The sequence below is a fragment of the Xenopus tropicalis genome, chromosome 7, assembly GCF_000004195.4.
Source record: "Xenopus tropicalis strain Nigerian chromosome 7, UCB_Xtro_10.0, whole genome shotgun sequence".
NCBI classification, from domain to species: Eukaryota; Metazoa; Chordata; class Amphibia; order Anura; family Pipidae; genus Xenopus; species Xenopus tropicalis.
Window position 1 is genome coordinate 17,644,114 of NC_030683.2, and position 144,179 is coordinate 17,788,292.

At 41.9% G+C, this 144,179-nt stretch overlaps 2 protein-coding genes across 2 annotated transcripts; one reads left to right on the forward strand and one right to left on the reverse strand.

Annotated features, from left to right (window-relative positions):
* Nucleotides 1-309: 309 nt before the first annotated feature.
* rtkn2 (rhotekin 2) lies at nucleotides 310-56,869 on the reverse strand. The gene is given in 12 exon segments (NM_001127024.1): nucleotides 310-1,212; nucleotides 1,794-1,901; nucleotides 9,475-9,640; nucleotides 13,674-13,805; nucleotides 23,706-23,812; nucleotides 24,235-24,329; nucleotides 24,924-25,121; nucleotides 30,804-30,921; nucleotides 40,948-41,001; nucleotides 51,384-51,442; nucleotides 53,636-53,826; nucleotides 56,781-56,869. Coding segments are annotated over 12 exon segments (1,830 nt in total). The 5' UTR covers nucleotides 56,835-56,869; the 3' UTR covers nucleotides 310-664.
* Nucleotides 56,870-61,849: 4,980 nt separating this feature from the next.
* On the forward strand, nucleotides 61,850-77,839 carry znf365 (zinc finger protein 365). The gene is made up of 5 exons (XM_002939543.5): nucleotides 61,850-62,147; nucleotides 64,602-65,350; nucleotides 74,524-74,704; nucleotides 76,151-76,188; nucleotides 77,273-77,839. Exons 2-5 carry the CDS (start codon nucleotides 64,629-64,631, stop codon nucleotides 77,523-77,525), a joined length of 1,194 nt encoding a protein of 397 aa, XP_002939589.1. The 5' UTR covers nucleotides 61,850-62,147; nucleotides 64,602-64,628; the 3' UTR covers nucleotides 77,526-77,839.
* The last annotated feature ends 66,340 nt before the right edge of the window (nucleotides 77,840-144,179 follow it).

The window sequence follows — 144,179 nt, forward strand, 5'->3', positions numbered from 1 at the left end:
AGCAAAATCTACCTCCAGGGCTGAATCGGCAGAAGGAGGTAGAATTTCCATTGTTTCTACCTCCATATCTGACGATTCAGCCCTGAATGTCAGTGGAGGGTTGGAACGATCTTTCGAAAAATCGAAAATCGCCACGTGTGTGGCCAGCTTTAAAGTCCCCTGCTTTCCAGAGAATCTGTGCACCACGCTTTATGGAAAGCCTTATACTTTACGTCCCAGAATCCAACAGACAGTGAACCTAAAGGATGCTGGGAACGGTTCATCAGAGTATCATGGTTTCCCCGTATACTTATATTTGGAAGTTCAGACAGTGTTTTTGCACCTTTATTACAAACCCAACTGAATGAGCTCAAGTCAAAAAGGTGGGGATATATTTTCTATTTGTCCATATTTTCCAGTATTTGTACCTAATTACAAATTACCTAATTACAAATATCCATATTTACAGTTTCACCAACTAAATAAGAATGGAAACATTTATAAATGGGCTATAGTATCTAAAAGAAAGTTATTGATGGAGGAATGGGGCTTGCGGTTAAACAAGCCCACAAACCACACCAGAATTTACTCAGAATAAAAAAGTTCTTTGCCCCAAGTCCGTTGTATTATTCCAGTTTCACCAACCAAATTAAAATCACAAATTAAAAAATGATATCTGAAAAAGTTATACTTGTGATTGAAGCCATACTCTAGGGTCCAGTTTGTCCCTTAAGGATTTTTGCCTTGGAGTTGGCACTGGTTTTATTGGTTCTTGAGTCCCAGTGTCCTCCTCAGCCTTGTTTTCCATCACCTCAATCTTCTCAGGAAGGGCTGGCTTGTGTGGGGCTACCATAGGCCTTTGGAGCTGGTGCATTATAGCGGAGAGCTTTGTATCAAACGACTTGCGGGCGAAACTTGCACGGGACCAGATGTTCTCTTTGTCTGGCGGATCACTGCCTTCCACTAATTTAGAGAATGGAGTTTTGTTTGGGGGAGGGGGCGGAGCTCTTCTTTTCTTGGCTTTACCATTGCCACAGGTCGAGGGATCATTACTTGAAAGCAGAGGAGGTTTGTTCCTTTCGACATGAAGTTGGTGGTTTCCATCAAACAATGCGGCCCATGGAGCAGGGACGGACTCTTCTTGGGGTCCGATAAGAAATTGGCCGTTGGTTTCCTCAATTTTATTGTGAATGATATCGGTGATGCTTTCAACTTTTAGGGGGGACCCAATGCCTGAAAATGAAAATAAATACTAAATAGGGCTGTACAATTAGGTTAAAAATGAAATCACAGACAATACCTAATTTTAGTTCCAAAGGAGAACCGAAGTCTGAAAATGAATGTACCAGACTAAAGGGTCAGCAGCCCTATAATAGCAATGATCCAGGCCTTCAAAGTTGTCCCAAGCAGCCCACCATCTTGGATCTTGTTAGGCCATCTTTTGAGTGCCAGTGGCACCGCACATGCTCATTAAGCAGAAAATATGTTTTTTTCTGTCATACATGACTCACTAATACAGCAGTATTATAAGAAATAATTCAGTATTATAATAAATATTGTACCCCTTTTTCTTGAAATATGAGACGTCACCTTGGAGTTCCCTGACTTTTGTGCTTTCATATGGTCATGGAACTCCTTGGTGACATATAATATCCCTATATTTTACAATAAGGGGGACATTGTTCACTGTATAATGTATAATTTGTTCCTAAGCCCAGGGAACTGACAGGAGCCCAAGTACCCTACAGTGGCCCAGTCACAGCCCTGATCCCAACCCAATAGCATGGGAATGTATCACAGGGAATACTACTTACTCATATCATGGTAGACTAAATCGGGGTCCTTTGTTAAGAACAATGGTGGCTTCTGCGGAGAAATATCTTGGATTTTCATAAGTTCTTCTGAGCAGTTCTTCCACTGGCCTGGAGGGGGAAGATGAGAAAAAAATGGAAATTTATATGGTCTCCTGTATTGTACATTAAGGGGCCACATCATCTACACAAAACAATCTGATACATTGGTCGATAGTTTTCCTGACATGCAGCGCCCAAGTGTCATTTTTTTTAAACACTTAGAACATTGCCATCTTCTCCTCCTAAATATACTGGGGTTACAAGCAGAAACGAATTTCATAAGTACAGTATAATAATGGGGGCGTAAGAGTATGTTTTTACCTAATAAAAGAAAATAAAGTTCTTAGCAACTGCCCGGGGGGGTGCAAAATGCTAGGCACCAGGTCAATTGAACAGGGAGCTTTTGCTACAGAGCCACCAAGGAATATTTTATTTTAGGGTTTACATTCCCTTTAATATATAAAATAGGAAGAATAGCATAAAAGTAGAACTATCGAGAACATTAGACTTCAATAATCCAGAAACATCATCCTTTGCAACATCCTCGAGATGTTCCTTGGATGAGATAATCAGCAGGGGGCAGTCTTGTTCATTATATCGTTTAATAACTGCCAATATCTTGAAAACCAGACAAAAATGTAAATACAATACAAATGTATTGATACAATACTAATGTAAATTGTGTTTAAAAGAATGCGGAGAGCAATTTTCCACTCAATTGGTGGGTTTACATTCCCTTTAGTAGTAGAACTTCACTTTTCTGTACCCGGATTTTAGTTTCCTGAAAACTATGCTGACTATTCGCCGTTTGTCACATAAATTCAGAGTTCATTTCATCATGCATTTTATTATTTTCCTGGAATTTACTTGATTTTTAGCAGTCCCTAGAAAAATGTAAAAGCAGGGTTCTACCTTATTTTGTTTTTGGAAGTTTTGTGGAAGCACAAAAATAGGAATTATGTAAAGCTGCCCATATATAACTAGATGTTACTGAGCCCCACAAAAAATTCCATTTAGGGCCCTAAAACATTGTTAAGGTGACCTATTCTACTAAGATATATTAAAATTGCTTATTATTTAGGGCCTTATTGGGCCCCCTGCTTCCTCTGTAGTTACGCCCCTGTCTAGAGCCAAGTGAGCGAATCATAACATACAAGCTGATGAGGTGCTTGATCCAAAGGGAAAATTAAACCTGCTGATTAACATCTGGCTGATTTTTGGACAGACATTGGTTAAGTTGGCACCTCTGAGAGCCACATACATAGGCCGATAAGCTGCTGAATCTGTGTGAAGGGGCCACTTAATTCTGCCCCTGTATGCCCACCTTAAGGCTCCATTTAACCAAATAATCTGGGCGGGATCAAAAGACGGTTGCTAATGGAAAACAGCAAATAAAAAATGTTGGGTGTTAGTGTCCCATTAACGTAAAACACATGGAAGATATATCAAATTGCATATTGTTCCATTAATATGCATTGAGAGGTAAATCTAACAATATTTAGAACATTCCCAGTCTGTAATGGTGTCGATATAAGCAGAAAATTGGATCGCTGCAATGCAGAAGATAACTGCTCCAAATGGAGAGTGTCAATAAAATGACAATTATCTAAACCTATAATGTAATATCTCACATCTTTATTTCACAGGAACGCCAACACAACATCAGTACATTATATTTGTCAGTAATACAATCTCTATAGCACTGCATGGAGTTTATCAGGAGTAAATGCGATGCTGAAAGTGGTGTAACATGTGCCAGGGATACGCTTGAAGGACAGATTGCACAGAGAACTCCATTACATCAGTGAGTCAAGTGCGACAATCAATCACAAGCTTTTTATTCCATTTTTGAAAAGTTAAGTGGCTCGCGGGACGTCAGACAGGGCCACTGATTGCCCCGGCACTGAGGGCTTGTGATGTTCTCAGCTAATAAATGTCATAAATGGCGAGGGCTGTGATTGCTGAACATAGGGACCTTTGTGTGTGTGTGTGGGGACTGGTAAATACTATTCTATCAATGAGGTGTGTGACGAAATGCGCTGTGTTTCTGAATACATACTTGTGCCATGAGTGATCCGAAAGCAGCTGCCACGGAATATCAGGATGGAACTTGTTGAACAGCTGTTCCAAACAAATTCACAAGGTGCTGTCATCTGCTGATAATAGGCCCACACTTGGCAGCCTTATTTTCTTGGGCCATGGAAACAGCACTGCTTTATTATGGGATAACTGTAAGAAGAAAGGCCTCTCTCATCCTCACATGTAATGTATTCTATTGTGCGTTTAAACACAATCATTTTGTGCTTGCATATAATGACCATTGTGTGGCCCGGCTATCAAATATAGCACATAGATACAATCAGAGGTGTGTAGGAACAACGTTTCTTCCAGTCCAGTTAACCAAAGCAAATTGTGATTTATATATTTTCCGGCATATAAGACGACTTGGCGTATAAGACGATCCCCGACTATACGCCAGAAAATACAGCTTGGAACCCAGGCAGAGGCAGGAAAGAAAGAGCGGGGGTTCTCAGAGGGTACCCTCAAATCAGAAAGCCTGAAGGACTGGCGGCACGGAGATACCCGGAGCTGCAGAAGAAAGTGTATCCCTGCCCCGTTTCCAGTAGCGGCGTCTCCCGTTGCTGTGGCAACGAAAATGCGATCGTGCAGGCCGCACCAGGAAGACCAGGAAGCAAGGTGCAGGTAAGTACCCGGTGTATAAGACGACCCCTGACTTAAGCACGGATTTTTCGGGGTTAAAAAGTAGTCTTATATGCCGGAAAATACGGTATATTAATATATATAAACCGGGTTGACTAGGTTCAGTCTAGAGAGTTATTTAGACCAAAAACTCGGTAGATTAAAGAGATACTGACACCAGAAAGTTTTTACATCTATCACAACATTGTCTTTGTGTGCTCTTTATAATTTTGCCTTAAAAGTATTTGCCCGATGCTTTTACATTCCCTATCTGATCCCCCATGTCCCTCTATGAAGGGGCGGCCATATTTGTGCAGCAGTAGGCCGATAGCATTAGAAGCTGTAACTGACAGGCTGAGAAGGGACAGTCAGGTTGGCAAAACAGTCAGGTTTAGGGACTTCAAGTAACAATCATTGACAAAAGCAAACCTGTCAGTGAAAAACGATCAACATGACCTATAGGCAACTTTTAATGTACATTAATATCTTGAAAAGTTGTTTTTTTTTTGTGCCAGTATCACTTTAACTCCTATATCACTTTAACTCCTATATTTTAGGAGTGTGAGAGGAAACCCACACAAGAATACAAATTCATTGAAAATTGTATCCTGGCTGGAATCAAACCTATAACCCTAGCACTGTGGTCCCAGGTTCGATGCCAGCCAGGACACTATATTAAATTCCACTATATTTAATTTGCTTAAGTTACCTCTAGGTGCTCTAGTTACTCCCACACTCCAAAAAACATACAGGCAAGATAACTGGCTGCTAACCATAGCACCACTACGCTGCCAGATCAGCCTTTTAAAATCCACGTGCTACAAGGCTGAGCAATTTTTATTAAGGCGCTTGCTGCAGACCCTCCAAAGCAGATTACTCATTCCTAATTTATGGTAACAGGCGATTCTGGATATGTAAACCCCTGTCTTATGCTGCCTGTGCCAAGTTGTGGTCAAAAACACCCTGTGTTCCATGGGCCTCAATTGTAATGCTGAGTGCGCCATTATTTTATCATACACACAGTAAGTATAACAGGCATTTTTAATGAGGTTACCTTTTCAAGTCATTCTTGTTATTAAAAATTTGTAAATAAATGTCAATTTAATAATAAAAAACCCCAGAAACGCACCAATTAAAATTTATGGAAAACTGACAATAATCCATCGCCAGTTTCTGAAGAAAGTGCTTAATTAGATACATGCTTTGAGAAAATACAATTTAAATGTGCTTCGCACTAATTGCACTCACAGGAGACAGAGAGACAAAAGAACAAGTGGCAGAAGTCAGATCAGGTGAGAGAGCGGTTACAGTTCAGTAATACAGTATGAAACAGTGGCGTAAATAAGGCCCCCCACAGACCCTGCAGCATAGGGGGGGGGGCCAAGGTCCAGACGCCGGGGTCTGAATGGAGCTCACTGTGGAACCCAACTTTGATATGTTTTTTCTGAGCTATCAAGCAAGGCAGAGGAAGGCAAGCAGCACTGGGAAAGGAGGAATGTTTGTAGTACCTGAGTTAGGCAGGGTTATGCCGTCAATCCATCCAATTCTGCAGTTATCTTACTGGCATGTCTAGGGTTAATCAAGTGCTCGTTGGCAACTTCTGCAGTGACATTACTGGCATGTCTGGGGTTAATGGAGTGCTCATTGGCAGTTTCTGCAGTGATCTTTCTGATTCATCTGGGGCTAATGGAGTGCTCATTGACAGTTTCTGTAGTCATATTACTGGCAAGTCTCGAGTTAATGGAGTCCTTATTGTCCATTTCTGCAGTGATCTTTCTGGTTTGTCTGGGGTTATCGGAGTGCTTACTTGTAATTTCTGCTCTGATTTGATTGGCAAGTCAAATAGTGCTCATCTGCTGTTTAGCAGTGAAATTACTGGCATATCTGGGGTGAATAGGGTGCTCACTGGTGGTTTTTGCAGTGATCTTACGGACAAGTCTGGGGTTAATCAAGTACTTATCAGCCATTTCTGCAGTGATCTTACTGGAATGAAATGCATGTACCCCAGTCTGTTGTGGAATAACTAGTTCCAGAATATGTAATGAAATGGTGCTGCCGTTTTTAACATGTAAAAGGGGGTAGATTCTGACAAATTTGGTTTTTAGTTCTTACAAGCTCGGCCAGTCATAATAGGGACATTAATAATAAATTATAGCTCTACAACGCATTTTGCCAATAGATCCGCTCATTCCTGGGATTATTGATGGATAACTGCAAGCATTCTACCATTTTTCAAGGTAATTTGCCTACTGAGGCCACAGTCATGGGAAGATGTTCCCCTTTTGGTCGCTTTCACATATTTACCAGGAGCACCTAATGGCTACCTGCCCCAGGCTTATGACTTAGCCTGTGGCCAATAGGACCTACATATGTTTATGGGGCTTATGACTTAGCCTGTGGCCAATAGGACCTACATATGTTTATGGGGCTTATGACTTAGCCTGAGGCCAATAGGACCTACATATGGTTTTGGGGCTCCATAATCTGCTGCAAGCAGAATGTGAGACAAAGGGAAGGCCTGTACAATCAGTGGTTGCGGGACCCGCTGGTGGGACTGAAAGGAAGCTCTTTAGCAAGCAGATTGCCGAGGGAAAGGTCATCCATGTAAGGCTTCAGAGAATGATTTATACAGCAGAGTCTAAGCAACTGTTAAATTAAGTCATTGCTGATCTTTTCTTATTTAAGTAAACTCCGCTGGAAAACAACCTATAAATAAAAGCTGCTTTAATACACTCTGACAAGCAACATAATAGGATATATCTGGGACAGCAGAACACTTGGCAGGATCTACATTCTAACTATTAGTGCTAAAAATAACATGTTCCCATTAGAAGGATCGTTTCAGCTCCATTTTACTTCATAAAAAACATTTTCTGTTTGCTACGACCTGTTTGCTACCAGCTGTATTACAGCTGGCAGTTAGAATGGCATTGCCTGCACCCAACTAACACAATCTGAAATCAGCCTTTTGATGATATTCAAATTATTTTTATTATTTAATTCTGAAGTTTCCAGTAAAAAAAGTAATTGTTGTCTAACTGCCCTGAATCACTAACCTAGAAACCAGGCATTTGTCTGAAGGTCAATAAAGGATGAATATCTCTGAAAAAGAGAGTAAGCTTTATGGTTTTACAACAGTGATCCCCAACCAGTGGCTCGTGAGTAACATTCTGCTCACCAACCCCTTTGATGTTGCTCCCTGTGGCCTCAAAGTAGGTGCCATTTGTAAATTTCTGGCTTGGAGGCAAGTTTTAGAGGCACAGAGACACAGTTTTACTCCAAGCAGAGCCTCCTGCAGGCTATCAGGCCACATGGGGTTACCAAATAGCCAATCACAGAGCTTATTTGGCATACTGAACTTTTTTCATGCTTGTGTTGCTCCCCAACACTTTGTACATTTCAGTGATGCTCAAGAGTAAAAAAAAAAAGGTTGGGGATCCCTGGTTTACTTCTGACTTATCATTTACAGTAGGGGGTACATTATCCCTTATAATACATGAGTGATACTTAGAGTTCCCTGTATAACTCAGCCTGCAGCCTTGTGCCTTTATATGGGCACAGAACCCCTCAGTGACTGCTAATATCCTTATCATTTACAGTAGGGGGTACATTATCCCATATAATACATGAGTGATACTCAGAGTTCCCTGTATAACTCAGCCTGCAGCCTTGTGCCTTTATATGGGCACAGAACCCCTCAGTGACTTCTAATATCCTTATCATTTACAGTAGGGGGTACATTATCCCTTATAATACATGAGTGATACTCAGAGTTCCCTGTATAACTCAGCCTGCAGCCTTGTGCCTTTATATGGGCACAGAACCCCTCAGTGACTTCTAATATCCTTATCATTTACAGTAGGGGGTACATTATCCCTTATAATACATGAGTGATACTCAGAGTTCCCTGTATAACTCAGCCTGCAGCCTTGTGCCTTTATATGGGCACAGAACCCCTCAGTGACTTCTAATATCCTTATCATTTACAGTAGGGGGTACATTATCCCTTATAATACATGAGTGATACTCAGAGTTCCCTGTATAACTCAGCCTGCAGCCTTGTGCCTTTATATGGGCACAGAACCCCTCAGTGACTTCTAATATCCTTATCATTTACAGTAGGGGGTACATTATCCCTTATAATACATGAGTGATACTCAGAGTTCCCTGTATAACTCAGCCTGCAGCCTTGTGCCTTTATATGGGCACAGAACCCCTCAGTGACTTCTAATATCCTTATCATTTACAGTAGGGGGTACATTATCCCTTATAATACATGAGTGATACTCAGAGTTCCCTGTATAACTCAGCCTGCAGCCTTGTGCCTTTATATGGGCACAGAACCCCTCAGTGACTTCTAATATCCTTATCATTTACAGTAGGGGGTACATTATCCCTTATAATACATGAGTGATACTCAGAGTTCCCTGTATAACTCAGCCTGCAGCCTTGTGCCTTTATATGGGCACAGAACCCCTCAGTGACTGCTAATATCCTTATCATTTACAGTAGGGGGTACATTATCCCTTATAATACATGAGTGATACTCAGAGTTCCCTGTATAACTCAGCCTGCAGCCTTGTGCCTTTATATGGGCACAGAACCCCTCAGTGACTGCTAATATCCTTATCATTTACAGTAGGGGGTACATTATCCCTTATAATACATGAGTGATACTCAGAGTTCCCTGTATAACTCAGCCTGCAGCCTTGTGCCTTTATATGGGCACAGAACCCCTCAGTGACTGCTAATATCCTTATCATTTACAGTAGGGGGTACATTATCCCTTATAATACAGCCTGTCCACAGCCTGAGAATAAGACCTGTGTGGCTTAGGCTTAAATATGCAACTGTCAGCACTCCCAGATAGTGCCAGCAAATTTTGCTTTGTTTTTTGTAACAAACTATCTGTGTTCATGGCGGCTGCATATTGGGAACTTACTGAGGTCGTAAAAATGTTGCCAGAAAGCCTCCATCCACTTCTGAAGCTCTTCCTTACAGTCAGCTGAGAACACTTTAGTGACTGCTTCGCCGGACACAACGTTGATAACAGAAAAACTGTTGGTTCGCGTTTTGGAATCCTTTCCCACAGCTCGAATTCTTGTTTCCTGCAGAACAAACATGGTGTATTAGTAGGAGAACACAGGATAATACTAAGAGGGCAAGGGGCTTTTATGCGCTGGCAGAGAAAACATCACTAGCGTTAAGGTCCCTTAGACTGACTCGGCAGCTTATCGGGCCGTGTATGGGCACTACCGATGGGCCTGCCCGACCGATACCTGGTCTGAAATCGGCCAGATCTTGATCGAGCAGGTTAAAAAATCTAGTCGGATCGGGGACCTCATCGGCTCATTGATGCTGTCCCCGGACTGACCAGGGCCAAACGATCGAATTAGCCTGGATTCGCCCACCTGTAGGTGGGGAATATCGGGAGAAGATCCGCTCTCTTGGCAACATCACCAAGCGAGCAGATCGGCCCGTGTATGGGGACATTTAGGCTAAAGGCTGAGGATCCGCCCCTAACTGCTTTCCGATGTGCGCACACCTGGAAACACTGTTGGCCCGGGTGTAGGATCACAAAACAGACTTTGCCGAGGAAATGTTCGAGTGTGCAATTTGGCACCTAAATCTGCTCAGTGAGCCGCACGCAGCAGTTTTAGTTGCAAGCACATGGAAAAGTAGTTGGGGCGGATCCTTGGCCCGCATTTATCCGAAAGCCAGAGAATCTGCCTGGCATGGCACTAGCCTAACAGAGCTCTTTTATGCCCTGCCTCAGAGTGGTTTAATGACCTTTCTGATAAAGCTTACTTATTTTTTTACCTTTCTTTCTCCTTTAAAGTAAGTACTGTGAGAACCCATTTTATGTAAACAAAAGGACAATTTTCCATCAGGAATCCAACACAGCAATTACCACTGTAGCAGTCTTAATACAATATTTGTCACAACCTGGAGTAGAATGTAATGTTTACCCAATTGCTCGTATCCAAATCCCCCACAGAACCCCTGGTTTGATAGTTCAATGTATTCTATACATTAAGCTGATAAAGATATTTTTGTATTCAACTTGATACAAATTGCTGGGTTGAAGAACAGATGAAGGGGTAGTTCACCTTTAAATTAACTTTCCTATGACGTAGACCAGTGATCCCCAACCAGTGGCTCAGGGCAACATGTTGCTCCCCAACCCCTTGGGTGTTGCTCTCAGTGCCCCCAAACCAGTTATTTTTGAATTCCTGACTTGGGGGCAAGTTTAGGTTGAATAAAAACAAGATTTCCTACCAAATAAAGCCCCTGTAAGTTGATAGTGTGCATAGAGGCCCCTAATAGCCAATCACAGCCCTTATTTGGCTCCTCCATGAACTTTTACGGTGCTTGTGTTGCTCTCCAAGTATTTTCATATTTGACTGTGAGTGTAGACAATGATATTCTGAGACAATTTACAATTGTCTTCATTTTCTTTCTATGGTTTTTCAGTGTTTTTTTCATTTAGCTTTTTGTTCAAGGAACTCTCCAGTTTGTTATTTTAGCTTCTATCTGGCTAGGATCTCATTTACCTTAGCAACCAGGCAGTGGTGTGAATATGAATAAGAGATGGGATTATGAATAGGAGAGTGACTGCATAGAAAGATAAATAATAAAAAGTAACAATAACCATAAAATTGTAGCCTTACAAAGCAATAGGTTTTTGCTGCCGTAAGTCAAATAATTAAAAAACAAATAATAAAAACCAATTGCAAAGTTGCAAGGAATAGGCCGTTCTACAACATGTAGAAGAGTTAATGAATAGGTGAACCACCCCTTTAATACAGTGAACAGAATAAGGGAAGGATACAGTATGTCTTAATATCCCAATGTATAGCAGAGTCACACTTTCCATCCATAGTTGTTTATTACTCTTGTCCAGGAGTCTGAAGGTCCGGTTTATACTTGAAGCCTAATTAAAACAAAAAAAATCCTAAAGCAGCTTCTCGTAGTGGTCACAGGAGAGGAGGAAGATTCTTTTGAACATTATGAAAGGCCATCCTAGCGAGCACGTTCTCTGTTCTCCTCACACCCCGAGCAGTGGCGGCGGGAAGGTAACTCTGAGAGGGTGTGGGATTTGGGCACAACACTGCGCTTTCATGTCGGCGTTGCTGGCTGGGCAATGAGCTGTGACTATCCGAGGTTGCAGCATCACTGCTAAATAATTCAGCAACCTTTGTTTTAAACTGAGAACAACTCAGCGCTAATTACAGACATTCCATCCAGGTGACAAGTCCATTTAAAGCATTAAAGGCAACAAAAGGAAAGAGCGGTAAAGAAAAGCAACGTCAATGTAGTCAGTACTTTCCTCCTATGAGCCCGGTGATGCCGCTGCCTTTATTCCTGCAACGACAAGGTCTATTTTGTGGGCAGTTCCTATGCAGCCAGTTGTAACGAATGTTTTCGGAGAACTTCAAAGCCTAAGTTTGCTCTTCTTGCCTAACTCTTTGAAGCTCTATGGGGAGGATTCATGTAGTGCGAGTGGCACGAGAGCTTTTAGCTGGAGGGAATAACGGCTTCAAATATTAAACGATATAGATCGAACAAAGTTTGCGCTTTAAAAGACAAGAGTGAGGAGGGGCAGCACAGCAAGTACATTATTAGAAGACTGACAATTAAAGCTTTATCTAGAGATCTGCCGCTTCTTGGTACATCACTGATCACAGTTAAATCAAAAAGTTGACCGCTTCTAATCTAAACAAGGGAACGCTGTGTCCCTTACTAAAGGACGTTGGGGCTCGTTTATAAACATTGGGCAAATTTGCAACTTTCAACTTTAACTGATAGCAACCAATCAGTGATTAACGTTTTTCAGTTATCTGCAACTAGAACAGTGTAGTAATCACAGATTGGTTGCTGTGGGTTATTTCCCAGGTGCAAATTTGTCCAGTGTTTATATATGAGCCCCACTGCCTTTGGTTTGGGCACTACTTCTGAAGAATCAGCTATTTATATTAGTCAATATAAAAGCAGATGTAGGCACACAAGACCAATTTAAAAGCCAGTTTAGGGGCTTTTACTGCATTGCCCACCATGTATTGTCTGTACATAAGAGTTAGTCCAGTCCTACCCACTACTGCAGGGATCCCCAACCTTTTTTATTCGTAAGCCACACTCAGATGTAAAAAGTTTTGGTGAGCCACACAAGCATGAAAAAAGTTCTTTGGGGATGCGGTCTCCAACACATGCTGGCTTCCAAAACTTGCTTCCAAGCCAGAGATTTAAAAATGGCACCTACTTTTAAGGCCACTGGGAGCAACATCAAGCATGGTCACTGGTTGTGGATCAATGCACTAGAGAACCCATTGATCTACTTGCAAATATGCCTGGTCTGTAATAAGATGACAAACTACAATTTGTAGGTTAACAAAAATACTAAGAGCATTGTTGGACTTTTAAATTCTGGCAAACTGAACCCACCACCCCAAAATCATGAGTAGTGTAAGATGCCTCCACCATTTAACTGACATCTGTTGTGTAGCCTGCTAGAGCCCTTCCTGCCAATGGTTAACCTGCTCTGTGCCTGATTCTTGACTTATATGGAATATGGAATACAGCTATAACCCTTATACCACCTACGTAACCTGTTCTCTGAGTTCCTGTCTGGTTGGCTTCACTTTGGTTTTCCTATTCCATTGCTGCCTGTCCTACTTGAATGAAGTGAGTCAGAAGTCTTAGCTTTTACCACAGAAAGTTTGGGGTCCAAATAAAGCACTAATGAACACTAACACTTGCAAAGTACTCCATCTTTCAGACGGCTGAATCATTACAAGGAGTTTGTACCCTAATTTTCACTGAATTATAGTGGCCTTTATTAGATTGTATAAGAGATGGCAAAGATGACACAATCAGTTTTGCATCTAACCCAGTCTAAAATTCAACAAATGCAGAATATTTGCGATCTGTTACATACATTTGCCAATAGGGAATTATGCTCCTGCCCAGCTCTCATATAGAGGCCTCACCTACAGAGTAGATGGTACTACTCCGTAAACATGACCTATACATGATGGTTACATACGGTTTCTCATGTAGAACATTGTATTTGTGCATACTTCCCTTGAATGGATATAATACACGTTTATTTTATAGTCGGCAGTTTATCAATGAAAACATTACCTTGTTTATGGGAACTGTCAACGCTGGTTCCACTTTAGCATCAATTTCTTCTGGAGTATAATAGCACAGAAGGTTTCCTCCTTTTAGCACACAATAGAACTTGGTGTAGCTGCGAAGCCCGCCAACCAACTCCTATAAGATTAGTAAAGAGAAAAGCAGAAAATAAAAGTAATTTGCAGTCTATTTATATCTGAAAAGAAGACATTATACAGCCAAGAGAATGATCTGCGCTGGTGTAAGGTACCGAATAAATCATCTCTAAGTTGATGCAATTTAACCATTATTTCTGTTCCCATAACCAGGAATTCACTACATATTAATACATGTAAAATGCAGCTGATTTCCATAGAGCTGTCTAAGGATAAAAAATCAATGAGAAACTTAAAAAAGCAAAGAGAAATGGGATGACTGAATGGGTGAAATGCCCTGTATCAGCCAAAAAAAATGACAAAGGCTGTCTTTGAATAGATATCTTTTATTTAATATATTCACAGGGCAGCCCTGGTTTTAGCCAAATCATCAATTTAGAAATTCCTATACTATAGGCACAACTGACACAGGGTCTGTTATACCAAGGTCAAAGGAACAGGAACACCAAAAAATGAAAATTGTTTAATGTAATTAAAATATAATATACTGTTGCCCTAGGCTGGTAGAAGTTTCATGTTGGCTTCAGAAAGACAGGGGCAGCCATTCAAGCTGGAAAAAAGGAGAAAAGGCACAGGTTACATAGCAGATAACAGACACACTCGGTAGAATACAATGGCAATCTACACATCTCATCTGTTTTCTGCTATGTAACCTGTGGCTTTGCTCCTTTTTCAGTTTGGATAGTTGCCCCCGGGGCTACACAGCAGCTTTGTTTATATAAACTATAGTAGGGATTTGAAGCAAACACACAACTTTTACCAGTGCGGGGCAACAGAACTTTTATACTGTTACTTTTTTTGGTGTTACTGTTCCTTTAATAAAAGTAATGGCAAATCCCTGAGGAAGATGACAGAATACCTGCTAGGCTTTACTAAGAAGTAACTTTTAAGGGGAGAATTTGTAGCTAGTTAGAAGTGCAGGGCATAGGCGGAGGGTGATGTGGGAGGCTAAATGTGGCCCATACACAGACTGACCTAAAGCTAATGTGACACTTAGTGGATTTGCTGCTGGTGTAAAAAATGAACCTCCCAACTGCCTCTTACGGTTCCCACTGACTCCCAGGGATACTGTGCAAAAGTGCGGGTGGGAGGGTTTTTTTTAACCCTAAAATGCTTAGGATGTAAAAGTATTCATACAGGCACTTCTGTGAGGGGATCTCCATACATTTGTGTTTGTGATCAGTTAGCTTAAAGCGCTAGTTCACCTTTAATTCACTTTTAATATGATGTAGACATTGATATTCTGAGACAATTTGCAATTGGTCTTCATTTTGTATTTTTTGCAGTGGCCCCCAGCAGCACATGTGAGTGGCACAGCTCTAGCAGGTTGTACTTTGCATGATTGGGTGAGAAGAATTGTGACAAAGAAAGAATTTTATTGATTGGGGAATAAAAACTCGTGCACAACTCCTGTTAGTGCCCTGCTGTGACTGCTACGCCAGCGGTGCGTGCCACGGTCAAACACGCAGGCTGACCTCAGTAGCTTGGTTCCCAGGCCGTCCCTGCCTCATCCAGCGCGTGGGATGACACTATCCATCACCCAGACTGGTTGTATTTGTTTGGCCATCGAGCTTGGCAGCACGACGACCCCTAACATGGGACACTGGGATTGTGTCCCATCTACCACATGACATTTCCCTGTGACAGCATGGCACCAACTGCCTCCCAGGCCTGTCGGCACAAACCAACTGACCGATCCGAGCGGTATTTATACCCCTGAATTGCTGACTGTTTCACCTTGTAGAGACATTTCTATAAAGTTGCCAATTTCAGTGCACAGTGTTGTGCTTGTCATCAATATTATCCCTGCGCGTTCCTCGGGTTTCTTAATCAAAGCACAAATGAGCCTATTTCTCTCTTTGTAACAGGAACTGGCACCCTAACTGATATGCAAATGAGCTGCCAGGGCCTCCAACCGCTGCTGGGTATCTCCTTGCCCAGTAGGAACAGCTCTACTGCTGCTGTGGGAGAGGGAACTGTTATGTGGGGGGGGGGGCAGCATCGCTACTGGCTGCAGGTTTAACTTTAATATTGATTGTTTTACACAGGATTTAGAATCTATTCAGCTGATGAGCCCCAGCGTAGGTGCACTGCTCTATCTTTCACCATCAGCGACTGAGTGTCCCAGTCATTTAGCCAATTGTCATCCTATTTATTGATGTGTTTTTAGCAAGCCTCTTTATTTCATTTTTGGCATAGAACGTCTTTGGCTTTATGGCAGCTCCTGCAATGTGTTTTTTAGCAAAAGTCAGTGGTGTAACTATAGGGGGAACAGACCCTGGGGATGAGGGGGTGTCTCTAGGATATATGTTTCTTTTTCTATACTACTTTTTCCCAACTGCCTCTTGCGGTTCCCACTGACTTCCAGGGATACTGCTCAAAAGTGCAGGTGGGAGTGTTTTTTTTTAACCCTAAAATGCTTAGGATGTAAAAGTATTCATACAGGCACTTCTGTTAGTGGTTCTCCATCCATTTGTGTTTGTGATCAGTTAGCTTAAAGGGGTAGTTCACCTTTAATATGATGTAGACATTGATATTCTGAGACAATTTTCAATTGGTCCTCTTTTATTTTTAATGATTTTTCAGTTATTTCAGCTCTCTGTTCAGCTCTCCATTTGGTATTTCAGCAGCTATCTGGTTGCTAGGGTCTTATTTACCCTAGCAACCAGGTAGTGGTTTAAACAAGAGATGGGAATATGAATAGTTAAGGGGCCTGCATGGAAAAATAAAACTGTAGCCTCGCAGAGCAATACTTTTTGGCTGCCGGGGTCAGTGACCCCCATTTGAAAGCTGGAAAGAGTCAGAAGGGAAATTATTCAAAACTATAAAAAAAATTAATTAAGAAGACCAATTGCAAAGTTGCTAGGAATAGGCCATTCTATAAAATAATAAAATTTAACTTAGAAGTGAACCTCCCCTTTAGCTGTGTTTAAGTTTTATAGAGAGACAGTGGGGTACTGACATCCCAGGCACATTATATACAGTAAGACACAGTCTTTATTTACGAAACCAGCACATTATATACAGTGAGACGCAGTCTGTATTTACGAAACCAGCACATTATATACAGTGAGACGCAGTCTGTATTTATGAAACCAGCACATTATATGCAGTGAGACGAAGTCTGTATTTACAAAACCAGCACATTATATACAGTGAGACGCAGTCTGTATTTACAAAACCAGCACATTATATACAGTGAGACGCAGTCTGTATTTACAAAACCAGCACATTATATACAGTGAGACGCAGTCTGTAGTTATGAAAGCAGAACATTATATACAGTGAGACGAAGTCTGTATATACAAAACCAGCACGTTATATACAGTGAGAAGCAGTGGGTACGGATGGCAGATATTCAGGCCCTGGCACTATAACACTGGCCCCACTGTAACTAGAAATGAACAAAACAATGACAAAAGTAAAAAAAAATAGTAAGAGCAAAAAACAACAACAACAACAACAAATATATAAAAGCACAATGAGCTTTTTCAGGGGAAAAGAGTTAACTTACCCTCCATCTGTTAGGGTAGGGGATAGGGATATTATAGATGTCAGGTGACAAAAAAGGAGTCAGCCTTTAGAACATATACAGTATAGTACATGTGTATAGTACCTGTGGGATGAAATCTGCAGCAAAAGTTCTTAGGTAAAGTTACAGCCTGCAGATCCTTCTTTTCAGGCTTCATTTCTGCACTACTTCCAGTTTGTAACATCTCCTGAGCCCTGTCTGTATCTGTGCCTTGATTGGTCAATTTTACTGTCTGTCAAGAAAGCTGTCAGAGCACAGCTGATTACAGCAGAACCGGAGCTTGCAGGAAAAGGAGAAGATTTCCTGGACAGTGCAGAAACAGAGTGAGGTGTTTTGTTTTTGTTTTGTTTTTTAAGGTGCCAAAGCAGGTTAGGGGTGGCTTAGCCTTCCCTAGCCTTATTGAAAATCCGCCTATGGTGTAGGGGATACCAAATGGCGCTGAGATGTTTGGCATTAAGTACGCCGGCCCATTGTGTATTTTCATAAAGAGGAACACAAGCAGGGGTAAGAACTAGACTCACTGGGGGGGGCGCCCAATGATTTTTGTTTTTATTCCCCCTTACCCTGACAGAGCACTATCCATACAGAGATTGGGGATGCTGCTCCTGATTGGTTCATGATCCATGAGACTAAAAAAAATGGGGTCCCCTCCCTCTTGGGAAGAGCACTTAACTGAAAAGCAGCAGAGAGTATGTGATAGAATGTCCTATTCCTAGCCATGTTCCAGTTGGCTTTCAGTATTCATAGCTTTTGAGTTATTTGTCTATTTTGTCTCTTCCTAGACGCAGGAAGCCACAATCTATTGTTCTGTGAGGCTACAATTGTATTATTTTGTTTTATTTTGCTATTTATTACAGGTATAAAACCTGTTACCCAGAATGCTCAGGGCCCAGGGCTTTCTGGATAAGGGATTTTTCCGTAATTTGGTTTTCCATACCTTAGACCCGTCACCCAGACATAAAAAGCTGAATAATAAAAGTCCTTCTCAAATTAAACATGAAACCCAAAATCATTTTTTATTACCACATCCATACCCATTATAAAATCATTTAAACATCCCAGCTGTCAGTCATATATTGCTTGCCCCGCCTCTATGCCTCAGGCATAGAGGTGAGGCAGACAGTTACTTTCACTTTAAATTCAGAACTTTTTATATGTTGTTGCACTCCTTACATTCCCCCTCCCTCCTCACCATGTAATTATGTAACCAGTGCAAGGATATGGGTATCAGCCCCCCCTATACTGGCACAGAAACAAGATATTGGCAGGATGCAATGCCTGCTTTGATAACAGTGTCCACAAAATGGCCCCTGCCTGCTTGCTCCAATTGTGAATTCCAAGGCTAAAGAAACTAAGATTAAAATAACTTATATAGTGTAAGTAAAGTTTATTTAGCTTGACAACCACAATAGAAAACAATTTGTAATTATTTCTTAAGGTGACAGGTCCCCTTTAAGTCTACTAAAAAATAATTTAAACATCATTTAAACCCAATAGGGCTGTTCTGCCCCCAGTAAGGGGTAATTATATCTTAGTTGGGATCAAGTACAGGTACTGTTTTATTATTACAGAGAAAAGGGAATCATTTAACCATTAAATAAACCCAATAGGGCTGTTCTGCCCCCAACAAGGGGTAATTATATCTTAGTTGGGATCAAGTACAGGTACTGTTTTATTATTACAGAGAAAAGGGAATCATTTAACCATTAAATAAACCCAATAGGGCTGTTCTGCCCCAATAAGGGGTAATTATATCTTAGTTGGGATCAAGTACAGGTACTGTTTTATTATTACAGAGAAAAGGGAATCATTTAACCATTAAATAAACCCAATAGGGCTGTTCTGCCCCCAATAAGGGGTAATTATATCTTAGTTGGAATCAAGTACAGGTACTGTTTTATTATTACAGAGAAAAGGAAATTATTTTTAAAAATCTGAATTATTTGCTTATAATAGAGTCTATAGGAGATGGCCTCTTCGTAATTCAGAACTTTCTGGATAATGGGTTTCCGGATCCCATACCTGTAGTTATTGTTCTATTCAGTCCCTTTCCTATATATATATATATATATATATATATATATTCCTATCTCTTGTACAAAGCACTGCCTGGTTGCTAGGGTAAATATGACTCTAGCTACCAGATAATTGTGTCAGAATATCATACTAAAAGTTAATTTTAAAGTTGACCTACCCCTTTAAAAATGACAAATACATTTTTACTACCAATTTCTTCTATTATTTTGAGACACGGTTGCCAAGGAGTCTTTACGTCTCATTTCAATCATATTACAAAACAGTTTTTTTTTCAGCATCTGCATTTTGTTACAATCTGTTCAAATTGTTGAATTTAACGGACTGACAGAAGAATGTTAACTGCCGGGAATGTGGAGTTCTGCTCCATAAACAAACCTAAAAGCAGCACGGAATTATTATAAATAATGATTTGTGACTTGGGGGGACGGGGGGGTGCTGACAAAAATGGGGTGAATTTAATTTTTAGGGTAATGTTATGTCGTATTAACACACAGCGACCAATCAGCTATATCTGCTAGAAGACTAATGGAAACAAAATCTGATTGGTTGCTATGGGTTACTATTCCACAGTCACATTTATACCTGTTTGTGAGCTCTGGGGAGAGGATATTTAAAAATGAAGTTGTTTGCTCAGTGCAAGTGGAGAAATAAGAGCCGTATTGGTACTTGCATGAAATCCATCAGAAAGGATGAGCTGCCCTCAGGTGGAGACGCACGAGACACGACGACGCTCACTGCTAGAACGTATTCTCTTAAATATAAAATACTGCTTTCCATAGCAATGATTTTTACAATTAACTTTAAAATCTGAGAGTTTGTAATGTGTAATGAATGGAAACCTGGAAACCTGCTTACAATAACATTTTTTTTTATTAGCCAAAGTTTGGGTGTATATCCCCTTTAAGCAACACTAGTGCACACATACATTTTTCAGTAAGCCTCACAGTTTTTTTCCTGTGTCTTTACATGTGAGCCTTTAGATTGTAAGCTCTTATAGCAACCACCTGCACCCACAGGGGTACTCACAGGAGCCTTTAATCAAAAAACACCTGACCTGCAGGCAATTGACATAGGAATTAATAGAGGCCACTTCTAGGAGTTTTTTTGCCCCCTTGCCTAGTGACAAATGACACTCCCCCCTTGCGTTACGCCCCAACACTCCCCCCTTGCGTTACGCCCTCAACACTCCCCCCTTGCGTTACGCCCCCAACACTCCCCCCCCTTGCGTTACGCCCCCAACACTCCCCCACCCCTTGCGTTACACACTCAACAGATGACAGAAATAAAGTTGACAGAAATGCAGATGCCAGAAATAGAGTTGGCACACCACTTGGGGCTCATTTATAAACACTGGGTAAATTTATACCTGGGCAGTAACCAATGGCAACCAATCAATAATTAGCTTTTTTTTTAGCTAGCTGCTGGAAGAACACCAGAAGCAAACTTCCGCTTGGTTGCCGTGGGTTACTGCACAGAAGCAAATCTGCCCCGTGTTTATATTTGATCCCTACTGTGTTCTTCCCTCTCTGACACATACGCCTCAGTGCCATTGCAGCAGTGAATTTGTAAACAGGACACGGCCAAGGCTGCCAGCACACACAAGCTTATGGGGCAACAATATTGCATATATTTTTGTTTTCATGTTCCTTCCCCCCACCCCTCCCTTGGTATTTTCTCACTGAAGGTCATCATAACATTAGTGCTGTCTCTTTAAATACTGCCTTAGAGAAGAGTCCCACGGCTAATTTTCTATCTGTTTTGTGTTTAACATCATTGGCTTGTAATGTCGGCATGTTGGCTCCTTGTTAGAGCAGTGCCCACCCGTTATTGAGCCATCACTGACACAGCCGCGTGATTTCCCTGTTTTTGCCTATTCCCGTCACTTCTCCCTAGCTGCGGCTGGGTTGCGTTGCCAAGCCTGTCACTGTGCCGCTGTCACTCACTTCTATATGTCACAAATGCTTATTTAATCTTTCTCCTATTGGCATACACGATAACAAGAGAAAGAATTTGAGAAATATGTTCAAACTGCGTCTTTTATTCTCGTCTTGCCTTTCAGATAAAAAGCCGGAGCTCCCAATGCTCACATGTAATGTCAAGGCACTCAGCATGTAATATTGTGACACATTTCAGCCTCTGAGTATTCTGTGACCTTAAAATACCTCCCCGTTTCCTACAAAGACTGGATTTGCAGCTACTGTCTCTTAAACATTCCGCAGTGTATAATTATGTTGTTTATTAAGTGCAAATATTTACCCTTGTGTTCTGGCAACCTTTCAATATACATTCATTGAAAATATTCAATATTTGTAAGTTGTTTGTAAATGTAATTACTATTAAAAAGTAATATCGGCCTATCCCTTGCTATTGCTGCCTTCACTGTTGGCCCTATGTCACAGTAATCCTCCCCCAAAATGCAATATCTTCTCTTGTGGGTTATAGGCAGCATTTAATCAATAATAAGGAGAACCAAAGTTTCAATCATTGGGGGGGGGGGGGGGGAACAAATGTTAGACCCCCCACCCCAGTGATTGTAATCACCTCCCTGATACCCCAGGCTGATGCTCCTATTAAAAGAAAATGCACCGGCCCAGGCTATTTCTTTCTTTTTGTGCCGGGCGTGGGCGGTTCTACTCTACTGCTGGCTCAGGGTATCAGGTAAGTCATTTTAATCAATTGGAGGTGCCTAACACTTTTGCACCCCCAGTGATTTAAACTTGAGCTCTTCTTTAAGAAACAGAAGGCATTTTGAAAAACGCTGCCTTATGCTCAGGTCTCTACACTGTTTTCTGAGGGCAAACAGCTGCCATTACTCCCATGGATACAACGTTGACTGTATTAGAACTTATTGTGAGGAGCAGGAAGCATATAGGCATCCCCTCTTCCCATTCCCAAACTTGTCAGTTATTCATTTGCACAAATTATGGTGTAGCCCTCTGTGGGCCTGCGTCCCTTCATTCTATCTCTCTATAGATCTGTAGGTCAGGCCTCACCTTGAGACATTACTTTTGCTAGATAGAGTTTGGAAAAGGGGCAAGGAAGACATAAATTATGACAATGGGTTTTTAGATTTAAGTTTTCCAAGCCTTGTTGAGATTGCCAAATGAACAGATCTTTGTCTTTATTGGGATATTCTGATCTAGGGATGATCATAAATCAGGCCTAAGCAAACCTGGCGGGAAAGGACTGCAGTCGATGGGATTCCTTGCATAACAGGATTTTCTTATCTGGGCATAATTTTTCTCCAGCTATCAGTCAAGTAGGAGCTGAGTTAGCAGCTTATAAAGGCCCCTGAAAGGCCACTTAAAGGAAAAGTAGCACTAAAATTTTTTAAGTGAAAAAGCTATTCTACCCTGCACCAATAACTGTCCTATCCTGCAAACCCCTTAGTATTTTGAATGCTTTAAAAGAAAATACCTGTTAAAACTTGGCTTCCTGTCAATTGAACTAAGGCGATACGGCAAAGGAAGGAGCAGCAATCACTATGCGACGATCGATTGATCGAGTCTAGCCTTCCTTCTGTAGGAAGGAGTCAGGCTAGACTTGATCAATCGATCGTCGCATAGTGATTGCTGCTCCTTCCTTTGCCGTATCTCCTTAGTTCAATTGACAGGAAGCCACAGGAAGCCAAGTTTTAACAGGTATTTTCCTTTAAAGCATTCAAAATACGAAGGGGTTTGCAGGATAGGGCAGTTATTGGTGCAGGGTAGAATAGCTTTTTCACTTAAAAAATTTTAGTGTTACTTTTTCTTTAAGGCAGTGATCCCCAACCAGTGGCTCGTGGGCAACCTGTGCTTGCCCACCATTTGGATGTTAATCCCAGTGGCTTCAAAGCAGGTGCTTATTTTTGAATTTCTTTGGTTGCACAAAAACCCAATGTAATTGCCAGACAGAGCCTTCTGTAGGTTTCCAGTCAACAGAGGGGCTATCAAATAGCCAATTATAGCTCTTATTGGCACCTCCAGGAACGTTTATGTAGCTTGTGTTGCTCTCCAAAACTTTTTCCATTTGAATGTGGTTTACAGGTATAAAAGGTTGGGGATCCCAGACTTAAGGCAAACAACAACATATTGGCAGCCTTTTAACCTTTTCTTGTTCTTGAAACAGTTGAATTTGATACAGACAGTGCTTATTAGCTGTCTGAGGTTCTTTTGGTCCAATTTACCGGCAACTGGCTATGTTTTCTCTTAGCTGTAAACTTGCTATGAGCAGGGGGGCTGAATTATATTGCACAGTATGAGACCAAATCATCAGAAAACCTTGGTGTGTTGAAATGCAAAGACAGTCCCTGAATGTATTTTAAGTAGAACTTACCTGTTGGTTAAGAAATCCCATCATTGCTTCATTAGTCAAACAAGCCGGCTGGGCAACCAATCGGCAGCACAAACTCCCATATAAAGGAAGCCAGAATGAAGAATCCTCTGCAAAGCACAATAAAAAATAAATGAAAACATTAGTTCCCAGAGCTCCTATTGATTAACACCATGACCAGGAGCTATACTATTACAGTCTAGATTATACCAAACAAAGAGAGGGGGTGGGGGTCTACGTGGCTGGGGTGGTGGGCCCTTTGGTTACCAAATACCCCAGTCCAACACTGCCTCCTATATCAAGCCACAATTGTCTCTTAGAGATTTTGTAGTTGAATTGTATTTTAATTTGTAGTCAATACAATATTGGGGGTGGTTGATGGCTGCATACCATAGATCCTACAATATACAGGGTCTTTTTTTCCCAGAACCCGTCTTGCTTGCTTGTTCTAGGTTTCAACCTCTGGTCTCAAATATCTAGAAGCTTCTTTACCAATAGTCAAACACTACCCTGATCCATGGCTAATGCTTACCATGCCCGGTGATAGTAAGAGAATGTGTCCTGAAGCTGTCCTCAATGCTGTCAAAAGTAAAAGTGATCTGTGCCAGCAAACCGTACCTTGCCCCTCTTTAAAAGAAAGAATCAGAGCTCTGTCAGTAGTAAGCAACATACAAACAGTATTGAAAAATTACATTCTTATGTGCTTCCCTGCAAGGTGGATACCACGTAAAGATTGCTTGCACCTTCACCTTCTAAGGAGTAGGACGTAAGGCGGAAACATGGTGGGAACAACAGTCAATATCATTATTTCTGTGTGCCGCTGCCGCAAATAAAATGCAATTATATTCTCAGTAGATCACACTGATGAGACAGATCAATTTTTTTTGCAACTGAATTGGCGCCACAAGCACCGGGGAAGAGGGCGAATCTATAACTGGATCATTATAGTAAGCACCAGTTCTGATGGCACTGGAGCCAGTTACAGTATCCCAAACATAAAAAAAATGAATCCAGAGATAAATATCTTTGTTTTGTGTATGCCTGGCCCTGCTGCTGGCACCGCTAAGAAGAGAAATTGCAGCCCATTTAGTCAGATGTGGTTCTTAATATGAAGAATTTTACATCTGCAGTTTTATCACCAGACTGTATAAAATGCAGGAATTTTTCATCCGCTTGTAAAAGATAGCCTTAGTAACATTAATTATTGAAACAATAACTCACGGCATGTGAGGAGTTGAGAACAGAAAAGCCTCTGGCTCCGTTGCTTCTAGTTCTGAATTGAATTTCTTCCCTGCAGATTTGCCAATTGAGTTTCTGAGCTTCCGTGCGAGTTTCTTGGGAGTGTTGGCAATAGAAGAGTCTTCCATGCAACAGCTGTACAGTTCCAACTTGAGCTGAAAGTCCGGCCTGGCTTCACCACTGCAAGAACAAGACACTGACTATAATGAAAACATACTTTAAGTGTTGTTCTACCATCATGGTTGTCTGCAATAAAGTAAAGTGAGGCATCAGTTTTGCGACCTCCCTGTAGAGAGAAACCCAACGGAGTTCTCCCTGCTATAGTAAGATGGACAACACTTGCAAGGCAACTGCCTTTGGCTTCTTGTTAAATGATTATAACATTATATTAAGAATGTGGGACATATTCAGGAAAAATGACCAGCCAGCCCCTCAAACAATGGCAGCTAAGGTTACAGGAAAACTATACCCCCAGAATGAATACTTAACTAACAGACAGTTTATATCATGTTAAGTGACCTATTAAAGAACCTCACCATACTTAAATATATATATCAGTAAATATTGCCCTTTTACATCCTTTCCCTTGAGCCGCCGTTTAGTGATGGGCTGTGTGCTCCCTCAGAGATCAGCTGACAAGAAGTGATGCAGCTTTAACTATAACAGGAAGTAGTGTGGGAGTAAAAGGTGGAACTCTGTTCATAAATTGGCTGATGGGGCCTAGCATGTATGTGTGCCTTGGCTTGTTTGTGTGCACTGTGAATCCTATGATCCCAGGGGGTGGCCCAAAGGCAGTTTTCTATTTAGGATTACCCAATGGCACATACTACTAAAAAAGTATATTTATATGAAAATGGTTTATTTAGATGAAGCAGGGCTTTACATATGAGCTGTTTAAGCAATATATTTTGGGGTATAGTCTAAAAACTGCTATTCCGTCACAGGAACTAGAGGTTTAAAAATGCAACTTACCCTTTTAAATTTTCCGTGAGACAAAATAAAATAAAGGTAAATAAAAAATTTAAGGAAGCTACACCCCAAAGCAAATATGGAGAGAAATAACAAATTTTATATACTGAACTTACTGCACCAGCCATAATCCAGACATTCAAAGCTGTACATTTTTTTATATTTAATTTTAAAATGTCACATGGGGCTAGCCTTATTCTTCATTTCCCAGGGTACCACAGCCGTGTGACCTGTGCTCTGATAAACTTCAGTCACACTTTACTGCTGTGCTGCAAGTTGGAGTGATATCCTCCCCTCCTCCCAGCAGCCGATCAGCAGAACAATGGGAAGGGAGCAAGATAGCAGCTCCCAGTAGGTATCAGAATAGCACTCAATAGTAAGAAATACAAGTCATGCTTGGGACTCCTCCAGTTACATGGGAGTAGGAGAAACAATAGGTTAGCTGAAAGCAGTTCTAATTTGTAGCTCTGGCTGAAAGCTCAGACTCAGACACAATGCCTACACACCAATATTACAGCTACAAATATATTTGTTGGTTCAAGAATAAAAGTTTAAATGGAAGAGGGAATTATTTGCTGTGTAAACAGTGTCATTTAGAAATAAAAAGTGCCCCATAAAATAATGACAGTATCCCTTTAACAAAGTTTTAAGGAATCCAGAATATCTGTGAAATCCTTGGCGTTGGAGACCATTCCCTAAAGGGAACTGTAAAGGCTCAAACCTGTGTCTGAAGTGATGTAACAAAGTTATATTTCAGCACTTGGGGTTATTAGCTTTGAAAACACACACTAAAGCCCAAAATAAATCTAGCAGAACGGAGAGTCAGCCCCTCAATCAGCTTTATTACATATGCCACCCCAGGACCCCTGGCCATGAGAATCAGCTGTGCGCACAGCGTACACAAACTGTGGGACATGCATGCAGCTCCGACACATTCCTGGCACGTCAGCCCTTTACAAGCATTGTACAAGCCTTGCCTTTTACTCTGGGCTATAAATCAACCGGCAAACCCCTGACCTCTTCACATATGTTTATAGAAAATAACTTTTTCTGTTGGAAATAGTAATAACAGACTGTAATATTGTTAACTGTTCTGTCTTTTGTACCCCTCTATTCTGTAAAGTGATGCGCAAACTGATGGCGCTATATAAATAATAATAATAATATCAGCAATGAGCAGGGCGAAGGCCATTTGCAATGACAAAATAGGCCTCAAACCTGCTGTCAGTTGGGAAACCTGTGGCTGAGCAATAGCAGAGATACAGAGTGGCCCGAGTGCCGGGACAGACCCCTAAATACTCTGCTCCCCCTAACAGATGCTTTTGCTGACAAAGTTTTTTTTTTTTAAAAAAAACAGCAAAAAACAGGACTGCAACCCGCTAAAGATGTTGGGGAATATTCCCATACTTGGCATTCTTTTTCAGTACAGGTATGGGATTCGTTATCTGGAAACCCGTTATCCAGAAAGTTCTGAATTACGGAAAGCCTGTCTCACATAGACTCCATTATAAGTAAATAATTCTAATTTTTGAAAATGATTTCCATTTTCTCTGTAATAATAAAACAGTACCTGTACTTGATCCCAACTAAGATATAATTACCCCTTATTGGGGCAGAACAGCCCTATTGGGTTTATTTCAAGGTTAAATGATTTGCTTTTCTCTGTAATAATAAAACAGTACCTGTACTTGATCCCAACTAAGATATAATTACCCCTTATTGGGGGCAGAACAGCCCTATTGGGTTTATTTAATGGTTAAATGATTCCCTTTTCTCTGTAATAATAAAACAGTACCTGTACTTGATCCCAACTAAGTTATAATTACCCCTTATTGGGGCAGAACAGTCCTATTGGGTTTATTTCATGGTTAAATGATTCCCTTTTCTCTGTAATAATAAAACAGTACCTGTACTTGATCCCAACTAAGATATAATTACCCCTTATTGGGGGCAGAACAGTCCTATTGGGTTTATTTAATGGTTAAATGATTCCCTTTTCTCTGTAATAATAAAACAGTACCTGTACTTGATCCCAACTAAGATATAATTACCCCTTATTGGGGGCAGAACAAGCCTATTGGGTTTATTCAATATTTAAATGATTTTTAGCAGACTTAAGTTATGGAGATCCAAATTTTGAAAAGAACCCCTTATCCAGAAAACCCCAGGTCCCGAGCATTCTGGATAACAGGTCCCATGCCTGTACTTGATTCTGCCTGCCCCCATCTTGTGACATCAGAAATGGGTGGGTTTGGCTCAGGTATATAAATATAGATGGCATACCAGGCTGGGTGCAGGTTAGGAGAGGGTAAGTTAGGGCTGGGTGTGGGTTAACAGAGGTCTACTACTTATAAAAAGACCCACGTGTATAGGAACACACAGGGGCTCATTTATAAACACAGGGCAAATTTGCACCAATCCAGTATTCCAGTGATCCCCAACCAGTGGCTTGGGGGTAACATGTTGCTCCCCAACCCCTTGGATGTTGCTCTCAGTGCCCCCAAACCAGGGAGTTATTTTTGAATTCCTGACTTGGGGGCAAGATTTGGTTAAATAAAAACAAGATTTCCTACCAAATAAAGCCCCTGTAAGCTGATAGGGTGCATAGAGGCTGCCTAATAGCCAATCACAGTCCTTATTTGGCTCCTCCATGTACTTTTATGGTGCTTGTGTTGCTCTCCAAGTCTTTTAACATTTGACTGTGGCTCACAAGTAAAAATTTGCCCAGGCTTTATGAATGACCTCCAGAGTTTGTGGTAACCCAGAATTCTGACCCCAGTGGGCTGCACCCAACCAACAATTTGTATATATGACCAATGCAGAATATTCAGTCAGTGTGGCCCATGTCTACTAAAGTGATATCCACAACACCCAGCCCTTGGGGAATAACATTATGCCAATCGGGCACGGACATTTAAATGATATTAACAGGCAAAATGATGTTAGCTTTAATTAACTTGAAATGTTTCCCTATTAATTAGCATAGTGGAGGCAGACAATTTTCATTTCAGAAAATGATTCATGAATACAAGTGAGTGCGGTGATCAAAGTGATATTTCAATGATTTAAAAAATGAGACTCCTACAGTTGCCTTTGTAATGCATTGGCTCTCAGCGCGGTGAGTAATCACATGCATCTCCCTATCCCTTTTGCTTTGAAATTGGTACTCAGCAAGTGCCAGCCTGTAGTCAACAAGCTCAATTATGTGAAATTAAAAGAAAATTATTTGCCTCTTTACTTTTTGAAATGTAATTTAGATTTAAAGGACCCATAGCAAAGAGAATGGAAATCATTAACCTGAACGGATATAGAAGAATCACTGAAACATTTCAGAAAGTAGCATATTGTCTTTCCTGCAGAATTAAACCACCGGCACATTGGAATATAAATTCTATGCAACATTCTGGCACTTTGTAATTCTGACAAATCTGGAAAACTGGGCAGCAACGTGGCAAATTGATTAAAAAGCAAGGTTATGGCAGAAACATAAATGCAGGGTAAGGGATACGGGGGTATACTTAAACAAGATGGATCTGGGGATATGTGTGGATAACATGCAGTGTAATTCCAGGCAGTGTCACTCGGTGGCTACTAAAGCAAATAAAGTGCTGTCTTGCATTGAAAAGCACAATAACACAACGGATAAAAACATGAATTTGCCTCTTTTATGTCCCTGGTAAGGCCTCACCTCAAGTATGCGGTGTAAAATGAAACTGGGTAAAACAGATAGACTGCGTGAAATAAAAAATATTTGTAACATAGTTGGTTAGGCAAAAATATAATGTACAAGGGCTGGATTAAGGGGATGTCTAACATAATAGCCACAACACTACTTCCTGCTTTCAGATCTCTAACCTTTTAGTTAGTCAGTGACGTTAGGGGGGTGGGCATAGGGGACATATCTGTCAGTTAGTTTGTGGGCACGCAGGTCAGATTCAAATGCAAGTCACTGATTGGTTACTGACTGCTAACAGCTTAGAGAACTGTAAAGGAGGAAGTAGAGTTCTGGCTATTATGACATCTGCCCACTCCAGCCTTAAAAGATTACATCTAACTAACTATATTGAAAATAATAACAAATATAGAACATTTTCTTAAACCTGAATTTTCTTTCCTCTAGTAACAGAATATGAAAAAAATATTTTTTACTACAAATATTTAGAACATTTGCCCCAAGCAAAGTTGGAGGGGGTCAAAACTAGAAATGCCTTGTGAGCTTCCCAGATCTGGAAACTCCTTATCCAGAAAGCAAAAGCCATCTTTCATAGACTCCATTTTATGCAAATGATACCATTTTTTGTGATATCCTTAATCTCTGTAATAATAAAACTGTACCAGTACTTGATCCCAACTAAGATATAATTACCCCTTATTGGGGCAGAACAGCCCTATTGGGTTTATTTAATGGTTAAATGATTCCCTTTTCTCTGTAATAATAAAACAGTACCTGTACTTGATCCCAACTAAGATATAATTACCCCTTATTGGGGCAGAACAGCCCTATTGGGTTTATTTAATGGTTAAATGATTCCCTTTTCTCTGTAATAATAAAACAGTACCTGTACTTGATCCCAACTAAGATATAATTACTAATTAGGGGAAGAACAGAAGGATCCTTTATCTGGAAAACCACAGGTCCCCAGCATAACAGATTTTATACTTGTGCATAATTGTAAGAATGCAACTGTAATGCTCTGGAACTACATCTGCACTTACATATGTCCAGAAGACAGATACTAGGGCTAAATTTAGCTTTTTATCATGTAATATGAATTCCAAACCCATCAATATAATACAAAATGCAGGACTAATGTGACACAGGTATGTAGTATCAGGACTTATTTACCCACTACCCAGAAGGAGGTTAATAAGGAAGCGCTGACAAGTACTTACAATATAGTTACATTTTCAAAGCAAACATCTGTCATGGTTTTGTCCACAATGACCATATCTGTGTCATGAATCTCCTGGCCGAGTCTCAGCATGCAGAATACGGCATGGCGCTGGGTTTCTGTAAGAGGCAAAGAAATACACTGTATTATAGAATATTATATACTAAACATATGAAAACAAACGGAATCCCAAAACAATGGCCCGGAGCAGCTCCGATCCTGGCCAGCCATTCTGCCCCTTCATACACATATCAATGCATATACCATGAGTAGCCCCAGGCCATCATCTTATTGCCATGATTCTCTAGCAACCTGCCCTACTGATCCGACTGCTGCTCCCAACTCAGGGATTCTAGGAACTTTAATGCAGTTGCAATTGATCTATTTTTATTGAACAGAAGGTTTGAAGAGAAAGGTCCTGATAAACAGAGTTTATATTCCATTTAGAGTAATAGGATATTGCCTTCCCAGCTGAAGCATTTTCCATCAACATCAATATCCCCAGCAGCTCCGGCCCATATTGTACATAAATCATAATAAGCGTATTTGTCTATGTTCTCAGCACATAAAAGCCATGCACTTCATGGAATCTATTTGGAGACATGGCTCATTATATTCATATCCAAACAGGTAAAGGGAATATATACGGTACCTGTTTACAAGAAGAGCTTATATTGAATTATTCAGTTATTTCCAATCACACACACAACATTCATCTCTATAGTTTTAGATACATACATGGGTGGAATTGGCCATTGTGCTTATGGTTTCCTTTATATACAGCATTAGAATCTAAAAAGCAGTCTGTTTCTTTGAAATCCAGACATGAAAACATAGCTATTCATAGCAGTAAATAGATGTGCGTGTATTCTCATAGCATACAGTAGATTTAAATGGGAACAAAAGAAGTGTTGCATTTTATATACACTGAACTTATTCTACCAGCCTAGAGGTTCAGCAGCCCTATAACAGTCCATGCCCTACTTTGATCTTCTTAGGCCATCTTTTGAATGTCAGTGGCACTGCACATGCTCAGTGTGCTCTGGGCTTGTTTTGGGAGGTTAGAGGAAAACTATACCCCCATACAATGTAGGTTTAATTACACCTTAGTTGGGATCAAGTACAGGTACTGTTTTATTATTACAGAGAAAAGGGAATCATTTAACCATGTAATAAACCCAATAGGGCTGTTCTGCCCCCAATAAGGGGTAATTATATCTTAGTTGGGATCAAGTACAGGTACTGTTTTATTATTACAGAGAAAAGGGAATAAATTAACCATGAAATAAACCCAATAGGGATGTTCTGCCCCAATAAGGGGTAATTATATCTTAGTTGGGATCAAGTACAGGTACTGTTTTATTATTACAGAGAAAAGGGAATCATTTAACCATTAAATAAACCCAATAGGGCTGTTCTGCCCCCAATAAGAATTAATTATATCTTAGTTGGGATCAAGTACAGGTACTGTTTTATTATTACAGAGAAAAGGGAATAAATTAACCATGAAATAAACCCAATAGGGATGTTCTGCCCCAATAAGGGGTAATTATATCTTAGTTGGGATCAAGTACAGGTACTGTTTTATTATTACAGAGAAAAGGGAATCATTTAACCATTAAATAAACCCAATAGGGCTGTTCTGCCCCAATAAGGGGTAATTATATCTTAGTTGGGATCAAGTACAGGTACTGTTTTATTATTACAGAGAAAAGGGAATCATTTAACCATTAAATAAACCCAATAGGGCTGTTCTGCCCCCAATAAGGGGTAATTATATCTTAGTTGGGATCAAGTACAGGTACTGTTTTATTATTACAGAGAAAAGGGAATCATTTTTAAAAATGTGAATTATTTGATTACAATGGAGTCTATGGGAGATAGGCTTTCTGTAATTCTGAACTTTCTGGATAATGGGTTTCTGGATCAGGGGTCCAATACCTGTATAATTAACTTTAGCGCTTTCATTTTAAAAAATATATTTTATAAATTTGGTAGTTTAAATCATTGTATGTTACATGACAAAATGAAGAATTTTAGATTTATTTCTGCTTGGAATAATATATTTTATCCATTTCCTTTCTTTTTCCTGCAAATATAGATTTAAATAAAAATGATCGAAGCGGACTCAGTGCCGGGGTTTATAAAGAGTTACTGGGACTGGAATGCATGTAAATATAGTGTATTACAAAGCACAGACCGTGCCATTAATACAGACCGAGGGGGGGGGGGGGAGCTGAATGTGTGCATGTTGCTGCAGATTCTTAAGAAGCGGATGGGTGGTCTCTGAGGTATAAATGAAAAATGTTTTTTTTTCCTATTAACTTCCATGCGGTTCCCCTTTCCAAAAACACATTTACATTTCAATGTAATGGATTTTCTCTTTAATGGAAGCCCGAGAAGCCATTTAATGTATTTAAAATTCTCGAAGACAAAATGATCAATAGCAGGCAAGGGTTTATATGACAGAGTGCTGTTTCTTTATTGCATTTTCAATATATGTTGCCAAGAGAGCACCGTAAGGATCACATAAACCTTAGAAGCCGGTTTACTGCGGGGGAAAGTGTTGCATGTGGAATGAAGGGAAAGCAATGGCACGCAACGCTATTAATGTTGCTTTAAATGTTATTCTGCTGGAATAGGCCTTTACAAAAGTCAGTGTCCACAAGGAATGATGCAGAAAGGGGAATATATTAGTGCCCACAGCAGCGCTGCAAAGCTACCAGTAATACCAACGGGCATAATGTGTCCTTTTATAAAGGGGTGGTTCACCTTTAAGTTAACTTTTAGAATGTTATAGAATGGCCAATGCTAAGCAACTTTTCAATTAGTCTTCATTTGTTTTCATAGTCTTTGAATTATTTGTCTCTTTCTTCTAACTCTTTGCAGCTTTCAAATGGGGGTCACTGACCCCAGCAGCCAAAAAACTATTGCTCTGTGAGGTTACAGTTTAATTGTTACTTTATATTACAGGTAAGGGACCTGTTATCCAGAAACCCATTATCCAGAAAGCTCCGAATTATGGAAAGGCCATCTCCCATAGACTCTATTGAAATTTTTTTTTAAATGATTTCCTTTTTCTCTGTAATAATAAAACAGTACTTGTAATTGATCCCAACTAAGATATAATTACCCCTTATTGGGGGCAGAACAGCCCTATTGGGTTTATTTCATGGTTAAATGATTCCCTTTTCTCTGTAATAATAAAACAGTACCTGTACTTGATCCCAACTAAGATATAATTAATCCTTATTGGGGCAGAACAGCCCTATTGGGTTTATTTAATGGTTAAATGATTCCCTTTTCTCTGTAATAATAAAACAGTACCTGTACTTGATCCCAACTAAGATATAATTACCCCTTATTGGGGGCAGAACAGCCCTATTGGGTTTATTTAATGGTTAAATGATTCCCTTTCTCTGTAATAATAAAACAGTACCTGTACTTGATCCCAACTAAGATATAATTACTCCTTATTGGGGGCAGAACAGCCCTATTGGGATTATTTAATGGTTAAATGATTCCCTTTTCTCTGTAATAATAAAACAGTACCTGTACTTGATCCCAACTAAGATATAATTACCCCTTATTGGGGGCAGAACAGCCCTATTGGGTTTATTTAATGGTTAAATGATTCCCTTTTCTCTGTAATAATAAAACAGTACCTGTACTTGATCCCAACTAAGATATAATTACTCCTTATTGGGGGCAGAACAGCCCTATTGGGTTTATTTAATGGTTAAATGATTCCCTTTTCTCTGTAATAATAAAACAGTACCTGTACTTGATCCCAACTAAGATATAATTACCCCTTATTGGGGCAGAACAGCCCTATTGGGTTTATTTAATGGTTAAATGATTCCCTTTTCTCTGTAATAATAAAACAGACCCTGGTTGCTAAGGTAATTTGGATCCTGCTGAACAAAAACTGAAATAATTAAAAAACTACAAATAATAAAAAGTGAAGACCAATTGCAAATTGTCTCAGGGTATTAATCTCTACATCATACAAAAGTTAACTCAAAGGTGGACAACCCCATTAAGTGATCCAGTTTGCACTTTGTAATTCCAACATAGAAATATCAGCACATCTAGCCTTTGACTGATCACACCACAATTGTGGCTTGTTCAGAACATGTTGTATGTACAACCTTACTTTAATAATAGCATAGAAACCACCCTTGCCCTGGGCACATACAAATATGTTTACACACATGGCCTATAAAAAAAAATATGTTTCTAAATTCTACAGCAGCACACATAACAACTGCACTGGTCTATTATGGTAAATTATTTGTATAGGGAGATAACGCTTGGACTGAACTGCGCCTAGGCAGTTGGAATTTTACAGAACTCAAATATAATAAAGGGGAAGGTAAACGCTGCACTGAGTCCTCTATCAAAAGAAACAGGATTTATCGTCTCCTTTTTTGTAAACACATTCTTAGGGTATCTGATTTCCTCTCTCAGTAAAATCCTTCATTTCAGGGGCTGGAGTCTGCACAGTTCTCTCCTCTCTCCCTTCTCCTGCTCCCCCCTCCGATAAGAATTCATAAAACTCACTCCCCCCGCCCTTAGGAATGTGTAATCTGAGCTATAGGCTAGAGCTGCAGCGGGAAGCTACTAAGACCAAGCTAAAATGGCAGCTGCTATCTCAAACAAACAGAGAAAGCTTCTAGGGCTGTTTACTCAGGTATGGTAAAGCTTTTTGCAGAATAAATATAGTGTTCTAGGTGGGACTAATGTGGCGAATCTATCGGCAGTAAAATGCCAAAATGCCTTTCCTTCTCCTTTAATGAATTCTTAGCTTCCTTAGCAGTAGTGGTAAAAGTCTTGCACTCACAAACTTCCTGGCCCTGTACGTGATTGTATACAAGTGCTGTTAAAAAAAGTAATGTTCTAAATATGGCAGAATGTACCTATGTAAGTATAGAATGGGAAGCGAACTAGAACTCATCCCCAGTCAAACAGTGCCAATGTCATATAACCCAAGGCACATGATCACATGATCTACTCAGCCAACTGGAGCGCCCTATGTAGGTAACTTTATAAATACAATTATTATGGGGAACAAAGATAGAAAACATTTAGACATTAATCTGCGAATCTTATACAAATTCTTTCACATGGGAGCAATAAGTCCTGTGCTATTTGATACTCTGTGTAGGAATATATTCTAGTGAGGGTTATTAAGCAGCTGGCCTTAAAAAAATATAAGAAAGGGCAGTCTCACACAGCGAATGATGGATTAGCAGATAGCATTCCAGTAGAGCCAATCAATATCACTATATTAGTGATCTACCCTCTAACCCATTCACTGTCAGTCAAACCAGCTGTGATATCTTACTCATTATATGTGTCAGAGATAAAACAGTAACAACCATTGTTGTATGGCACAATTTTAGGATCCTTAATTCCCTAGTTAAAGGGAGTCATGGCATATGTGACATATGAAACACATATTATATGGGGGATGTCCTCCACTTATTTATTTAGTAAGGCTTAAAGGAAAAGGAAAGGCATTTTGGCATTTTACTGCCAATAGATTTGCCACATTAGTGCCACCTAGAACAATATATTTATTCTACAGAAACCATTACCATACCGGAGTAAAGAGCTTTAGAAGCTTTCTCCCTTTGCTTAAAGGAACAGTAACACCAAAAAATGAAAGTGTATAAAAGTAACTAAAATATAATGTGCTGCTGCCCTGCACTGGTAAAAGTTGTGTGTTTACTTCAGAAAGTCTACTATAATTTATATAAATAAGCTGCTATGTAGCCATGGAGGCAGCCATTCAAAGGAGAAAAGGCACAGGCACATAGCAGATAACAGATAAAACACTATTGTATTCTACAGAACTTATCTGTTATCTGCTATGTAACCTGTGCCTTTTCTCCTTTTTACCAGCTTGAATGGCTGCCCCCATGGCTACACAGCAGCCTATTATATAAATTATAGTAGTGTTACTGTAGCAAACACACCAGTTTTACCAGTGCAGGGCAACAGTGCATTATATTTTTATTACTTTAAAGCAGTTTCATTTTTTAGTGTTACTGTTCCTTTAAGATAGCCGCTGCCGTTGTAAGTAGCTTCCTGCCTGCAGTCTAGCCCTTATAGCTGAGATCACACATTCCTAGGAGAGGGGGAGGGAAATCTTAGCATTCTGGTGGGAGGGGGAGCAGGAGAGGGGAGAGAGGAGAGAGATACGCAGACTCTGGTCACCGGAATTAAGGATGTTTCTGAGAGAGGAAGTCAGACACTGGAACGTCATGTTTACAAAAAAAAAAGACAATAAATCCAGTGTTTCTTTTGATAGAGGACTCAACAGCTTAAGTGTTTGCCCTCAGCCCAATAATACACTTAGATCTGCTTGCTGTACGTTCCTCTGCATGCCTGCCTTAAAGACTATGGCAGCTGCCTGAGTGAGGGCCCACAGAGCGGAGGCCAGCCTGGAAAACACAAAAGCGAACATTTTCCATACTGACCTCCAATCCACTCTGCTCTGTGCCCCCACACTTGGGCAGTTGCCATAGTCTTTAAGGTAGGCAGGCACGCAGAGAAATGTACAGAAGGGGATCCGCTTCTCTCAGCCTAGCAGAAAAGCGCAGGGCTGAGACATGAGGATACACGCTTCTCTGACCTGCCCTTATGGGTGCTGTGCCATGACTAGGAATCCAGGAATCGTTTCGGTATCCGGTAAAGACTTTTTTTTCAGCAGGATTTGGATCCGGGCTTCTATTTAATCCTTCAACTGCCACATGGAAATTAGGATTCAGTATTCGGGTGAATCTTGGGAATCACAAAGGTTTAGGGGTTTGGCTGAACCCAAAAATTTATGGATTCCGTGCATCCCTAGTCAGGACTTTCAAGACCCTCTCAAGATGGACCAGGGCGCCATTTCTCGTAACTATTTACACTTTTATTTGCTCATCACTGCGTATCCAATCCACAGTACACAACAATGAACAAATGAAAGTTGAAATTGAAATATTCAGAAGAAATGGTGTGCTGGTCCATCTCTAATGTTTATAAATATATACAGTATATATTCCCTGATGAAAGTTCCAGTTGGGAACTGAAACGTTGGACTCCATAAACCTCATTTTTATTAATTTTTTGATTATTTTAATTTTTGTGTAAATCCCTGTAAGTGCTGTCACTGCTCGTGAATATATACCGTATATACTCGAGTATAGAAAACTGGAAAAACTTATTAACTCGAATATAAGCCTAGGGTGGGAAATGCAGCAGCTACTGCTAAGTTTCAATAATCAAAATAAAAACCAGTAAATTACATAAATTGAGGCATCAGTGGGGTATATGTTTTTAAATATTTATTTAAAAGCAAAACCTTAAATTAGCTCTGTAAGTGGAGAAGAGGGTCAACAAAAATAAAATGAGTACTACCCCATGCTCATTGCGCATTGGCAAAGTGGCAGCAGACCCAGTCCTGGAGGACTCGTAAGGGGGAATAAGTATAGCGACTGGGAGCGGGCCAGGGCACTGAAGGGTCTGGTTGCGGGTGGCCTAATTTGCACACAAAGGACAGAGGGTGCTAGTCTGGAGGGACCCATGGCACCCGACTCGAGTATAAGCCGAGGGTGACTTTTTCAGCACATTTTGGGTGCTGAAAAACTAGGCTTATACTGTATATGTATATAAAGTGTGTGTATATATATATATATATATATATATATATATACTGTATATATGCACATACATATACATATACATGTCACAGAAGCTGGGAAGATTCTAAAGCAAAGGCATCTTTACCAGAAAGCTCTATAAAACAAAGCTAGAGAATAACAGGGGCTGTGTTCACTGAGGCTGAAAAGCCAGTACAGGCATTGTCACCACTTGTGGATAGGGGATGGGGATGTGAGTGAGCACTTTCTCCAGAAAGTCTCATACTTTGCAAAATGTATTGTTGCTGCTAATTTGAGTAAATTGCCACTTCTGCAATTTGTGTATATTGCCAATATACAGATTTAAATTAGAGTAGTGGCATTATTAGATTTGACTAGACCCCACAAAAACCTTTGGGCCCCCCAAAATTGTAACCCGTTTTTTTAATTTTTAACCCTAAAAGCAGCATTGGGAACATATATATTGTATCCTGATGACGGTCCCTTGGGGATCGAAATGTGTAGAAATGATGTCCTAATAAAGGACCTTTTTGCTACATTGATTTCTGTGCCGTGTGTGCTCATTTTGGAGTTGTATATATATATATATATTATATATTTGATTGCTCTGATAAGATATCAATGTATACTTGTTCAGCATCACTCATTCAGTTTTATTCTCTAGGAAAAGGCACATATTGCTTTCTATATCTGCTAAGCCTAATTGTTTTAGATGCAATATTGCATAATCTTACAGGTAATTTTAACCTTCCATTTGAAAAGAAGTCCCTTTTAGAGGCTTAAAGGCATTTGTGTGTGTGCAGAAGCTGAAATGTGTTTTAAATAAGATTGCTCAGCAAATACTCCAGGGGTTTGTCAGAGCACTTTTATATTCATTATATATATACATCCAAGGGAATATTTATGTGCAATGACATTTGAGAAATTCAGTATGCGCAGCAGCGGTGGAATCGGGAGCAGAAGAAGCCTTCAGCTTACGCTCGTACGTTATTTCTTTACCACTCCTGAATTGATTTGAAAGTTATGAATATCAGCCCAGAAATAGGTGTGAAATTACATTTTGAACACAGCAGCCTAATAAAGCTAATGCAGAAATGATATTGCTGTCACCGTCTTGTTTGTTATGAGATTTGCAGCACATATAAAAACAGTGATATATGAGACTAAAATAAATGAGAAACCCACGTCGTCGGCAGCGCTGCACTTGACCATAGACTGTTTGCGAGGAACACTGAAATAATATCTGCGAGTGGCACACAGTGAATACTGAGAGCTTGAGGGTAGAGTGCGCACAGGCAACTTTTCCCAAATAAGAAGAAATACATAGGGACGCGAGGAGTGAGACCCCTGCTGGTGAACTTGGCTTGGTGCAACCTCTCCCACAAATAGCCAATGTTTATCCTCTGCAATTACTGCACATACAATCAGAAACCTCATACAGGTATGGGACCTGTTACCCAGAATGCTCGGGACCTGAGGTTTTCTGGGTAAGGGGTCTTTCCGTAATTTGGATCTCCATAACTTAAGTCTGCTAAAAATTATTTAAATAGGATTATTTGGCCTCCAATAAGTAATTATATCTTAGTTGGGATCAAGTACAGGTACTGTTTTATTATTACAGAGAAAAGGGAATCATTTAACCATTAAATAAACCCAATAGGGCTGTTCTGCCCCAATAAGGGGTAATTATATCTTAGTTGGGATCAAGTACAGGTACTGTTTTATTATTACAGAGAAAAGGGAATCATTTAACCATTAAATAAACCCAATAGGGCTGTTCTGCCCCCAATAAGGGGTAATTATATCTTAGTTGGGATCAAGTACAGGTACTGTTTTATTATTACAGAGAAAAGGGAATCATTTAACCATGAAATAAACCCAATAGGGCTGTTCTGCCCCCAATAAGGGGTAATTATATCTTAGTTGGGATCAAGTACAGGTACTGTTTTATTATGACAGAGAAAAGGGAATCATTTAACTATTAAATAAACCCAATAGGGCTGTTCTGCCCCCAATAAGGGGTAATTATATCTTAGTTGGGATCAAGTACAGGTACTGTTTTATTATTACAGAGAAAAGGGAATCATTTAACCATTAAATAAACCCAATAGGGCTGTTCTGCCCCCAATAAGGGGTAATTATATAAAAAAATTAAATCTATATAAAAGTATTATATATTGTGCAGCACAAATGGCATTATTAAAGAAATACTGTCATGGGAAAACATGTTTTTTCTTTTTTATAAACTGAAGTTAATTAGAGCTTCTCCAGCAGAATCCTGCATTGAAATCTGTTTTTAAAAGCAGCTGGAATTCTGGGAAATAAATCCCATTTCGGTTCAAGATGTTACACCCCCCATTTTGGTCAGTAAATCCTGACTGTGAAAAAAAGAATAGCTGGAAAGTATGATCTGTGTGTAAGTGTGTGTTAATGGAATAAAGGGGTCAGGGCTTTTTATATCAAGTAACCAGATGGCAACACAGATGTTAAACATACTTTCTTTGTTGCTGAAGTGGTCGGAATCTTTCCACATCAGTGGTATTCGAATACCTAGAGAAAGGGGGAAAAAAGGGGAGAGAGTAAATGAATGTGTAGAATTGTTCTGTAAGAAAGAAAAAGAAATAAGGACACACATACACTATAACTTACAGATGCTGCAAAGGTGAGAGCAAGTACAGAAAGTCTTATTTTGCAAATATAATGGAATGACAATCAGTTAAATAATGACTTAATTGCATGGTATACTTGTCCTTGCTATCAGAATAAATGCAGATTTATGCTCAATGTCTCCTAGGTAACACTGTTAGAATTCTCAATGATCTCATTGGAAAGCAAAAATGAAACAAGTTACAGATCATCAGTCAGAAGCCCTTCCCATAAGGGCCCATGGGGAGATTAGTCACGTGAGTTAATCTTGGCTACTGTGGGCGACTAATCTCCCCGTGGGCCAGGGCCATTACCCTAAGGCTTACAATTTACCGTATATACTCGAGTATAAGCCGAGTTTTTCAGCACTACAAAATGTGCTGAAAAAGTAACCCTCGGCTTATACTCGAGTATACTGATCTGCTGACTCTAGCTCGTTGAACGCACCCCGCCACAAGCCCCCCTTGTTATTTACAAAAATTACATTTGCACTAAGTCCAGCATCAAGAATGATTTTGCCCTTGTAACTACTATTGTAGCACCGTGGTGGGACTTGTACACTGGGGTCCAAGTACTTGATAATTAGTATGGCAGCTTCCTTAGCCTTCCCAAACTTGCTTTTGTCTGCTGCTGTAGCATTTTTCTTTTCCTAAAGTTATCTATTATTTATTTATTTATCTGTTATTTATTTGATTATTGAAACTTAGCAGTAGTGGTTGCATTTCCCACCCTAGGCTTATACTCGAGTCAATAAGTTTTTCCAGTTTAGTTTTCTTAGGTAAAAATAGGTACCTCAGCTTATATTCAGATCAGCTTATACTCGAGTATATACGGTAAGTGTGAGCATAAAAGATTCCATTGTTCCCCAGTATGATTGGATTAGTCAGGTAACAGATCGGATCTAGGCCTTCACTAAGTATCTCCTCATTTGGTCTTATGGTACAGCAGTTGGATCTTCCTCTGTGTAGCCCAATGGTAAAGGCAGGAATTCTACACTGAAGCTGGTCATAGACTGGTAGATCCACTTGTTTGGTGAGGTCGCCAAAACAGCAGATTTTGGTTCAATTTGGTCACCCACAAACTGGGGCAATTTGGGCTGATCTGATAGTTGGATGGGGGCCTACAGGTCAACTGAACGAGGACTGCATCAACACACCAATGTGGCCCTCATTGGACAGGAAAATCAAACCTGTCTGATTGATGTGGCTGATTTTTAGCCAGATGTCAATTGGAAAGGCCCATTGGGCAGCCCCATGTATGGGCTGCCAACTCAATCTTTTAACAGCCTGTCCATGGCCACCTTAACGTTCTGCTGCCCAAGTATGTAGATATAAGAAGCAGGGAAGAGCATGGAAAAATGCAGCTCATGCTACACAGACAGCAATAAAAGGAATAAAGGGTTATAGGGGGCAGATTTATCAAAATGTGAGTTTAGAGTTTAAAGGAGAAGGAAAGGTAAAAAGGTCCTCTATCAAAAGAAACTTGGGATTTCTTGTATCTTTTTTGTAAACATGATGTTCCAGTGTCTGACTTCCTCTCTCAGAAACATACCTAATTCCTGTGGCCAGAGTCTGCACAGTTCTCTTCTCTTTCCCATCTCCTGCTCCCCCCCTCACTGGAGAATGCTAAGAACTCCCCTCCCCCTTAGGAATGTGTGATCTCAGCTATAATGGCTAGACTGCAGGAAGAAAGCTACTTAAAATGGCAGCTGCTATCTTAAGCAAATGGAGAAAGCTTCTAAAGCTGTATAGTAATGCTTTCTGCAGAATAAATACAGTGTTCTAGGTGGCACTAATGTCGCAAATCCATTGGCAGTAAAATGCCAAAATGCCTTTCCTTCTCCTTTAATACATAAAAACTCAGCCAAATTCTGTTCATTCCTATGGGCTTTTTAGAAGTGTATTTATCAATGGGTGAAAGTTAGAACTCGCCATTTGATACATACACTTCTAAAAATCCCATAGGAATGAATAGAAAGTGGGCACACCTCACATTTTGATAACTCTGCCCTTAAGACTAGATTGGCCACAGTGGAATTAAAGCCAATGGTCCAACATAACAAAAGGTCTCAGCATAAGACATATCTGTGCCTTCACTTAATTACTAGCCTGAACCAAATGCCATAATGTAGTTAAATGTTGGTTTTCCGCATCCTCCAAAATAACCGATAACACGAAAAGAGGATTTATAGAGCTGTTGGGAGAAAGCAAAAAGGGTTGGGGATTTTAAGCCCAGAGATGTGCAAATAAAGTGCTTCAGCCTTATTGTTGCCAGACTAGTATATTTCAGCTGTGTTTAACAATGGGCTCCATTACCATGAATTCCGTCTGCAGAGATTCAATCTGAGCCTGTAACACAATTCGGAAAACACAAGATTCATGTAGCAGCTTGTAAATAATTTATTAGAGTTTATACAATTCTAGCGGCTAGATAGAATCATTTGAAAGCAAATAGTAGCGGGTCATTCCCATTTCCCCGCACTTCCATCTCCAGCCGGCGCTGCTCTTTATTACGGCATTTCAACAAGTTCCAACTAGACACAACTGTGCTACATCGACGGCTAGTCACAAGCACAGACAGCACCTCTATGTAATCTGGCGTAGCTATGAATTAAATATGAATACGACATCTTGTAGAAACTCTTATCTTGCAAATACCTAATGGTTTCTTACAGACAACAATGCTTGGCCTAAAATAAATGAGGTTGGGAATGAAAATGAAGCTCTGAAAAAGAAACCTGCTAAAGGTAGAGGAATAGCTTTACAGTAGTGGTCCATATGCACATAGACGAATGGTACCTCCAGAGTTGGATAGCCACACCCAAGCTTTAGTAAGGACACTATATGGCCAAAAGTATCCAGACACGTCTATACCAAGTTGCTCCTCAACCTTTTCTCTACTCTACTGGTAAGGTTGCCTCTAGATTTTGTAACATTGTTGGTGGGAGCTGCTTCCATTCATTTGTAAAAGGTTGGGCGCCAGGTTTGACCTGCAGTCTACAATACAGTTCATGCCATAGGTGAGGCCAATCACATTCTCCAAACTCCCATCTGACCAAACAAACACTTTTTGCACAGGATTGGCTTTGTTCTGAACAGGAAAGGGCCTTCCCCACACAGATGATACAAAGACAGAAGGACTGTCATTATACACCAGGGGTCCCCAACTTTTCTTACTCATAAGCCAAAGTCAAATGTAAAAAGACTTGGACAGCAACACAAGCACCATAAAAGTTCATGGAGGAGCCAAATAAGGGCTGTGATTGGCTATTAGGGGCCTCTATGCACACTATCCGCTTACAGGGGCTTTATTTGGTAGGAAATCTTGTTTTTATTCAACCAAAACTTGCCCCCAAGTCAGGAATTCAAAAACTACCATCAGGTTTGGGGGCACTGAGAGCAAAATCCAATGGGTTGGGGAGCAACATGTTACCCCTGAGCCACTGGTTGGGGATCACTGTAATACACTATACTATGACAGTTGGTTTTCAATAAAACCAGGGGGCCTAAGCCCTTACCAAGAAAAACAGACCAGGCCATTATTCTTGCTCCCCCAGACTGTTTCTTCTGGAATCTGTCAAACCTAAACTTTACCAACTAATGATGTGTTTCCACTGCTCCGGTGTCCAATGGCAGTTACCTTTAGAGCACTGTTGGCATTGCACATGGTGATGTTGCCTATGATTACCAAAAAAGCTCATATTCCCTATAAACAATTCTTTTTAATTGACACTGCTTCCGGCCAGGCGACATGTCAGTACAATGTACATATGGAAGTGTGTGGGCAGCACTCAGGCTATACCACCTATTCATGTATTAGGCATGTAGAACATGTGAGATCACAGGTTCCATACCTGTATATATCTACCTAATCAACCTGCTTTATTATTGCTGGGGTCATGGACACTGATAGCATTTAATTTAAAGGAGAAGGAAAGTCATTTTGGCATTTTGCTGCCAATAGATTCGCCACATAAGTGCCACCTAGAACGCTATATTCTACAGAAAGATTTCCCATACCTGAGTAAACAGCTTTAGAAGCTTTCTCCCTTTGCTTAAGATAGCAGCTGCCATTGTAAGTAGCTTCCTGCCTGCAGTCTAGCCATTATAGCTCAGATAACACATTCCTACGGGAGGGGGGAGGGATTCTTAGCATTCTGGTGGGAGGGGGAAGCAGGAGAGGGAGAGAACTGCACAGACTCTGGCCCCGGGAATTAAGGATGTTTCTGAGAGAGGAAGACAGACACTGGAACCTCATGTTTACAAAAAAGCAACAAGAAAGCCTGTGTTTCTTTTGATAGAGGACTCAGTGCAGCATTACTTCAAGTGCTTATGGCTCTATTTACATAGACCTTTCTGATTATCCCCCCCTTTACAGAATAAAGATGCAAATCTGAGCAATTTTCCAGTATATATCCAATCAAAACGTGACTACTGAAACAATGTAGCAGAAGGCAGCTGTGAAAGGACTTAGAAATGTGTAGAAGCACTGAAATGCACTGTGAGAAATGAAGGCTAGGGTATGTTTTGTATTTGCTAGTTCTGTATTAGGGTACGAGAACCAGAATTTAAGAGGGACAGAGTGATATTGCTTTCAGTTGCAGGTATATTTTCATATAGGGAATTTACATTTACCCTAATTAGCCATCATTTTTAAATTTACATCCACTTTAAAGAATAAGTAAACTTTTTTTTTCTATCAGGAAAATTACTCTAAACAGCCTCCAGAATTACCTACCTTTGTCCCAGCATTCTCTCTGACCTGGTTAGAAGTCAATCCTTTCCTTTGCTTCCTTATGCAGAGTGAAGCCCCGCCCCCACTTCCTGTTTAGGTCTCTCATCAAAAAAAAAAAAACCCTGCGAATGCACAGACTGGCTCCTGCTGAAGGCTCTCCACTCCGACAACGTTGTCGAATTGAAGAGAGAACTGAACAGGAAGTGGGGGCGGGGCTTCACTCTGCAAAAGGAAGCAAAGAGAAACAAACACCTTCTGACTGAGGAACCAGGTCAGACAGAATGCTGGGACAAAGGTAGGTAATTCTGGAGGCTGTTTAGAGTAATTTTACTGATAGAAAAAAAAAAAGGTTTATTTATTCTTTAAAGGGGACCTGTCACCCTCAAAATTAATTCCAAATCATGTTAGTTGAGCACAATAAACTTTACTTACACTATATAAATGATTTATTATTTTTTCCATTCAGTAGTGGAATTTACAGTCACAGCCAGCAGGCAGGCGCCATTTTGTGTACCTTGTTATTAAGGCAAGCTTTGTATTACCCCAAAATCTTATGCATTTGCCATCTAGGTGATATCTAGGAAGTGCTAAATGGAAAGTTAAAAGTAATTGTAGTTAAAAATCAGAGCTAACAATCATATATCGCCTGCCCCGCCTCTATAGAGGCGGGGCAGGCGATATATGATTGACAGCTCTGATTTTTAAATACATTTCCAACATACAGAAGGTTATTTATTCAAATCTTTGTTACATTTTTTAAGCAATAACTCCTATATAAAAGGCAAGTGCTTTGGCTTTTTCTCTCTGAGCTCAATCACCATCCCGTAATAATCCTCTATCAATACATGAAACAGTGCGCCGGTGTTTTCCCAGGCTTTGCTATATTTGCCTACATCGGCAGGCTGGCAGCCATATTTAAAAGAAGTGTTTATTATCGGCGGTCCCCAGAGCCCCAGAAACAAGACAGCAGCGTCCGGATTGTTTGCCGTGGACTTTTCTCCTCTTTGCTCAAATCAACACCTTTCACGGAATCGAAGGGGGAAAAAAAAGAAAAAGGAGCCGTAAAGATATTATTTTCCAGACTGCGGAAAAGTCCATTACATCTCGCAGATTAAACCGTGATTGTGGCGCAGCTGCCGATCGGCATTTAGCGAGAGGCGCGAATTTGTTTTGATTTCGTATTTACAGCCATTTGGTTTGAGCCGGTATTTCTGTTACAGATAAATCACAGGTGTGAAAAAGCCGACGGCTCCCATTCACCGCTAGGAATTTGCTTGCTGAATTATAAATGATTAATCCGATGTTGCTAAAGCAACAGGAACTTTTTCCCCCCTGCGTTTCTCTCTTTAGCTTGCCTCTTGATCATTTCGACTAGAAAAACCACGCAGTTCTATAAAGCTTCTCGGATGATAAATGCTGATCTGCGGCAATTACAGCCTCCTTCTCTTGTTAATCACAATAAAACAGGGAAGACCTAAAGTGCAAGGCATGGAAACATCACAAGGCCGCAGTCATCAGGGCAAGAAAAAATGCCGTCAATAGAACAAGTATGGGACCCCTTATCCGGAAACCAGTTATCCAGAAAGTTACGAATTATGGAATAGAGTCCATTATAAGCGAATAATTCTAATTTTTAAAAAGGATTTCCCTTTTTCTCTGTAATAATAAAACAGTACCTGTACTTGATCCCAACTAAGATATAATTACCCCTTATTGGGGGCAGAACAGCCTTATTGGGTTTATTTAATGGTTAAATGATTCCCTTTTCTCTGTAATAATAAAACAGTACCTGTACTTGATCCCAACTAAGATATAATTACCCCTTATTGGGGGCAGAACAGCCCTATTGGGTTTATGTAATGGTTAAATGATTCCCTTTTCTCTGTAATAAAACAGTACCTTGTACTTGATCCCAACCAAGATATAATTACCCCTTATTGGGGGCAGAACAGCCCTATTGGGTTTATTTCATGGTTAAATGATTCCCTTTTCTCTGTAATAATAAAACAGTACCTGTACTTGATCCCAACTAAGATATAATTACCCCTTATTGGGGGCAGAACAGCCCTATTGGGTTTATTTCATGGTTAAATGATTCCCTTTTCTCTGTAATAATAAAACAGTACCTGTACTTGATCCCAACTAAGATATAATTAATCCTTATAGGACGCAAAACAATCCTATTGGGGTTATTAAATTTTGTTTAGCAGAAGTTATGGAGATCCAAATTATGGAAAACCCCAGGTCCCGGTCATTCTGGATAACAAGTCCCATACCTGAACAGGGTTAAAAAAATTCACCCTGTTCAAATTCACTCTGTTTATGCACTTGTAAAATTACCTTTACTGGGTTTTACAGGGTTGGGTATGTGGGTATTAGTGATGTGCAGGCTTGCCCGCTGGTTAACCCGTGGGTCAGGCGGGTTGGGTTCAGGCTGCGCTCTTCCGCTCTCCCTCACTGTCTGCAACCGTACACTACCGGCAGCTCTCTTCCGGCTTCTCTATTTATAGGTTTGCGCCTGGAAGCCCCACCCACTTTTGTGACATCATTGTGGGGCAGGCGTGGGTCTATAAATAAAGGAAGGAAGCCAGGTTGGGTAGGGTTCGGGTTGGGAGCAGGTGGGTTAGGGTGGGGTGTGGGTCGAGAAAATCTCGGCCTGCACATCCCTAGTGGGTATAGATGTGACTGGGTGGGTCACAGGTCTAATCATTATTTTTTACCTTATATGACCTATTTTTTATCTATATCGAATTTTTTTTTTCTACCCCGCCCACTCCTGATGATGTCACTTCTGGTTTGCAGCAACAGCGCTTCTTGTTTAATGGAAGCCAGTGGGTCGTGGATCAGGTTGCAGCTAAGGCAGTTGTGAGTTGGGTCAGGTAGTGGGTCAAAGTGAGTAAAAATGTGGGTTGTGAGTCAGGTCTCAAAAATTGGTTCTGTATACACCTAAAAAACACCCTTGTAAAAATCAGCACATTATATAGGATGTGTTGAAATTACATTCTGCCTGTTTTACTTTTAAAATAATCCACATTTCCTACTTTTTTTTGCCATTATATAGCACTAATTTGAACTAGGGATGCACCAAACCCAGAGCCGAACCACTGAGTCCATCCCAAGGGATTTGGCCCAATAACAAATTAGGCTGAACCCGATTCCTGCCAAAAAAGGCCAAATCCTGGCCGAATACCAAACCGAATCCTGGATTCAGTGCATCCCTAATTTGAACATTAGGCTATTGGGCTACTGAGCTCACCCCCCCCCCATTCTTTTATAAACAGGACAATTGGTTCAGAGCTCCCTATTTTCCTTTAAACAAGCAAACCCCTTCCTTTTCTAAGCAGCAGCCTTTCAGCAGCTCATTATCAGGGGCTTCTCAGTGGAATTGGTTTTATCAGCTCCTTTGGAGTTCTGCAGGATCAGGAAGTGATGGGAAGTGCTGAAGTGAAACTGTCTTCATATACTTTTTTTGTGCCAGAAATAACAGAAACCCTAAATGTATAGTCAACGCAAGCCCTATTTACAGAGCTAATGTTTAAAAGTGGTGTATATTTTCCCTTTAAAGGACATATAAACTTTACATGTTGCCAGGCAAAATAGAATTGGAATTGAGCCACCCAGCTATGATGCCCCTTGACACCTGCCCTAGCCTCACACAAACCTTTCACTATGCGCACAATTCTACCACCACCTGTGAAGAGTTTTCTATAACATGGGAGGAGGCTGATGTAGGTTTCAAGAAGCAGTACCACCAGACTCCGATCATGTGTAGGCATCTTCACAGTAAATAACTTGACATTCTAGGGTCTTTATTTACAAGCCTGTTATAAGATGAAGCTGCCACTTTTGGATTGGCTTCTCCTGCGTACAGTTAAAGTGTTGGTGTAAAGCAGTGGTCCCAAACCAGTGGCTCAGGGGCAACATGTTGCTCCCCAACCCCTTGGGTGTTGCTCTCAGTGCCCCCAAACCAGGGAGTTATTTTTCAATTCCTGACTTGGGAGCAAGTTTTGGAGGTATAAAGACCATGTGTAATGCCAAACAGAGCCTCCTGTAGGCTGACAGTCTACAGTGGGCTACCAAATAACCAATTACAGCCCTTACTGGTCACCCCCTAGGAAATATCTTTATGCTTGTGTTGCTCCTCAACTGTTTTTATATTTACATGTCTTGGCTCCTGGGAAGGTTACTGTGAACATGCTCAAATTAAAGGCAAACTAAGTTTATATTAAATTCCATTGCAATCCAAAACTTCCTTCGCCAAAAATGATTTTGGAAAAAAATATTGACGTTGGCCTTATTCTTGAAGTCATGACCAAAGGCCACAATCAAATTTTGTACTCAGTTGTTTGGGTGTGCAACTGATGATGGCGTCATTATTGAAGTCATCACCAAAAACCACAATCATATGTTGTACTTGGTCATCTTCAAATGCAATTGTGCAAATACATGCCCAAACAACCGAGTACAAGTGGTCTTTGGTGGTGACTTCAAGAACAAGGTCATCTTCAAATGAATTGTGCAAATGCATACTCCCAAAAGACCACTGTCACTATATACAAGACACAGAGAAACCCACAAGTGTTGCATTTGTCAACTGACTGGAAAGTCTTATTTACCGGATGGTGCCTAGCATGTTGGCTGAATTCAATTGCTAATCATTTTCCTCAGGCTCCGTGGAATGAAATATGGAGCAGAGATCCACCGGCAGTTATAAAAGTGAGGATGGAGCAGACATACTGGGTGAAATTTTAGACAGGAACATTATAGTTTGATCTTGGGAAATGCACTGCTGAGAGTGATAATACTTGAGAAAGCTCTTCTACAATATAATCAACAAGTTGTGACATCACAAGTACTTAATTATAACCACAGATATTCCATTCTCTGGAGCAGACATAGTTGTTCAGTTGAGGTGTTTTGAAAGCTTACATTAATGTACCTTTCCATTTACTGCATTAGTCATTGAATTTATTTGCGTATTGTATACTTTTCATACAACAAAAAAATGCCATATTTTATGTTTGAATGCAATACAATGTATATTTGTTTAGTGCATTCATAAGTAATATAAAAGACTGACATGAGATAATTCATTTTGGCTTATATAGATACTATATTATTATATAGATAACATACATACAGGATTCTTCACACTGAGAGGAAACCATTAACATCTAAGTCACACCGACCATTTTGCAACCCATTTCCCTAAGGAGTCATTCAACCCCTTTCTCGCCCTTTTCCATGTTGAAGTGATGGATTGTTGGACTTGAAGTCCCTTTTCCATGATGAGCAGTGCACATATTTTCTGGAAAGCAGAGGGACTTCATGTTCCAGAATCCATCACCTCAACCCCCTCTCTCATTAAGCTAAATGAACATGGATAGATTCAGAGGTGGGAATAAATGCATAGCCGTTACTGGCTAACGGAATACTCCCTTACTTGCAAGCTTTTGTGCTTAGTTTTGGCCCTTTTTTTCAAAAAGATCCTTCCTTTGCAATTAAACATGCATCCATTTGAGCAATAAAGGGTATTTTGTGGCTTACTATACCTGAAATCGCAACTTTTCCAGGGCAAGCTTGGCGTTCATTCAGTCCGACATCAGAAGACCTAAAAACAAAGCAAATTAAATGTCAAAATCAGGGTTGATTTTATTTGTATTATGTGCCAAGATAAAGTGTCTGATGTTGTCAAGATAGTAACTTATTTATAATGTCTCCACCCTTTTCCTGCCCCCTTTCTTAGGGCTCTGGCACACGGGGGAGATTAGTCGCCCGCGAACAGGGAGTTAATCACGGGCAACTAATCTCCCCCGTGTGCCAGAGCCCTTACAGCCTATATCAGGGATCTCCAAGCTTTTTTACTCATGAGCCACACCCAGATGTAAACAGTGTAGGAGAGCCACAGAAGACTGCTCCAAAACTTGTCTCCAAGCCAGAAATGTAAAAATGGCGCCTACTTTGAGGCCACTGGGAGCAACATCAAAGGGCGTGGTAAGCAACATGTTACTCCAGAGCCACTGGTTGGGGATCATTGGCCTATATACTAGTCTAGGGGAAAGCTCAGACTTGGAAAGGTAAAACTTCCCCAATGAAAATGACCGTTACAAAACAGCTCTATTTACTCAATTTCAAAGCCTTTATTTTCTATTGCAGTCTGTAACAAAAACCTAGAGCAGAATGTGGAGCGGTTGCTTTTATGAAGAAAGTTAACCCTTTATTTCAGCTATGAATAGACTAGACATCAGAACTAAGGATTTAGGCCTACAGTACATCAGCTGTTCTGACTGCTCTGCTGTATTCATCTTGAATGCAAACTTGGCCATTCTGACTTTTCTATCATGTACTCACCACACCAATGGCAGAACATCTGGCAGGCCACAGCTTAATAAAACAGAAGTGAGTAACCATGACATATTGCATAAGAAAATACAAAAGGTTGTGGAATACATTGTTGCTCTATAAATGAAAGGCAATTGAAAAGTATTTCTAATTCAAATTTGTTTTGAATAAAAGCTGCATTCCATTATAATTAATTAATTAGGCCATTTAACTCATTATCATGATATTTCTATCCTGATACCATTCTCATATCTGCATAAGTACAGGGTGAAGAACAATATAATATGTCATCCTCTTTTAAAATACTATGTAGTTAAGTAACACAGCCAGCAGATGGCAGCAGCAAACCAGCCTAAAATTTTATCAGCGTTTCCTTCTGTAGCTTACAAAGAAATGTTGTTTAGGATTATTTCTTCAAAAGAAACCCTCTCCAAAATTATGTCCATGAGCAGTAACAGCTTGAATTCCCTGTGACCAATCAAGTCCATGACTTGCCTCTCCCCTCCCATCAACACCCTGCCTTTCCATAACAGGCATGAATTTATTGTAGGTCTACGAGTGTTCATCAGACAGGGCACTTAAAGGAATAGTTCAGTGTAAAAATAAACATGGGTAAAATAGACAGACTGCACAAAATAAAAATGTTCTCAATATAGTTAGTTAGGCAAAAATGTAATCTATAAAGGCTGGAGTGGGCAGATCTCTAACGTAATAGCCAGAACACTACTTCCTCCTTTACAGCTCTCTAAGCTGTTAGTTAGTCAGTAACCAATCAGTGACTTGAGGGGGGGCCATATGGGACATAACTGTCAGTTAGTTTGCATTTGAATCTGACCTGCACGCTCACAAACTAACTGAACGGTTATGCCCCACGTGGCCCCCACTAAAGTCCCGGACTAACTAAGAGGTTAGGGCTGTGACACATGGGGAGATTAGTCGCCGGAAATGCTATTCCTCCGGCTAGAAGGTAAATCGCCGGTGGGATGGCATACGCGGCGCCGCGATTTACTGAAGTCGCCTTGAGAGGAAACTTCCGTGACTTCTGCAAATCGCAGCGCCGCGTAAGCCATCCCACCGGCGATTTACATTCTAGCCGGAGGGATAGCATTTCGGGGAGATTAGTTGCCCCTTGCCCCCCCCCCCCAAAACCCCCTTGTCGTGCAGCTACTTATCTCCCCGTGTGTCACAGCCCTTAGAGAGCTGAAAGCAGGAAGTAGTGTTCCGGCTATTATGCTAGACATCTGCCCACTCCAGCCTTTATAGAATACATTTTTGCCTAACTAACTATATTGCAAATATGTTTTATTTTGCACAGTCACACTGACACAGCGACAGTGGGGGCAGAGGGGCATTTATCCTCCCACTTCTTGGTATGGACCATACCCTGCTCTGTGTCACTACAGCCTGAAAGAAAGATACATCCGACCCATCAGGCAAAAGAAAGCATTTGGGCACAACCTACCTTCTCCCTGTATTGCTTTCACCCATTTGAGAGCGCAGTAGTGCCGTGTAGTCCTGGATGCGGGCATTGCACACCATCAGATTCTTCACTGCATTGAGGAGCTGCTCCTTCTGACTGCTCACCGACAGCAGCTTGCAGATCCCGTCCCGCATACGGATCTCAAAATCCAGTTTCTCTTGAATAAGGCAGTCCTGTGTATACAAATGAGATGCACGTGTGATGCACTGGGGGGGCTGAATAATAGAAATAGTAGTTTAAAGTTTTATGGGTTTTCAGTTATTCAGCTTTTTGTTCAGCAGCTCTCTGGTTTGGAATTTAAGCCGCTATCTGGTTGCTAGGGTCTTGTTTAACCTAGCAACCAAGCAGTGGGGTAGTATAAGACTAGAATATAAATAGTAGTGGGGCTGAATAGTAAGATAAGTAATAAAAAGTAACACTATTAATAGATTTGTAAGTGCAGAGCAATCGTTTTTGGCTGTCGGGGTCAGTGACCCCCATTTGAAAGCTGGAAAAATGTAAAAGTGGAAGGCAGACCGTTTGTAAACTATAAAAAATAAATAATGAAGACCAATTGCAAAGTTGCAGTTGTCATAGCAAGTTTTAAACCTTATAAGGTAGGTTTTAATTACAGGTAAAAATGGTTGTTGTAATTAAAAATTAAACCTTTATTGGGGTCCCATGGACCCTCCCTGGTCCATGACTGTGCTACAAATGAGTGGTGGGTGTGGCCTAAAGGTCCTTTCCCAAAAGCACAGTAGGATGTGAGAAGCCAATCACAGCAAAGATAAGATGCAGTTCCCTGGCAGGCTGCTAAGCTGCTGGATGCCCACTAGATGGCGCCTGCTAGATGATACAAAGTGATGAGTGCCACTGGCTCTGATGAACAGGCTGGGAAATAATGATGGGCAGGTCAACAAAAAGTTGGACCACGCCTGCCCCTAACCCACCCTCACCCAGCGAGCTGTGGTTGTTAATATACCCGCGCCTGGCTTGCCCACCAAGGAGCAAGAACAGAAAAATTCCACATTTTTACTGATTTCAAAATTCTACATAAATGCTATTAAAAGCTCTATTTGCCTCTCGCCATTCCCTCCTCTGCTTTCCCCCAGCACTACACCACTGCATTATTGTATCAGTAGCCAGCTCTCCTCTAAGGAACACTCGGATTCTCACAATGCATAAGCTAGGAATTGTCACTCGTAAGAAGGCAAGGCATTGTGGGAGCTGTTGGGCTGAAAGAAGAGCTGATCTCCAATACATTGTTACAGGAGTCTGGCAAGCAGAGAAGAGAACAGAAAAAGAACAGGCAGAAAAGGCTTTTCAATAGCAATTTCATGTACAAAAGATAGGGGGAACACACACAGCCATGTAACACACACGACAAAAAAACAGACAATCATGCAACACACAGACACACACACACTGAAGCAGGCCATACATGCACCGATATAATCGTATGAAACGTGACAACGTGTAGGCTCCAAATTATTGTCGCAATAATTTTCACACCATGGCAATCGGCCGTTTAGACAATCGGACAGTATGGGTAACGATACAATCTGTGCATGTATTGTTTATTTACTTTTGTACGATTGGTGTCTGGCAACTATTTCCTGTTCAGAACATCCTCCCATTTTTAAGGGTTTTATCCTACAATTTCAGTCTGAATGTTCGTTTCAGATCCTTGCATTTAACCGTACAACAGATATCCAAATGTTCGTCGGAAAAGACTAAAATCTGAACGTGTATGGGCAGCTTTACAGAGGCACATAGGTGCACAGACAGCCGAGCAACACACACACACAGCCAAGCAACACACACAGACAGCCAAGCAACACACACACAGGCAGCCGAGCAACACACACACACAGACAGCCGAGCAACACACACACACAGACAGCCGAGCAACACACACACACAGACAGCCGAGCAACACACACACACAGACAGCCGAGCAACACACACACACAGACAGCCGAGCAACACACACACACAGACAGCCGAGCAACACACACAGCCAAGCAACACACACACACACACAGCCAAGCAACACACACACACAGCCAAGCAACACACACACACAGCCAAGCAACACACACAAAGACAGCCAAGCAACACACACAAAGACAGCCAAGCAACACACACACAGCCAAGCAACACACACACACAGCCAACACACACACACACAGCCAAGCAACACACACACAGCCAAGCAACACACACACACACAGCCAAGCAACACACACACACAGCCGAGCAACACACACACAGACAGCCGAGCAACACACACACAGACAGCCGAGCAACACACACACAGACAGCCGAGCAACACACACAGACAGCCGAGCAACACACACACAGACAGCCGAGCAACACACACACAGACAGCCGAGCAACACACACACAGACAGCCGAGCAACACACACAGACAGCCGAGCAACACACACAGACAGCCGAGCAACACACACAGACAGCCAAGCAACACACACAGACAGCCAAGCAACACACACACAGACAGACACTGTTACAGAGCCTAAAGCTGCACATACAGGGAACAAGGTTCCGTACGATGCTCGGTGTGTGTATGGGGGGGGGGGGCTGATGAAGCGACTGATGTTGCTGAAGCCGTGGATATCGGCCGTCTCGTTGACCGGACAGGTCTCAAAGTTTGAAGGCTCCCAAACGTTCCCTATATGTTACTGCTGAATCGTCTGATAGGGGTTACATTCTATTGTTTCTACCTGCATTTCTGATGATTCCAGTGTTAGCGGAGGGTACGGCTGATCTTTCCTGTGATGGTCATGGGAAACATCATAATTGTAGCGTGTATGGCCAACTCAATAGGCATGGAGGGACAGGCCCCTGACAGACACTCACACACAGGTACAGAGACACACACAGGGCTACACACACACACACACACACGACAAAGATACAAACTGACAGACAGACTGATCCCTCACAGACACACCCAGACTTACAGACACATAAATGACACACACAGACTGGTAACACCCAAACAAATCAAACGAGAGACACAATCGCACTGACAGACTAACACCCAGACACAAGACAGATAGGCGCAGCGACACAATCGCACAAGGGCGCTACTGGGACAGCTGACACCCAGCTCTGTCGCACTCACATCCTCCCGGGGGAAGAGGACGCTCTCACGGATTTTCTTGCGCTTGATCTCCATGCCGAGGGCCGAGCACTTGGACACGGTAGCGCGACACTTGTCGCTCCGGAGAAACATTTGAATTTGCCGCCGCGGCTCCTGCTCGTCGCCCTCCATTGTTTCCCAACAATACAACGTCCAGAGTGTCTAGTCCCGCCCCTCTCAGCCATTGGCCAGTGTCAGTACGCCTCACACGGGCATTGGGCGGAACTACCGCGCCCCTCACTCTCCGCCTCTGACTGACTTTGGACTGTACCACTGCACGACGTTGCGCTGATTTGCAAAAATACTTCGTTCTACCTCATATAAGCCCACAGACAGACAGCTCATTGTTTTATATTACTACATCGGTAGCAGTGTGCTGGACAGAACTAAGATTTTTGGGAATATATCCCCCAATCGTATTTATTGCACCCCCCTTCCTTAACTCTGGACTTTCCCGTGGGAACGTCCCGCCCTTAGGGACAGGTGGCGGCAGGTGTTGGTACTTTGATCTTTAGGCAGCTCTGTGCCCTTATTGGGATAGTGTGATGGTGGCATAAGCCTTTTATTTTAATGTCTCTGGGCAAGCTTGGTCCTGGGTCACTCGCCATAGCGAGGGGTGAATTTCATTTTAAAGGGGGACTATATCCTTGTGTGGGAGGTGCGTAAGTGTACCAATCACGATGCTTTGTTAGATATGGCGTAAGGTTTCCTACCTATAGATCCCAGTATAGTGTCAGACCAAATAGGCTGCTGGCTCAGTGTGGAAGGGCCAAGCTGGCTAGTTAATTTAGACCTGTATGGCCAGTTTAACCCCTGAACCACCGTTGTTATAGCCACATTTGAGGAAAGTAGGCTTTTGAAGCTTTATTTTTCTCACAAGGTTGCAAAATGTAAAACAGTAGTCCTACAAAAGTCAAGAGTAAGTTGATTGCAATAGGCTAACATATATGAAAGGAATTTCTGTCCAAAAATGATTTTTATTTTGAGAGATTTTTTTTCTTTTCAGAGATGAAAGAGATGCTCTTTCAAACATTTGACTTAAAAGTTTGCATTTGGAAGCAGTGTCTGTCTATCCTTGGCTATTGCCAGACTACGGAAGCATTAGCTTTCCCACAATGCTTTGCAGTTGTGAGGCTTTTTTACAAAATATGATGAAATCAGTTTTCCTTTTGTACATATTATAGGCTATTTTAAAGGAGAAGGAAAGGTACAACTAAATGTTAGTTACCTCCCATTGATTGCTAAAAGCTTTAGCACACTAAAATAAGAAATATTTATAAATAAATTACAAATTCAGTATAGTTTCTGGTATAATCAGAATCCCCTCTCAATATCTGTCTCTCTTCATTCTTTCTTCATACAGGAGTCTGAATCAGACTTTGACAGGTCACCCGTTGCCTAGAGATGTATTTGAGCTCACTCATTCAAAATGACTGGTTGTGATGGAAACCCTGTCTCTCTACATGTAGGATTGGTGCCAGAGTCAGTTGTTTTGTTTGTGCTGGAGTCGGTTATTTGAGTTAGCTCTAACACACGTTAGGAAAGAGAGCCTCCCTAAAAGATGTCGATCAAAATCTAACCCTGAACTTGATTATTTCTGAAATGGCACAGAATTTTTAACTGATTGCATTTAAAAAGTTTTATTTATTTTTTTTGAGATAAAGCTTATATTAAATTTTCATTTCTGCAATAGTTCCCCTATAAGCATGATTTTTATGTTATTTATATTATTGAATCAATTGACGTTATTGTAAGACGAGCACATAACATTCCCAGACCGCAGGGTCTACTTCCTCTATAGTCTGGAAGTAAATTTAAAATATAGTTTAAAAAAAAAAACCCTCCCCATTAGTGGGGACACGGGCAGGCAGGGGTGAGCGGGACATGGGCAGTGGGCTGTGCTACGGGCCCCTATGAAGGTTTTTTTTTTCACAGGGAGGACCCGGTGAGAGGAGTGTGATCAGTGGGGGTGTGATCAACGTGGGGGGAGCTTAGGGGGGCATCTGGCCCTGGTAATGAATGGTGTCAACACACACAACACATTTGTGGGTTTTAAGTTATTTAGCTTTTTATTGAGCAGCTCTCCAGTTTGCAATTACAGCAATCTGGTTGCTAGGGTCCAAATCACCCTAGCAACCATGCACTGATTTGATTAAGAGACTGGAATATGAATAGAAAGATGAGTAATAGAAAATAAAAAGCAATAACAATAAATTTGTAACCTTGCAGAGCAATAGTTTCTTAGATGAGTCAGTGACCCCCATTTTAAAGCTGGAAAAAGTCAGAAGGAGAAGGCAAAAACTGCAAAAAAGAGAAGGCTAATTGAGAATTTGCTTAGAATTAGTTCTATAACATACTAAAAATGAACTCAAAGGTGAACCAACCCTTTAAAAACAAATGCAACATCGACACAGGCATTTACACCCACCAAGGCTGTGGTGGTGCGGGGGTTAAATCATGTATCTATTCGTGTAGCTAAATATGATACAAGCGATAGCTTCTGTAAATAATAGTCACAGAGTAATGCAGCAATTTGCTTTGCCACCTGGGCTTGATGTACTTTGACTTTTAACAACTGAGCGTTTATCCGCCCTGTAAAAATGCAGCTCTGAGAACGACATTTCTGTTTATAACCATAACTCCTTTAAATATCCGGGTTACCATGTTTATACAAAGGAAATTCACAAAACCACTTCCCTCAGTTTTTGGAAAAAAATGGTCTAAATTGCTGAAATTGGGATATTATCAACGTTTTGTCATTCAGAAATAAGGGCTGTAGGAGTAAATTACATTAGAATGGTTTTTATTTACTTGTGAATGTGCTGTTTGCAGGTTCGAACTGGGGCGGCGGGGCACTGGGAATAAACCTGACCCCCGCTGGCGCTCCCCATGCTGATCTCCATTCCGCCTCTGCTATACACGGGCCTGGACTAGGTGTAGGCAACAGAAGAGCTATGTGCCTAGCACCCCACCACCACCATTGCACCCTAGTTATGGACCTACTTGTAAACTTTTTTCTTATTTCTGATATTTTTCTCCATTTCTTCCTATTTATTAGTTTATACCTGAGCTGTAAAAGTTTTGACTGCTGGGAAAAAGTTATTCTATTAAATATCTGGGACAAAATTTTGAAATTTACAATCAGAATTTTTTTGTTTGTTGTTTTTGGAAAACTGAAATCATGCCCATTGGTGTTTTGTGGTACTCATCTGACATTGTCGGCAGGGCCGCCATCAGGGGATACAGGGGGGACAATGCAATTGGGCCCCAAGAGACGTAAAAGTATGATTCATGGGTGATAAAGAAGGTGGGGCTTGTGGGGAGTAAGCTGGATCAAGGATTTGGCATAATGGAGTGTGAGTGGTGCTGAATAGGGGTGTGTTCATGTGAATGGGCCATTTTTTCACTTGGGCCTCGTTCTAGTTGTTGGCAGGGTCCTATTCCCAGGGGCACCAGTGATAAATAGGTTAATAATTGGGGGGCCCCCTGTGGGAGAGGGACCAGCTAACATAGTAGTATAGGGGTCCTGTGATTGCTCATGGCAGCCCTGTCCCACTGTATGAATGGCAGACGATCAGATCAGCCCAATTTGGTCCAGGCCAAAGAGATGCCCTTGTCTGGCAATCCAACCAGGTGATCAGATATCTCCATGTATGGCCGGCTTTACTTCCCCTCCACTTAACCGGGCCCGTGCCATTAGATGTGTGGGCAACTATGAGTTACAGGTTGCATCAATAAATTCATGCTTCTGTAATACCAGCCAGTCTCCATGGCTAATAAATCCTTAGGACAAGTGAGGGCAGCTTCTAGCTTTTGGGGTTCAAAATACAGCCCCCACCAGTCCATTAAATTGTGACTGTCTAAAGGTCCCCATACACGCTGAGATCTGCTCGCTTGGCTAAATCGCCAAGTGAGCGGATCTGCACCCGATATCTCCACCTACGGGTGGGCGATATCGGGGAGCGTGTAGTTCGAATTATACTGGCGGCAAGGGGCAGTCGGTTCGGGGACCGCATCAACGAGCCGTTGCGGTCCCTGATCCGACTGAATTTTCTAACCTGGCCGATCGAGATCTGGCCAATTTCAGGCCAGATATCGGTTGGCCAGGCCCCTCGTTTCTGCCCCTACACGGGCAGATAAACTGCCGAATCGGTCCAAAGGACCGATATCGGCAGCTACAATCTGCCCGTGTATGGGGACCTTAAGGCATCTTGCATCAGCCCCTCTGGCATTTGCCAGAATCTACAGATTGCCAGCCCGGGCCTGCTTCTAGGCTTTATTGCAGGTTGTCATCACTGCCTTAGGGCAAATTGTTTAATAGATTTAATCATTGCTGCATTCCTCCCCCATTTACCCAGTCAACACTCAACAGCACAACATCTAACAACCCCGACAGCCTTCATAACCTCTGGTGGGACAGTGCTAAATGGCTATAGGATTCAGCTGTGTATATCAACATGACCATATGCCTTTAAATAAATATTTGTCCTGTGATATAATCCAAAACTAATGATGAATGCAGCTTTCTAATATATGTTCGTTAAAGGTTTTGAACTTATTTGTAAATGCAATTGCTATTATACACAGTATCTGTCTGTCCTTTGCTGTTCTCTGCACTGCTGGCTCAGACTTATGAAACAGTGTAGCAGAAGTCAGCTGAAGAACAGACCTGACCTGGCTGTAGGAGAGCTGCCTTCTGCTACACGGTTTCCAGAGTCAGCACAAGGAGTGCAGAAAAAGGACAGACAGATACTGCTGCTGATAGCAATTGCAATAGGTAATGAATTTGTATTGGAAAGTTGCTTAGAATAGCATTTTGTTTTATAGGGCAAAATCGTATTTTTGGGTTTACATCCCCTTTATGGTTAGCTCAAATTCTGTTGGGAAAAAAAAAAAATCAAAACCCATATAAATGCTGTCTAGACGGAATTATAGCTTTATTTTCTTGTCCCCAGCCTTGGCCCTGTGGGATTTATGACACTGGTGAGTAGCAGCTGTGCTCATTAGAATGAATTAATGCGTTCTCTCATTATTGGGAGTCATTTAGACCCCATTCTTATTGTGGTTACAGATTTCAGCAGCTCACAAACTAATCTCCATTGCCTGCTGTGCTGGAAGGTGACATAATCCCCTCGCTAACAGGCTGGGAGACAGCACCGGCCAATCAGATGGCATCGCCCAGTGACCAATAAAGAGGCAGCTTACATCCCAGCTTGTGGCAAGCAAGTGGTTCTGGTACCCAGGCAGCAGAGCTCCAGCTCGGCTATGTGCGAGTGTCAGCCTGCGCCTGATTTACGGCTCTGCTGAAAAGGGATTTTTTTTTTCCCAGCAACATCAGCAACAAGTCAGGTAAGTCCTGCAGGGAGGGTGGTGTGGTGCTCCTACCATTTATCATCCTGCACTCAATACTCTGGCAAGAAATCACAGCTTTAACATTAAACCTACAAGGCAATCATTTCCCCTGTCAGTTTATCCCCCCTCCCCACACCAGCTAGGGATGGACTGCATCTCCCAGCATCCTCCAGCCTAGAATCAAGGGCTCAAGCATGCTGGGGGATGTAGTCAAGCAACAGTTGGGGTGGGGGGGTGACACAGATTGGGAATCACTGCTATCAAGCTTGGCCAGATGTCAGCCATGACACTTCCCCTCTGAAACATGCATGATTTATGTGCGTGAGCAGGGACTGTAGCTAATGGAGACTCACGCACTCCCAGATATTCCTTAGGCACCCCCAGTGCTGTTTCATATATTCATATTATATTTATTAAGCATTACATCTTGCATAATGGCACCATTGCAAAATGTTAGATCATGTGCTGAACCCCCCCAGCATCACAGGGTTCCTTTTAAGAAGATACATATTTCAATTGCAAATGTTCTATATTTAAATAAAGCCCATTGTCTATCTACAACTCCCAGCATCTCATCAAGGGGGTTATGCCGAGAGTTGCACTTAGGGCCCAAGTTAGCAATAGGCTCTGATGAAGTGCGTGTGTAAATATGTAGAGGAAGTTTGTTTTTATCCAGATTTAGGCAGTCATACCCGATTGTCTGTATTCATTCTTAGTTCTCCCTAAGTCCAGTCCACTCATCAGTATTTAGATTGTCAGCTTCAGGGAACAGTAACAACCTCAACTATTCTTGCTTGCTGTATTGTTGAATAGTATAGTTATAGAATAGTTGTGTATAATAGTACAGAAATAATATTGCTTTGCAGAATTCTGATGATGCTCCTAATGCTCTCTGATGCTGGCGATTGCTTCTGTAATGGGCGTTCATTAAGTGCATATATAGTTACATACCTGCTATCTACAGTAAATCATTCTTAATTACACTCATGAACAATGCCGGGCTATTGAACGTATTTGCAGAATGGCATTCCTTGGGATAGTGTCAGGCATTAAAAGGACATATTGACAGAAAATCATGTCCACATTATTCACAGGAAGCTGTTTCTTGGGAGGGGGGGGGGGACACTTTTTTTGTTTTTGAAAATGCAGTTAAGGTGGCCATACACGGGCCGATTGTAGCTGCTGATATCGGTCCCTTAGACCAATTCGGCAGCTTATTGCCCCGTGTAGGGGCAGTAAAGATATCTGGCCTGAAATTGGCCATATATCGATTGGGCAGGTTAAAAGATTTAGTCAAATCGGGGACCACATCGGCTGTGCCCATTGACGTTGTTATAATTCCATCGCTTGGCCCCAGGGCCAAATGATCGAATTAGCCTAAATTTGCCATAATTAAAAATGAAGGGATGGGGGAAGGGTTGTAGTTATTAGCCCACTGGTTACCTGGAACCATTGGGTGGTGGGCTCAGATAACTACTAAAATGGGACGACAATTAAAAAAAAAAATGCCGCTGTTATGCACCACCACACCCCTGATTCGCCCCAGCCAGTTCTCAATTATTTTAAACTCTTCCCATGATCCCCTCAGATTCCAACCACTTGCCACAAGTCCCACCTCTTTCCCGGCTCACAAATCCACCTTTTTGATCTTAGGGTCCCCCAATTGCAACAAGGTCCCGACTATGGCACCCCCTTGTTAAACTACATTGCTCACTGACGTTGGATAGACTGTACGTGAATATACATTTTAGAGCCTGTCTGTTCGAGACCTCCAGGTAACTGTCCTCTGATAAGAATCAGAATGATATTTCTGAATATTTTCTTAAACCAAATCATCCTCAAAAGATTTGACTGAACTCAAACCAAATCTGAGCCCTAAATTCATTATTACAAAACAAAAATGCATTAACTCTAAACAAAAAATAGTTTAATTCAGTTTCCAGAGCTCCAGGGTTGGGTTGGTTTGGTTGGACTGAAGGCTTAAGGTGCCCATACATCTTCAGATCCGCTCACTTGGCGATGTCACCAAGCGAGCCAATCTTCTCCCGATATCCCCACCTACGGGTGGACGATATCGAGAGAATCCAGGCTAATTCCAGGCCAAACGATCGAATTATAATAACGGGTATAGGCATAGTCGGTCCGGGGACCGCATGAACAAGCCGATGCGGTCCCAGATCAGACTAGATTTTTAAACCTGCCTGATTGATATCTTGCTGATTTCAGGCCAGATATCGGTTGGGCAGGCCCGTCGGTAGTGCCCATACACGGGCCAATTAGCTGCCAAATTGGTCTAAGGGACCCATATCGGCAGCTAGAATCGGCCCGTGTATGGGGACCTTTAGGATCCAGCCAAAGCTGAATCCTTCAATACGCTCAGCTATTTAGGCGAATCCTGACTTGGTGTATTCCTACTGACTATATGCTACCATATTTTCTTTTTTATGTCAGAAACAACATCTTTGGGCATTTGAGGTGATGCAACAGAAATCCTTTGAAGGAAGTAAACCTGCATGGCCAGACTCTGTGAGAAATGGCAACATATACAAGCCTTTCCGCTGCCCACAGTGTGGAGAAAATGCCCGTTTCAGAAGCTTGTCTTCCTTGAGGGCGCATCTAGACTTCATGCACAGCTATGAGGAAAGGTATTTTTGTGGGAAATCGGGCATTTTTTGTGCCCTAAATGATAACGACCTTAAAGCGTCCATAGGACCTCTGCAGGAGACGCAGATATATGCTACAGATAACGACTTAAAACCAAAAAGTAGCTCCCTGTCTTTTCATGACCTGACAAACGAGTGCCGAAAGATAAGCGTTCCCATGGAAGTGTCTGAAAGGCCTTCACCTCTCCCCAAAAACCCTTATCCACCTGACTCCCCAGGCCTTCATAATTCTCTCTCGGAGTTTCCTGCAAACAGGACTAAGCTGGAGCAGCGAGAGAAGGATATGCTCGACCAAATCGTAGAAACTGTGGATAAGACCATCGAGAAAAGAATTGAGAAACTTAACAAAGAACTTTGCCAAAAAACTTCAGAGCTGCTGGAAGTTCGGGCAGCTTTTCTGCAGCTCTCTCAGAAGAAACAGGAGGTCCAGCGGCGAGAGCGGGCACTCAGCCGGCAGGTTGACGTTGCGGTTGAGTTGATTGCAGTGCTCAGGCAGCGGCTGACTGAATCTGAGCAGGAACTTCAGAGGAAGGAGGAGTAAGTATAATAAACTGTGTATTGTTCATAAATCGGATTACTATTGTCTAAAAAGGAGTGTTCTTTTTCTCTTCCCTACACTCTCTTACCAAAGTTTTATTGTCAACCTAATTCCAATTACAGAAACCAGCAAGAGAATGTCTTTACAGCCAGGTGGTGTGTTCCAACCACGACCATGAAGGCATAGTCTAGGGTTGTCACCTTCTGGCAGCAGGGATGTTGGGGGCAGGGGTCCTGACATTAAAGGCTGGGCAATGACACAGAGACGGGCAATTGGCCAATCGCCACGCCAATTAAGGGGAGGCGTTTCCTAATTTGGAAAACCAGGCAGGCAGTTCTGACCTAAACAGCCTTCCGAAAACCAACTTTCTGGGTCAAAACCGGACAGGTGGCAACCCTAGCATGGTCAGTGTTGGCAAACATACTTTATTTGCTTGGAGGGGATTATAGGCAGATAGGGGAAGTCCTTTTGTCCTATAAAAACGATCAGTGCACCAGAGGCCCCCCTTTAGATTAGAGGAAGAGAGCTTCCAATTGAAGCAGCATAAGTGGTTTTTCACGGCAGTGAAGTTGGGGAATGGCCTTCCTAGTGATGTTGTAATGGCAGATTCTGTTAATGTCTTTAAGAGGGGCCTGGATGAGTTCTTGAACAAGCATAGTATCCAAGGCTATTGTGGTACTAAAACCTACCTAAATGGTTTATGTATGTGAGTGTATAGATAGGTCAGTATGGGTCTGTATGTGAGTGTATAGATAAGTCAGTGTGGGTCTGTATGTGAGTGGATAGATAGGTCAGTATGGGTCTGTATGTGAGTGGATAGATAGGTCAGTGTGGGTCTGTATGTGAGTGGATAGATAGGTCAGTATGGGTCTGTATGTGAGTGTATAGATGGGTCTGTATGTGAGCGTATAGATAGGTCAGTATGGGTCTGTATGTGAGTGTATAGATAGGTCAGTGTGGGTCTGTATGTGAGTGTATAGATAGGTCAGTATGGGTCTGTATGTGAGGGGATAGATAGGTCAGTGTGGGTCTGTATGTGAGTGGATAGATAGGTCAGTATGGGTCTGTATGTGAGTGTATAGATAGGTCAGTATGGGTCTGTATGTGAGTGGATAGATAGGTCAGTGTGGGTCTGTATATGAGTGGATAGATAGGTCAGTATGGGTCTGTATGTGAGTGGATAGGTCAGTGTGGGTCTGTATGTGAGTGGATAGATAGGTCAGTGTGGGTCTGTATGTGAGGGGATAGATAGGTCAGTGTGGGTCTGTATGTGAGTGGATAGATAGGTCAGTATGGGTCTGTATGTGAGTGTATAGATAGGTCAGTATGGGTCTGTATGTGAGTGTATAGATAGGTCAGTATGTGAGTGTATAGATAGGTCAGTGTGGGTCTGTATGTGAGTGGATAGATAGGTCAGTGTGGGTCTGTATGTGAGGGGATAGATAGGTCAGTGTGGGTCTGTATGTGAGTGGATAGATAGGTCAGTATGGGTCTGTATGTGAGTGTATAGATAGGTCAGTATGGGTCTGTATGTGAGTGTATAGATAGGTCAGTATGTGAGTGTATAGATAGGTCAGTATGGGTCTGTATGTGAGTGGATAGATAGGTCAGTGTGGGTCTGTATGTGAGTGTATAGATAGGTCAGTGTGGGTCTGTATGTGAGTGTATAGCTTCCTGTCTGTAAACTGTGGACACGTTGTTACAATTTGTAACATCAATATTTTAGTCCCTCCTCCCCTGCCAGGATTTCAAATGATGCAGAAGGAGAAGAACTGTTTTGCAGCTGGAATTCAGCATACAAAAATTGTATTTATTCATACTTTCATTACAGATTACAGTGATAGGTATATTAGTAGTTTTTGTGTTTTGAGGGGCTTTTTAAAAAAATTTGGTTCGGAAGCTGGACTTCCCCTTTAAAACATTAAATAAACCCAATAGGACTGTTCTGCCCCCAATAAGGAGTAATTATATCTTAGTTGGGATCAAGTACAGGTACTGTTTTATTATTACAGAGAAAAGGGAATCATTTAACCATGAAATAAACCCAATAGGGCTGTTCTGCCCCCAATAAGGGGTAATTATATCTTAGTTGGGATCAAGTACAGGTACTGTTTTATTATTACAGAGAAAAGGGAATCATTTAACCATTAAATAAACCCAATAGGGCTGTTCTGCCCCCAATAAGGGGTAATTATATCTTAGTTGGGATCAAGTACAGGTACTGTTTTATTATTACAGAGAAAAGGGAATCATTTAACCATGAAATAAACCCAATAGGGCTGTTCTGCCCCAATAAGGGGTAATTATATCTTAGTTGGGATCAAGTACAGGTACTGTTTTATTATTACAGAGAAAAGGGAATCATTTAACCATTAAATAAACCCAATAGGGCTGTTCTGCCCCCAATAAGGGGTAATTATATCTTAGTTGGGATCAAGTACAGGTACTGTTTTATTATTACAGAGAGAGAACGTAAAATAAATTTAATTCAGAGCATTCTGGATAAAGGGTTTCTGGTTAACGGTTCCCATACCTGTATTAGCATTGCTTGAGAAATACATTTCCCTACCTGCCATGTTGAAAACATTTGTACCGTGCGATGTTACAATAAATGTGAGTCAGAGCTGAGAGAGAAGTAAAAGTTCCAGTGAACCAGAAACCCAGTTCTAATCGTTGGAAGCGTTTCTTTTTAATCATTTAATCTTTGCAGGATTTGTGCCAAGAAATGATTATTAGCAATGTTTAAAGTTTAATTGTCGCTTCAACTTAATAGTATCTGCAACATATGCTTCCCCATTTGTTTTCTATTGCTGTAGGAGGCGTGAGTGTCAGTTACAGTCAGATATAGCAGGGAAGCCAGGGGTTGTAGCGATTTGATACTGTCTATTAATAAAATGTAGAGGAGGGGAGGTTTTTGGATTGTTCCAAGTTCCTTCCCTTCTCCCTGGTGCAAGTACAGGTATGGGATCCCTTATCCGCAAACCCGTTATCCAGAAAGCTCCAAATTACGGAAAGCCTGTCCCCCATAGACTCAATTTTAATCAAATAATTCAGAATTTTAAAACTGATTTGCTTTTTCTCTGTAGTAATAAAACAGTACCTGTACTTGATCCCAACTAAGATATAATTACCCCTTATTGGGGGCAGAACACTCCTGTTGGGTTTATTTCATGGTTAAATGATTCCCTTTTCTCTGTAATAATAAAACAGTACCTGTACTTGATCCCAACTAAGATATAATTACCCCTTATTGGGGGTAGAACAGCCCTATTGGGTTTATTTCATGGTTAAATGATTCCCTTTTCTCTGTAATAAAACAGTACCTGTACTTGATCCCAACTAAGATATAATTACCCCTTATTGGGGGCAGAACAGCCCTATTGGGTTTAATTAATGTTTTATACATTTTTTAGTAGACATAAGGTATGGCGATCCAAATTACGGAAAGACCCCTTATTCAGAATACCCTTGGTCCCGAGCATTCTGAATAATGGGTCCTATACCTGTACATAAGACTATGGAAAATGTTTACTACAAATTTGTGGGTTTTCTTGGAAATCAAGCAGTTCTCCTGGAAGGGGCAGCGCACAGTTTGGTAATTCCTTTAGACAAGTTTTATCCAACTGTTTTCTCTGCAGTAGGCCAATTATCACCACTATATGTTCAGGGGACAAATTATAATAAAACAGTGCTCTCAATCCAAAGAGACCAGTGAAGGTCTGGGGAGGAAAAAAAAATCTCTTGGAGGTCTACATTTGGACCTAAGGTGGGCAATAAAGGGAAAGTTGTGCTCAACCACTGAATTTTAAACCTTAGGCGGGGGTGCAATGAAGTTGTGCCCACAAAATACATATAGACAACAACAAAAGCCCCTCTGCACTCACTCATTATCAATATATATAGGACATTAAGCAGTGGCCAGCTCCATGTTGTAGCTCCCACCCTTCCCAGCTACAGTCAGGTGATCCCAGGGGAGCCAATAAAAGGGCAACCATTAACCTTGAAAGGAAGTTAGTTGCAGGTAAAACTCAGTCCCTATGCTAAATGTATATTGAAGAAGTAGAATTCTTAATGAATCGCATAAGTGAGTGTAGGACAGGCCAGAAGGGATGACTTTGACGTAGTTGGCAGCTTGAAGTATATTGCAATATATGGACAAACAATCCCTGTTTTGCTTAAAGGGGAGGGCATTGCTTGGTAGCTTAATGCACAGAATGGCTTAATGTCCTATATATATTGATAATGGGTGAGTGCAGAGGATCTCTTGTTGTTGTCTAAGGTGGGCAATATCAGAGTAATCTAATAGCTCGGCACCTGTGGAAGATCGATCGAAATTACAACGGCAGGGATAGGACCCACATCAATATGCTGAAGTGGTCCCCAGTCTGATGGGAAAATCGAACCTGACCAGTCGATATCTGGCCAGATATCAGTCAGGTAGGCCCAGCAGGCATCCCCATACATGGGCAGATAAGCTGCCAAATCGGTCTGAAGGACCCAGATGTATGTATGGCCACCCTCACCCCTGGCACCATGGCTTGCTGCCAGTATCAGTTTGAATGTATATATACAGGATAGAGAAGTCATTTGCACTGCTCCTCTAATATCACCCAATGGTTACAAAAATTCAGTTTACACACTCAAGTTCAATTTACACATTCAGTTCAATTTTTTTAGAGAAATGTTTGTATAAGGGATCTTATGTTGGATTTTTCCAGTTCTTTGTTGAAACTACAACTCAACAGGCAGTTAGAGGCGTGCTGGGGTTTGTAGGTTCTCCAACAGCATTAGGCTGATGGTAGGATATTTTCCCAAGTTCGAGGCTACAGCCATCATGCATTTGGCTGACTAAGAATTGGCAGTTCATTGGACAAGCCCACCATTTGATCCAGTTGCATCCCTGCTCCTACCAATGTGGATACCTAATTGGCCAAGTAACCAATTGCTAAATGACTTGGCCAAACAGATTACTGTAGCAGGGTCATGGAGGTTGATATAATATTATCACATGAGATAATAAAGACAAGTTAGCAGCTATTCCTCCCTGTGCCCTCCCTACAGACCAAATTTGCTGAGTGTGATTTGGAAGAGCAGCATTCCTGATCCATAAGAGGATTCTAGGGAATCTGGGAAGGTATGGATTAGTCACATCCGATTAAATATAGACATTACTGTGCAAATAGCAGCTTATGACCCTGGCAAGCACAGGTTACACAGGGACTGATTTGCTGAGCATATTGGGAGCTGTAGTTTGCAACAAGAATGTGGTATTTTAAGTACAATGTAACCTCAATTTTACATACCCTTGCAATGCATAATGCATTTCCTTGATTTTACATTTTCCCAGAATTTACACTTTTTTTTTTCTGGTCCTCTTATAAGCATAAAATGGGGGTTCTACTGTAGTCAGAGAGTCATGTATAGTTAATTGTACAATGTACAGGTTTGTGATTTATTATCCAGAATACTTTGGACCTGAGGTTTTTTGGATAAGGGAACTTTTCCCATCCAACTTTCTCCACTAAAAATAATTTAGGCATTAATTAAACCCAATAGAATTGTTTTGCCTCCAGTAAGGATTCATTATTAGTTGCCGTATAAGCTACTGTTTTTCTTATTACAGAGAAAAAGGAAATCATTTTTAAAAATGTAAATTATTTGCATATAATGGAGTCTATGGGAGATTTTTTGTAATTCGGCGCTTTCTGGAATGGTTTTCCGGATAACGGATCCCATACCCGTACAGTTTAATATTTAGACTTATGTGACTGGCCAAACATGGGCCAATAATAGCAGCCCTCTCGATCCCTCCAGACCGAAAAGCAGTCAGTAGTAGAGGTCATTGTATAGAGACTTCTACCACCTGCCCGGAAAATATGTTGGGTATCCATTGAGCAGGTTAGAAATCTGATTGGTCAAGGACTACATTGGTACATAATGCAGTTCTTTACCAAACCAGTGCATTGGCTGGGAGATACTTTTATTATTATTTTATTTCAACCTTGATTTGGCTGGGTGAGTCAGTGCTGTAGACCAGTCTTGCAGACACTCATAAAAATGTTTTATTATATTGTGAGAGGTGTATACACAGTGGCATTGTGCTTTGTTAGCCAATACCAGTAAGTTTGTACATAAGAAATATGCACGCGCTATCAAATCCGTTTCCTTGTAGTTCTATTACAGTTGCATTAAAGGGGAACTCTGCCCAAACATAACTTTGAAATGTAAACATAATTTCAAGCAACTATGCAATATAGTGTACATCAATTAATAATATGTAGCCTTAATATTTTAATAGAGGTGGATTTTTTTTAATGTAATAATATGGGTTGGAACAGTTCCCTAAGCCCCACCCCCTGTTCCCCTGCTGATCTGGCTGGCTACTTTGAGACTCAAATAAAATGTAACAGTAGTCCCCTGTCCTCAGCCTGCCTTCAGCCTGCATCCTCCCAATGCCACAATTCCCTGCACACGTGATGTCAATAAGGAAAGGAATATCACAGTGCAGTGCATTGTGGGTTATGTATGTATGTATGTATAACTTTATTTATAAAGCGCTACATATGTACGCAGCGCTGTACAGTAGAATACATTTATATAAACAGGGGTATTACAATAGATAAATACAAAGTATTACAATAAGCACAAATAAATACAAGATACAGTTGCAATAAGTTAAGAGTCAAAGACACAAGAGGATGGAGGTCCCTGCCCCGTAGAGCTTAGTTCCTGCATGCTGTCTGTAAGCTGTGGAGAAGTTGTTACAATTTGTAACATCAGTGTTTTAGTCCCTCCTCCCCTGCCAGGATTTCAAATGATGCAGAAAGAGAAGAACTGTTTTGCAGCTGGATTTCTGCTTATAAAAATAGTATTTGTTCATACTTTTTCAAAGAACAGCTTTCAATGATAGGTATATTATGGGTTTTTGTGTTGTTTGGGGGCTCTTTCTTCATCCAAAGTTGTAGAAAATTAGAAGCACTCTGGAAATGAAGCAGGCATCAGCAATGAAATGTTCCATAACTCACAAGCAGCATGTTTGGCAGTGCCTTAGAGAATTACTAAGACAAGCGTAAGTGTGAGAGCATGGAAAAAGCCTCCATTCCCATAGGGACCAGGCTCCTATTGGCAGCGCCGAGCAGTGTTTGGTAATGGCAATAAGGCTCAGAGAAAACAAATACAAACAGATTCAGCTTATAGTGTCTCCTGAGTCACCAATGCCCCACCTTTTCTCATGAAGGCTTCTACAGGTATAGCATCCATTATCTGGAAACCCTTTATCTAGAAAACTCTGTATTACAGGAAGGCCATCTCCCATAGACTCCATTATAATCAAATAATTCATTTTTCTTTGTAGAAATAAAACAGCACCTTGTACATGATCCCAACTAAGCTAGCGGAAAAAAACAAAAAGAGGACAATCATTCAAATAATGTTATATTTTCCTCTTTCCATAAGACAAATAACTAGAGGTATAGTAGCCCAAAATTAATGAGTAATATATATAATGAATCTAATCACTTGTAAAAGTTTATACAAAAAAAACCTGTAAGATACCATAAAAACATGAGATATTTAGGGCCTTTCTTTAGTTTCCTATAAATATAAGGCTTATAATAATAAACATAGAATTAATTTACAGTAATGTTAGCATCTCTCAGACATTGCTCAGCAAGAATACCCCCTCACAAGGCATTATTTTCCTATGCTATTGGGAGGTAAAGCTGCTTCTGATATACCCGCAGTAATATGCAGCTAAATCCACTGTAGGGTTGCCACCTGTCCGGTTTTGACCCGGACATCCCGGTTTTCGGAAGGACCGTCCAGGTCAAAACCGCCGGCCTGGTTTTCAAATCAGGACTCACTGATATTGACGTGGCAATCGCAATAGCCGTGCCATAGCCCCGCCCAGTGATGTCACTGCCCCACCCATTTTGCCCTGTGACGTCACAGCACCACCTCTTTCCCGCCCCCCCTCCCCCAGTGACGTCACCGCCCAAAAAAAGCCAGCAGAGATGGCAACCCTAATCCACTTTATCATTAAATGCACTCTTCCTACTCCCATGTAGTTGCGCTCTCCGCTTCTCAGTCCTGCCTGCCTTGCATTCCAAATTGGGCACTGTGGCGCCTATTGACGCAGGGGAACCCTGGAGCTACTGCCACCCCCTGAGCAGGCAGTAACTCCAGCATTCCCTCAGCACCCTGTGTCAATAGGCGCCGCACACTCACACCTAAAGATTCAGACACCGTTTGCAAGCCAAACACCGGAAAATACAGACTTTGGTAAATCACAGCTCAATTGCATCAATAGAATCGTCTCTTTGCATCCGCAATGATGTTAAAATTCTGGGGGGGAAACTGCATTGTGGGAAAAAAACATGGCGACTGTGCTCAAAATGGCACTTCAGAGTAAGTGAAGGCACCCTAAAGACTTATAGGTACCAGGGTAAGTCATTTGTTCTGTTGGAGGGAGTCAGAGATGACTTTTAATGCCTGACTGTCTTTGGAACTGTTATATATATATATATATATATATATATATATATAGTTTATTTTTTACACAGACATTGATTCCCCAGACTGTCAGGAAACCATATCTGTTTCTGTATGTCAGGGTTAGGGTTGCCACTTGTTGCTGGGGCAAAAACCTGGACAAAAGCATGGGATGATGAACTTAGGGAGTGGTGTGGTGATGTTGGGGACGGGTCAGGGTGTCACCAAGTGGTTTTATGGGGCGGGGCTATGACATCAGGCAGCTGTGATCAGGATGTTGTGATCCGAACAGGCCTGCCTGGCGACAAGTAGGGTTGCCACCTGTCCCATATTAGAAAAACCAGGCAGGACTCACTGAGATTGACACGGTGATCGGGCAATCATTGATCACAGCATCATAGCCCCATCCAGTGACGTCACAGCCTGCCTCTTCCCTACCCACATAAAGTCACTGCCCCCTGCCCGGCGACAAACGCCGGCAACCCTAGTTGCAACCCTAATTAGGGCCCATTTCCCCACTCTCATTAGGCTCAGAGTCATTTATCCTCTCCCTCACCTTGATGGATTCTGGGCCTTAAATTCTCCCTGATTTCCTTGGTGGCCGCTGCTCTTAAACTCTGTGTGTTTATATATGAATATATATATGTATTTATCTCTCAGATACTGTTTTATAATTTTGCAGGCAAGTTGTTTCAATCAACCACTTTCTGGAGGCGGCAGCTGAAAAGGAGTTTTACGGTAAAAGGCGGCTACAGCATTTCATCGAGAATCTCCTACAGCGAGTGGAACTTGCCGAAAAACAGCTGGAATATTATCAGAGTCGTCAGATCAAGAACAGCCAAGCAAGCGTTGGTGATGCAATAGTGAGAGAATACTTACTTACTCTTTACTTACCCTTTACTTACTCTTTACTTAATCATTTTGCAAAAGTGCTCAGAGTATCACAGACAGTTACATCCCCTATAGCAGGGGTGGGCAAACTTTTTGGCTCGGGGGCCACATTGACTAACAGACGGGCCGGACCGGGCCGGGACAGCGTTACGCCCGGGGCTGCCATCAGAAATCATGGGGCCTCTCAGCTCCCCCCCATCATCCCCCAGCTCCACTTTCCAGCATCCTGCAGCTCCACTACCCAGCATCTTTAAGTTCCCCACCCAAGTATCCTGCAGTTCCCCACCCCAGCATCCTGCAGTTCCCCACCCCAGCATCCTGCAGCTCCACTCCCCAGCATCCTGCATCTCCACCCCCAGCATCTTCCAACTTCTCCTCAAAATCCTCCCACCAGCTCCCCCCAGCATCCTCCATGACCTGCGGCTCCCTCCTCCAGCGACCCGCTGCTTCCTCCGTCCTTCTGTTCCCCGGCTCCCCAGTGCATTCTTTTATATAGTTGCGCCCCGTGCGTAATGACGTTGTGCGCACACACGGGGCGCAACCAATCAGGGCCCGTCATTCATTTAAGGGGGCCGGAGACGGCGGGCCGGATTGAAAGGGCTAACAGGCCGGATGTGGCCCGCGGGCCGTAGTTTGCCCACCCCTGCCCTATAGCTACAGTATATCTGAGATCATTAGCACTAAAGGTGGCCATAAGAGTCACAACCTTGCCAAACGAGCAAATCTTTCCCCCAATTATACTAATGTGATTGTTTGGCCCTAGGGCTGAACGATTGCATTATTATGAAGGGGATACAAAAAGTTGGTGCTCATTAAGGCATTACTCAATCCACAGGAAAATAATGCCTGCCCGATCGACATCGGGCCAGATATCGGTCGGGAAGGCCTGTCGGAGGGCCTCATACAAGTGAGGATAAGCTGCAAAATCGATCTGAAGGACCCGAATCAGCATCTTAAATCTGCCCGCATATGGCCACCTTATCATGTTACAGTAAGGTTAAGCAACTTAAGGTCCTTGAGCCCTGGATTTGTATGGCCCCAGCCGACTCAGTTGCTTAATACACCTATCTATAAGAAATCTATATTTTAGTATAGAACAAGCTGTCAAATAATCAGCCCTCTGTGTGGAAACATTTGCCTTGAAATGGGATGCATCAAGTCTGCCAGGAATAAATGACAGGTACCCAGAAGCGCAGTGTAACTGCTCAAAGAATTTAGATCAACAATTCATACTTCTATATAAGCACTCCCTAATGTGAATAGATCCCAAATATAATTACGAGTTTTCCGACTAGAAGGGACTGAAAAGAGGATCCGTGCAATACTAGTAAGCACTAACCTAATTTCATGTTTCTCTTACTATGCTTCAGGTACTGCTAGAAGGGAATCCATGTTAGTAATGTTTCCTTTCTTTTTAGGTTGGGCCAGTTCCAGCTAACAAGAAAAGCAAGTGCCAGTATGTACCATATCCATTTGTTTTGCTTATAACATTTGTTATACCCTATGCACATACACTTTGGCCAAAAGTATGTGGACATAATTGGAATTGGCCATTTAAACCACACTCATCATTGCTGACACAATCTTAAACTTACGTTCTTGACAACTCCGGGCTTTTTAATTTGTAGCAAGATTTTGTGGAAAACTCTTTCCTGTAATAATAACAATAATTATCTCATGCACAAAACAAGGTCTATATAGAATGAGTTTGCTGAGATGGAAGTGAAGGAATGTGATTGGCCTGCACAGAGCCATCCAACTGAACCCTTATAAGGTGTATTGGAGCACCCACTGCAGTCATTACTGCCCAACCTCAGTGCCCACCCTCAGTAATGCTCTTGTGGCTCAATGGAAGCAAATCCCACCAATAATGTTCCGACATCTAATGGGAACCTTCCCAGATGAGCAAAAACTGTTATAGCAGCAAAGGGAGAAGGAACGTCATATTATTCCCCTTGGTTTGGGAATATGATGCTGGGCAGGAAGGGTCCACATGGTTTTGGCCATATCATGTATTCAAGGCTTAGATTAATGATCAAATCACTCTGGAAGAATTGAGACTCATGTAGACTAGTTGTGAGATGAGCATATTCATCTGATACAATCTTACTGACATTTTACCTCTTTATAAAGCACTGTATAAATGCATGTAAAGGGTAATAAAGGATAAGATACTTGATTATATTGGAAATCACAATATTATGCATTTGTGCCAGCATGGTTTTACCCATAATAGATCTTCCAGACTAATGATTTGCCTTTTATGAGGAGGTGAGCAGGAACCTTGGTTCTGGGATGACAGTGGATGTGATCTACTTGCTAAAGCATATGATATAGTACCACACAAAAGGTTATTGGTTAAATTGGTAGGTCTGTATGTGAACTGGGCTAAATTTGGAGGGGTTGAACTTTATGGACTTTGGACCTTTTTAAACCCAATGTAACTGTGTAACATATCTATCTAACCACACCTGGAAAAAGTGCTGTGTCCTGTATGGCCGACTCCTCACTTGTTTCCTTATATTCTTTATTTCTGTTAGAAACCGTGGCAGTCACCACCCCGTAAATGTTGTTCCTGATGCCAAAGCTCCATCTGCACAGAAAGGTCGATCCTATATAAATCGAGTGGGGATCCAACCCATGAAATTGCTACACGAGTCTTCCGACTATCCGAGGGACCTCTGGAAGCCACAGAAGAAAGGTGATCCTTTGGTGTCCGCCAGAAAACTTCACAGCAAGTCCAAACTGGGGAAGAAATCGGGCCCGTGCAGTAGTGTTTACAAGCAATATTAAATCTTACAGATATATTTTACACTTTCATAAAGCCAGAAAAGCATCGCTTTAAGGGCCATTTAACAAGATTGTTTTAGCTGGCATATGATGTCCATGGCATGTTGCTGTGTCTGTATGCAGGATGATTGGATATCACTTGGAGTTCCCAATTGTATCACTAGGTATAAACTAAATTCGTACGAGATTTAGTTGCCTGTGTGATGCTTCATTTTCATGTGCATCACATGAGTAGGCAAGCACTATGTACAGTAGGAAATGGCCCTAAGTTTCCTTAACAAGATGCTATTGATTTGTATAAAGTTGTAATGATATGAGAATTGTACAGGTATGAACAACTATTTGTGATCATCCCACAGCTGTCTCTGGGGTGGGGTTTGTCTGCCAGGGCTCTGAACACATTTAGGCAAGGAGTCCAACTGAGAAACAGTTTTAAGCAGGGTGGAAAACTGTACCAAATATGTATATTTTAGATTTGTATGCAACACCTTTATTGTAACATCTGTAGGCTTTTTTGAAGGCTCTACTGCTAGCATAAGGTGAGATGGTGCCTATAGTAGCAGTGGGGGGATAATAGCCTCTGGGAAGGGACTGGGGCTGTGGGATAGCAGGGAGAGATGGTGCCTATAGTAGCAGTGGGGGGATAATAGCCTCTGGGAAGGGACTGGGGCTGTGGGATAGCAGGTATAGTAGGGAGAGATGGTGCCTATAGTAGCAGTGGGGGGATAATAGCCTCTGGGAAGGGACTGGGGCTGTGGGATAGCAGGTATAGTAGGGATAGATGGTGCCTATAGTAGCAGTGGGGGGATAATAGCCTCTGGGAAGGGACTGGGGCTGTGGGATAGCAGGTATAGTAGGGAGAGATGGTGCCTATAGTAGCAGTGGGGGGATAATAGCCTCTGGGAAGGGACTGGGGCTGTGGGATAGCAGGTATAGTAGGGAGAGATGGTGCCTATAGTAGCAGTGGGGGGATAATAGCCTCTGGGAAGGGACTGGGGCTGTGGGATAGCAGGTATAGTAGGGAGAGATGGTGCCTATAGTAGCAGTGGGGGGATAATAGCCTCTGGGAAGGGACTGGGGCTGTGGGAATAAGAAAGTAACATAGGTAAAAATAAGGGCAGTAACACTTTAGGGGTAATTTACATACACTGTGGACAGAAGCACAAGAGCAGTAAGAGGTGCAAAAACGCCCCCCTTAGTGCTCATTCAAAGAGGGCAGGTGGTAAGTAGATGGTCCTGTTGCAGTCTGCCCCTGGCAGTAGTACCTAACCTGTACATCTGAATGATGTGCAAGTTAGGGGATTGGAGGGGAACCCCTCTGTGCCTCCCCCTACCCACCCTTCATGAATACAGTGGTGCCAAATGCAGGCAGCACTGTATTCACTGGAGAAGTACAGGTCTTAGCTCAGTTATGGAGCACAATTCATCTAGGGACAGAAATCTGCTCTGTATTTAGTAAATGGTCCCTTTATGCTGTTGTTGCCCAAACTGCAGTCCTGCTTTATAGAAGTTATGAAGCCCCCCCCCCACCACCAAATTTGTTTTATTCTAGACCCTGCCACCATTACAAACAGCTCTGATCATATCTGTTTCTTATAAACAGACTGAAATCTTTAAATAATTAAAGTATAATTAAGATCCCCTGGTTTAGAGGGGAGTCTAATACAAAATGTATTACAGCTGGAAAGGGAATTGAACATTTCAAGCGCCCTATAGCCAGTTCACTTTATAGAGCTACTGTGTGCCACGAGCCAGACTATGATAGAGCCATTACAATTTGGCAAAGCCATAGGGAACAAAAGTCATCAATTCCCCTAAGCTGTGCTATAATATCTTTAAATATGGCATTTCCCAGCATTCATTCAATGCACTTAACTTTTCTCCCTTTATTTTAAAAAAATGACTGTCCCTTGTGAAACCCAGATATAGGCTTGTTTATATGAGACGTTGCGCACTTGATGCTACGTGTACGAGTCCTGGCAGTGCTGTGAGAGACTGAGAATGTTATTATACAGTTCTAGAGTTATATATTGCTATATGTATACAGACAAATCCTATTATTTATGTGAGGGAGGGTCTCACCCCTTCCTGTGTATAGATTTTTCCATTGGCGAGATGTAAAGCCTGCTGTCATTACACTGTTTATTCGCATATCATTGCGCAAGGGTTTGCTGGGAGACACAACCGTTAAATACTCATTGTAGCTAGAAGCATTTGCTGCCTGTTGTGGATGGAGGGCTATGGGGGGGCGGTTATGGAACGCACAGTGCTCCAGGGGGCCGCTTGCATGGCTTTACAATTGCTCAGAATTACAGAGCAAAAAGCAGGGGCGTATGGACATGTCGTTAAGGGAAAATATTTTCTATTTAACAGCAGAGTTAATATCTTCTATTTATAAAGCACAAGCAAAGGGGACATAAAGATAGATTTGTTACTCTCTACAGGTAACTGGGCTGTCTCTCTCTCCCTCTCAGACAGTCAGGCAGTGTTATCCAAAACATGGGCATGATTGCCCTAGAGGTGCACAGCCTGCGGGTCGGTCAGGCCAAGGGAATTTGTGCTTCACTTGGTGCTCGGTGTAGAGGGCAGTGTTAGGGGCACAAGTGCTCGGTAGATGAGCACTAAGGGACATGGATTTGCTCCCCTTAGTGCTCTTGCAATAGCACCCCTTGGGGTCTTAAAATGAACCCTATCATTTCTAGCAGGGGTGGGGGTTCAGCTATTGCTTGATTGAGGCTTAATGTGAGGCTACCAACTTGGCCCATGGCTTAAACACCCCAAGAGGCTGATACCAAAGCTGAAACCTTAGGCTTATGGCACAGAGGGTGCAACACATGTGATCAGCTCCTTCCCTTCAACGTAAATGGCATCTATTTTCAACTGAAAATGCTGACTAGAGCCTTTGCTCCTATGTGTACCCCATTAAAGTCAATGGTAATGGCAGGGGTCAATGGTCATGGGTGCTTCTTCAGGAGCTAAGACTCTAAGCATCCACCTACTGTGGGGTGGTGGTAGTTGTAGTTCTCTTAGAGCACTGATGATTGATTAAACTGAATGTGTTGCTATTATCCACCCATAAGACCCCATGGCTCTCTTGTTTGGAATCTAAGCCATAGGAAGCTGCCATAATGCTTGTCTAGAGCCTTCACCACCTATTGATCTATTAACATTAATGGGAAAACGTCTGCTGAAACAAGTACAATAGATGCTGATGATGGGAGGGTTAAATGAGCAGAAAAAGATCATTTTAGGTTGTGCCCCTACTTTATTTAAGGGAATAAATGGAAGGAAAACTCTGTTTGCAAATAGCACATGTTCTCCCTGTATAATGTATAATGGGACTGTGTGTGTTAATAACCGCAACCCAAGTGTCACTGTTCAGTTGCTGTTTAATTATTGTTCAGCCCCTTAGGCCTCCTAATGCCTGTATTTGTCCTGAAAATGACGTCAACTGTAGCCGATGTAAAACAGGCTTGGGCCAGGGGGGATTACTTTGCACCGTGGTCTGTAAGGGTTTTAAAACAGAGCTTAAAGTATATTTATGCGTAAGTTGCACATTGAATAACATTTCTATGAGTTGGGTAAATACCAGTGTATGTTGTACATTAGTCATAGGGCACACAGGGTAGTGGCTAGATTGTGTAAGTCACAGGGAACCATAAGGGGCTGTATGTCATGGCTTTGTTTAGATGGGTGTTAGTGCTGGGTGCCGACAGGTATTGAGTGTGTTCGACTGCTCAAAGCAAATAAAGAGGTGGTTCACCTTTTACATGAAGTTTAGAATGTTATAGAATGTCCTATTCCTTTCAACTTTGCAATTAGTCTTCATTATTTATTTTTTTATAGTTTTTGAATTATTTGCCTTGCTCTTCTACATCTTTCCAGCTTTCAAATGGGGGTCCCTGACCCCGGCAGCCAACGACCTATTGCTCATTGTATTTGGTCCTATTTAAATTCCTGTCTCTCATGCAAACAAATGGCTGGTTGCTAAGGTAAACAAGACCCTGGCAACTACACAGCTACTGAAATTCCAGACTGGAGAGATGCTAAACTAAAAAATGAAGAACCACAAGAAATAAAAAATGAAAACCAATTGCAAATTGTCTCTGAATATAAATATCTATGTCACACTAAGGGTTAATTTAAAGGTGAACAACCCAGTCAGATGAATGATAATTCTAATGAAACATTCCATTAGCTCTTAAACCATCGTCAACTCTTTCATTATTAATCATAGCATTAATGATACGTTGTTGGACTTATATAGGTTTATGGCTATAAATACCTTTACTTCTGCCCCCATTCTGTCTACAAACTAGAAAACATTAAGGAAAAAAGACACCATTGTGTAAAAAAAAATCTACATATATAGATTATCATTAGTACTGTCATTGATTTTAAGGTGTGGTTCACCTTTACATTAACCTTAAGTATATTGAAAAAAAAAAATGGCCTATTCCTATCAACTTTGCAATTGGTCTTCATTATTTATTCTACCTCTTTGCAGCTTTCAAATGGGGGTAACTGACCCCGGCAGCCAAAAACCTATTCCTCTGCGGGGCTACAGTTTTACTGTTACTTCTTATTACTTATCTGCCTATCCAGTCCCCCTTCTCTTTATCTTCTCGTCTCTCATTTCAACCACTGCCTGGTTGCTAGAGAAAATAAAACCCTAGCAACTAGATCGCTGCTAAAAAATGCTAAACAAGAGAACTGCTCAACAGAAAACCAAATAACTGAAAAAAACATAAACTATGAAGCCTAATTGCAAATGATCTAGAATTTCATTGTCTCCGTCACACTAAAAGTTAATTTAGAGATGAACTATCCCTTTAATCTTCCCCTTGCTGGGGTTCAGTGAATCCCTAATCATAAAGTTTACAAGGTAATGTACATATACATAGAAATAGATGGTATATTTGTCCCAAACATCTGCCTGGGTGTTTGCCATGAAACAAGCTGATTTTCTGTTTGAAATAAAGGTTCAATTGGGCCGGTAAGTGGATGCAGGTAAATGATCATTGGGCCAGTGATCTGTCTATTTGGCCATCAGTGAAACGGGCAGCCCAGCTTAAATACCATCCTTAAAAATGTAAAATATATATTTGTACCTAGAAAATGTGTATGATTTAGTTAAGAAAGGTAAATCGGGGTGGGGGGGGGACTGATTACTGACATATTAAAGATTGTATAGACACTTCCATGGTTAATAAATGGTTATGGCTGTATCCTTGCCAGTCATTGCTGACAACTGGCAAAACAATGGGATAAAGGTGTGTGCCTAGGGGGCAGCGTTGCAATGCACACTATACATATCATTTGTCATCAATGAAACACCCCAGGACGATCGGGACCAAAAACACCAGTGAGCTGCACTAATTCCTGCGTGTTGCCTATTTAATAGATAGCAGTCTATTCCTGTCTGTGCCACCGTAACTACATTTAATGTGCGCTTAGACCTATATGTACATGTGCTTGCAGTGTGCTAGATACAAATACCCAAGCCCGCTGCCAAAATAGCGGCCAATGTGTTCACAGTGTTATTATAGAGTAAGTAAACCTTTTAAATAAGTTGATGAAAAATTGATGAGAGAGCTATTCTGAGCACTTTTGCAATTTACATCCATTATTTCTTTTTTTAATTCCAAGATATTAAGGGTTAAGTACTGTTAGTATGAATTTTGTTACAACAGCGCCACCTGTTGGTCACATCATGTTCAGAACGTGACCAGCAGGAGGCGCTGCTGTAACAAAATGCATTCATATTAACGGTACTTTTAACCCTAAATATGTTGGAATTAAAATAAAATAAATAATGAATGTAAATTGCTAAAAGAAAAGGTTTACTTATCCTTTATAGGTCCAAATTCCATATTTAAAAAGATACTGCCGTACATTTAACTTTATGCAGTTAACCAAGTCAGTAGTAGGCTTACCTTTGCCACGCCAGCACTTTAAAACCAGAAAAGCTGCCCAGTCTCCCTTTATACAGGTATGGGATCCGTTATCCGGAAACCCGTTATCCAGAAAGCTCCGAATTATGGAAAGCCCGTCTCCCATAGACACCATTTTAATCAAATGATTCAAAATTTTAAAACTGATTTCCTTTTTCTCTGTAATAATAAAACAGTACCTGTACTTGATCCCAACTAAGATATAATTACCCCTTATTGGGGGCAGAACAGCCCTATTGGGTTTATTTAATGGTTAAATGATTCCCTTTTCTCTGTAATAATAAAACAGTACCTGTACTTGATCCCAACTAAGATATAATTACCCCTTATTGGGGGCAGAACAGCCCTATTGGGTTTATTTCATGGTTAAATGATTCCCTTTTCTCTGTAATAATAAAACAGTACCTGTACTTGATCCCAACTAAGATATAATTACCCCTTATTGGGGGCAGAACAGCCCTATTGGGTTTATTTAATGGTTAAATGATTCCCTTTTCTCTGTAATAATAAAACAGTACCTGTACTTGATCCCAACTAAGATATAATTACCCCTTATTGGGGGCAGAACAGCCCTATTGGGTTTATTTCATGGTTAAATGATTCCCTTTTCTCTGTAATAATAAAACAGTACCTGTACTTGATCCCAACTAAGATATAATTACCCCTTATTGGGGGCAGAACAGCCCTATTGGGTTCATTTAATGGTTAACATTCTGGATAACAGGTCCCATATTACTGTATTTGATTAAAATGGAGTGTATAGGAGATGGCCTTTCCATAATTCAGAACTTTCTGGATAATGGGTTTCCGGATACGGGTCCGATACCTGTACTTTAATTAGGGAGAAAGGCAGAATACAGAAAATTGCTTATTGAGAATAGGAAACCCATGTGAAATAGCACTTTAACATTCCTGTACCCACTAATGGGATTAAACCAAACCGGGTCCTGTTGAGACAAGTTTACAATGAACCCATTTGTGTAGTAAAATGTACGTGTTCCAATCTATGTGGCTTTTTTTCGCCCGCTGACATCGCCGCCGCGCTATAGAGTATGACCAGATGAGCTCTGTACAGATATTTTTGTAATCCTTGTATATATATATATCTCTCTTTCAATGGAACTGGTGTTCTTACTGTAGTTACTGTATATGCTGTAACTCATCCGAACTGTTTCTGCCTCTGAAATTTGCACTCAGTGAATTGTACTGGAATATCGCTAATAATGTTATTGAGAGGATGCGAAAATAAACTTATTTATAGTAGCTGCGTGCACTTGTTTAATTACGACACAATTTCCATATAATATATGCTCACATATACAGTGAATAACGTACCTCCTTTTGTAAATTATCAGTTCCATGACCCTATAAAGGCATGAGGCCCAAGGCCTGATGGGACACCAGATGCCCCGCCCCATGCCCCACCCCTGTATTAAGCAGCAATGGCAGATTCTGGCAGACTTCCATACATAAATAGATGCCACCCTTGAGCTCCATTTAGCAAATGTCAGGGTTTTATTATAACTTTGTACTTAACACCCTCCTTTATTGTTAGGGTTGTACCCCCTTTAGGTAGGTATAATACCTGCTATGGCAGGGGCGGGTACATCGGGGGGGGGGCTGTGATGTAAGGCTAATGCCAGACGAGGCGTAGGGCGGATATTTTCGGCAAGCGGAAAAGCACTTGCTGAAAATACCGCCCTACGCCTCCTACTTGTGCCTACACCCGAATGAATGAGATACGGGTGCAGGCACATGTAGCTGATATACACATAAAAACGTGAGACTTTCAAACCTGCACCAGAGCGTATTCCATTCATTCGGGTGCAGGCACAAGTAGGAGGCGTAGGGTGGTATTTTCAGCAAGTGCTTTTCCGCTTGCCGAAAATATATGCCCTACGTCTGGCATTAGCCTAAAAGGGTGGAGTCATGAGAAATTAGAAGAGTATTTAGTGAGTAGGGCAGGATAGTGGGGGAGTTGGAAGAAGGAATTGGAGTAGATTGGAGGAATGCCTCAGATATAAGGACTTGTTATTACAAATTTAGTGGCAACTACATTGCTGTTAAATTTTTGCTGCTGGCCCTGGCCTTTGCTCAGGGAGCCCAAGGCAGCACCCATAGCACCCACTCACCCACTAGTGTGTGCATACAACCGCCCACATGCAGATTCACTTACTTTTTTCAGGTTGAAACTAGGGAAAAGCAGGAAGAAGAGGTACATTCCCAGCGCCCCTCAACCATTGCGCCCTAGGCACAGGCCTCTTCTGCCTACTCATAGTTCCAAACCTGCCTTGGCTGGTATTTTACTGGCTAGGCCATTCTAATGGCCACCGTATTAATTCTGCTGGCACTATTTCAAAGATGCCTATAGGTTTGACATCCTGTTAGTGTTTAGGGGACCCCCTAACTCCAGCCCTGAATTGCTGAGTAGAAATAACAAAACAAATCCATTCGTCCCTGGGGTGCAGTGTCGGACTGGGCCGCCGGGGTACCGGGAAAAAATCCAGTGGGCCCCGGCGGCCCAGTTCCGATCCCCCCCAGGGCGCTCCTGCAATCCGCCGTTTCTCTCCCCCAACGTGCCGCAGGTAAGTTTCTTTAGGAGCACTCAAGGGAGGGGGTCAGAGGGCGTTGGGGGCCTCTGTGGAGGAGTGAAGGAGGCAGGGGGCCATTGGGGGGTGCAATGAGGATCATTGCAGAAGCCCCGGTGGGGCCTGCACCCCTCAGTTTGACCCTGCTGGGGTGTACGTACAAGGCAGACTGTTACAATCCATCCATTATACCAGCAGTATTCCTTTAAAACCAGCTCCTTGACTGCAGCACTGCTCTAGAAGCTACTCGAGCTGCTTCCCTTGCACTCCTGCCCTTTTGTACGTCACCCTCTCTTTGCTTTTTCCCCCCCATTTTCTTTTGCGTCACCCTAAAGCAGTTATTAGCGTGCATCCTGTCTGAAGTGCCTGAAGTAGACTATTTCAGTGCTTTGTGAGCAGGCAGCGTTTTATAAAAAAAAACACAAATAATACTACTGGATAAAGCTATGGCTAAAATAGAACCTGTAATGAGATGGACACAATGTCCACAATTTTAATTCCTCCTGCAAATCCACTATTCCTTTCCTAGTTAAATACTCTGTTTATATAACATCGTCGCAAAGCAGATTTAAAGGCTCTGGTATGTTGTGGGGCAGATTTGTTAATGATCAAACAGAGGGAATCCAGCAGTTCTATCTATTTTCTCCATTTATTAAAGGGAAACTATACCCCTGGAATGAATACTTAACCATCAGATAGTTTATATCATATTAAGTGGCCTATTAAATAATCTCACCAAACTGGAATATATATCTCAGTAAATATTGCCCTTTTACATCCTTTCCCTTGAGCCGCCATTTAGTGATGGGCTGTGTGCCCCCTCAGAGATCAGCTGACAGGAAGTAATGCAGCTCTAACTGTAACAGGAAGTAGTGTGGGAGCAAAAGACAGAACTCTGCCCATTCATTGGCTGATGAGGCCTAGCATGTATGTGTGCCTTGGCTTGTTTGTGTGCACTGTGAATCCTATGATCCCAGGAGGCGGTCCTTAGTACTTAAAATGGCAATTTTCTATTTAGGATTACCCAATATTTTACTTTATATGAAAATGGTTTATATAGATAAAGTACCAGACCTATAAACAGCCCTGCTTGCCGATGGTGCAAGTCATTTAACAGGTGATCCAAAACTATGGGCGGCAACTGATCTACTTCCACTAATGTCCATGTTCTTGACAGTCAGGAAAGTGTTAAACGGGTAGGTCAGTTTTAGCTTAATTTTTAATATGATCCAGAGATATTCTAAGCTGGTTTGTAACTGGCCTTCATTTTGTATTGTTTGTGTTAGTTGAATAGTTTGTTTTTTTTCCAGCAACTCTCCACTTTGGAACTTCAGCAGCTATCTGGTTGCTAGGGTCCCATTTACAGAGAAAAAGGAATTATTTCCTTTTTCTCTGTAATAATAAAACAGTACCTGTACTTGATCCCAACTAAGATATAATTACCCCTTATTGGGGGCAGAACAGCCCTATTGGGTTTATTTCATGGTTAAATGATTCCCTTTTCTCTGTAATAATAAAACAGTACCTGTACTTGATCCCAACTAAGATATAATTACCCCTTATTGGGGGCAGAACAGCCCTATTGGGTTTATTTCATGGTTAAATGATTCCCTTTTCTCTGTAATAATAAAACAGTACCTGTACTTGATCCCAACTAAGATATAATTACCCCTTATTGGGGGCAGAACAGCCCTTTTGGGTTTATTTCATGGTTAAATGATTCCCTTTTTTCTCTAATAATAAAACAGTACCTGTACTTGATCCCAACTAAGATATAATTACCCCTTATTGGGGGCAGAACAGCCCTATTGGGTTTATTTAATGGTTAAATGATTCCCTTTTCTCTGTAATAATAAAACAGTACCTGTACTTGATCCCAACTAAGATATAATTACCCCTTATTGGGGGCAGAACAGCCCTATTGGGTTTATTTAATGGTTAAATGATTCCCTTTTCTCTGTAATAATAAAACAGTACCTGTACTTGATCCCAACTAAGATATAATTACCCCTTATTTGGGGCAGAACAGCCCTATTGGGTTTATTTAATGGTTAAATGATTCCCTTTTCTCTGTAATAATAAAACAGTACCTGTACTTGATCCCAACTAAGATATAATTACCCCTTTGGGGCAGAACAGCCCTATTGGGTTTATTCAGTATTTAAATACTGACCTAAATTGTGGAGATTTTTCCAAATTATGGAAAGATCCCTTATCCGGAAAACCCCAGATCCCGAGCATTCTGGATAACAGGTCCCATACCTGTAATAAAAATAATAATACAATTGGGCCTCCAATGACCCCCAATTTGCAAGAGGCAGAAGTAGGAAAAGTCAATTAAACAAATGAAAAAAATAAAGAAATATTGAAAAGTTGCCAAGAATAGGACGTTTCTATAATATGACATGAACTTAAAGGGGAACTACCCCATTCATGAATTTGATAACATTCAGGATCTCCCTGCTCAAACTTTCAGCCCCACGTATACGCAATCATTCCAACACAATTATGTAATAGTAAATATTTTGGCACCATATTCTGGGAAGCTAACAGGGGCCTCTCATAAGAAAATCAGATTTTCTTTATAATTTCTCATTATTGTCTGCCTTCCCCAAATGATGATTGAAAATAATAATAGAGACTAAAATTGTCAGCACAGACATTTATAATTGCTCAGCTCTGATTGGAGGTTATGGGTTATCTTCGTTTTTAACGCTTTACTGATTTCAAACAAACGACTATATTTAATACCCAAGATAATTACAAGTGAAAAGACGCCAATTACCTACATGATAACAGGAGGGTCATTGCGGAACTGCTACTAATAATGAAGGGGGTTAGGGGTATATTATGAGAAATTAAATGACGGGCTGTCAACGTTTTTCGTTAAGCCAGTTTTCCTGATAATAGCAGGAATGGTTATCCAAAATCATTTCAAGGGAAACTAAAGCTAAGCACAGATTTAGGGGCTGATTTACTAAGACACGAATTCGAATCCGAATTTGGAAAAATTCCGATTGGAAAGCGAACATTTTGCGACTTTTTCGTATTAATTGCGATTTTTTCGTCGCCTTTACGACTTTTCGGAAATTGTCGCGACTTTTTCGTAACCATTACGACTTGCTCGAAAAAACACGAGTTTTTCGTAGGCATTACGATTCGCTCGTAGCTTTTCGCGACTTTTTCGTATTGAGCGCCCGTAAGCGGCGGGCAAAACTTTCAGACTTAACATGATTTTGGAAGCCTCCCATAGGGCTCAATGGCACTCTGCAGCTCCAACCCGGCCCAAGGAAAGTCTCCCATAGGACTCAATGGCACTCTGCAGCTCCAACCTGGCCCAAGGAAAGTCTCCCATAGGACTCAATGGCACTCTGCAGCTCCAACCCGGCCCAAGGAAAGCCTCCCATAGGGCTCAATGGCACTCTGCAGCTCCAACCCGGCCCAAGGAAAGTCTCCCATAGGGCTCAATGGCACTCTGCAGCTCCAACCTGGCCCAAGGAAAGTCTCCCATAGGGCTCAATGGCACTCTGCAGCTCCAACCCGGCCCAAGGAAAGCCTCCCATAGGGCTCAATGGCACTCTGCAGCTCCAACCCGGCCCAAGGAAAGTCTCCCATAGGGCTCAATGGCACTCTGCAGCTCCAACCCGGCCCAAGGAAAGTCTCCCATAGGGCTCAATGGCACTCTGCAGCTCCAACCCGGCCCAAGGAAAGGCTCCCATAGGGCTCAATGGCACTCTGCAGCTCCAACCCGGCCCAAGGAAAGTCTCCCATAGGGCTCAATGGCACCCTGCAGCTCCAACCCGGCCCAAGGAAAGTCTCCCATAGGGCTCAATGGCACTCTGCAGCTCCAACCCGGCCCAAGGAAAGTCTCCCATAGGGCTCAATGGCACTCTGCAGCTCCAACCTGGCCCAAGGAAAGTCTCCCATAGGGCTCAATGGCACTCTGCAGCTCCAACCTGGCCCAAGGAAAGTCTCCCATAGGGCTCAATGGCACTCTGCAGCTCCAACCCGGCCCAAGGAAAGTCTCCCATAGGGCTCAATGGCACTCTGCAGCTCCAACCCGGCCCAAGGAAAGTCTCCCATAGGGCTCAATGGCACCCTGCAGCTCCAACCCGGCCCAAGGAAAGTCTCCCATAGGGCTCAATGGCACTCTGCAGCTCCAACCCGGCCCAAGGAAAGTCTCCCATAGGGCTCAATGGCACTCTGCAGCTCCAACCCGGCCCAAAGAAAGTCTCCCATAGGGCTCAATGGCACTCTGCAGCTCCAACCCGGCCCAAGGAAAGTCTCCCATAGGGCTCAATGGCACTCTGCAGCTCCAACCCGGCCCAAGGAAAGTCTCCCATAGGGCTCAATGGCACTCTGCAGCTCCAACCCGGCCCAAGGAAAGTCTCCCATAGGGCTCAATGGCACTCTGCAGCTCCAACCTGGCCCAAGGAAAGTCTCCCATAGGGCTCAATGGCACTCTGCAGCTCCAACCTGGCCCAAGGAAAGTCTCCCATAGGGCTCAATGGCACTCTGCAGCTCCAACCCGGCCCAAGGAAAGTCTCCCATAGGGCTCAATGGCACTCTGCAGCTCCAACCTGGCCCAAGGAAAGTCTCCCATAGGGCTCAATGGCACCCTGCAGCTCCAACCCGGCCCAAGGAAAGTCTCCCATAGGGCTCAATGGCACCCTGCAGCTCCAACCCGGCCCAAGGAAAGTCTCCCATAGGGCTCAATGGCACTCTGCAGCTCCAACCCGGCCCAAGGAAAGTCTCCCATAGGGCTCAATGGCACCCTGCAGCTCCAACCCGGCCCAAGGAAAGTCTCCCATAGGGCTCAATGGCACTCTGCAGCTCCAACCTGGCCCAAGGAAAGTCTCCCATAGGGCTCAATAGCACTCTGCAGCTCCAACCTGGCCCAAGGAAAGTCTCCCATAGGGCTCAATGGCACTCTGCAGCTCCAACCTGGCCCAAGAAAAGTCACCATACTGAAGCTTGAATGAATCAGAATCTTTCGTACTCGGCGCGAAAGCTGTGAAAAAGTTGCAACTTTTCGCCCAAGTTTTAACGCTAACATTTTGCGAAACTTTCGGAATGGCTACGAAAAAGTCGCGACAATTTTCCGAAAAATCGCAAAATACCGATCATTACGAAAAAAACGCAATCGGACGCATTCGGCCCGTTCGTGGGTAAGTAAATGTGCCCCTTAGTCTAGATATGTTACTCCATATCTTTTAGAATTATGTACCAGCCCCAAACCACCACAACCCCTTAGCAGGGAAGATCTGTGCCCCCAAAGATGCCCCAGTAGCCCCCCATCTTCTTTTCTGCTGATTCCCTGCACATACTCTGTGCTGCTGGCACTTACCTGAGCTTAGGGACCCACCCACTCACTATATAGTATACTTGTATATATAAAATGAATAGAACTGATTAGTTTTACATGGCAGCTAATAAGTTAGTTGTTGTGGGTTACTAAAACCTGGTCAAAATGTTTTTATAACATACGTTATATTTGTTTTCTTGATAGTTCCCCTTTAAAATCTATTAAAGAGTTTACAGACCATCTAAACTACCCAGAAAACTATAACGCCAAATACACTGCAACAATTAAGCAAGGATTAAGTAGAATCCTGTGGAGTTTGTTACACTTGTGTACGGGATCAGAGAACTCTTTCTCCTGTTTTCCTGTCTGTGACATCATCCAGCCTGGTTACAGGCTGGAGAGAAATCTGATTGGCTGGGAGCCCCAATGCACTTCTGGACCCAGGGAGAGCATTGCTTTGGAGCCAAAACCAGGGGGTGGGACAGCATAGGTCAGGGGTGGCCAATATGTCGATCGCGGTCCACCAGTAGATCCCCGGTGGATTTCTGGTGGACCGCGATCAAGCCTGGAATTCGGAAGTGCTGAGCTGTGTCCAATATGTACGCATTCACGCCGCACTTCCGCATTCCCCGGTCGACAACATTGCGTTAATTCTCGTGCAGAAATAATACTAACGCATGATTCACAAACACTTATACGCGCTAAATATCGCATTAGTCTGTGTGAATATTAGCACCTACTTGGGGCAGGCGGTAATTATAGAAAAGTACAGTTCATGAGCTTTTGGCAACACAATATGGACTTTGCAGTGTGATTTATTCAAGTCTGTGTTGGCCCCAGAGTGATGCAGCCGCCAGTTTGCAGGGAAATGGGCATTTTCAGAACAGTAGTTTTACGAAATTATTGGCATGTATGGCTAATATGGTGTGCGTTTTTTCGCACACGGTGACAATTTGTGTGTGCTGCATTAATTAGCGCACGTTGCATCGAATACCGCACGAAAATAGTCTTTGCGACTTAAATAACGCAAAAAGCATTGTGTCTAAATTAACGCAAGTATCCTTTTAGTGAATTGTGTGTTAAGACGCGAAAAATAAGACGCAATAAAATTTTTAACGCATGCTATAAATAGCGCTCGTTTTAACGCACCTTAGTGAATCAACCCTATTGACTTATTTAGATGACACTTAGTTTTTCCTGGCAGTTGCATCTATCTTTATAAGTTACCACTAGATGGTAATACAACACTGGAGATCAGAGCACAATGGATAATCCCTTCTGCTGGTAACCCACAGAAAACAAGCGCACCATTATTGTTACTAGGAGTCCTGGTATGAAGCACACTCATTCATAATTCTATGGTCTCACCGAAACATCGATATGGAACGTTCTGCTGTAGTTATAGAATTAGAACAGATAAGATCAGTTTGACTATATTTCAAAACACAGGTATGGGACCTGTTATCCAGAATGCTTGGGACCTGGGGTTTTCTGGATAAGGGGTCTTTCCATAATTTGTATCTCTGTACCTTAAGTCTGCTTAAAATAATGAATAAATGTTCAACTTCCGTGTTTATATAACAAAAAGTCACATGATTCTAAGGATTCAGATTCGGTTCAGGCAGGAACATGGTTTCAGCAAATCCCATATTGAATCCTGAATTTGGTGCATCCCTAGTGCAAAGTGTAAAAAAAAATGGTGGTTTGACAGCTGAGCTGTCCTTATTCCATGCCATAGGCCTCCTATTGTGCTGTAATATTTTAACCAAAAGAGCCTGCAATGGCTACAACATCTTTTGGCATAGGCTTTGCATAGAGGCATCTTAGATTTGTCAGTAAAAATGTTTCCCTGGTTTGTGGTGATGAGGGAATCTGTCCTGCTTCGCAGAAAAATTTGTGAAACGGCGAAAAATCCGTGAAACGGCGAAAAATTCGTGCAACACATTTGACACACGACAAAAAAAACGTGCACGACAAAAAAAAACGTGCAACAAAAAAGTTTCACGTCAAATGTGACTCATGGATTTTTCGCCGTTTCACGAATTTTACTGTTGTTTCTTTTTTTGCCGCGACCACGCTTATTTTGATGTGACTGCACCTAGTCTGACGCAACTGCGCCCATTTTGATGCGCCTGTGACTTTTTTTGATGCATGCCAAATTTTTCCACGGCAAATTTTTGTTTCGCAAAACAATTCGCCAATGGTGAAATGCAGAAATTCGCTGCGAATCTATACCTAGCGAAAAAATTCACTCATCACTAGTGCCTAATTCTACAGGGAGTCAGTTGGAGCTGTGCAGGGTAGTTAAACACTTCTGTTACTGTTCCAAGATTCCAGGCCAGTGGCGTAACTAATAACTATGTGTAGGATTTTCTGCAGTTACTTTTGCAATTTACATTCATTTTTTATTATTTTTTTAATACCAAGATATTAAGGGTTAAAGTAGCATTTTGTTACAACAGCGCCACCTGCTGGTCACTTTCTGAACATGATGTAGTCAAGGAAGTTGCCAGGAGAAAGAAAGAGGGCTGGGCTGATGTTCTTCTGGTTAGGGAAAACATTAAAAACCTCAGGTAACTTTTCTCACATCTTTCCTTTTTTACTTTTTTAGATCAACTTTATTTTAATTTATTTATCCTTGAAATGACAATGTAAAAGACAATAGAAACACAAGCAAAAATATAAAGAAGTCACAAGTCTATTTGATCAAACAGGGCTGCTGGAAACTAGATTGTTTATGCTTAAAGCCATGAAACTCTCAGCCCTGCCTGGGAATTGCTAGCTTTCCAGGCAAGACAGAACCTGATCATTATCTTTTCCTCTAAAGTGAATTTCCTTGGGATTCACTAGAAATAGCGGAGACGCCAAGACTGATTCATTAAGAAAATATAAGATAATTACAAAATAACAGAAAGGAATATTCGGTTTATAAATGAGCGACATGAAAGCCCTGGTAACCAAAGCAGTAAATATTACTCATATGATACAAAGCATTTGGCGTATTTATTAGGAGTGTGTATTTATTGGTGGTGGGAGGGGCCATGTACAGAAAAGTGATTTTATGCTATGGGCTGACTGAATGGGCATTCAGTGCTCTGAAACCACATGAAGGGGTATATAGTTATCATGCTTTCCCCAGGACTAGAAAGCCGTGGCAACGATCCTCAGGCAGCATTCATTGGTCCCCTGTTTGTATACAAACTTTTTATTGGTTGCTATGGGTTACTAGACCTAGAACAAACTTTAAGACTTTTACTACATTACATTAAAATGTATATGCTGCTATTCATACCTTAAACATTGTTAAATTTGTAAGATGCAGGTATACAGAGGAGCGCTCATTTATACTGACACTAAGCTGAGTGTGCATTACTGCTGGGCAGAAGGTACCGGCACCCCTGCCCTGTTCTTTGCAACTTGGGGCAAGTGCCAATGAGCCCAGCCCTGGAATTACCGTTATCCTGGACCTGGGTTCCCTTAGCCAAGCTCAGTGGCGGAACAATAGTGGAAGCAGACCCCACAGTTGCCGGGGGCAGAATGCAGGGTCTGCTTCCTCCATTGTGCATACAGTATATATATATCTGCTCCATGCTGGCTTCTGGTAGGAGAGTCAGCAGGGAGCGGAGATTTAGGGTGAAGACACACAGAGCTACTAGTAGCAGCTACTTGTCGTTGCTACTAAAATAGACAATGCTGATCATTTACTGATAATTGTCTCTACATTGTCTCAGCTGTGACAAGTAGCTGCTACTAGTAGCTCTGTGTGTCTTCACCCTTAAAGACGAGAGGGACATGTTAAAGCAGAGAGGGAGGACATATCAGGGCGGGGGGTTGGGTGAGTTTGCTACTCTGCAGTGGGCTCCTCTGAAGTTTTTATTTTTGCAGGGGGGCCTGGCACAGAGTAGTTATGCCACTGGCCAAGCAATTGTCTTCGTCTGTTCAAGCCTCTCTTTCAGGGTCGGACTGGGCCGCCAGGACACCGGGAAAAATCCCGGTGGGCCCCGGCCCTAGTGGGCACCAGCGGCCCAGTCCGACCTTTGCCGGCGCTCCCCCTACTGACTGTTCCTCCCCTGACGCGTTCAATTTATACGCGCTCGGGGAGGACATCAGGCGGGGGCCCTGCGGGGGGGTTAGGGGGGCCCCTGGAGGGGGGTTAGGGGACGCGGCTGGGGCACCTGCAGGGCCCCTGGGGCAGGAGCCCCGGTGGGCCCTGCACCCCCCAGTCCGAACCTGCTCTCTTTGAAGTTCAACATTTGGCCAGGGGCCCCCTTTGCTCAAAACAAGATTGTAGATATATAAGAATATTGCATCAGCTACTCCATGAAAATACAGTATGTAGGTACCCCTAGATCTCACTCTAACAGACCTTTAGGCTAGGCTTCCAGCAGTATCTAGGAGAAAAAATAGGCATTCTTTGCAAACCAACCCCTAAATAGATTGAGCCCCTTCAGCCCCTTCTGGGCCCCCTACAGAGTAAGCTTTTGGGAAGGTAGTATAACGTAATCAGTGATATTAGGAGACATTTTGCAATTGGTTCACATTTTTTTTTTTTTTAAATTCTTGTGGTTTTTCAGTCATTAACATTTTTCTTCAGTAGCATATTTCAGTTTGGTATTTCAGCAGCTTTCTGGTTGCTAGGGTCTTCTTTACCCTAGAAACTTGGCAGGAGCTTGAATGAGAGACTGGAAGATGAATATTAGAGGGACTGAATAGGAAGATAAGTAATTAAAAATAACAGGAAAATTGTAGCAATACTGCTTTGACTGCAGGGGTCACTGACCCCCTTTTTGAAAGCTGAAGAGTCAGAAGAAGAAGGGGATAATTCAGAAGCTATGAAAATATATAACAAATACCAGTTGCTGGGAATATGTAATTCTATTTTTTACTAAAAGTTAACTTAAGGGGGAGTCGCCATTTTATTTGCTCTTTACATATATATATATATATATATATATACACTATATGGGGTGATCTCCTTAAATACAGTACAGGTATGGAACCTGTTATTCAGAATGCTCGGGACCTGGGGTTTTCCGGATAAGGGGTCTTTCCCTAATTTGGATCTCCATACCTTAAGTCTGCTAAAAATCATTTAAATATTGAATAAACCCAATAGGATTGTTTTGCCCCCAATAAGGGGTAATTATATCTTAGTTGGGATCAAGTACAGGTACTGTTTTATTATTACAGAGAAAAGGGGATCATTTAACCATGAAATAAACCCAATAGGGCTGTTCTGCCCCCAATAAGGGGTAATTATATCTTAGTTGGGATCAAGTACAGGTACTGTTTTATTATTACAGAGAAAAGGGGATCATTTAACCATGAAATAAACCCAATAGGCCTGTTCTGCCCCCAATAAGGGGTAATTATATCTTAGTTGGGATCAAGTACAATGTACTGTTTTATTATTACAGAGAAAAGGGAATCATTTAACCATTAAATAAACCCAATAGGGCTGTTCTGCCCCCAATAAGGGGTAATTATATCTTAGTTGGGATCAAGTACAGGTACTGTTTTATTATTACAGAGAAAAGGGAATAATTTAACCATTAAATAAACCCAATAGGGCTGTTCTGCCCCAATAAGGGGTAATTATATCTTAGTTGGGATCAAGTACAGGTACTGTTTTATTATTACAGAGAAAAGGGAATCATTTTTAAAAATTAGAATTATTTTCTTATAATGGAGTCTATGGGAGATGGTCTTTCCGTAATTCTGAAATTTCTGGATAATGGGTTTCCAGATAACGTATCCAATACCTGTACTACTATAGAAAGTAGTAAAATAAGAGAAATAACTGATTGTAAATACCTTTTGGGTAAATGTTAGTGATGAGCGAATTTTTTCACCAGGCATGGATTCACAGTGAATTTCCACATTTCACCATTGGCAAATTGTTTCCCGAATCTTCCGTGAAAATTCGCCGCTGAAAAAAAAAAATTGTTGCACGTCAAATTGGGCACGGTCGCGTTAAAAAAAAGACGCAGTTTCACAAATTTTCTTGGCGGTTCGCGAATTTTATGGCGAGACGGGACAGATTCACTCATCACTAGTAAATATAGCAGGGATCCCCAACCTTTCTTACTCGTGAGCCACACAAGCACCATAAAAGTTCATGGAGGAGCCAAATAAGGGCTGTGATTGGCTATTAGGGGCCTCTATGCACCCTATCAGCTTACAGGGGGCTTTATTTGGTAGGAAATCTTGTTTTTATTCAAACAAAACTTGCCCCCAAGTCAGGAGTTCAAAAATAACTACCTGGTTTGGGGGCACTGAGAGCAACATCCAAGGGGTTGGGGAGCAACATGTTACCCCCGAGCCACTGGTTGGGGATCACTGAAATATAACAACAAATGCTAAAACCTTTTTTTACCTGGAATATTTCTGGGACCACTTTTTACTTTGCTGGATACAAAAAAAAGAAAATGAATTTAGTTGGAAACAGGAAAAGAATCCTTTAGTGTAACGCTTCCCTACTATGTCCGTAACAGGGAATCATTGTCGGATCTTTCTTATTTAATGAAAAAAGTACCCACTTGACTTCTCCGCAGCCATTAGGGAGCGACGGACTCTTTCACTTGAACATCGTGTATTCCTTTCTGCGTTTGATGTCGGCATGAAAGCGAAGCTGTGTTCTTTGTTTTATGATGGGCTGATATTCTGCCATTAAACGCACACAATGGAGGCTATAATGAGCGCTACAGTTTAACTCATTTGCTTAGTTTCAAAGTAAAGCACTGCTATGTTAAAAGAATAAAAGAGCCTAAAACAGATGCCTATAGAGATCACACCGACAGCCACGTAGCTTAATTCCCCTTTATTGTATATACACAATCTCCGCATTTTACTATAAAGGGCAGGGAATGACCCCCTACCTCCGAATATACAAATAAATCTAATTAGGCTTTCAGAACGCAGTTTCTGTATTTTAATGTAGTTATGATGCACCAATATTAATACTCTGCTTTTAAAAGGAATCATGTCATGATTTTTATGGTGCCATTTTTATTAGTAATTGATACTGTGTACATTGCAAATAATTCATTCTACCATTTAACATTTTATTCTCCAACCAACAAATGTATTTTTTTTTGTAGTTGTAATATTGGTGTGTAGGTTTAGGCCATTGTGCCTGATACTGAGCTTTCAGAAAGAGCCAACACTTGGAACTGCTTTCAGATAAGCTATTGTTTCTCCAATTCAATGTAACTGGAGGAGTCATGGGCCGGACCTGGGTGTTTTACTATCAAGTGCTATTCTCATATCTAACACTAGGTGGGGCATGGGAGCATTTTTAGCAATACAGGTATCTGGGAGCTGTTATCTTGTTACCTGCCGTTGTTCTGTTGATCAGCTACTGGGCGTAAAGGAAGTGCAGGGCTGTTTTATTAAATGGGCAAAAAGAGCAATTGCCCCGGGCTTTAGATTTTCATCTGCTAGAATGTTTGACTGAAGCATCCCCCAAAACTGTCCTCCCTGTATACCCACCAGTATGACTAATACATTTATATAATATTATATTTAAGTAATGAATATGTATGTTCATCCAGTTTTTACATACATATGCATTAGTTCGAGGGATGGAATCCCAGAGGTCCTGGGGTAACGGGGATTCTGCGTCACGGTCGTAAGTCTCACTGTAAACTGGAAGCAAACTAAATGTCTTTTATTTTCTTTTGTCAACTTTACTTTAAATGAAAGGCTGAATCAGTCCCTAATAGATTTAAATACATTGCACCCTTTGTGTGACTGCCGACCATCTGCAAGGCTGACCTGAGCGAGCTGAGAGAGGCTCTTGTACTCGTTGCATAAGAGAATTCTCATTCACGGCGTTACATGTAATTGAAATAAATTTAAAAAGCATAAATGTATTTGTAAATGAAAACTGAAATTGGTGATTCTATTTCTTGTTAAAGGCTCCATCCTCCCCCCAAGCAAGCACCCAGAGGGGATTTATTATAAGAAAACAGAGGAGATGAAAGGATGCTCTGTTATAGCTATGTACTCTGGTTGTAGCATAATTCCTTAGTTCTAGCTATGTTCTCTAGTTCTAGCATAATTCCTTAGTTCTAGCTATGTTCTCTAGTTCTAGCATAATTCCTTAGTTCTAGCTATGTTCTCTAGTTCTAGCATAATTCCTTAGTTCTAGCTATGTTCTCTAGTTCTAGCATAATTCCTTAGTTCTAGCTATGTTCTCTAGTTCTAGCATAATTCCTTAGTTCTAGCTATGTTCTCTAGTTCTAGCATAATTCCTTAGTTCTAGCTATGTTCTCTAGTTCTAGCATAATTCCTTAGTTCTAGCTATGTTCTCTAGTTCTAGCATAATTCCTTAGTTCTAGCTATGTTCTCTAGTTCTAGCATAATTCCTTAGTTCTAGCTATATTCCCTAGTTCTATCTTTATTCCCTAATTTTAGCATTATTCCCTAGTTCTAGTGTCATTCCCTAGTTCTAGCGTCATTCCCTAGTTCTAGTTTTATTCCCTAATTTTAGCATTATTCCATAGTTCTTCTTCTCTAGTTCTAGCTTTAGTCCCTAGTTCTAGCTACATTCCCTAGTTCCCATTATTCTTCTAGTTTCAACATTATTCCCTAGTTCCCTAGATGGGATGCATCTTACTTTGAATATCACATGTAATATTATTTACAAATACACATTGTATTAAATAGAGCATGACATAGTGTCCCTAACAAACACCCTGGGCTGCCATTGGGGAGGACAGGTGATAGTCCCGTTGAAGGTCCTGTTCATGCTGGAGGCCCAGACAGAGGTGTTAGTCCAGATGTGTAGGCACAAAAGAGGAAAAGCTTGCTGGGAAATGGTCAGGGTTATTATTATTATTATTAACATGTATTTATAAAGCGCCAACATATTCCGCAGCGCTGTACAATAAGTGTTTGGCCAGATTGTGCCATCTTTGGGTATAATGGGATGGAGCAGGGTGCCTATTCTACTTAATTGGCAAGGCTCACCCCATAGTGTTCTGGGCAGACAGTGAGCTTATAACTTGGGCAATAATTATTTGGCTGCCAGGGTCAATGACCCCCATTTGAAAGCTGGAAAGATATAGAAAAGGAAGGTATTAATATGTTCTATAACATATTAAAAGTTAACTTTAAGGTGAACCCCCTCTGTATGCACAGAATGTATAAAGGTGGCCATACACTGTAAGATCTTCTCCTGAAATTCCCACCTAGGGTTGGGCGATATCGGCTAATTAGATCGTTTGGCTCTAGGGCCACAAACGGTGGGCGTAGGCACTGTTGGTTTGGGGGCCGCATCAACAAGCCGATATGGTCCCCGATCCGATGTAAAAATCAAACCTGCCTGATCAAGATCTGCCCGATTTCAGGCCAGATGTTGGTCGGCAGGCCTGTTGGTGCCCATATGGGGCCAGATACACTGCCAAATTGGTCTAAAGAAGCGATATTGGCTGCTAAAATTGGCCCGTGTATGGCCACCTTTAATGTCCTCTATATATATATTGATAATGTGTGAGTGCAGAGGACCTCTGGTCACAGAAGGGTTAACAAAAGCCTCATTTTCTCCAAGAGACTGCTATGACATCATCACAGCTCCTCGTGTCACAGGGGTGAGACTGTCACTTAGTGACCAACAGGGCCGCCATCAGGGGGGCACAGGGGGTACGATTGTCCCGGGCCCGGACGTTTTTAGCTTTAAAGGGGGCCCGGCCGCGCTAAAGTTTTCTTAGCTCGGGCCCCCTTTAATCAAGTCCGGGCCCTCACTTCCTCCGGCTCCGGCAGCGTCCTCTGGTATGTGCCGCTACTTCTCCTCTTTTATAAGGTTGCGCCCGTGCGTGCTGACGTCACACGCACGGGGCGCAACCTTATAAAAGCGCAGAAGTAGCGCAGAGCCGCGGCACATAGCGGAGGACACCACGGCAGCAGGCCGGCCCTGGGGGAACCTGGATAAAGCTTTGTGGGGGGGCCTGGGGGAACCTGGATAAAGCTTTGTGGGGGGCCCTGGGGGAACCTGGATAAAGCTTTGTGGGGGGGCCTGGGGGAACCTGGATAATGCTTTGTGGGGGGCCCTGGGGGAACCTGGATAAAGCTTTGTGGGGGGGCCTGGGGGAACCTGAATAAAGCTTTGTGGGGGGGCCTGGGGGAACCTGGATAAAGCTTTGTGGGGGGGCCTGGGGGAACCTGGATAAAGCTTTGTGGGGGGCCCTGGGGGAACCTGGATAAAGCTTTGTGGGGGGGCCTGGGGGAACCTGGATAAAGCTTTGTGGGGGGCCCTGGGGGAACCTGGATAAAGCTTTGTGGGGGGGCCTGGGGGAACCTGAATAAAGCTTTGTGGGGGGGCCTGGGGGAACCTGGATAAAGCTTTGTGGGGGGGCCTGGGGGAACCTGGATAAAGCTTTGTGGGGGGCCTGGGGGAACCTGGATAACGCTTTGTGGGGGGGCCTGGGGGAACCTGGATAAAGCTTTGTGGGGGGCCTGGGGAACCTGGATAAAGCTTTGTGGGGGGGCCTGGGGGAACCTGGATAAAGCTTTGTGGGGGGCCTGGGGGAACCTGAATAAAGCTTTGTGGGGGGGCCTGGGGGAACCTGGATAAAGCTTTGTGGGGGGGCCTGGGGGAACCTGAATAAAGCTTTGTGGGGGGCCTGGGGGAACCTGGATAAAGCTTTGTGGGGGGGCCTGGGGGAACCTGGATAAAGCTTTGTGGGGGGCCTGGGGGAACCTGGATAAAGCTTTGTGGGGGGGCCTGGGGGAACCTGAATAAAGCTTTGTGGGGGGGCCCTGGGGGAAGCTGGAGAATGCTTTGTGGGGGGGCCCTGGGGGAAGCTGGAGAATGCTTTGTGGGGGGGCCCTGGGGGAAGCTGGAGAATGCTTTGTGGGGGGGCCCTGGGGGAAGCTGGAGAATGCTTTGTGGGGGGGCCCTGGGGGAAGCTGGAGAATGCTTTGTGGGGGGGCCCTGGGGGAAGCTGGAGAATGCTTTGTGGGGGGGCCCTGGGGGAACCTGGAGGATGCTTTGGGGGGGGCCTGGGGGAAGCTGGAGAATGCTTTGGGGGGGCTGTTTAGGGGGGCACTGGCTACCAAACTTTTAGGGAGCCCTGGGCTGGCTAGCAATGATTTAGGGGGTACCTGCCCTGGCACCAATGCAAAATGTAACTCCTGGACACCAATGTTTTATGTTCTTTGTATTGATGGGAGGGGTCACTGGGGGAGGGGCCATTGGGGGTGTGGGAGGAGGGGGGGGCCCAGAAAACTTTTTTGTGAGGGGCCCCGTGATTTCTGATGGCGGCCCTGGTGACCAATAACTCACCATAAAAGTCATGAATGCACCAGATTTTAAGCCATTTCAACCATTTTCCATTATTCCCCAATATCAGCAGCTGAGAGGAATCCCCCAGACTCTTATTATTATTATTCAGGATGCAGCCCCCCCAAAAAACATTAATTCCATAAACACTTCTGGTTGTCAGGTACAGTAAATGGTGCAGATAGAACGAAAAAAAAAACCACGTTGCAAATGTAAAACAGATCAGCGACAATATTTTCATGAACCGCCACGATGTCAAATGAATGGAGTCCGTTCATTCCGAAGCCCAACTGGCAGCTGCTGGCGGTTCACATTGAGCGGATGAATAGCGATTCTGTTCCATGAATGGCGGCAGTTTCACGGCTCCTGATGTCAGTATATTTTGCCCAGGGTAAAAACGTGATGTATGAATTATTCACTGCTCCGCGGAATGAATCGCCGCATGTTTCTAAGCTGAATGTTAACTACGGCTGTTTGACACTTTGGGGCACAGTTAATGCCGGCGGAGAACAATGGGGATTTTCTGTAACCAGTTTATTCTAAGGACACACGGCCGTTACAGTAGGACAGATCCCTGCACTGTAGTCAAGTCCTTTTTCTTTCGGAAAATCTTGACTTTTTTATTGTGCCAACTAAACATCAACCTTTGAGTCATTGGAATAAATGGAGGAACAAATCTGTTGCACACCGGTTAGATCGTTCCTTGTTGTGATAGGGAGCTCGGCGAATGGCTTGGCAGGTAACCAGCGAACAGATTTTTGGCATTCGAACAATCGCGTATTTACCTAAGCTTTCATATTGTTGGCTGAATACGACGGGGGCAATGGAATAATTTTAAATAATAATTGAGAAATGTGAATATTATAAGAATCCTCCATTAAAAAAACACAACAAAGTGAATACATCCCCAGGTCTGATGTATTAGACAGTGTACCCCATTAATTTTTAGCAACAGAGATATCAAACACTACTTCCAATGTTAGGCGCATAATGAATGGCGTAAACAAATGTGAAAACACCCACCATTTACTAAGGGGCCCATTTGCTAAAACTCTCACATTTCTCATTTTGTTATGTAGGGACCCATAGGGTTAATATGTCCCTATGGCTTTAGACCCTACTATTTCCTATATCTTCTTGTTACTGGACAAAGACCCATGTATCTAGTTTGATAGAAGCATTCTGGTGACTCAGGTGGGAGTTCCACTGAGCCTGGGATCAACAGGGCCCCAGTAAGCCATCTATCCTACGAGACTACATCGACTATTGAAGTTGGGGAACAGTGACCCCCGTGAACGAGGATTAGCAATAATTAGTATAACATCTTTAATAGCACTTTCTAGGAAAGTGAGATAGTGAGTTTAGTTAGAAAGAGCAGTTTCTGGCTCCAACCAGGAGAGATTAGCTGGGAGTACCCTTCCCTACAGGCACTGTTGGTTTGGTGTAGGACCACGGCTAAGACGCAGGTATCAGGTTAGTTCCTATCCCCGATCCACAGTCGGCTGTTTGGGATCCTTGACCACTAAGCTATACATCCTGGGGACACAGATACATGTCTAGACTACTCTCCACAGTGGTGCCGTGCTGTTTGGTGTCTTTACTCTGCCAACACTCTGTCGAGCTGGGATAAACTGGTGGACACCATCCTTTCTACCTTTTGTGCCTTTATCTGCTAACTCCTCTGAGTGAGTATTGCAAACCCTGTGGATCATTTGTCTTGGGCAACTTAACAAGTTACGTTCTGTTTTACCACAAAGAACCTTCTGGCACCCATTCTTTCAATTACTTTGCACACAGCCCACTCACACAAGTGAGTTGTAGTTGCACTACACCCCTTGGATATTTCCACATGCTCTAAAGCCTATGTAGCTGGTATTGCCTGTGTTTACAGCCAAATAGGGGTTACATTTATTATTAAAAATTTGAATAAACTCTTTTCCATAAATGTCTGGCATTTACTTAAAAGTCTAAACTGAAAAATTCCCTACAGGAAAAAGTAGCAGAAAAGTCGCTAAACTCTATTTTTTCGAACTGTCGCACAAAAACGTCAAGAATCCAAAACCTCTACAGTTTCAAAGCCAACGAAGGATCCTCCAGCGAAAGGGCGTCTGCCATTGACTTCTACATGGTCTCCACAGGTTTTAGCCGGCGAATTGTCGGAGTCGGATTTTTAGCCGTTTTGACGCAAAGAACTGGAAAGAGAAATCCATCAAACTCTAAAAGCTTTTCCCTGTTTACTTCACTGCATATTGACGATGACATCTGGGCCTTAAAACATTAAACAAATTATAAATTTGTTCTGAAAATGCAAAACAAGCCAAAGTTTATATTTGACCCTTTCCTCCTGTATTTTACACTAATTGTCAGGAAAACAGAACCCTTGTCTCTAACGACTCAATTTTCAGATAAAAATGGAAATGCATGTCTGCAGCCTTCCTCCTACCTTTGTGTTTGGATGCGCTGTGGCTAAATAATAGCCTGAGTTCCAAAGATTGCAATAATTAGCCATATTAGTAGCTATATAGCTAAAATTATATTCAGAGCGACCTTTCTTAAAGCCTAAATAGGATGAGCTATACCATTTGCTGATGACTCCTGTCGGCGGCAGAAACCGACCCACTGTCGGCATAAACTCTTACTCTATGGAATGAGCAATTATGTGTAACCCTATCTTGGCTAGTAATGGCCCGATCTGCTACAATTTATATAGAGCATCAGTTACACAGAAAAGAAGCATGAATTTGACAGGCCCCTCCCAACAACCACAAGCTCCTCCCCCTTTATTACTATAACATACTCATAAATAAAATATGGAAGTCACTCCCGTAATGTTGGTGCAAAACCTGCCTCCGCAGGGGTTTATTGGAGCAGTCAGTGAGGATACACAGAACAAATGTTTCTCAATGCAACATCTCAATTACATACTAGACTACACAAAACACTTTGGGTGAAAAAGGCTGCAGCTGATTAATTAACAAATTTACACCAATAACAACCAACATATCTATATATAAAAAAAATCTGTTAAGTGTAAGGCAATGGAAACAATTATATTTCTTTAATATTTAACAATTAACTTCCCTGTAAACCTCCAATAGGCTGCAAACCATTGTAACCAAGATTGGAGGGCCGCCAGTTGTCCCACCTAGGCACAGCTTACCTCCATAACCCACGCCCCTTCCATCATGCCCCTTTCATCACTTTGGTTACTCCCTACACTTCATACCCCTATGACCAGCTCCCCCCTAGAGAAGTCCCCCCCTGCTGCGACTCCATACTAGTACCACCCCCTAATCCGCTACCCCTTTGCTCTAGGGATGGTGGCTCGCGAATGAGGCTTTAGTCAGTGATGGGTTAACAATTATAATAGCACTTTCTAGGAAAGTGAGATATAGCTAGTAAGAGCAGCCTGTGCTCCAACTAGGATTGATAGCAGGGAGTAGCGCACCCATAGGCTCTACTCTACCTAAGTGAAGGGACCACAGTACTGATGAGGGATTCAGGCTCCCTGACTTCATTATAGGTAGGGTTCCTCTATGGCAGCACAGCTTTACTGGGGCCCTGTTGATCCCAGGCTCAGTGGAACATCCACCTGGTTCAACAGATGCAGGCCAAAAAAGTAGATCCACCCCTAACCAAACACTATATTAAAGTGTGGCAGGAAGTTGTCATTATCTATGGGCCAATAATAGAAATATACTAAATAGCATACATAGGTGTCCGCATAGTAACATAGGAATAAGGAAGTGTAGGGTTTTAAAGCCATAGGGGCTATGGGATCTGTTATCCAGAAACCCATTATCCAGAAAGTTCTGAATTGTGGAAAAAACATCTCCCATAAACTCCATTTTAATCCTATTTTTTTTTAATTATTCCCTTTTCCTCTGTAACAATAAAACAGTCCTTCTACTTAATCCAACTAAGATATAATTACCCCATATTGGGGCAGAACAGCCCTATTGGGTTTATTTAATGGTTAAATGATTCCCTTTTCTCTGTAATAATAAAACAGTACCTGTACTTGATCCCAACTAAGATATAATTACCCCTTATTGGGGGCAGAACAGTCCTATTGGGTTTATTTCATGGTTAAATGATTCCCTTTTCTCTGTAATAATAAAACAGTACCTGTACTTGATCCCAACTAAGATATAATTACCCCTTATTGGGGGCAGAACAGCCCTATTGGGTTTAATTAATGGTTAAATGATTCCCTTTTCTCTGTAATAATAAAACAGTACCTGTACTTGATCCCAACTAAGATATAATTACCCCTTATTGGGGGCAGAACAGCCCTATTGGGTTTATTTCATGGTTAAATGATTCCCTTTTCTCTGTAATAATAAAACAGTACCTGTACTTGATCCCAACTAAGATATAATTACCCCTTATTGGGGGCAGAACAGTCCTATTGGGTTTATTTCATGGTTAAATGATTCCCTTTTCTCTGTAATAATAAAACAGTACCTGTACTTGATCCCAACTAAGATATAATTACCCCTTATTGGGGGCAGAACAGCCCTATTGGGTTTATTTCATGGTTAAATGATTCCCTTTTCTCTGTAATAATAAAACAGTACCTGTACTTGATCCCAACTAAGATATAATTACCCCTTATTGGGGCAGAACAGCCCTATTGGGTTTATTTAATGGTTAAATGATTCCCTTTTCTCTGTAATAATAAAACAGTACCTGTACTTGATCCCAACTAAGATATAAATAATCCTTATTGGGGGCAATGCAATCCTATTCAGCTTGTTTAAATTATTTTTTAGTAGCCTTAAGGTATGAGGATCCAAATTATAGAGAGATCCCTTATCTCGAAAACCCCAGTCTCTGAGCATTCTGGATAACAGGTCCCATACCTGTATTTAATATCCTCCAATGTATTATTTAGTGTTATGAACTCTAACAAGCTAATTTACAATGGGCTGGCGTAAGTTCTAGGAGTTTTTGCACACATAAAGCCAATCCACTTAAAAGCCTCTGCATAAACAAACCCCTCCATTCACTTAGCTGCAGCCTTTGTTAGACTTTGTGCTAAAGATCAGCTCATAATATAATAGGCTTCTCAGTAAAGTCCCACAAAACTCATAAATAGAATACAAATTCACAAAATGATGATGATAAAATTTGAACTTTGCAGGACAGGAATGGGACCTGTTATTCAGAATTCTCGGGATCTGAGATTTTCCAGATAAGGGATCGTTCTGTAATTTGGATCACCATACTTTAGGGCAGATTTATCAAAACACGTGTTCGAATCCCGAATGGGAAAAATTCGGATTGGAAACGAAAATTTCTGAAGATCGCAAATATCACGAAAATGCTTATGAAAAAATCGTATTAGTCACGATAATATTGTATTCAAAAAAAGAGGTTGTGGGAGCACTCCAAGGCTAAATAAAAGTATACAAATACAATGGAAGTGCAACTGATCTGGCCAAATTAACTACAAACATACAGAAAGACAAAAGGGATTGATCAATAATCAATAAATTGATAATATGGTATTGGCAATCCGACAGTCACAAAACTTTCGTACCGAATGATTGTAAACAGCGGCAAAATGGATCTGATTTTTTCACGCTAAAAATACGAAAAAGTCGTGCAAGCGCCGAAAAAGTCACGCAAGTGCCGAAAAAGCCGAAAATACGATTGAACCGATCGAACGAACGCTCGGAGCGTTCGTGGATAAGTAAATGTGCCCCTTTGTGTAATAAAAAATCATTTAAGCATTTAGTATATTAAAACAGAACCTATAGGAGATAGCCTTCCAGTAATTCAGAGCTTTCTGGAGGATGCAAGCTGAGGACAGTCGACTGCTTCACTTGCTGCATCATTTGAAATCCTGGCAGGGAGGAGGGACTAAAACATTGATTTTACAAATTGTAACAACTTCTCCACAGCTTACAGACAGCATGCAGGAACTACATAACCCACAATGCATTGCACTGAGATGTTCCTTTGGGACAGGTGACTACTGTTACATATCATTTGAGTCACAAAGTAGCCAGCCCAGTGGCGTAGCGTGGGCTTTCGTCGCCTGGGGCCGACCGGAAATTTGCCGCCCCTCTATTGTAATAATAATCAGATCATCTGATTATTATTACACTATCATCAACCATCACTTGAGACATATACAATTGGGAAACACTACTCAATGAGAACACTCACCTGTTTTAGCCCGGATTCTCACTTTTAATACACTTTGAAAATTCACTTAGGTAGGTTTTATCGTCACTAGATACTGTCGTAGATTGACTCTACAATGCGCTGTAAAAACGTTCACCTTCGGGCGCGATTTGCAGTTTCAAATATACCAATATGTTTTTTTAAATTTAAATATCATGGTGATTGCCGCCGCCCCTTTTGATACGCCGCCCGGGGCCATGGCCCCCTCGGCACCCCCCTCGCTACGCCACTGAGCCAGCCAGATCAGCAGGGGAACAGGGGGCGGGGCTTAGGGAACTGTTCCAAACCATATTATTACATTAAACAGGCTGCATATTTTTTAACTGATGCATATTGCAAAGTTGCTTGAAATTTGCAAAGGTTGGAAACAAATATTAACCAATTGGCAGCTAGCATTTACTGGTGCCTACATAATTATCTGGCTACTATGGGTTGACTAGACTTGGAGCAAATGTTGTGCCAGTTATTGCCTTGCGCTTCCCTATGTTTCCTATCAATACAATTCTATTTTTATTTCTTACATTCAGTATTTATGTGCATCTATTAAGACTAATCGTTACTGTAAGGGCTTCTAGTTCTCACAAGCCTGTTTACATTTGGCCGGCAGCCTAAAGACAATATTTATCCTTCAGTACGGATCTCTTTTCATAAAGGAAATTTTACGCCCTACTCTGTTCCATTGCTGTCGAACACCACCTGTTTCCCAATTACCTGCAATTTCATTCATGTTCTCAGATAAAGACTAATATGCAGAATGGCTGGGGTGTGTAAGGATCTAGCAACAATTGTTGGAAGGGCTGGTTGCAATGATGCAAAAAGGGAAATTTCCAACAACCATGAGAGTATATTTAAAGGGGAACTCTCGCTTCCGAACAAAAATTTGTTAAAGAGCCCACACAGCACAGAAACCCTTAATATACCTATCACTGTAATCTGTTCTCTTAGTATGAATAAATACCATTTTTATATGTTAAAATCCAGCTGCAAAACAGTTCTTCTCTTTCTGCATTATTTAAAATCCTGGCAGGGGAGGAGGGACTAAAACACTGATGTTACAAATTGTAACAACTTCTCTGCAGCTTACAGGCAACATGCAGGAACTACATAACCCACAATGCATTGCACTGTGATGTTTCTTTCCTTATTGACATCATGTGTGCAGCAGGGAATTGTGGGATTGGGAGGATGCAGGCTGAAGGCAGGCTGAGGACAGGCGACTACTGTTATATCTAAAGTTGCCCATACACATGAAGATCTGCTCGCTTGGCGAGGATGCCAAGCAAGCAGATCTTCACCCGATATCCCCACCTACGGGGGGCGATATCGGGGAACATGTAGACTAATTCGATTGTTTGGCCCTGGGGCCAAATGATCGAATTACAATGGCGGCAATGGGGCAGTCGGTTCGGGGACCGCATCAACGAGCCATTGTGGTCCCCGATCTGACTAAATCTTTTAACCTACCCGATCGATATCTGGCCAATTTCAGGCCAGATATCAGTCGGGCAGGCCCCTCATTCCTGCCCCTACATGGGCTGATAAGCTGCCGAATCAGTCCAATCGACCCGTGTATGGGGACCTTTATTTAAGTCTCAAAGTAGTCAGCCAGATCAGCAGTGGAACAGGGTACTTGCAATGGCAATTTTCTATTTAGAATTACCCAATAGCACATACTACTAAAAAAACAAAGTAATGGTTTATTTAAATAAAGCAGGGTTTATGCAATATCATTTTATAGAGACCTGCATTGTTCAGTGGTATAGTTTTCCTTTAATAAGGAGAGCCTGAATGGGCACAGACTAGTTTGTATGCAAACCATCAGCAATTATTGGAAATGTTCAGAATTGGCTTTAAAGTAGATTGTCCTAAAATCTCGTGGGTTGGGGTGAGGTTAAATAATATTCCTTGGAACTGCAAGTCATGACTTCACACCATGCTCAGAAACCCCCCCGCACGTACAGCACATAGAATACTGACACACACTATTGTCATCGCTTGTTAATGAACTGGTGCGGTTGGCTGTGTATGTTATCAGCTTCACTAAAAGGCAGAGAAATGAACAAAATGTACGAGCGGTGGAAGTTACCGACTGACTTGGGTATTGCTTTATTTACAGTAAATACTATACGCTAATTTACAGTAGGATGGGAAACATCTGGAGAACCGTATGGGGTTACTGGCAAAGGGCTATGAACCATCAGAAATTCAACGGAGAGCAACTGACCACTTTAATGTGGCTGAGTACATAACGTTTCATGGATATACTTATCCTTTAAAACTGTTTAATAAAGTACCGTGCGGCAAAAAAAGACTAGAAGTGTACAAACACGCTCCTTGCACTTCTATATAGTAGCACTGAGAAAGAAAAAAAGAAAGAATGAAAGAAAGAAGAAAAAGAAAGAATAAAAAAAAGAAAGAAAGAATGAAAAAAAGAAAGAAAGAAAGAAAGAAAGAAAGAAAGAAAAAGAAAGAAAGAAAGAAAGAAAGAAAGAAAGAAAGACAGAAAGAAAGAAAAAAAGAAAGAGAAAGAAAGAAAGAAAGAAAGAATGAAAGAAAGAAAGAAGAAAAAGAAAGAAAGAAAGAAAGAAAGAAGAAAAGAAAGAAAGAAAGAATGAAAGAAAGAAGAAAAAGAAAGAAAGAAAGAAGAAAAGAAAGAAAGAAAGAAAGAAAGAGAAAGAAAGCAGCCACATTATGATTTCCATTCAACCCTTGAATATTATGAATCACCTATGACTGGTCTCTCCTTTCCCCACACACAACCAATCATTATGATTGACAGGCCTTCTATGGAACACATTTTTTTTATTAGTATAGTAAATAGAGCTGTTTTTCATATCTATGCTTTTTTCCCCCCTCCCTCTATCTTTTTGTCATCTGCCTAACGGGAAAAGTACATTTAGCACCATGTGGGAGAAAGCAGATGTCTGTTTAATTTTGAACTACTAATTCCCCACTACACTTGTGAGCATACTGCGTAGGTATATATGGATTCATTTTCTGGAAACCCGTTATCCAAAAATGGGTATGAAAGGGCAATTTCACACAGAGCCCATTAATAATTCTAATTTTAAAAAAAATTCTCTGCAATAATAAAACAGTACCTGTACTTGATCCCAACTAAGATATAATTACCCCTTATTGGGGGCAGAACAGCCCTATTGGGTTTATTTCATGGTTAAATGATTCCCTTTTCTCTGTAATAATAAAACAGTACTTGTACTTGATCCCAACTAAGATATAATTACCCCTTATTGGGGCAGAACAGCCCTATTGGGTTTATTTAATGGTTAAATGATTCCCTTTTCTCTGTAATAATAAAACAGTACCTGTACTTGATCCCAACTAAGATATAATTACCCCTTATTGGGGGCAGAACAGCCCTATTGGGTTTATTTCATGGTTAAATGATACTGTACTTGTACAGAGTAATCATGTCCCCTCGCAAGCGCCTCTTTTCCAGAGAAAACAACCCCAACCTCGACAGTCTAACCTCATAGCTTAAATCTTCCATCCCCTTTACCAGTTTAGTTGCACGTCTCTGCACTCTCTCCAGCTCATTAATATCCTTCTTAAGGACTGGAGCCCAAAACTGCCCCCCATACTCAAGGTGAGGCCTTACCAGGGACCTATAAAGGGGCAAAAATATGTCCTCATCCCTTGAGTCAATGCCCTTTTTTATACAAGACAGCACTTTATTTGCTGTAGTAGCCACAGAATGACACTGCCTGGAATTAGACAACTTGTGATCTACAAAAACCCCTAGATCCTTCTCCATTAAGGATACCCCCAACACACTCCCATTCAGTAGATAGTTTGCGTTTATATTATTCCTACCAAAGTGCATAACTTAGTACCTGTTGGGGGCAGAACAGCCCTATTGGGTTTATTTAATGGTTAAATGATTCCCTTTTCTCTGTAATAATAAAACAGTACCTGTACTTGATCCCAACTAAGATATAATTACCCCTTATTGGGGGCAGAACAGCCCTATTGGGTTTATTTCATGGTTAAATGATTCCCTTTTCTCTGTAATAATAAAACAGTACCTGTACTTGATCCCAACTAAGATATAATTACCCCTTATTGGGGGCAGAACAGCCCTATTGGGTTTATTTCATGGTTAAATGATTCCCTTTTCTCTGTAATAATAAAACAGTACCTGTACTTGATCCCAACTAAGATATAATTACCCCTTATTGGGGGCAGAACAGCCCTATTGGGTTTATTTCATGGTTAAATGATTCCCTTTTCTCTGTAATAATAAAACAGTACCTGTACTTGATCCCAACTAAGATATAATTACCCCTTATTGGGGGCAGAACAGCCCTATTGGGTTTATTTCATGGTTAAATGATTCCCTTTTCTCTGTAATAATAAAACAGTACCTGTACTTGATCCCAACTAAGATATAATTACCCCTTATTGGGGGCAGAACAGCCCTATTGGGTTTATTTCATGGTTAAATGATTCCCTTTTCTCTGTAATAATAAAACAGTACCTGTACTTGATCCCAACTAAGATATAATTACCCCTTATTGGGGGCAGAACAGCCCTATTGGGTTTATTTCATGGTTAAATGATTCCCTTTTCTCTGTAATAATAAAACAGTACCTGTACTTGATCCCAACTAAGATATAATTACCCCTTATTGGGGGCAGAACAGCCCTATTGGGTTTATTTCATGGTTAAATGATTCCCTTTTCTCTGTAATAATAAAACAGTATAGGTATCGGACCCATTATCTTATGGGGGCAAAACAATCCTATTGGGCTTATTTCATGTTTGAATGATTTTTAAGTAGACTTAAGGTATGGGGATTCAAATTATGGAAAATTCCCTTATCCAGAAAACCCCTGTTCCCAAACATTCTGGATAACAGGTCCCATACCTGCATATATAAAAAGTACAGAATACCTTATTCAGAAACCTGTTACTCAGAAAGCTCCAAACTAAGGAAATCCATCTCCCATAGGGTCTGTTATAAGTAGGGATCAGGCTCGGGTTTGTGGCAAGGCCACAAAGGCCCGGGCCTAGGGTGGCATAAATTTAGGGGCGCCATGCTTCCATACGGATGCATTTTATGAAATGTGTGTGTATTAGGGTCGCCACCTCTGCTAGCTTTCTTAGCCGGGCAGGGGTGAAGTCACGGGGGCAGGGGTGCACCCTAGGCATCCCAGTCAGCCACCTCCCCCACACCACGCGTGTGCTGTGGCGCACTTGCAAAGTCAATTGCGGGGGGAGATTCACAATGCGATAGTGCCAAGCGGTGGGGGGCAATGACTAAGAGAGCTGACTAGGGGTAGGCAGGAGAGGCTCCTAACTGGCGCCCCCCAATCGTTGCGCCCTAGGCAGCTGCCTCTTCTTCCTACCCCTACTTCCGGCCCTGCACAGGGTGGTGGGGAGGCGTGGCCGTGACGTTGCGTGGTGCGAGGAGGTGGGGCTGTGACATAGGGGGTGGGGCTGTGACATAGGGGGTGGGGCTATGACCGATCACCACGTCAATGTTACTGAGTCCTGCCCACCAGTTTTCCTAATTTGGGAAACCGGACAGGAGGTTTTGACCCAGGGAGCCCTATCCAAAAACCGGGCTGTCCGGGTCAAAACCGAACAGGTGGAAACCCTACCAGGAAGCACTGGCGCCCCCCATTGACCTCCCTTGATTGTGGCGAGGTACTATACGTATGCAAGCTTGGGGGATTGGGCAAGCAGCGGGGGCCCAGGGGTGACAGTCCGACCCTGTGTGTATCCCCATACCATTGCTCTAGGACCCCGCTGGTGGGCCAGTCCCACAGTTTGAAACCCCCCTGCCTTAGAGGCAGAAATGGATGGTAGAATTATACTCAAAATATTAGTTAAAAATCAGCATTTATTCACAAAGAGAACGTTACAGACAGAGGGAGAGAACGCTGAAGGTATTCCAGCCCCTTTTGTTAGTGGAAACCCCTCTCTATATTGTAGGAAAAGGAAATAATTTCATTTCTAATTTACTTTCCCAAAACTGCATATTTGGCTTTCAGGTTTTTTTTTTTAATTCAATATTCAACTTTTCCTCATTTATATTCAGGAATTATCTCATTTGATCTGTACCGAAGCCAATTTGAAAATCAGCTTTCTTCTCTTGATTGCAACATATCACATAAAGGTACCGGAGAACAATGGAAGCCCTATGTAAATTGTAATAGCATTAAATTAAAAGTACACTGGGATAACACCTGCTAACGAGCAAACATTTCAAGATCTGGAATTGTTACCATGGAGACAATGTTTAATGTATTTTGTTCTATTGGAGATTTCTGGAAGAAATGTACAGCAGCTTTCTTTATTGATATAAAATAGTATAAAAGTACAGTAATGCTAGAGGGGAATAAGGTTCTCTTTGTTTCGGCCGAATTTCAGTATTTACCGACAGCCATTGGCTTACAGGGAATCCTGGGAATGGCAGTTCAGTAATAGTTATTTAGTGAGTGAGGGGTTAAACTGGCCTTTGCTGTGTTAACCAATATATATAAAATATATATAAGTGGGACACATAATCTTGTCTTTGGCCTGTTAGATATATTTTTACAGAAAAGTATGAAAGATATGGGATCTGTTTATCAGAAAACCCATTAGCCATAAAGCTCCGAATTACGGGAAGGGCCATCTTCCATAGACTCTGTTTTAATCAAATAATTCCAAATGTTAAAACTTTTTTCCTTTTTCCTGTTATACTATACAGGTATGGAACCTGTTATCCAGAATGCTCGGGACCTGTGGTTTTCCAGATAAGGGATCTTTCTGTAATTTGGATCTCCATGCCCTAAGTCTGCTAAAAATATTAAATAAACCCAATAGGACTGTTCTGCCCCCAATAAGGGGTAATTATATCTTAGTTGGGATCAAGTACAGGTACTGTTTTATTATTACAGAGAAAAGGGAATCATTTAACCATTAAATAAACCCAATAGGGCTGTTCTGCCCCCAATAAGGGGTAATTATATCTTAGTTGGGATCAAGTACAGGTACTGTTTTATTATTACAGAGAAAAGGGAATCATTTAACCATTAAATAAACCCAATAGGGCTGTTCTGCCCCCAATAAGGGGTAATTATATCTTAGTTGGGATCAAGTACAGGTACTGTTTTATTATTACAGAGAAAAGGGAATCATTTAACCATTAAATAAACCCAATAGGGCTGTTCTGCCCCCAATAAGGGGTAATTATATCTTAGTTGGGATCAAGTACAGGTACCGTTTTATTATTACAGAGAAAAGGGAATCATTTAACCATTAAATAAACCCAATAGGGCTGTTCTGCCCCCAATAAGGGGTAATTATATCTTAGTTGGGATCAAGTACAGGTACTGTTTTATTATTACAGAGAAAAAGGGAAATCACTAATCTCTGTGGGTGGCAAAACAATACTGTTGGGTGTAATTAATCTTTTAATTATTTTTTATTAGACTTAAGGTATGGAGATCCAAATTGGAAAGAACCCCTTATTCCGAAAACCCCAGGTCCCTAGCATTCCGGATAACAGGTCCAATTTTTACTTGGGTTTGGTATTCTTTTATGGAGGATTTGGTATTTGACTGAATCCAAAATTCATGGATCTGTTGCATCTCTGGCTTCCATACAAGTACACAAGTGTGACACATGGTGTCATTTGCATGGCATGGTTGCCGTTTGAGAATCTCACCAAACTGGAATATATATATCAGTAAATATTGTCCTTTTACATCCTTTCCCTTGAGCCGCCATTTAGTGATGGGCTGTGTGCCCCCTCAGAGATCAGCTGACAGGAAGTAATGCAGCTATAACTTGACTGAATTGTCAAGGGAATGATTCACGGAAGCGTCACATTTTGGGTTGTATTTGGCTGATCGATCAAAACATGGAATTAGTGATGTACTCATCCCTCCCACTGTTGAGACTATTAGTCATCAATCATTCAGAAAAACCGAAAATTCTGGTTTTTAAACACAAATAGACAAATCACATTATCCTATTGGCACGATGACTGACGGGCAATTTCCAGTTACATCTGGTCGTGTGAAGAATCCTGAGGCAGGGGTGCAAAAGGTACCCCTGCAGGTAGGATACGGTTCGGGGGGTTAGAAAGACACTCAGTGGGGAGAAAGAGACCTGGTGGGCAAACTAAAGCTTGGGGCATTTCAGAAATTGACCACATGACCCATAGACTCGCCCATAGGCTATAGTGCCAGCACTACTGGCAACTCATGGAACAGCAACCGTGAAACAACTCTTCAGACATCTTCAAAATCCCTCCTGCCCCACACCATTTCCATTTACTTCACAATTTGTGTGAAATGCTTGTGAGGGAGGTGGAAAATGATGATTTGTATGTTCTGTGTTGTTTTTGTATGCCTTTTTCTTAAAATGACCAATAGGTGGCAGCAAGTAAGATGTTAGTTGTTTATTTAACCAGCAGATGACAGCATAATTGGGAAATCATTAAGTGTAATACTGATCCCCAGCCACTAAGGGCACTAAAGGTAAAAGGGGATAAGGTAAAAGGGGTATAAAAGTGGAACCACACCCAGATTTAAGGTATTTGATGGGAAGAAGCAGCCACGGACCAAGTTGAAGAAAGAAAAGAAGACCAAATGGAAAGGAGTAGAAGAAGGCTAGAATAGGTAAAAGAAAAGTGGAGCAGGCACTAGGTGTCTGACATAGGTTAGTAAGCATGGGCTGCCTATTGCCCCAACGAGGAGGGTATAGGGGACCAGTCTTCTGTTCATTATTTACCAGCCTGTATGGAATGTTGTACAATTTGTGAATTTGTGCCTATATAAGTATATCTGGATATTTGCCTAGATGACGTGATTTCTGGATGTGTGAATAAAATTACTTTGTTACATGATCGACTGGAGTCTGTGTGCCATTCAGCGTGGAAATGTGTGAACTGCTGGTTGCCCTCCCTACATGCTTTCCTTCATATCACAAGTTACTCATGGTGACAAATTGATGGCACACAATACCATTACACACAGGCCCCAAAGAACTTTTCAATGGCCCTTCTACAGAGCCAAAGAAGACCTACAATGGTTCGGCTTCCCCACTGCCCATTCGGTAAAGCCCCAGCACTTCAAATCAGAAAATATACCTTCCATACAAGAGTGGAAAAATTACAAAGATTCATGAAAACTTGGATTTACACTTACAAACTGTACCAGAACACATAATGGTATTTCTCTACTCAATACCAACCCACCTGTTACTCAGTGCATAAGGAATGACTAACCTGACCAATTTCAGTCAATGTTACAGAACATCTAGAGCCAAGAAGACACTAGACACCTGCTGCGTTTATCTCCCTCAAACCACAACCCCCGACCCCAACCACCCAAAAAAATCTTTCAATGATTGAATTCGCAGCCCATGACATTCAATCAGGTCACATAAATTCACTGTAATTCCATGAAGTTTTTATGGCATTGATGTTATGTTACTGTAGGGACCCATAGGGTTAAATGGACCCTATGGCTTTACATCCCTACAGGTTCAGTTGCCTTAGTCACTGGGCAGAATGGAATGTATCTAAGTAAGTTAATTTACACATGTATGCTATTGGCTAGCAGGTGACCACTTCCTGCCTCACTTTGATATAGTGCTGGGAAAGGAGTGGCACCTTCCTGTTTGCTTCCACCTAAGGAAGAGGGTGGGTGTTACTGGGAGCCCGGGGCACAGGCCCAGTTAAATTTAGGGAACAGGGCCCTGTGAATGAGGCATTAGATAGAGGCAGGTTTAGCTCCTGTATCAGTACCACTATAGGGGTGTAAGGCAGTTAGGGCTGAGCTAGAAAGAGCAGTTCTGAGCTCCGCATAGGAGAGGCAGTATTATAGGTATCTCTCCCAGGCCATATTGCCTGTAGTGTACAATTATAGTGGATAGGGAATCAGGATAGAGAATTCCCTGGAGGTGATCCAGGCCACTACGGGGTGTGGCAGAGGTCAAGTTAGATTCCTGCCGAGTCTGTCCTCAGGGGAGCATCTGTCCTCAAGGGAGAGCCCTTATCATACTCTCTATGTGATGTTGCTGAGAGTAAACCCTGTGGATGTTCAATAAATTCTTTGTTTTGTTGTTTGCAAGAACCTCTGGCGCCCTCTGTCTAAGGTGCCACACTGTAGAAAATGCCAACAAAAAGTGCGATCATTTTCATGATTTTATATCTAAACAAATACAATCGTGGCTTGCAGCTAAAAGCCAGTGGTACATTCCTCACTACCACAAGAACAAATGAAATGCTTCACAGGAATGTTCTACACTGCAGCGAGACTTAACCCGGCCCGATTGCACCATCAATAGAGAATGTACCGCTGATTTCTAGGGAATATTTCCCTGCGATCAGAATGGTTTATTGTGTCCTAAAATTGCTTCATTTGGGTCTTTAAAACGATGTTCGTAACACTTGGAATGCACCGGCTAGCCTTGATCCTAACTTATCATCTGACCACATTAGAGAAATGTTCCTGATTCACTGGATTAAAATGTAGTTTCACTAATTTATTATCAGATGCCTTAATTCATGGTGCTCCAAATTATACAAAAATCCCCAATTCCAGGCTTTCCCAATAATCCATGCCATACCTGTAGGATCTTGCAAGCTGCTCTCAGATGAGATTGGTGGTTGCAGTAAGTGTAGCCGGTTTGTTTGTACAAACAGAGAATACAGATGTGGAATCAGTGTTATGATGTTTATTTCATGTCATTGGCGTGATACAGTGAGGTCACTTATTTATTGCACCAACGCTGGTAATTAAGTAAATGATCAGATTACACAACTAGGTGCAAGCTACTGTTTATGATTATCTTACGTGGTTATTTTCTCACACAATCGCACTTTTATACTACTAATAATCTTGACCAGCAGGGGGCTCCCGTTGACTTGGCCCACTGGTCATGTCTAGGCTACTATGGGAGATAAATCTTCCCTGAATGCTTTCCCACTCGCAGTAAAGTGAATTTTCAGTGGAAAAAAATTATGTGACAGTGGAAAAAAAAAAATTATTTTCCACTTTCTGAACCTCGACCCCTTGTATCTGCCACCAAAGGGGAGGGGTCAGCCAGCGCCGGATTTCCAATTTGCACGCCCCGAGGCCGCCCCCATTCTGCGCCCCCCACGCGCATGCTCTAACACAACACCCCCAAACCCATTGCTCTGTATGGGAGCAAAATGTAAAAAATTTGCTGCGGCAGGGTGATATACCGCCCCTAAGTTTGTGCCGCCCTAGGCCCGGGCTTTTATGGCCTCGCCACAAATCCGGGCCTGGGGTCAGCACCATTACATGCCCAAAGATGAGTAGCCCTCCTTAATTCACCTGTCACCTTCTCAGCCAAACCTGCCCGGCCCACACATCCAGTGGCTTTCTGGTTCATACGCCCATCACTAATAGGAAAACTGTTATGTTTTCTATATTTCATAGTGGAGGCAGTTGGAAAGGCAACAGAGGGAGCATAGAATACAGTAAAGGATCTAGTAACCTACTTGATACAGTAAATTTAGCTTGGGTGTACATGGGGTCATGATTTTTTTTTAAAATTACATTTTACTTTCGTATGATTGATTTTTTTTAAATTAAGGGATGCTTCCTTATTCCGTATAAATATTCATGTTTGGTTTTGTTTCATAAAATAAAACCTGTCATTCTTGGGCAGCATGGTTGTATCGCTTGCAGTTACTGAGTGGTGTCTGGATACAGAGGCATAACAATCAATGAAGCACACCCTGTGGTCACGGGGAAGGATGGAGGGTCTGATTCCTTTATTGCTGCATATAAAGCTCCACTTGCTCTCAGGTATGGGAATGGACAGGGAGTAGGGATATATATATATGACCGGGGGGATAATTTTGCGCCATGCCCCTCCAAAGATTTTTTGCTGGGGTTCCCAGTGCAAAGTAGTTACACCACTGTCTAGATACGATTCTTACTCTGGGTATCACTGGGGGGTATTTGGATCAGTCAGTGCTATCACTTTGCACATTCCTGCTGAGCCTTGACCCTGCTCAATGGACAATACATGTACTTGGCACATCTGCCAAGGAGGGATCTGCACACTTCCGAGCATAAAGGTGCCCATACACGTAAAGATCTGCACGCTTGGCGATCTTCTCCCGATATCTCCACCTACGGGTGGGCGATATCGGGCAAATGTAGGCTAATTCAATCGTATGGCGGCAATGGCACAGTCGGTTTGGGGACTGCATCAACGAGCCAATGTGGTCCCTGATATGACTAAATCTTTTAACCTGCCCGATCGATATCTGGGCAATTTCAGGCCAGATATCGGTCGGGCATGGCCGTCGTTTCTGCCCCTACACGGGCCGATAAGCTGCCGAATCGGTCCGAGGGACCGATATCGGCAGCTACGATCGGCCCGTGTATGGGGACCTTAAGACCATTTTGTGATGGGCTGTATACTCCCTCAGAGATCAGCTGACAGGAAGTGATGCAGCTCTAACTGTAACAGGAAGTAGTGTGAGAGTAAAAGGCAGAACTCTGCCCATTCATTGGCTGATGGGGCCTAGCATGTACAGTGGAGGAAATAATTATTTGACCCCTCACTGATTTTGTAAGTTTGTCCAATGACAAAGAAATGAAAAGTCTCAGAACAGTATCATTTCAATGGTAGGTTTATTTTAACAGTGGCAGATAGCACATCAAAAGGAAAATCGAAAAAATAACTTTAAATAAAAGATAGCAACTGATTTGCATTTCATTGAGTGAAATAAGTTTTTGAACCCTCTAACAAAAAAAGACTTAATACTTAGTGGAAAAACCCTTGTTTGCAAGCACAGAGGTCAAACGTTTCTTGTAATTGATGACCAAGTTTGCGCACATTTTAGGAGGAATGTTGGTCCCACTCCTCTTTGCAGATCATCTCTAAATCCCTAAGGTTTCGAGGCTGTCTCTGTGCAACTCTGAGCTTGAGCTCCCTCCATAGGTTTTCTATTGGATTAAGGTCCGGAGACTGACTAGGCCACTCCATGACCTTAATGTGCTTCTTCTTGAGCCACTCCTTTGTTGCCTTTGCTGTATGTTTTGGGTCATTGTCGTGCTGGAACACCCATCCACGACCCATTTTCAGTTTCCTGGCAGAGGGAAGGAGGTTGTCGTTCAGGATTTCACGATACATGGCTCCGTCCATTTTCCCGTTAATGCGAATAAGTTGTCCTGTGCCCTTAGCAGAAAAACACCCCCAAAGCAAAATGTTTCCACCTCCATGCTTGACGGTGGGGACGGTGTTTTTGGGGTCATAGGCAGCATTTTTCTTCCTCCAAACACAGCGAGTTGAGTTAATGCCAAAGAGCTCTATTTTGGTCTCATCAGACCACAGCACCTTCTCCCAGTCACTCACAGAATCATTCAGGTGTTCATTGGCAAACTTCAGACGGGCCTGCACATGTGCCTTCTTGAGCAGGGGGACCTTGCGAGCCCTGCAGGATTTTAATCCATTGCGGTGTAATGTGTTTCCAATGGTTTTCTTGGTGACTGTGGTCCCTGCTAATTTGAGGTCATTAACTAACTCCTCCCGTGTAGTTCTAGGATGCTTTTTCACCTTTCTCAGAATCATTGACACCCCACGAGGTGAGATCTTGCGTGGAGCCCCAGAGCGAGGTCGATTGATGGTCATTTTGTGCTTCTTCCATTTTCGAACAATCGCACCAACAGTTGTCACCTTCTCTCCCAGCTTCTTGCTAATGGTTTTGTAGCCCATTCCAGCCTTGTGCAGGTCTACAATTTTGTCTCTGACATCCTTGGACAGCTCTTTGGTCTTTCCCATGTTGGAGAGTTTGGAGTCTGCTTGATTGATTGATTCTGTGGTCAGGTGTCTTTTATACAGGTGACTAGTTAAGACAGGTGTCCTTAATGAGGTTGATTAATTGAGTAGAAGTGTCTAACCACTCTGTGGGAGCCAGAACTCTTAATGGTTGGTAGGGGTTCAAAAACTTATTTCACTCAATGAAATGCAAATCAGTTGCTATCTTTTATTTAAAGTTATTTTTTCCATTTTCCTTTTGATGTGCTATCTGCCACTGTTAAAATAAACCTACCATTGAAATGATACTGTTCTGAGACTTTTCATTTCTTTGTCATTGGACAAACTTACAAAATCAGTGAGGGGTCAAATAATTATTTCCTCCACTGTATGTGTGCCTTGGCTTGTTTGTGTGCACTGTGAATCATATGATCCCAGGGGGCGGCCCTTAGTACTTAAAATGGCAATTTCCTATTTACGATTACCCAATAGCACATACTACTAAAAAAGTATATATCTTTATGAAAATGGTTTATTTAGATGGAGCAGGGATTTACATATCCCTGCTTATTATTATATTATCTCTATTTTATGAATAGAGACCTACATTGTTTGGGGATATAGTTGTCCTTTAATGCACATAATGTCTTGATGTCCTATACTGTATATACTGATAATGGGTGCGGAGGACCTCATGTCATGTCATTAAATATCATGTCTTATGTATTATTATATGTGCCACTATTCATGCCATATACCCTGTGCCCTTTTTAATGATCTAATTTTGAGAAAGTCCTGGTGTAGTAAGCAGGGTGGGCCAGTACAGGAATAATACTTACAGCCACAGAAAACCTGTATAAAACATAGATTTTAGACCCCCCCCAACAAAAGATAGGACTCCTTAAAGCTTTACCAGTGCCCCCGGCCTTGATGGCTGCCCCGCTAGTGAGGGGACATGTATATGAAATAGGAATCAGTTCTCTTTCTGTAAATGTTGTTTTTACACTTTGTGACAATATTTGACATTGATTATTGTCCCATCTATCAAACTGCTACTTGGTGACAAGTCATCCCTCAGACTCTATTGCATTAGGATACACATGGGTGCTGCAGCCAGTGTTCCAAATCCCTGCTATGGGGATGCCTAAAGGACCGTGGCACCTTATATCAGTGCTTTATTGTCTTTTCTTGCATGGCCGATGCGCAGAGGGGAGAGAGAAGGAAAAAAACACCCGGAATAGTAGAACATATACATTTGCCTGAAAAAAATACGCAAAATTTAAATTCTTGCTAAATGTGCCCCTTAGACTATGTTTTTGTTACCTGTATACAAGAGATTATGCTCCACTGACTAACTTTTTGTAAATTTATGATCAAATTTTTGTTTTATAAGAGAATTTGCAAATTACTTTTTACCTGTTTGCTGTTTTTAAAATACAGGTATGGATCCATTATCCGGAAACCTGTTATCCAGAAAGATCAGAATTACGGAAAGCCCATCTCCCATAGACTCAATTTTAATCAATTAATTCTGATTTTTAAAATGGATTTCCATTTTCTCTGTAATAATAAAACAGAACATTGTATTTGATCCCAACTAAGATATAATTACCCCTTATTGGGGGCAGAACAGCCATATTGAGTTTATTTCATGGTTAAATGATTCCCTTTTCTCTGTAATAATAAAACAGTACCTGTACTTGATCCCAACTAAGATATAATTACCCCTTATTGGGGGTAGAACAGCCCTATTGGGTTTATTTCATGGTTAAATGATTCCCTTTTCTCTGTAATAATAAAACTGTACCTGTACTTGATCCCAAATAAGATATAATTACCCCTTATTGGGGGCAGAACAGCCCTATTGGGTTTATTTAATGGTTAAATGATTCCCTTTTCTCTGTAATAATAAAACAGTACCTGTACTTGATCCCAACTAAGATATAATTACCCCTTATTGGGGGCAGAACAGCCCTATTGGGTTTATTTAATGGTTAAATGATTCCCTTTTCTCTGTAATAATAAAACAGTACCTGTACTTGATCCCAACTAAGATATAATTACCCCTTATTGGGGGCAGAACAGTCCTATTGGGTTTATTTAATGGTTAAATGATTCCCTTTTCTCTGTAATAATAAAACAGTACCTGTACTTGATCCCAACTAAGATATAATTACCCCTTATTGGGGGCAGAACAGCCCTATTGGGTTTATTTCATGGTTAAATGATTCCCTTTTCTCTGTAATAATAAAACAGTACCTGTACTTGATCCCAACTAAGATATAATTAATCCTTATTGGATGCAAAATAATCCTATTGGGTTTAATAAATGTTTTATTGATTTTTTAGTGGACAAGATACGGAGATCCAAATTACGGAAAGACTCCTTATTCGGAATACCCTTGGTCCTGAGCATTCTGGATAACGGGTCCTATACCTGTGCTCTTTTTTTCATTCACAAACACTCAGGCTTAAAAAATTTTAAACGCTTTCTGGTTGCTAGGACTTAAATGTCCCAGCAAACACACAGAATGTGACTGTGGCTGTTGCCAGGGTCAGGGACCCCCCAACAATCACATTGCATTTCCAAATGCAGGCTGGAAATAGGCAAAAAAGGAAGGCTAATAATTAAAACAAACATACAAATAGACCAATTGAAAAGCTGCTAACATACAATAAGTTACTATAAAGGTGACAGCAAACTGATGGTTGTGTGTAACGTAAATCTGGCAAAGCAATAATATAGAAATCAGCAGTCATAGTGCACGGTGCCAAACAACACTTTTCATCCAATGTGCAATATATGGAGCTTGTAATTAGGAAAGAGAGATGTTTATTGGAGTCGTTAGGACTTGCAAGCTTTGTTATTGCCAGCGAGCTTGTTGTTTATATATGTTTGGTAATTTTTGGGTGTTATTATCATTGTCAGCTCTTCCCACGGAATCTTGGTTTCTGCCTGAGAACCGGCACTGCAGGAAACTGGGAGCCTGAGCGCTCAAACTGTTGTCAGTCTCCCATGCAGCCTCTAGAGGGTGCTGTTTTCCAGCCAATGGAGCCTGCATTGATTCAGTGTAGGTTTTACAGCACGCCACAAATCATTGCAACATGTGGGTTTGTGGGACAAAGTTTTTGCTGGGCTGAAGTTCAGTGCGTAGGTGAAGCAGCGTGCAGTCTTGTTAAAAAAAATGCTAATTATAAACCGGGCTTGCAGCACAGAGAACCCACTCTTTTGCGGTGACGGCGGTTGACAAACCATTGAAAAATGCGGTTGACCTTAACTTGTTCCTATAAAAACGATACAAAAATATTAGGGATCAGAACGTGGCAGCTGCGCATGGGAGTCATGGTATTATATCATATCTCACGCCGGCAGTGCTGGAAATAGGAGTTACTGGGCCCCCAGGCCTTTAGGAAGAGTGCATTGATCGTCAGTCGGGGTCCCAGCTGCCATTGCTCTGCTGTCCCCAGGCCCGGGCCGGCAATCTGTGGGGTCAGGCAAATGCCAGGGGGGCTGCTGTAAGGTGCCATAAACAGTCACTATTTATTGGGCCTATAGGGGGCTGTTTGGGCCTTTGTGTACTGGAAATGCCAGGGCAACAGACTAGTCGTCTGTTCACCTCAATAAATTGATTTAAAGTTACTTAAGACCTGTGTGAGCGGTTCCTGAACCTTGGTTACAACTCGTATATTAACTTTTGCGGTAACTGCACCCAGGCGAAATATACCATTTTTTACGTGAGTACTGGCTTCCCATGATTGATATATATATGTATATATATACAAGTATGGGACCTGTTATCCAGAATGCTCAGGACCTTTGGATCTCCATAACTTAAAGGACATGTAAAGCCAACACACAAAAATGTATTTAAATATTGTCCTATTACATCTTTTCCCTTGAGCCGCCATTTAGTGTGCTCCCTCAGAGATCAGCTGACAGGAAATAATGTAACAGGAAGTAGTGTGGGAGTAAAAGGCAGAACTCTGCCCATTAATTGGCTGATGGGGCCTAGCATGTATGTGTGCCTTGGCATGTTTGTGTGCACTGTGAATCCTATGATCCCAGGGGGCGGCCCTTAGTACTTAAAATGGCAGTTTTCTATTTAGGATTACCCAATGGCACATACTAATAAAAAAGTATATTTTTTATGAAAATGGTTTATTTAGCTGAAGCAGGGCTTTACATATGAGCTGTGTTATGTCATTTTTATGGAGACCTACATTGTTCAGGGGTATAGTTTTCCTTTAGGAGTCGCAAGTCTGAAGTAAACCCACAGAACTGAGTGTGGCTGTAGAACTGCTCCTCATCGTGGGGAGTGATAAAGCATTGCGCCATTGGGAACACAAACACACACACAAAAAGGTTTGTCCTTTCAAAATATTGTGGAGCTCAGAGTGCATCCCACACAGTAACATGCCATCGGCAGTAGCCACGGGGGAGCCTTGCGCAGGATTCATTGGGGGTTTTATACAGGTTTTCTGGATAAGGGGTCTATCTGTAATTTGGATCTTCATACCATACGTCTGCTAAAAACCATTTAAACATTAAATAAACCAAGTATGATTTTTTTTTGCCTTTAATAAAGAATAATTATATCTTAGCTGGAATCAAGTACAAGGTACTGTTTTATTAAACATAAAAAAATTAAATTGTTGCTTAAAAAGTCTATGGGAGTTGGTCTGTGCACATATTTCAGCATTCTGTAATATCCCCAAAAGAAAATGTTTTATTGCCCCGATAAATGTTCTTATAAAGGTTAATTGTCACTGGGAGAGAAAGGGGGTCATTTACAGCCCCCGGGCGTGCCTAAGCGCTAAGAGAGTAACCCTTGGTGTTCTGCTTTGTAAATGACCCCTTAAAGCGGCGGTGCACCTTTAATTGAGCTTTAAGTTTGTTATAGACTGCCCTATTCCTAGCGACTTTGCAGTTGGTTTTTATTATTTGTTTTTTATAAAAAAATTATTTGCCTTCCTCTTCTGACTCCGACAGCTTTGAAATGGGGGTCACTGACCCTGGCAGATAAACCATAGCTCTGTGAGGCTACACTTTCATTGTTACTTTTTTTTAATATTCATTTTATTGCTTATCTTTCTATGCAGACCCTCTACTATTCATATTCCCAAACCACTGCCTGGTTGCAAGGTTAAATTGCACCCTAGCAACCAAATAGCGGCTGAAATACCAAACTGGAGAGCCACTGAACACAAAGCAAAATAACGGCAAAACTTATTAAAAATAATAAAGAAAAACAATGACCAGTTGGTAATTGTCTTAGAATATCAATGTCTACATTAGGGGTCCCCAACCTTTCTTAAGGTCCCCATACACGGGCTGATTCTAGCTGCTCCCTTAGACCGATTCGGCAGCTAATTGGCCCGTGTATGGGCACTACCGATGGGCCTGCCCAACCGATATCTAGCCTGAAATCGGCAAGATCTCGATTGCGCAGGTTAAAAAAATCTAGTTGGATCAGGGACCGCATCAGCTCGCTGAGGCCATACGATCGAATTAGCCTGGATTCTCCCAATATCGCCCACCCATAGGTAGGGGATATCGGGAGAAGATCCGCTCGCTTGGCGACATCGCCAAGCGAATGGATCTTAAGGTGTATGGGGACCTTTACTCGTGAGCCACAGTCAAATGTAAAAAGACTTGGAGAGCAACACAAGCACCATAAAAGTTCATGGAGGAGCCAAATAAGGGCTGTGATTGGCTATTAGGCAGCCTCTATGCACCCTATCAGCTTACAGGGGCTTTATTTGGTAGGAAATCTTGTTTTTATTCAACCAAAACTTGCCCCCAAGTCAGGAATTGAAAAATAACTCCCTGGTTTGGGGGCACTGAGAGCAACATCCAAGGGGTTGGTGAGCAACATGTTACCCCTGAGCCACTGGTTGGGGATCACTGTCTTACATCATACTAAGAGATATTTTAGACATTCAAGAGAAGTTTCCAATCAATATCACAACATCTGCCCCCCATGAGAAAATTCCATTGTAATTCACTAAAGGAACACAAACTTCTTCAGTTGTAAAATTCCTTAAAATCCGAGTTCTCTGAAGGCCGAGGCACAAACACGGCTTTTCTGTGGAAACGCTGGTGTACACAGAGTTTTAGGAAATGCTTCTGCGTGTGGTCAGGCTGCTTTATTTAGTGCCACTCTGTTCTGGGAGAAATGGGAAGTGGTTTCTACAGTCGATTTACTTCAGAAGAAAAAAAAAGCCAATAGAACTCAGCAACCCTTCCTTTTATTGCTGTTCCTAGTTGCACTCGAGTTTGTAGCCAATACGTGTTCCCCATAAATACTACCCCATTTTGCCATTAGCTAGGTTTTAAAGGAGTAGTTCACCTTTAGATTAACTTTTAGTGCTATTCTGAGATAATTTGCTATTGGTCTTACTTTTTTAAATTATTTAGCTGTTTAGCAGCTCTGCAGTTTGGAATCTTAGCAGCTATCTGGTTGCTAGGATCCAAATTGCCTTAATAACCAGGCAGTGCTTTGAATTAGAGACAACTGAATAGAAGGGGGTCTGCTTAGAAAGATAATTTTTCAGTTTCGGCCATCCACAGCTCATGATCCACCCTTATGGTCTCCCCCTACCCTGGTTCTTACATGTATCTCTGGAGTGAGGGGGATCTGGGGGCCTCAGGTAAAGGTGGCAGGGGTGCCTGTGGGTGAGGGTGGGGGCTACAGATTACGCCGCTGGCATTCACCTCAAGTCTCCACCTAACTGGCATTCATGCTGACTCCCACTATCCATTTCCTACAGACCTATAAGTAGAATGGTACGACTCCATGTATGTATTCCTTACTAATTAATTCTTTGTATGTCTTGGGGTTTCTAGCCAATCAATCCCTTACTGGCTGGAAGAAATAGGAGTAGATTGCCCCAGAACACTAAAGCCACAAATGTTAAAAGTTGTGACAGATTTGTAGGACTATTAGTAGTATTAGTCGCAAAGTATATTGTTTCCTCCAAACTGGCACATTGTAGCCCTTGTTCCATACTCCTCTATGCAAACTCACTGGTTTGTTCCACACTAGATGGACATTAAGTAGAATAGAAGTCCAGGAGTCTAGTGCCAATAAGTTCACTAGTCAAAAAAGACAAGTGGAGCTGTTGGATGAAAAAGATACAGTGAGTCGCAGGCAGAGGTGGGACTAACAACCCTGGAGTAGCCAAATGCAGTTCCTGGGGGCACCCAGCCTAATGGAAAGTCAGGGTGCCCCCAGGACCTGCATTTGGCACTTAGGTATAAGTGCTATTTTTGCTTAAAAATCCTGTAGGCCATATACATAGGAAACTACTGTATAGTAATGGGAATCTGAACAACTGATGGAGGAAAATGCTTCATGCTTAAGAAGGTTCATTTAGAGTTGCCCTGGATGCAAGTGTAAGAGCAATAAGAGGGGCAAAATCTTTCCCTTAGTGCTGATTTACCCAGCAGTTGCACCCATGGCATAGCTCCGCTCTGTACATTAGTCATTGGGTGCAAAGTGCTCCATAGCTCAACACCATAACTAAGCACTATCTGTCTTGATGGTGAAACCAACTTTCCCATATTCTCTGGGAATGTTCTTTTGCAGTGATCCCCAACCAGTGGCTCGCGGGGATCATGCTGCTCCCCAACCCCTTGGATGTTGCTCTCAGTGCCCCCAAACCAGGGAGTTATTTTTGAATTCCTGACTTGGAGGAAAGTTTTGGTTGAATAAAACCCAGATGTACTGCCAAACAGAGCGTCCTATAGGCTGCTAGTCCCCATAGGAGCTTCCAAATAGCTGATCATAGCCATTTTGTGGCACCCCCGGATAAAAAATGTCTCAGCTTTGGAGATTTTTTGCCCATGGATTTTCGAACACAGTGATAACTTCACCACCAAACCTGGCCAGACACAAGGTTAGTTTTGGGCTAATCAACTGATTGGTCAGCAAGACAAATGGTCCAATAATATCTGATTTGGACATCCACACCAGGGTATTTTGGGGGGTGGGGGTGGGGGGGTGATGCTAAAAATTCAGCTCAAGTTATTGCTGTTTTTATTTTGCTCTTACTTACACAATAGTGCTAAATGATTTGTATACTGAAACATCAAATTACTATTCTAAAATTAATTTGCCTATTGAATCTGTGGGCGGGCACAGTCTGCGTTCTCTAGCGGGGAAACAAAGCTGTCACTGCGAGAAGACTGAGTAGGCAGCAAATTAGTTACAGCTTGTGCAAACTGCTATTTAATGGCGAATGAGTGTGTGTGAGGGTATTCCACCATTGCCCTGGCTGTGGGATGCCACCCTATGGGGGCACTGACACATATCCGCTTCCAATTTGGCTTTTGGCTCAGACACAGAATATTAGGGTTATTCCATGTTTGCTGACACTGGGGTGGTTGTTACAGGAGCAGAGCTCAGGTACCTAAGGGAGGAGGGAGAATGTTTTTGTTTAGGGAGGCAACCAGTAGAAGGCTTTCCATTGGAGAACTTGGAGATCCCCATTGATGGGATATTGTTCTCACCAAGGACATGATAATTGTTTATGTGAAATCGCCCAAAGTTTGCTCTTTCAAAATGGAAAGCACTCCTCTAACATAAATGATGATATTGAGCAACAGGTGCTTCTGCTACTGATGAGTCGGTAGTGCGGTTGGTCTTGGGCCCAACACACAGTAACTGAGGACAACAGTTAAAGGAGATCTTAACCCTAAAACTAAGAGAAAGATTGTAAACTTACTCACAGTGCATTTTTGCAATATACTTTTGTGTTCTATTTTTAGTGGTTTCTGGGATATTAGCAGTTTTAGATCACTACTATCTGCCTTTCACCTGAGCAGCTGTCAGCAAAAGAATAAAAAAAGAGGTTCTAGTTCTTTACATAGATCTGGTCTATGCTGTTTTTGGTCTAGTCTGATTCTTTGTATGATGCAATTGTTGAGGTTCACCGTAATTTCCTTTTTGAAATTTTTGGCCACAGTGCTTTGTCTTTCTTGCTTGGGTTTCTGACATGTAAGTGATCATACTACAATTTACTCATGAGTTAAATGACGTATCATAGCTGGCCTTCCTCCAGGCTAGGAATCAATGCTCTCCTCCAGAAGTACAGTTATAAGGCAAGAATGTCTCTTCAACTGTGGCTTCTGCAGGAATAATTTTGGGCATAGTGGTGGGGCAAAGACCTGTATACAGCACCTCCAACCAATCGGGTCTTTGCCTCATCCTCAAGCACAACCTCACTGCAGCAGCCAATGGCTGAAGAAGTGTCAGAGCCAACATAGGTAAGTATTGGGGGCTGGGAGGAGACAAGTTGTACCACTTTAAAATAGCGGGGTAAGCACTTAGAAAGTACCTGCATCACTTTAAAGGAATACTGACATGGGAAAACATGCTTTTTTTTTACAAAACCCATCAGTTAATAGAGTTTCGCCAGCATTGTAATCTGTTTTTCAAAAACACAAACTTCCTACTATTTAATTTGGAAATTTCACATGGGGCTAGCCAGAGTGTTTGTTTCCCAGATGCCCTCAGCCTTGTGACCTGTGCTCTAATAAACTTCAGTCACACTTTACTGCTGCGCTGCAAGTTGGAGTGATATCCCCCCCCACCCTTCCAGCAGCCGATCAGCAGAACAATGGGAAGGGAGCAAGATAGCAGCTCCCAGTAGGTATCAGAATAGCACTCAATAGTAAGAAATCCAAGTCCGGCTTGGGACTCCTCCAGTTACATGGGAGTAGGAGAAACAATAGGTTAGCTGAAAGCAGTTCTAATGTGTAGCGCTGGCTCCTTCTGAAAGCTCAGACTCAGGCACACTTTACTGCTGCGCTGCAAGTAATAAAGACATTACCAATGAAAACGTTGAATCTCTTTGGGTAGAAATTTCAGTAGGGCTGAAGGTCACAAAGAAAATGATCATTGGTGTATGCTATAAACCACCCCGTATAGATGAGGGGGATGAGTCCCAGCTACTTTTGCAAATGGAGGAGGCTTCAAAATTGGGTCAAGTTGTTATTATGGGGGACTTTAATTATCCGGACATTGACTGGAGTAATGGGGTGGCTAAGTCAGAAAAAGCTAGTAGGTTTGTAAATATGCTAAATGACAACTTTTTATTTCAGGTGGTTCAAGAACCTACTCGGAATGAGTCTATTTTGGACCTGGTAATATCTAATAATACTGAACTTATCTCTAACATTTGTGTGGGTGAGCATTTGGGGAACAGTGATCACAACATGGTCTCCTTTGAGATAATGCTACAGAGACAGCTCTATAAGGGAGTAACTAAAATGCTCAATTTTAGACGTGCAGACTTTGCCAGTTTAAGGGCATCTCTGCAATGTGTCAACTGGGAAAGGCTTTTCATGGGGTTAGGCACAGAAGGAAAATGGAACATCTTTAAAACATTGCTTTGCAGGTATACACAACAGTATATTCCCCTTGTAAGCAAGGAGAGGCATCGCAAAGCAAAACCCTTATGGCTGAATAAAAGAGTTAAGGTCGAGGTTGGTAATAAAAAACGTGCTTTTAAAGCATTCAAGTTAGCTGGGACAGCGGAAACTTTCATCAGGTACAAGGAAGCAAATAAAGCATGCAAAAAAGCTATCAGGCAAGCTAAAATAGAGATGGAAAGGGATATTGCAGCTAGGAGTAAAAAGAATCCAAAATTATTTTTTAATTATGTGAATAGTAAAAAAATGAAGCAAGAAGGGGTGGGAACTTTATTATCACGGGGGGGTACGTTGGTTGATGAGAACGGGGAAAAAGCTGAAATTTTGAACTCTTATTTTTCATCTGTCTATACATCTGAGGAGCCAGATAATGAAGGCTTCCCTTGTAATATGCCCAGTGCTAGTAATTTAGCTACTGGCGCATGGGTCACTCAGGAGGAAATTCAAAAGAGACTTGAACATGTAAAGGTAAACAAAGGTCCAGGACCGGATGGGATTCATCCCAGGGTATTAAATGAGCTGAGCGCTGTGATTGCCAAGCCTCTTCACATAATTTTTCAGGATTCATTGAGGTTTGGCATGGTGCCGAGAGACTGGCGGATTGCTAATGTGGTGCCGTTATTTAAAAAGGGATCTCGTTCTCAGCCTGAAAACTATAGGCCTGTTAGTCTGACATCAGTAGTAGGAAAGCTTCTGGAAGGGGTAATAAGGGATAGGATAGTTGAATACATTGCAGTTCACAATACTATTAGTTTGTGCCAGCATGGTTTTATGCGTAACAGATCTTGCCAGACTAATTTAGTTGCCTTTTATGAGGAGGTGAGCAGGAACCTTGATGCTGGAATGGCAGTTGATGTCATCTACTTAGATTTTGCTAAAGCGTTTGATACAGTACCGCACAGAAGGTTAATGATCAAATTAAGGAATATTGGCCTAGAACATAATATTTGTAATTGGATAGAGAACTGGCTGAAGGATAGAGTACAAAGAGTGGTGGTAAATGGAACATTTTCTAATTGGGCCAGTGTGGTTAGTGGAGTACCGCAGGGGTCAGTCCTTGGTCCTTTGCTTTTTAACTTGTTTATTAATGACCTGGAGGTGGGCATAGAGAGTACTGTTTCTATTTTTGCTGATGACACTAAATTGTGCAAAACTATAAGTTCCATGCAGGATGCTGCCGCTTTGCAGAGCGATTTGACAAAATTGGAAAACTGGGCAGCAAACTGGAAAATGAGGTTCAATGTTGACAAGTGCAAAGTTATGCACTTTGGTAGGAATAATATAAACGCAAACTATCTACTGAATGGTAGTGTGTTGGGGGCATCCTTAATGGAGAAGGATCTAGGGGTTTTTGTAGATCACAAGTTGTCTAATTCCAGGCAGTGTCATTCTGTGGCTACTACAGCAAATAAAGTGCTGTCTTGTATAAAAAAGGGCATTGACTCAAGGGATGAGAACATATTTTTGCCCCTTTATAGGTCCCTGGTAAGGCCTCACCTTGAGTATGCAGTGCAGTTTTGGGCTCCAGTCCTTAAGAAGGATATTAATGAGCTGGAGAGAGTGCAGAGACGTGCAACTAAACTGGTAAAGGGGATGGAAGATTTAAGCTATGAGGTTAGACTGTCGAGGTTGGGGTTGTTTTCTCTGGAAAAGAGGCGCTTGCGAGGGGACATGATTACTCTGTACAAGTACATTAGAGGGGATTATAGGCAGTTGGGGGATGTTCTTTTTTCCCATAAAAACAATCAGCGCACCAGAGGTCACCCCTTTAGATTAGAGGAACAGAGCTTCCATTTGAAGCAGCGTAGGTGGTTTTTCACGGTGAGGGCAGTGAGGCTGTGGAATGCCCTTCCTAGTGATGTGGTAATGGCAGACTCTGTTAATGCCTTTAAGAGGGGCCTGGATGAGTTTTTGAACAAGCAGAATATCCAAGGCTATTGTGATACTAATATCTACAGTTAGTATTACTGGTTGTATATATATAGTTTATGTATGTGAGTGTATAGATTGGTTAGTATAGGTTGTGTGCTGGGTTTACTCGGATGGGTTGAACTTGATGGACAATGGTCTTTTTTCAACCCTATGTAACTATGTAACTATGTAATTTGGAGTGATATCCCCCCCCAGCAGCCGATCAGCAGAACAATGGGGAGGGAGCAAGATAGCAGCTCCCAGTAGGTATCAGAATAGCACTCAATAGTAAGAAATCCAAGTCCGGCTTGGGACTCCTCCAGTTACATGGGAGTAGGAGAAACAATAGGTTAGCTGAAAGCAGTTCTAATGTGTAGTGCTGGCTCCTTCTGAAAGATAATATTACAGATAAAAATACATTTGTTGGTTCAAGAATACAACTTTAAAAGGTAGAGTTGCAATGCACACAGTGTAATTTAGTAATACAAACCACACCATAAAAACCATGACAGAATCCCTTTATTTACCTGAATGTATATTTATATGCCAAGTACCAAGGAATAGTGGCTCATACACTTTATAGTTATCAGTGGATTATTTACTGGTTGGAACCGAGTAGTAAGAAGTGAGAATAACTTTAGATTTGCTGCTCCTTCCTCTGGTTCCACTCTCTCTAATCTATTCCTACAGGCAGCTGCCCTGCTATTAGTCACATCCGCACTCTCACTGAAGTCTTAAATGTCACCAATCTCCCTCACGTACTCATGTACACATGCAATAAACATGGCTTGTGGCATCTACAATAATATGTGAGTGCAGCCGAGAGCCACTAATTGTATATTTACTCGGGGTTTACTTGTCCAGGTTTCTGTGGAGCTCTTACACACGGGCTATAAATGCTGTTTAACCTTGACTGAACAGGCACAGAGGCTTATTTACAAAGCACAAAACTGCACACTAAATTACACTTAAATACGCCCCTTACAACCTGTGCCTAGTGGCAATGTGCCAGCTCAGCAAGGTATAAAGTACAGGGCCCACAGACCTGCCTGAACAGACGGCACATCCAGGGCTCCCTTAGCCTGTTGCACCTACAGAATCACATGATCACTCATTTATTACTAGGTACACCATCCTGCCATCCTGCTGTGTTTGCTTTCATCGAAGCTGGCATACTAAGTAGCAAGGTGGGGGGGGGGGGTTGTTGTGGTTGGCGTGCGCGGTGAATGCCAGCACAGCATATATCGACTCGAGTATAAGCCGAAGCTGAAAAACTCAGCTTATACTCGAGTATATACAGTATGTTCTCTGGTGCTCTGAAACTTTTGGGATGCATTGCTGCTTTAAGGTACCAGTTGGCCCTGGGCAACATTTCATTGCTGGGCCCCCACTGCCCCCAAAAAATTTTTGATAGAATAACCCTCATGATCCCATATGCTCCGGGAGCAGAAAAATGACAAAATGGTGATGCCACAAGAAAAAGGCAAAGAAATTAGAGATTTTCCAGTTTATTGAAATGAGAGTCTGCCGTCTCTGCATGATGCTTCTGCCAAAAGTTATCCCAGATAAAGGGTGTGCTAATAGGCCCTGGGCAAATGCCTCCCTTGCCCATTTATTCAAACAGCCCTGCTGGCATGTAGTGAGGAGCAACCCATAGGGCCCTAATATTGCCTGTGCCACCTTCTGCCCCTGCCCGCCCCCTTACTTACACATCATTATAACTCTATTAGGATAATATGTGTGTTTAGTGGTAATTTAATTGTGCCTGATAATCCATTGGTGCATCCAAACAAGACTCACAGGATAATAGAGTGTTTATGTTACTAGAAAACATGTTTCAATGTATGGATAATACACACATGCTCATTGGTTGGTTCTTATGATGTCTAAAAGCAGAAGGCCGGCCTACGATTCTAAACTGGCAGCTTACAGACAGCAGAACAGAACTTTTTCAGGCATCCATACTGTAAAACCAGTGTAGTCCATCTGATACATGGAAAAAGTGAACGTTAGCATGAAGTTCCTCACTGTCCTACTACACGCAGCAATTTACTAACAACTTAAAGTTCAGAGACTCTGTTGAAATGGATTGCAATACATGTATATATATATAGCATGTGCTGGAAAGTCCTGGCTAAGCAATAACTCTGCTGCCTGTCTCGGCTATAAATATAGAAAGTTCCCAAGTTGACACGGGTAACGCTGTGTTTATTTAATAATAAATTGTGTTTGTCTCTGTTGGTTGAATTGTTGTTTCTAAGATGTTTTACTTAAAGAGCTATTACCTTTTCTCTCCAATTGAGCCCTCAACTCTACCCCAACCCCAACCTACCCAAACATTCTGTGAAGACCATCAGTGACTGTTCCCCCAAAGACCCATAAACTACTCTTTATCATAGTTCCCCATACCCCTGAAAAATATACAGTCACAGACACTGCTCAGCGATCAGATATAAATGTTTAAACCTTGCCACAAATATTTCCTGGGGGATATATGGAAGCAGGATTTATGTTGAATACTTTATTGTGGGGTTTTATTGGGGTTTGTTGTAGGGGTTATCACTGTCCAAACTTAATCTAGTAATATTTTGGGGGGTATAAGTGTTTTTTTGTGGTAGAAGGCATGACCTGCTCCCTTGTCAGTCAATAGTTGTTTGGAAATGTGGCAGTTGGGGTTCCCAAGTGACAACTGTCTGACTGCACCGGTGCTTGTAGGCAATTACCAAGGTATGAATGGGGGGCAGGTAACTATATTGTCTCTTTCCAGAGCTACTAATTGCTCATGTGACAAAAAGCTCCTAAGTGCCCATTGTCCCACAGTTGAGTGGGCAAAGAAGGAAAATATAAGCAGAAGAAGCATCGGAAGAAGGAGAGAACATAAGATGGATTTTGTAAATAGAGAAGGGGAAAATAAATAGGATTCAGGGAGTGGAAATGACTAAGTAAATAAGGGAAGAATAAAGGGGGAGAGAGAAAGTCATATAGAGAGAGGGAAATGTGGAAGGAGAAGAGAAAGGGTAATAAAAGAAAAATGAGAACAGAAGTGACATTTAAATAAGAAAAGAGAAGCCAAAAAGTGGAGAAAAGTGATGGTGGAAGACAGAAAAACAAGAGGTGAGAGAAAGGAATGAGCAAAGGAACATAAGCTGCTATAATAGCAAATGAAAGAAAGAGTGAAAATAGGGAAGGGATACAGCATTGAAGGACAGGAGAAGAAAGAGATTGGAAAATAGGTGGCGGTACCCATTGCTATCACTATATAAATGTGTTTGGTGCTTGGGGTGACAGAACCCACAGCTGTCAATGTATAATGGGTTTAGGGTGCTGGGCCCCACTGCTCCCATTGTATAATGTGTGTGGTGTGTTGGCACTATAGAACTGGGGTTCCCAGTAGCCACTACTCTCACTGTATAATGTGTGTGGTGTGTTAGCACTATAGAACTGGGGTTCCCAGTAGCCACTACTCTCACTGTATAATGTGCGTGGTGTGTTAGCACTATAGAACTGGGGTTCCCAGTAGCCACTACTCTCACTGTATAATGTGTGTGGTGTGTTGGCAGTATAGAACTGGGGTTCCCAGTAGCCACTACTCTCACTGTATAATGTGTGTGGTGTGTTGGCAGTATAGAACTGGGGTTCCCAGTAGCCACTACTCTCACTGTATAATGTGTGTGGTGTGTTAGCACTATAGAACTGGGGTTCCCAGTACCCACTACTCTCACTGTATAATGTGTGTGGTGTGTTAGCACTATAGAACTGGGGTTCACAGTACCCACTACTCTCACTGTATAATGTGTGTGGTGTGTTGGCAGTATAGAACTGGGGTTCCCAGTACCCACTACTCTCACTGTATAATGTGTGTGGTGTGTTAGCACTATAGAACTGGGGTTCACAGTACCCACTACTCTCACTGTATAATGTGTGTGGTGTGTTAGCACTATAGAACTGGGGTTCCCAGTACCCACTACTCTCACTGTATAATGTGTGTGGTGTGTTGGCAGTATAGAACTGGGGTTCCCAGTACCCACTACTCTCACTGCATAATGTGTGTGGTGTGTTTGCACTATAGAACTGGGGTTCCCAGTAGCCACTACTCTCACTGTATAATCTGTGTGGTGTGTTGGCACTATAGAACTGGGGTTCCCAGTAGCCACTACTCTCACTGTATAATGTGTGTGGTGTGTTGGCACTATAGAACTGGGGTTCCCAGTACCCACTACTCTCACTGTATAATCTGTGTGGTGTGTTAGCACTATAGAACTGGGGTTCCCAGTACCCACTACTCTCACTGTATAATCTGTGTGGTGTGTTTGCACTATAGAACTGGGGTTCCCAGTACCCACTACTCTCACTGTATAATCTGTGTGGTGTGTTAGCACTATAGAACTGGGGTTCCCAGTACCCACTACTCTCACTGTATAATCTGTGTGGTGTGTTTGCACTATAGAACTGGGGTTCCCAGTACCCACTACTCTCACTGTATAATCTGTGTGGTGTGTTTGCACTATAGAACTGGGGTTCCCAGTACCCACTACTCTCACTGTATAATCTGTGTGGTGTGTTAGCACTATAGAACTGGGGTTCCCAGTACCCACTACTCTCACTGTATAACACAGAGGCCCCCCTAACCTTTACAACCTATGAGCCACATTCAAAGTTAAAAAAAGTTGTGGAACAACACAAGTATAAACAAAGTTCCACAGGTGCCAATTATGGGCTGTGGTTGATTATTTGGTGGATCCTTTGTGGACTGGCAGCCTGCAGGAGGCTCTGTTTGGCTTTACACCGGGTTTTTATGCAACCAAAACTTGCCCCCAAGTCAGGAATTCAAAAATAACTCCCTGGTTTGGGGGCACTGAGAGCAACATCCAAGGGGTTGGGGAGCAACATGTTACCCCTGAGCCACTGGTTGAGGATCACTGGTATAATGGGTTTAGGGTTAATTAGTACCCACTGTGCATGGAATGTCAATAGTCACTGTTCCAACACGTGCTGTTTGCAGATGTAAATGTTATTGAAGATGTGTGAGAGGGAAAATGGCCGCCGGGTGAAAGCAGCTTTTTGCTTTAACAAAATGTAACAGTGTAGGCAAACAGGGGATATATGCAGTACAAATTATGAGATGTGCCCAACTTATATATATGGTAGAAAAATGTAGGGTTTACATATCCTTTAATGTGTAGGTATCTCTATGATAACAGATGCCCATTTTGCCATCGTAAATTTTAGATACCGAAACCCCCTTAGAGAGGGGCCGGCTGAGAACATAAAACCACAATATTTTCTCACTAGAATCACGGTTCTAAATATACCGTTACTATACTGTTTAGTAGACCAAACATTGTTTAAACAGAAAGTGGAAGGAAACAGAAGCACAAGCAGTATTTCTCTGGTAAGAGAATGAAGAAGTAGGGGGAGCTCCCTAGAGAGAGATCTGGCTCTTATACAGCATATCGGGGGCTTCGTTGTGACAACACAACAGCACAAATGGGGATCATTATCTTTGAGGTCACAATGGAACTGGACGGACAAACCCAGGGCCCAGCAGGAGTTTTCCCAGGTTCCTAGTGGGCCAGTCCATCCCGGACCAGTTTACTGTTTTTCATCAATTTGTAATTATATCTTAGTTGGAATCAAGTACAGGTACTGTTTTATTATTACAGAGAAAAGGGAATCATTTAACCATGAAATAAACCCAATAGGGCTGTTCTGCCCCCAATAAGGGGTAATTATATCTTAGTTGGGATCAAGTACAGGTACTGTTTTATTATTACAGAGAAAAGGGAATCATTTAACCATGAAATAAACCCAATAGGACTGTTCTGCCCCCAATAAGGGGTAATTATATCTTAGTTGGGATCAAGTACAGGTACTGTTTTATTATTACAGAGAAAAGGGAATCATTTAACCATGAAATAAACCCAATAGGGCTGTTCTGCCCCCAATAAGGGGTAATTATATCTTAGTTGGGATCAAGTACAGGTACTGTTTTATTATTACAGAGACAAGGGAATCATTTAACCATGAAATAAACCCAATAGGGCTGTTCTGCCCCCAATAAGGGGTAATTATATCCTAGTTGGGATCAAGTACAGGTACTGTTTTATTATTACAGAGAAAAGGGAATCATTTAACCATGAAATAAACCCAATAGGGCTGTTCTGCCCCCAATAAGGGGTAATTATATCTTAGTTGGGATCAAGTACAGGTACTGTTTTATTATTACAGAGAAAAGGGAATCATTTAACCATGAAATAAACCCAATAGGGCTGTTCTGCCCCAATAAGGGGTAATTATATCTTAGTTGGGATCAAGTACAGGTACTGTTTTATTATTACAGAGAAAAAGGAAATCAGTTTTAAAATTCTGAATTATTTGATTAAAATGGAGTCTATGGGAGATGGGCTTTTCATAATTCAGAGTTTTTTGGATAAGGGATCCTATAGCTGTAATAGATTCCTGATCTCCTGCTTAAGGGTAGTCCTTTCAAAAATATCTTGGGGTAGTGTAGCTGTGGGGGCCCAACAATGAGATCTTTGCCCTGGGCCCACTGGTACCTTAAAGCTGTCCTGAATCCAACTATAAAAGGTTTGAATGTAAAAGGAATATACAGGGAATAATATACCCCAATTTAAAATGTATATATGGAATAATACAACCTTTTAATAAAATATAAGGATATAAGAAGTCACCTAGAAGTTCTATGACCAACTCCTACAGTCCTATAGGACTGTACATCCTACATTAAACATTCATGAGGCATCCCAACAGGACAGTGAACAGGACCAGAACCCCAGGAAGCTGACAAAGATAAGAAACAGGAACCAGGACGATAAATGGATCTATGGCAAGAACCAGGACCACAACGAGCAATATTATCACCATAAGGAATAAACAGAACAACAAGAAACTCACAAAATATGATCTAGATCAGGCAAGAATGTACCCACCCAAATGGTGGGTTAAATCAGGGTGATGAAATAGCTTGGCCCTCATTCAGTGATTGGACCACCTATTGGCAAGATCACTTTTCAGGAGGAACTGCTTATTCATAGCAACTGATTCATAGGCGGATGCACTGCAGAAAAAGAAACATTTAGAACCCCAAAATGATACATATTATGTTGCGCATACAAGCCTTGGGCTCATCAAGAAAACCGAAAATACTTTTTATGATATTTCCATTTCCAGTTTTATAGGTACAGTATCGTACAGGAAAGGGATTTTCCCCTGTGCTGATGTGGTGTCCCCGCAGTGATAATGTTTTTCCATTGGGTCTTCACTTTAACCCTTTCAACATTCAAAGGAAACCAACTGCAAGCCTGCTGATAAAATAGCATTAAGATTAATCTTGGGCAGATCAAGACATGGACAGGTTATTGTATTGTGCAAGGCAACCCAAATACTCGACCCCACAAATAGCTCTAGGCTAGGGTCCTTATTCTGACCCACACGGTGTTTATTAGTATTGCACGTGGTTATAGAAGGTTGAATACACAGACAAAAACAATTAGCGGGAACATTGGCTGCGGCCACCCTGGACATTTTAGGGGGACCTATGGGGTAGGGGGCATCAATAGACACTACAGGTTAGCACCCAGTGAATCACACACTAATACATTAGAAGTACTAAACGTCTATTTCCTTTTATGTATTTGTGTTCTTGTTATACAGTTTTGCCTTTCCTACATAGAGGCATTTGGAACTCTACCTGCAGACTCTATCTTGCCTCTAGAAGCCATTATTATTGTATATTACAATAGAATGGTTGGAGGTATGTACTGGTTAGAAGAGGTTTGGTCTGGCATCACTAGGTCATTGGGCAGAACCAAATGAGCTTTAATAGCAGAGCCCAGTCATAAGAAAGGCACATAAAATCATATTGCTCATGGCCTGTTCTGTGAGAAAACAAAGAACTATGTCACACGTATCAATTCCATGGAGCTCAGTTTACAATGGTTTTTATTACAGAGTTTTATTACTTTCTCCTACATACCCTTCAGCCTCCCTGGCACTCACAAACCGGTATGGAACTCTGTCTATTCTACCCTATCTGCTTCCCCCCCAGAACTCTGGTCCTTGGGGTCTGCGCTCCTCAACAAAGCAACCACATTGTGCCCTGAATGCCATTCTGTAATGTCAGCCATTGACAAATCATACACAAGAATAAAATTAAGACCAGCTTGTTTAAATCATACATCTGCCAGTTACCATATACCAACTGTAGGCAAACTTACCATTTAAAGCTTGTATTTATATACGGCAATCATTTGCTTCCAAAGGAGGAACATTGCCCCAGGCCAGTGATCCTTACTACCCAATCAGTAGCTGTCTTTGATTGGCCCTCTCACTCCACTATATTAAAAGGTAGGAGGAGGGACTATAGTACAGCAGACCCAGCTGGCTACTGCTCATTGACGAGGGACACTGAGGGAAGCTGGAACCTGGAACCTGCGGCTATTCTTTTGTCACGTGGCTATTCTTTTGTCACCCGTGGCTATTCTTTTGTCACGCTGCTATTCTTTTGTCGCCCGCGGCTATGCGCCAAATTTTTCTGCGCCAAATTTTTTCATCTGTTTCACGAAACAATCCACCGCGAATCCATGCCTGGCGAAACATTTTCGCCCATCACTACTAACAATCTAACAGTACCTGACCAAATCTGGGCAATGGGCATGTAAGGCTAGTCTGAGGATATGCTATTTATTTAGAAGAGGGAAATGCTGCTTATCGCTGTACCTGTGCTTTCACCTGGATTTGACTTGTGTTCCAATATCTCTGTGTGTTTAGCCTCAAAAGAATAAAGTGCCTTAGCAGGAGAGAGCAAGAGCCAGGGTTAGCTAATGGACTTAAGTACATAAAAAGCATGTAATTGCCACCGTGCCACAGCTATGAATCATTCCAACTGCACAACAATGTTTAAGACAGTAGGTTTAATTCTGTTTTATTTTCTAAAGTAGTAAGAGGCAGAAATGTATTCGGTTCAGTTAGAAATCTTTGTTTATATACAAAGGAGATGACAGCAGTGGGGCGAAGTAAAGATTAAAAAAAAAGCCACCGGGGGCTGATTTTGGGGTTGAGGTGGAGAAGGCATCGGCCCCATGTAGCCCACATATATAATTATTTGATTTACTTGATATTTTACATCATGTCTAAGCAGCAACCCCCACCTGTTGTGCTACAGCTCCCAGCATCCTACTTAAAGCCTACGGCATTGGGCTACT

Coding starts and splice junctions, on each gene's coding strand:
- znf365 (XM_002939543.5), top strand. CDS start 64,629: ATGCAACAGAAATCCTTTGAAGGAAGTAAACCTGCATGGCCAGACTCT. Junction 65,351..74,523: donor GAACTTCAGAGGAAGGAGGA/GTAAGTATAATA, acceptor ATAATTTTGCAG/GCAAGTTGTTTCAATCAACC. Junction 76,189..77,272: donor AACAAGAAAAGCAAGTGCCA/GTATGTACCATA, acceptor TATTTCTGTTAG/AAACCGTGGCAGTCACCACC.